The sequence below is a fragment of the Phyllobates terribilis genome, unplaced genomic scaffold, assembly GCF_046119375.1.
Source record: "Phyllobates terribilis strain yellow unplaced genomic scaffold, ASM4611937v1 Scaffold_311__1_contigs__length_2239622, whole genome shotgun sequence".
Classification (NCBI taxonomy): Eukaryota; Metazoa; Chordata; class Amphibia; order Anura; family Dendrobatidae; genus Phyllobates; species Phyllobates terribilis.
This window is the reverse complement of record NW_027363071.1, coordinates 1,661,750-1,805,928: the sequence shown is the minus strand read 5'-3', so window position 1 is coordinate 1,805,928 and position 144,179 is coordinate 1,661,750.

Below are 144,179 nucleotides of genomic sequence, written 5' to 3'. Positions count from 1 at the left end.
ATTCTAAAAACTGCACCCCTCAAGGTGCTCAAAACCACATTCAAGAACTTTATTAACCCTTCAGGTGCTTCACAGGAATTTTTTGAATGTTTAAGAAAAAAATTAACATTTAACTTTTTTCACAAAAATGTTACTTTAGACCCAATTTTTTTTATTTTCGCAGGGGTAACAGGAAAAATGAACCCCAAAATTTTTTGTGCAATTTCTCTTGAGCGCGCTGATACCCCATATGTGAGGGAAAACCACTGTTTGGGCGCACTGCAGGGTTCGGAAGGGAAGGAGTGCTATTAGACTTTTTGAATGCAAAATATATTTGAATAATTAGCAGACACCATGTTGCGTTTGGAGAGCTCCTGATGTGCCTAAACAGTGGAAACTCCCCACAAGTGACACCATTTTGGAAACTAGACCCCTTAGGGAACTTATCTAGATGTGTGGTGAGCACCTTGGACCCCAAGGTGCTTCACAGAAGTTTATAATATTGAGCTGTAAAAATAAAATTTTCACATTTTTCCTACAAAAATGTTTTTCATCCCCTAATTTTGCATTATTATAAGGGTAATAGAATAAATTGCACCATTAAATTTGTTGTGCAATTTCTCCTGAACACGCCGATACCCCATATGTGGGGGAAAACCACTGTTTGGGCACACGGCAGGGTTTGGAAGGGAAGGAGCGCCATTTGACTTTTTGAATGTAAAATTTGCTTGAATAATTAGCGGACACCATGTTGCATTTGGGGAGCCCCTAATGTGCCTAAACAGTGGAAACCCCCCACAAGTGACACCATTTTGGAAACTAGACCCCTTAAGGAACTTATCTAGATGTGTGGTGAGCACGTTGGGAGACATAATAAACAAATCAGTAGCAGGTGAAGAATTGGTTTTATTTATTTTTTACGCCGTTCCTCATGCGGTATAAGTGATGAGATTACTTTATTCTTTGAGTCGGTGCGATTACAGAGATACCAGATTCATATCGGGTTTTTATGATTGACAGCTGTCACACACTAAGAGACGCTTTTTTTTGCAAAATCTAGTTTTTGCATCGCCATATTTTGAGAGCTATAATTTTTCCATATTTTGGCCGACAGAGTCATGTGATGGCTTGTTTTTTACGGGACGAGTTCACATTTTTATTGCTACCATTTTTGGGTACGTGACATTTTTTGATCGCTTTCTATTCCGTTTTTTGGGAGGTAAAATTAACAAAAACCAACAATTCAGGAATTGTTTTTTGAGTTTTTTTTTATGCCGTTCTGCGTGTGGTAAAAGTGATAAGGCAGCATTATTCTTCAGGTCAGTACGTTTACAGCGATACTACACTTACTGTATATTTTTTTATGTTCTGGCGCTTTTACACAATAAAACAATTTTATAGAAAAAATATTTTTTTTTCATTGCTTTATTCTGAGAGCTATAACTTTTTTATTTTTCGGCTGATGGAGCTCTATGGCGGGTTTTTTTTGCGGAACAAGATGACGTTTTCAGCGTTACCATTTTTATTTCCATTTTGCTTTTTGATCGCATTTTTTTCCACTTTTTGTTTGGCGATATGAGGAAAAAGCATAGTTTTTTGCTCCGTTTTTTATTTATTTTTATTATGGTGTGCACAGAAGGAGTTAATTAGTGTGACAGTTTTATAGCTCGGGTTGTTTCGGATGCGGCGATACCAAATATGTGTACTTTTTTTGTTTTTGCATAAATATACGGATTTATCGGTTTAATATTTTATTTATTTATTTTTATTTATTTTGTGATTTTTTTTAGTAGTTTGAAAACATTTTTTTTACTTTTTTTACATTTTTACTTAGTCTCTGTATGGTACATTAATTTTTATTTTTCTGATCACTGATCTCATGTAATGTAATAGACATATATTACATTACATGAGATCTTTGCTGACTGTTTCACAGTCAGTGTCTCCTGCCAGGCTTCAGTTGCAGGCTGAGCCTGGCAGGACACCGTATATGGCAGATCTGGAGGCGGTCATGTGACCTCCAGCTGCCATAGCAACGTTAGGTCCTGGAAGGTATCAGGGGTCGTCGGAGAGGTAAGTAGACGACCCCCTCTCCTCCTGCTGTCTTCTATATGCCGCGATCACTATAGATCGCGGCATATAGAAGACAGCAAAGGGTTAACATCACTGGGACCTGATCCAATCAGGTCCCGATGATGTTCCCTGTCAGAGCTATCGCTCTGCACCGCACCCTTAGCGCTTGCAGGACCCTCGGGGTCCTGAGCGCTGCGGGACCACCCACCGTTTTTAAGCGTCCGCGCTGCACAGAGCCCAGGCAGCGTGGACGTTTATCTACAGTGGGCGGTCGGGAAGCGGTTAAATAAAAAAAAGTTTTCACAAAGTAAAATAGAGAGTTACCTTTTTATTATCATCTAGGACTGTGTTCATACTTTCTATCCCTAGCGTATCAATAGGTCCATCAAAGATAACCCATTTTCTTTCCGGGGTCTCAGATAACGCAAACTCCCGGAAAGTATTAGCGACTATCCCATCGGTCCACTGCAAATGAAGAGAGGAATCAATAAAATTGCTCTTCCCATAAAATCCAATACAATCCCACAATTGAAAGGATTATTAAAGGGAATGCCTGGGATTATGATATTGATGATACACATGTATTGACTACACGTGGCCCCTATTGAAGTGAACGTGCCGGCACCGGGAGAGACCGCAAGTAAGTGATTTGCATATATGCGGTCACATGCCAACTAGAAGTGCGTGACCTCACTCAAAGCAAGTGTATTGAGTGAGGCCAGACACAGTCTAGTCAGAATGTGGCTGGAAGTATGCAAACTTATGCTAATTTCTGGCATAAATAATACAATTTGTTTTTTATATGTCTGATGGGGAAAATAAAACAGTTTCCAATTTTTGTGCAAACAGGGAGTAAGTCATAATAAAATGATTGCCCGGCAATGTATGACTGGGGTCTATGTCTCTGAAGGAACCCCTTCTACCATGTCCATAAGCCATAAAAGGGCTTTTTCCCATTTTCAGCAAAGATATTAGCATTATCTATATATATAATCGTCTTATCCCGTCTTTCTGTCTTTCTGTCTGTCTGTCTGTCCAGGAAATCCCGCGTCGCTGATTGGTCCGGCCGCGGCCAATCAGCGACGCGGGATTTGAGAAAAAGATGGCGGCCGTTATCGGCTCATCTGCAGGACGGAGGTCAGCGGCGATGCAGCAGGGAGATGACCGTCGCGAGGCGCTCATCTCCCGGCCGCTAGCTGAACGGAGGACCGGGGAGCGGCGCCGCCGGTCGGGATGCTTTTGCTGCGAGCAGCCACGCATCTCCCGGCTTCTCACAGCGGAAGTAGCTCCCCGGTCCTCACTAATATGACGCTGATTGGTCGCGGTCGACGCCCGCAACCAATCAGCGATATGGAAGGAAAATTTAAACGCCGCTCTGCTACTTGGTCGCGGTGGCCGGCCGCGACCAATCAGCATTATTGGTGCCACATTTAAACCCCGCTCTGCTGATTGGTCGCGGTGGCCGGGCGTGACCAATCAGCGATATGGGCGGCAAATATAAACGCCGCTCTGCTGATTGGTCAATTTAAACACCGCTCTGCTGATTGGTCGCGGTCGCGACTAATCAGTGATTTTGGCGCCAAATTTAAACACGCTCTCCAGTCCTCACTAACACGGTTCGCTGATTGGTCGTGGCCGCCGCCCGCGACCAATCACCGATGTTGCTGCCAAATTTAAACACCGCTTTGCTGATTGGTCGTGGTTGCCGCCCGCGACCAATCACCGATGTTGCTGCCAAATTGAAACACCGCTTTGCTAATTGCGCCCGGTCGGCCGCATACATATTCTAGAATACCCGATGCGTTAGAATCGGGCCACCATCTAGTAAACAATAATTCCAATCATAGACGAACCTCATGTGACACTGGATCAAACTGCCCGAACAGCTGCCCCATGGTGATGGCTTTAGGGTTCACTGTCCGGTAAATCACTTTTTCTTCTTCGCACCCTCGCTCACTCATAAGAGACAGCGTATCAGCGAGGACGTGGAGGACCTTCGTTTTTCCAGAGAACGGCTCTCCAACCAACATACAACTGTACGGGATAAACAAAATGCAGCATGGTCCATTGTATAAAATGGAAACAGCGAAGAATAAATCCCCCGTCCCATGGACTTCTGTAGTTGCAGCTTACCCGTGTCTGACAATCATCATCTCATACGTCTGGATCATGTTCTCCAGGAAGACCTTCTCGGGCTGGATGTTGTGTCCAGCACAGCTCTCCTGTGCGCATTCGAGTAAATCCTGAGCAAAAGGAAGGTAAAATATTTCATCAGTCTGTTTACAGTGGATCCAATTAGAGGTGGGAGAATACATTTTCAGGACCCAGATCAGTATTCTGTGGCCGCTGGACGGGACCCCTGATAGCCGCCTCCTAGCTGCCGGCATCCCCGGCTCCTCTTCTGATTATATGGCCTGGTGTACATCATGCTGCAACCATAACGTCATGCCAGGCCGGCTAATCTGAAGAAGAGCCAGGGGGCAGAAAGAAATAAGGTGGCTCTCAGGGGTCTCATTCAGTGCCCACCACTGACCTGATGTCACGCACAGTGTAGGAAAGACAAAGTGCGACACAAAGGGATGAGGGGAAGGGAGCCCAGATACTAGGGAAAGGGGGAAATGGAAACCTCCTAGGCTGATCTGCAATCACCCTGTCTCCCCTACCCACTCTATATTGGTTCCTCACCAATTGCCGCACAGGAACCTATCCCTGTATTTCCTTAGCGCTTGACCCTGGATAGGGAAGGGGGGTGAGCACTATTCGATCCCCACTGACAACTAAAGACAGCAAGGGGAGACAGACACAGGGGAAGTAGCTTAGCTTGAGTCGACTTCAGAGAGATGGCACACACATCCTCTTAGCACCAGAGAGGAAGTAAGAGCTGCACTTGCTCCAAGCCTTCACAAGGGGGCATGTGAATATCACTGGCACCTCTGTGTAGCAACCTGGAAGTAACACCCAGGCCTGATTGTCAATTAGAGCAGGAGGGAGGTAGCCGCTGGGTCCTACAGTGAGACCGCTAAGAAGATGTCTGTAATGCCAAACGAAGGGATCTCCTGCAACTAACTGCAGGGCGACTGTCTGTCACATCTGACGCACCGATGACACCTGGCCATTGGATCAGTCTCCTGCGAATCGATTCATTCATCTAAAAAAAAATGTCTCCATAACCTACAACTAAACTAGCGATAAATCACTCACAGATGTTTTAACCATTTGTTTTCTACATCAGATCATCCTGCATTGGAGGTATAAGTGAGCCCCCTTACCTCTGGTGCCCCTGTGCAGCTGCCCAGGTTGCACTAATGGGACCGGATGATGAGTGACAAGGTCATGTAACCCAATTCCAAAGCAGTGGATCAGGATCGGGTGAATTCAATGGGATTGGTCTACCATCTACTGTGTATGGGGGCCTCATGACAGATTATGTTGGGGGACATAAAAATCGGGCGGATGGAATTTAATCACCCGATCCTTACTTTCTGACCCTGAAATTAGCAGCTGCCATAAGATTCTGGCAGCGACTCTGTCATAGAGAAAACAGGAGCGAGCATTCCTGAATATGGGGGAGTCGGGAAAGATAACTGTCATCCAAATGATAGCTGGCCAGCTATATAGGACCTATCACTTGCCATTAATATGCAATTTTATTACCTGGTGTAAATGCCGCTGTTCTCCTGAATCCGGTGTTGTTTTTCTTTTGCTCCTGCGCCTCTCCATTCCTGAGATATAGCCTCTTTATAGAAATCTAGTTCATAATTTTTAATAGCCAAGTGGGCGTGGTCATCAAGTCCTCTCTGTGGGAGTCTTCAGGAAGGCCTTGCCCAGTTGGCTTAAAGGGCTAGAGGAGAGTGACAGATGTCAGGAACGGAGAGGAGCAGGAAGAAAAGAAAAACAATGCCGGAGTCAGGAGAACAGCGGCATTTACATATTTATGGCGAGGGACAAGTCCTCTTTAAGTTTTGGAAAACCCCTTTAAGACACTATTATATTTTAATACCTTATAATCGGCTTCCGGAAGTTGAATGCCAGGGAACAGGTCGCTGGTAATCCCATTGAACAGAGGAATATCAGGAGACAAAGATTTGGGTTCGTTTACATCCTTAATTGACCGCAAGAGCTAAATAGAATGAAAAAGGATTAAATGATAAAATAATTCATATACAATATGACATGAAACAATATTAAAAGTGAGGAACCCCATTACAAAGGAGCCGTCAGTTCTTGTGGTATGTCTGTATTAGTAAAGAATAGTATTCTCCAAAAAATAAGGATGAAACCTCTTTTCCTAAAACTCTACATTGTATCGTCCCTCTGTTATACCTCCTGGAAATGTATGTGTAAATGATATATAATGTATATATAATTTATATAGGGGACAACCCTATACACTCTGACTGTGCCCAAACAGTGGTGACATTGTCAGACTGTGTAGGGTAAATGTTTAGAGGTTTAGCGTGCAGAAAACCGTAAGAATAAAGGCAGATCTCCACAATCAGAGCATAGTTGGGGACCATCATTGCTACAGTCCGGAAAAGAACCTGAAATGCGCAAACCAGATAGGTCAGTCTACAAATGAAACTAAATTACTGTAAACTAGGCATAGAGCCGGGGAACCCATTATGTCCATTTACACTATCCTCCACCCCAGACCTAAAAGTGATGTGTCTATTCCACATCAGAGGAAAGTCAGTCAAAGTGTGGTTAAAGGGGTATTCCCATCTCCAAGATCCTGTCCCAATATGTAATAGGTATAATAATAATGTTTGCAAATATCTCCAATTAGAAATGTAGTATAGTTTTTCTGATTAGCTATGTTTCTTACCCCCATGTGCAGGACATTGCAGTAGCTTAGGTATCCATGGTTACGACCACTCATAGTAACAGTTAGTTACTTGCTAGTGGTCGTAACCATGGATACCTAAGCTACTGCTATGCCCTGCACATGGGTTAAGCAACATAGCTAATCAGAAGAACTATACTACATTTCCAATTGGAGGTATTTGCTATTAATATTATTATTACACCTATTACATATTGGGATAGAATCTTGGAGATGGGAATACCCCTTTAACACTTTCCAAATCTCTCTCCACACCTCTACTGTGTCCATTTTGGAAAATAGGAGAATGGGACATCAATATTAAGGAGCTTGCAGAAATGAGGGCATCAGGTGTTGTGATTATACATAGGAAATGTACAATCTCATATAGGTTTGGGGGAGAATAATCCCTTTGATGAAATCTTATGTTTCTTTTGTAAACCTAGTATTTACTTGAAAGTTTGTGAACCCCTCAAAAATTTCTGTATTACTGCATAAATTTGACTTAACCGCTTCGCGACGGCCCACTGTAGATAAACGTCGGTGCTGCCTGGGCTCTGTGCAGCGCCGACGTTTAAAAAATGTGGGTGGTCCCGCAGCGCTCAGGACCCTGAGGGTCCTGCAAGCGCTGCGGGAGCGGTGCAGAGCGATAGCTCTGACAGGGAACATCATCGGGACCTGATTGGATCAGGTCCCAGTGATGTTAATGACGCGCCCCCTGGGCCTGTGTTGTGCAGGGGAACCCGGAACCGGGCCTGTTGTAGAATGCTGGGGGTTGTAGTCTCCGTGTGGCGGTGACCCGGTCCGTGCCCAGGGTGGTCAAACCAGTGGCAGTCTTAATGTATAGCAAATGTCCGACTACGCCACCCGTGGATTGCGGTCAGTGGGGACCGCCGCCGCGCTGCAGACCGCTGAGGCTGATGTTGTTTGCGTAGCTGAGTATGGGATAACTCCCCACGGGAGAAGTATTGCCTCAGGGCAGCTAATGTGAGAGATGATGGGAGTGATGGTGTGAGCGTCCCAGTGCTAATGGTGCTGGTGCGGCGAGGAACCACAGAGACGTGCGGTTGCAGTTTTCAATGCTTTACTCACAGTTGTTGTTCATGTCAATGCTGCAGGCGATGACTGCCCGAGCCGCGCTGCGTCCACCAGGCAAGGGACTCGGTCAACTCCCAGGTAATTCCAGAGTGTGGTTCAGAGCTCCCTTCTCTACCTTTCTCTGGCCGTCCCCACCAGTGACCCACCTTTGTCCAGCTTCCTCGGGCCTTCTGTTGGCGAAACCTCTCCCGGTTCCCTGACCCTATACGGTATGCCTTTCTGGTGGATGTAGTGAGGGGTCGCACCAAGATGTGGTAACAACCTCCGGTCTTTGGCTGAGGAATCTGTTGCCTCCACCAATTTGGGTTCCGGTACCCTGTTCTGCCAACCCTTCACCCTGTATCTCCTCTGGGCATATGGGGTTCCTTCGGTCCTCATGTCTCTGGGCCTTTCTCTGTGTTCCTTGCTTCCTTTCTCCTCTGTTCCAGTTCCTTTCTTACTTTCCTTTCCTTCTCCTCTCTCTTTCTGCTGTTTCTGGCCTCCACTCCAGGCCTGCCTCTGGAGCTGGGCCCAGACTGAGCCACAGCTCCCTGTCAGCCCTCTCTGGCTGAATCCTGTCTTCTTCTCCTCCTCACTGAACTGAACCGGACTGAACTCGACTCTGTTCTAAGATGGTGCCCACCTTATATACCTCCTTCTGACACCCGAGCCCAGGTGACTAGCAACCAATGGGCTCCTACCAATGCCCAGAGACCCACCCCTATCTGCTCCTACACCACTGGGTATTCCACCCCCTCCCCACTCCAGCCAGGGACAGATGCTGTCGTGCCTGCACTTCTATCTTGTGGGAGCACCGTTGAGCTGTCCCTCGGAAATGGGGTGTGTGTGGTGCATGCAGCTACTGAGTCCTGGTCCACAATCCATCCTTACCCGGGAGTGGAATATCACACCTCTGGTTTGAGGTGCAGTACCCCTGTAGCAGCCGAGCCCTCGGGGTGCTACATTAACCCTTTGCTGTCTTCTATATGCCGCGATCTATAGTGATCGCGGCATATAGAAGACAGCAGGAGGAAAGGGGGTCGTATACTTACCTCTCCGAAGACCCCTGATACTTCCAGGACCTGACGTTGCTATGGCAGCTGGAGGTCACAGGACCGCCTCCAGATCTGCCATATATGGTGTCCTGCCTGACTCAGCCTGCAGCAGAAGCCTGGCAGGAGACACTGACTGTGAAACAGTCAGCAGAGATCTCATGTAATGTAATATATGTCTATTACATTACATGAGATCAGTGATCAGAAAAATAAAAATTAATGTCCCATACAGGGACTAAGTAAAAATGTAAAAAAAAATGTAAAAAAAATGTTTTGAAATTGTTAAAAAAAAATCACAAAATAAATAAAAATAAATAAATAAAATATTAAACCGATAAATCCGTATATTTATGCAAAAACAAAAAAAGTACACATATTTGGTATCGCCGTGTCCGAAACAACCCGAGCTATAAAACTGTCACACTAATTAACTCCTTCTATGCACACCGTAATTAAAAATAAATAAAAAACGGAGCAAAAAACTATGCTTTTTCCTCATATCGCCAAACAAAAAGTGTAAAAAAATGCGATCAAAAAGCAAAATGGAAATAAAAATGGTACCGCTGAAAACGTCATCTTGTTCCACAAAAAAAAAGCCGGCATACAGCTCCATTAGCCGAAAAATAAAAAAGTTATAGCGCTCAGAATAAAGTGATGCAAAAAAAATATTTTTTCTATAAAATTGTTTTATTGTGTAAAAGCGCCAAAACATAAAAAAAATATACAGTACATGTAGTATCGCTGTAAACGTACTGACCTGAAGAATAATGCTGCCTTATCACTTTTACCACACGCAGAACGGCATAAAAAAACCCTCAAAAAACAATGAATTGTTGGTTTTTGTTAATTTTACCTCCCAAAAAATGGAATAGAAAATGATCAAAAAATGTCACGTTCCCAAAAATGGTAGCAATAAAAATGTCAACTCGTCCCGCAAAAAACAAGCCATCACATGACTCTGTCAGCCGAAATATGGAAAAATTATAGCTCTCAAAATATGGCGATGCAAAAACTAGATTTTGCAAAAAAAAGCATCTTTTAGTGTGTGACAGCTGTCAGTCATAAAAACCCGATATAAATCTGGTATCTCTGTAATCGCACCGACCCGAAGAATAAAGTAATCTCATCACTTATACCGCACGAGGAACGGCGTAAAAAATAAATAAAACCAATTCTTCACCTGCTACTGATTTGTTTATTATGTCTCCCAATGTGCTCACCACACATCTAGATAAGTTCCCTAAGGGGTCTAGTTTACATAATGGTGTCACTTGTGGGGGGTTTCCACTGTTTAGGCACATTAGGGGCTCCCCAAATGCGACATGGCGTCCGCTAATTATTCAAACAAATTTTACATTCAAAAAGTCAAATGGCGCTCCTTCCCTTCCGAACCCTGCTGTGAACCCAAATAGTGGTTTTCCCCCACATATGGGGTATCGGCATACTCAGGAGAAATTGCACAGCAAATTTAATGGTGCAATTTCTCCTGTTACTCTTATGATAATGCAAAATTAGGGGATGAAAAACATTTTTTGTGGGAAAAATGTGAAAATTTTATTTTTACGGCTCAATATTATAAACTTCTGTGAAGCACCTGGGGGTGCAAGGTGCTCACCACACATCTAGATAAGTTCCCTAAGGGGTCTAGTTTCCAAAATGGGGTCACTTGTGGGGGGTTTCCACTGTTTAGGCGCATTAGGGGCTCTCCAAAAGCAACATGGTGTCTGTTAATTATTCAAGCAAATTTTACATTCAAAAAGTCAAATGGCACGCCTTCCCTTCCGAGCCCTGCAGTGCGCCCAAACAGTGGTTTTCCCCCACATATGGGGTATCAGCGTGCTCAGGAGGAATTGCACAAACAATTGCATGGAGCAATTTCTCCTGTTACCCTTATGAAAATGCAAAATTGGAGTCTGAAAAACATTTTTGTTGCAAAAATGTGAAAATTTTATTTTTACGGCTCAATGTTCCATACTTCTGTGAAGCACCTGGCGCTCCTTCCCTTCCGAACCCTGCCGTGCGCCCAAACAGTGGTTTTCCCTCACATATGGGGTATCAGCGCGCTCAAGCGAAATTGCACAAAAAATGTTGGGGTTCATTTTTTCCTGTTACCCCTGCGAAAATAACAAAAATTGGGTCTAAAGTAACATTTTTGTGAAAAAAGTTAAATGTTAATTTTTTTCTTCCACATTCCAAAAATTCCTGTGAAGCACCTGAAGGGTTAATAAAGTTCTTCAATGTGGTCTTGAGCACCTTGAGGGGTGCAGTTTTTAGAATGGTGTCACTTTTGGGTATTTTCTGTCATAAAGACCCCTCAAAGTGACTTCAAATATGATGTGGTCCCTAAAAAAATGTTTTTTAAATTTTGTTGGAAAAATGAGAAATCGCTGGTCAACTTTTAACCCTTATAGCTCCCTAACAAAAAAAAATTTGGGTTCCAAAATTGTGCTGATGTAAAGTAGACATGTGGGAAATGTTATTTATTAACTATTTTGTGCAACGTATCTCTCTGATTTAAGGGCATGAAAATTCAAAGTTTGAAAATTGCAAAATTTTCGCCAAATTTCCGATTTTTTCACAAATAAACGCAAGTGATATCGATGAAATTTTACCACTATCATGAAGTACAATATGTCACGAAAAAACATTCTCAGAATCAGGGGAATCCGTTGAAGCGTTCCAGAGTAATTACCTCATAAAGTGACAGTGGTCAGAATTGAAAAAATTGGCCCGGTCACGAAGGGAAAAACAGGCTCTGGCGCGAAGTGGTTAAAGCTACATCAGTCTGTGAGGTCACAAAGGAACTCAAGGTAACCTCTAAGCAACTAAGGGCCTCTCCTCACATTAGCTAATGTAATTGTTCATGAGTCCACCATCAGAAGGACAATGAACAACAATGGCGAGCATGGCAGGATTGCAAGGAGAAAGGCAATGCGATTTAAAATGTCACTGCTAAAACTCACCTGGGCACATCAATAGGTAACTGGAATAATGCTTTGTGGAAGGATGAGGCCAAGATAGAGATTTTAAGTGAGAAGCTATATGCTTGCAGAAAGAAAATACTGCATTACAGCATAAGAACCTCCTATCATCTATGAAACACAAAGATGGTAATCGTAACATGCTTTGGGCCTGTTTTGCTGCACTTGGCCAAGGACGGCTGCCATCATTGATGGAACAATGAATTCTAAAATCTATCAGCAAATGCTAAAGGAAAATATCAGGATATCAGTTCATGTACTGAATCTCAAGAAAACTTGGGTCATGCAGCAAGACAATGGCCCAAAGACACAAGTCGTTCTACAAAAGAATGGTTGAATAAACATAAAGTTTTGGAATGGCCGAGTCATAGTCCTGAGCTTAATCCTATAGAAATGTTGTGGAAGGACCTGATGCAAGGCACTGGGACTCTTTACCTTGAGGTTATCGGGCAGCTCAGAACGTCCCGCGTAGCCAGAATTCATGGTAATGGCTACGAAGCAATTTGGGTTAAGCTTCAGTTCTGTTCCTTCGAAGTTGAACATGTCCATCTTCGTCTGGATGGCTCTCTGGATGCGGAGAATCTGTTGGGCCACCACGGACAACACCTCGAGCTCAATACGGTTAAACTCATCAAAACACGCCCATGCTCCCGATGATACCAGCCCTTTGAAAAACTAAAAAAAAGTATATACAGTACAGACCAAAAGTTTGGACACACCTTCTCACTTAAAGATTTTCTGTATTTTCATGACTGAAAATTGTACATTCACACTGAAGGCATCAAACTATGAATTAACACATGTGGAAAAATATATACTTTATATTTAGGGGATAGGGGAGCAACATATATACAAGGATGGGTGAGCAGCATATATACAAGGATTTGGAGGAGCATATACAAGGATGGGGGAGAAGCATATATACAAGGATGGGGGAGCAGCATATATACAAGGATGGGGGAGCAGCATATATACAATGATGGGGGAGCAACATATATACAAGGATGGGGGAGCAACATATATACAAGAATGGGGGAGCAGCATATATACAAGGATAGGGTAGCAACATATATACAAGGATGGGGGAGCAGCATATATACAAGGATTTGGGGGAGCACATACAAGGATGGGGGAGAAGCATATATACAAGGATGGGGAAGCAGCATATATACAAGGATGGGGAAGCAGGATATATACAAGGATGGGGGAGCAACATATATACAAGGATGGGGGGCAGCATATATTCAAGTGACTCGCCCCCTGGGCCGTGGGGCACTCGGAACCGGGCAATAGGGAGACAATGGGGGTAGTAGTGGCGACCCGGTCCCGTGGCTCAGGGTGGTCAGACCAGTGGCAGTCTTTTAGATGTTTTAGATAATGTCCGACTACGCCACCCGTGGATTGCGGTTATTAGGAACCGCCGCTTCAGGGCAGACCGCTGGGGCCGATGATGTACGCAGCTGGGATGGTGTGACTCCCCACGGGAAGAGTGCGGCCCCAGGGCAGTGTAGTGGATGGTGGGAGTGATGGTGGTGAGAGTCCCAGTACCGGTAATGCCGGAGGAACGAAAAAGCACACAGACAACGTACTGCAGTCCAGGGTCTTTACTCACGGTTAATATCCAAGTCACTTCTGCAGGGAATGACTGCCCGAGCCGTGCTGCGTCCACCAGGTGAGGGGCTCGGTCAACCCCCAGACAGCTCAGGAGTATGGCTCAAGACCCCCTTTAGTCCTTTCTCTGGCCTGCCTCACCAGTGACCCACTTTTGTCCAGCTACCGCGGACTTGTGCGGTTAAACGTGGGCCCCGTCCTCCGCTGTCCTATATGGTGCCTTCCTAGCAGGTTTGATGAGGTGTCGCACCAATAAATGATCACGACCTCCGGTCTTTGGCTGAGGGTTGTTTCTCCTCCACCAACTTGGGATCCGGTACCCTTAATCTGCCTGACCCTGCACCCTGGATTCTCGTGGGTTCTTAGGGTCCCTTACACCTTCTTGTTCCTGAGCCCTTCTGTTTCTTCCTCTCTTTCTTTGCTGTTCCTTTCTGTTTCTGTTCCTTTCTGTTCTTGTTCCTTTCTGTTCCTGGCCCTCTCCTCAGGCCTGCCTCATGGAGCTGGGCCCAGACTAAGCCACAGCTTCCTGTCAGCCCTCTCTGGCCGAACTCCTCTCTCTTCTCCTCCTGCTTGAACTGACCCAGAACTAAGATGGTGCCCACCTTTTATACCTCCCTCTAGAAACATGAGCCCAGGTGACCAGCAACCAATGGGCTCCTTCCTACGCTCAGGAACCAACCCCTATCTGCCCCTACAGCACTGGGTGTTCCACCCCCCTCCCCACTCCAGGCAGGGACATAGTCGGTCGTGCCTGCACTTCTGTCTAGTGGGAGCACCGTTCAGCTGTCCCTCGGAAATGGGGTGTGTGTGCTGTATGCAGCTAACTGAGCCCTGGTCCATACTCCATCCTTACCCGGGAGTGGAATACCACACTTCTGGCAGAGGTGCAATACCCCTGTAGCGGCCGAGCCCTCGGGGCGCTACATTCCCCCCTGGTAAACCACAGCACGTCCTCGGGCTGGAAAAGAGCAAAAACAATTAATTACAGGACATGCAAACTTTTTCAATAACTTTTTACATCAGAAACGGACGACATTGTTCAATTCTCTTTATGGGAAACACTTTTCTTTGTCATTGTTAATACTACCGGAACTCTTTTATCATATAAAACATCATATAAAACATTTGCATTATCACCTAGCAGCATATAAAACTTTCTCATGTAAAACATTTTCAAATACGGCATATTCTTGTATCCTGGCCGCGGTGCAACTTGCGACCAGATGTTCTTTCTTCTTAAAGGTGCAACAGTCCAGTAAACTTGTCTTGAGGTAGACGTTGCGGTTGTTATATAAAACCAGTAGGGGGCGCTTTAGGAAGCGCAACTATATACAAGGGATTGGCCGTTCCCAGTCCTCGGCCGGTTGAAAAGGGGGAATGGCTGCTCACAGTCCTCAGCCTGTTAAAGGGAAGAGGGATGGCTGCTCTCAGTCCTCAGCCAGGTTACTTAGGGGATAGGGCAACAGTCACACAGTCTTTTATCAGTCCCAACGGGGACCACACTTTATTTTGTGAAACAGTCCCAAACAGTTCCTTTGTACCCCGACGGGTAACTATTTACACTGGTATGCTACTGTTTACTGGTAGCGATACCCTCCAGCCGCTCCTTGCTCCTCATAATCTTCAGGCCCGTCCAGGCCCTCTTGGTACTCAGAGTCCGAGTAGTGCTGTTCCTCCTCCTCTACTACTCTGTGGACGTGGAGGGCGTACCATCCCTTCACGACTTGGTGCCGGGTGTAAGACACCACATCCCCTGGAAATAGGTCCCGCCCTCGATGACCTTCCGGCAGGTGGCTCTCCACATCCCTCCTCGTCACGAACACGTCGCTGATGGTCTCAGGGTCTCGGATGAAACCCCAGCCGCACTCCATCTGGAACTTCACAACAGTTCCGGTGACTCGGAGACTGCGGGCAGTTCGGGGATCTCGCCGGGCCTTCATTTTCTGCTCCGCGCTCTGGACCTGCAGCTTCTCCTGTTTCACGCGCCGCTCTCGCTGCTCCCTCTCAAACATCTCCAGCTGTTGGCGGCAGGCCTCCCGCCGTTCGGCTGCGTCTGCCCGCGTTTCCTTTGTGAACCCCATTAGGTCCTCCCCAGTGGGGTCCCATTCAAACTGGGCGTCCTCCAACGGTAGCTGGGGGGTTTCCTGAGGTGCCGGAGCAGGGATGAGGGGCTCAAATGGTACCCCAACCTCCGCGGGCGGGCTCCTCCGTAGGCGGGGGTTGACATACTCGGGGGGCCAGATGAAAGGAAGCCCATCCGGACTGGTATGTTGGGCGAAAAGATCTGCGCCTAGTGGTGGTACTGCAGAGGCAGGGGGCGCGAGCGGGTTGGCGGCGCCCGGGGGTACGCGGCCTTGCGACCAGGCCCACGCTGGTCGTTTCCTAGTTGCTCCCAGGGGTGGTACAGCGGGTGCAGGGGGTTCCGTCAGGGCAGCGGCGCCCGGGGGCGCTAGGCCTTGCGGCCGGGCCTGCGGTGGTGGTTTACTGAGCACGCCCGGGGTCAGAGGGCACGGCGTGGGACGGGGCTCACTGGCAGCGTCGACGGCCTGGGGGCCGGTTGATGGCGGTGGCGGCACGGTGTCGACGGCGAGTCCAGGTGCGCTGGGCTCCGCAACAGGGTGCAGGGGCAGGTCGGCGGCCCCAGGGTTCGGGGTAGGGGCGTCTCCGTTACCTGCCTCTGCTGTCTCAGCCTCCTCCGCGGCATCGTCGTCAGCCTCCGCTCCGTCTTCACTGCCCTCGGTGGCTGGTGTGCTCCTGGACGTCGACAGCGCCTCCTGCTGCAGGGTCACAGCCCGCCGAGCCACTTCTTCTTTCCACCCGGCTATTACGTCCTGCTGCGCCCGGACCATCCTCCGGTCCAGCTCCTCCAACGCCGCCCGCGCATACTCGGGGTCCTCCTTGGGGAGATGGGCTAGCAGCTCTGTGAGGCAGCATGGTGGTGTGGCTTGCAGAAGGCCCCTTGCTAAAGTGCTGGAGCTGATTCCTTTCTCCATCTCCGGGTGCGGCCTGGCCAGACTGATCCAGACCACCCCCTGCCCTGCAGTTTTCTTCTCTTTCCGCCCCCATGGGGGGTGGTCCTGGGGCGTTCTGCTGACAATCACTCTCAGGGGCAGCCCCCCCACGTTGACGGACATTTCTACCGCCGTGCTCATGGTTGTTGGGGGCGGGCTTCCTCTTTGGCGCCATTCTGGGACCTGGCCCACGATGGGAGGTGGCCTCCTGTGGTCTTTTGGCGCGCACATTATGGCGCTCGTTCTTCTGGGGCGGGCGCCATCTTTAGTACAATGAAACAGTCTCTTTTCAGGCGCGCAGTACCCGTTGTTAGCGGGCACGAAATCCTGCCGACTACGCCAAAGCTGACTCGCCCCCCGGGCCGTGGGGCACTCGGAACCGGGCAATAGGGAGACGATGGGGGTAGTAGTGGCGACCCGGTCCCGTGGCTCAGGGTGGTCAGACCAGTGGCAGTCTTTTAGATGTTTTAGATAATGTCCGACTACGCCACCCGTGGATTGCAGTTATTAGGAACCGCCGCTGCAGGGCAGACCACTGGGGCCAATGATGTACGCAGCTGGGATGGTGTGACTCCCCACGGGAAGAGTGCGGCCCCAGGGCAGTGTAGTGGATGGTGGGAGTGATGGTGGTGAGAGTCCCAGTACCGGTAATGCCGGAGGAGCGAAAAAGTACACAGACAACGTACTGCAGTCCAGGGTCTTTACTCACGGTTAATATCCAAGTCACTTCTGCAGGGAATGACTGCCCGAGCCGTGCTGCGTCCACCAGGTGAGGGGCTCGGTCAACCCCCAGACAGCTCAGGAGTATGGCTCAAGACCCCCGTTTGTCCTTTCTCTGGCCTGCCTCACCAGTGACCCACTTTTGTCCAGCTACCGCGGACTTGTGCGGTTAAACGTGGGCCCCGTCCTCCGCTGTCCTATATGGTGCCTTCCTAGCAGGTTTGATGAGGTGTCGCACCAATAAATGATCACGACCTCCGGTCTTTGGCTGAGGGTTGTTTCTCCTCCACCAACTTGGGATCTGGCACCCTTAATCTGCCTGACCCTGCACCCTGGATTCTCGTGGGTTCTTAGGGTCCTTTCCACCTTCTTGTTCCTGAGCCCTTCTGTTTCTCTCTCTCTCTCTTCTTCTCCTTTTCTGTTCCTTTCTCGTGGAGCTGGGATGAGACGTAATCTCAGCTCCACTTCACCTCCTCTCTCTCTCCACTCTCCTCCTCGGCCTCTCACTAGGCCCACTCTGGAGTAGAGCTCCTACAGAGCCTCTACTCCCTGTCTTCTCTTCTCTGGACAGAACCTAGATCTAAGATGGTGCCCACCTTTTATACCTCCCTCTAGCCATGAGCCCAGGGGACCAGCAACCAATGAGCTCCTATCTACGCTCAGGAAACAACCCCTATCTGCCCCTACAGCACTGGGTGTTCCACCCCCCTCCCCACTCCAGCCAGGGACATAGTCGGTCGTGCCTGCACTTCTGTCTAGTGGGAGCACCGCTGAGCTGTCCCTCGGAAATGGGGTGTGTGTGCTGTATGCAGCTAACTGAGCCCTGGTCCATACTCCATCCTTACCCGGGAGTGGAATACCACACCTCTGGCAGAGGTGCAATACCCCTGTAGCGGCCGAACCCTCGGGGCGCTACATACATGAGGAAGAGGAGGTGAGCTGTGACATCACCTATTGTGAAAGGTGGATCCTGTGTTATATACTGTATATAGAGGTGTTATCAGTCATTGTACAGGAGGAGAAGGTGAGCTGTGACATTACCTATTGTAAATGGTGGATCCTGTGTTATATACTGTATATAGTAGTTGTTATCAGTCATTGTACAGGAGGGAAAGGAGGTGAGCTGTGACATCACCTATTGTAAATGGTGGATCCTGTGTTTTCTACTGCATATAGAGGTGTTATCAGTCATTGTACTTGAGGAGGAGGAGGAGGTGAGTTGTGACATCACCTATTGTGAATGGTGGATCCTGTGTTATCTACTGTATATAGAGTTGTTATCAGTCATTGTACAAGAGGGGGAGGTGAGCTGTGATATCATCTATTGTGAATGGTGGATCCTGTGTTATCTACTGTATATAGAGGTGTTATCAGTCATTGTACAGGAGGATGAGGTGAGCTGTGACATCACCTATTGTAAATGGTGGATCCTGTGTTATATACTGTATATAGAGGTGGTATCAATCATTGTACAGGAGGAGGAGGTGAGCTGTGACATCACCTATTGTGAATGGTGGATCCTGTGTTATCTACTGTAAATAGAGGTGTTATCAGTCATTGTACAGGAGGAGGAGGAGGTGAGCTGTGACATCACCTATTGTAAATGGTGGATCCTGTGTTATATACTGTATATAGAGGTGTTATCAGTCATTGTACAGGAGGAGGAGGTGAGCTGTGACATCACCTATTGTGAATGGTGGATCCTGTGTTATCTACTGTATATAGAGGTGTTATCAGTCATTGCACAGGATGTGGAGGTGAGCTGTGATATCACCAATTGTAAATGGTGGATCCTGTGTTATCTACTGTATATAGAGGTGTTGTCAGTCATTGTAAAGGAGGGGGAGGAGGTGCGCTGTGACATCACCTATTGTAAATGGTGGATCCTGTGTTATCAACTGTATATAGAGGTGTTATCAGTCATTGTACAAGAGGGGGAGGAGGTGAACTGTGACATCAGCTATTGTGAATGGTGGATCCTGTGTTATCTACTGTATATAGGGGTGTTATCAGTCATTGTACAGGAGGAGGAGGTGAGCTGTGACATCATCTATTGTAAATGGTGGATCCTGTGTGATATACTGTATATAGAGGTGTTATCAGTCATTGTACAGGAGGAGGAGGTGAGCTGTGATATCACCTATTGTGAATGGTGGATCCTGTGTTATCTACTGTATATAGAGGTGTTATCAGTCATTGCACAGGATGTGGAGGTGAGCTGTGATATCACCAATTGTAAATGGTGGATCCTGTGTTATCTACTGTATATAGAGGTGTTGTCAGTCATTGTAAAGGAGGGGGAGGAGGTGAGCTGTGACATCACCTATTGTAAATGGTGGATCCTGTGTTATCAACTGTATATAGAGGTGTTATCAGTCATTGTACAGGAGGTGGAGGTGAGCTGTGACATCACCTATTGTGAATGCTGGATCCTGTGTTATCTACTATATATAGAGGTGTTATCAGTCATTGTACAGGAGGGGGAGAAGGTGAGCTGTGATATCACCTATTGTGAATGGTGGATCCTGTGTTATCTACTCAATATAGAGGTGTTATCAGTCATTTTACAGGAGGGGGAGGACGTGAGCTGTGATATCACCTATTGTGAATGTTGGATCCTGTGTTTCCTACTGTATATAGAGGTGTTATCAGTCATTGCACAGGATGTGGAGGTGAGCTGTGACATCACCAATTGTAAATGGTGGATCCTATGTTATCTACTGTATATAGAGGTGTTGTCAGTCATTGTACAGGAGGGGAGGAGGTGAGCTGTGACATCACCTATTGTAATTGGTGGATCCTTTGTTATCTACTGTATATAGAGGTGTTATCAGTCATTGTACAGGAGGAGGAGGTGAGCTGTGACATCACCTATTGTAAATGGTGGATCCTGTGTTATATACTGTATATAGAGGTGTTATCAGTCATTGTACTGGAGGAGGAGGTGAGCTGTGACATCACCTATTGTAAATGGTGGATCCTGTGTTATCTACTATATATAGAGGTGTTATCAGTCATTGTACAAGAGGAGGAGGAGGTGAGTTGTGACATAACACAGGATCCACCATTCACAATAGGTTATGTCACAACTCACCTCCTCCTCCTCGTGTACAATGACTGATAACACCTCTATATATAGTAGATAACACAGGATCCACCATTTACAATAGGTGATGTCACAGCTCACCTCCTCCTCCTCCTGTTCAATGATTGAAAACACCACTATATACAGTAGATAACACAGGATCCACCATTCACAATAGGTTATCTACTGTATATAGTGGTGTTTTCAATCATTGAACAGGAGGAGGAGGAGGTGAGCTGTGACTTCACCTATTGTGAAATGTGGATCCTGTGTTATATACTGTATACAGAGATGTTATCAGTCATTATACAGGAGGAGGAGGTGAGCTGTGACATCACCTATTGTGAATGGTGGATCCTGTGTTATCTACTGTATATACAGGTGTTATCAGTCATTGTACAGGAGGAGGAGGTGAGCTGTGACATCACCTATTGGGAATGGTGGATCCTGTGTTATATAATGTATGTAGAGGTGTTATCAGTCATTGTACAGGAGGAGGAGGAGGAGGTGAGCTGTGACATCACCTATTGTGAATGGTGGATCCTGTGTTATCTACTGTATATAGAGGTGTTTTCAGTCATTATATAGGAGGAGGAGGTGAGCTGTGACATCACTTATTGTGAATGGTAGATCCTGTGTTATCTACTGTATATAGAGGTGTTATTAGTCATTGTACAGGAGGAGGAGGTCAGCTGTGACATCACCTATTGTGAATGGTGGATCCTGTGTTATCTACTGTATATAGAGGTGTTATCAGTCATTGTACAGGAAAAGGACGAGGTGAGCTGTGACATCATCTATTGTAAATGGTGGATCCTGTGTTATATACTGTATATAGAGGTGATATCAGTAATTGTACAGGAGGAGGAGGAGGAGGAGGGGAGCTGTGACATCACCTGTTGTGAATCGTAGATCCTGTGTTATCTACTGTATATAGAGGAGTTATTAGTCATTGTACAAGTGGAGGAGGAGGTGAGCTGTGACATCACCTATTGTGAATGGTGGATCCTGTGTTATCTACTGTATATAGAGGAGTTATCAGTCATTGTACAGGAGGAGGAGGTGAGCTGTGACCTCACCTATTGTAAATGCTGGATCCTGTGTTATATTCTGTATATAGAGGTGTTATCAGTCATTATATATTAGGAGGAGGTGAGCTGTGATATCACCTATTGTGAAAGGTGGATCCTGTGTTATCTGATATATATAGAGGTGTTATCAGTCATTATACAGGAGGAGGAGGTGAGCTGTGACATCACCTATTGTGAATGGTGGATCCTGTATTATATACTGTATATAGAGGAGTTATCAGTCATTGTACAAGAGGAGGAGGAAGTGAGCTGTGACATCACCTATTGTAAATGGTGGATCCTGTCTTATATACTGTATATAGAGGTGTTATCAGTCATTATATATTAGGAGGAGGTGAGCTGTGATATCACCTATTGTGAAAGGTGGATCCTGTGTTATCTGCTATATATAGAGGTGTTATCAGTCATTATACAGGAGGAGGAGGTGAGCTGTGACATCACCTATTGTAAATGATGGATCCTGTGTTATATACTGTATATAGTAGCTGTTATCAGTCATTGTACTGGAGGAGAAGGAAATGAGCTGTGACATCACCTATTGTGAATGTTGGATCCTGTGTTATCTACTGTATATAGAGGTGTTATCAGTCATAGTACAGGAGGAGGAGGAGGTGAGCTGTGACATCACCTATTGTAAATGGTGGATCCTGTGTTATATACTGTATATAGAGGTGTTATCAATCATTGTACAGGAGGAGGAGGTGAGCTGTGACATCACCTATTGTAAATGGTGGATCCTGTGTGATATACTGTATATAGAGGTGTTATCAGTCATTGTACAGGAGGAGGAGGTGAGCTGTGATATCACCTATTGTGAATGGTGGATCCTGTGTTATCTACTGTATATAGAGGTGTTATCAGTCATTGCACAGGATGTGGAGGTGAGCTGTGATATCACCAATTGTAAATGGTGGATCCTGTGTTATCTACTGTATATAGAGGTGTTGTCAGTCATTGTAAAGGAGGGGGAGGAGGTGAGCTGTGACATCACCTATTGTAAATGGTGGATCCTGTGTTATCAACTGTATATAGAGGTGTTATCAGTCATTGTACAAGAGGGGGAGGAGGTGAACTGTGACATCAGCTATTGTGAATGGTGGATCCTGTGTTATCTACTGTATATAGGGGTGTTATCAGTCATTGTACAGGAGGAGGAGGTGAGCTGTGACATCATCTATTGTAAATGGTGGATCCTGTGTGATATACTGTATATAGAGGTGTTATCAGTCATTGTACAGGAGGTGGAGGTGAGCTGTGACATCACCTATTGTGAATGCTGGATCCTGTGTTATCTACTATATATAGAGGTGTTATCAGTCATTGTACAGGAGGGGGAGGAGGTGAGCTGTGATATCACCTATTGTGAATGGTGGATCCTGTGTTATCTACTCAATATAGAGGTGTTATCAGTCATTGTACAGGATGGGGAGGACGTGAGCTGTGATATCACCTATTGTGAATGTTGGATCCTGTGTTTCCTACTGTATATAGAGGTGTTATCAGTCATTGCACAGGATGTGGAGGTGAGCTGTGACATCACCAATTGTAAATGGTGGATCCTATGTTATCTACTGTATATAGAGGTGTTGTCAGTCATTGTACAGGAGGGGAGGAGGTGAGCTGTGACATCACCTATTGTAATTGGTGGATCCTTTGTTATCTACTGTATATAGAGGTGTTATCAGTCATTGTACAGGAGGAGGAGGTGAGCTGTGACATCACCTATTGTAAATGGTGGATCCTGTGTTATATACTGTATATAGAGGTGTTATCAGTCATTGTACTGGAGGAGGAGGTGAGCTGTGACATCACCTATTGTAAATGGTGGATCCTGTGTTATCTACTATATATAGAGGTGTTATCAGTCATTGTACAAGAGGAGGAGGAGGTGAGTTGTGACATAACACAGGATCCACCATTCACAATAGGTTATGTCACAACTCACCTCCTCCTCCTCGTGTACAATGACTGATAACACCTCTATATATAGTAGATAACACAGGATCCACCATTTACAATAGGTGATGTCACAGCTCACCTCCTCCTCCTCCTGTTCAATGATTGAAAACACCACTATATACAGTAGATAACACAGGATCCACCATTCACAATAGGTTATCTACTGTATATAGTGGTGTTTTCAATCATTGAACAGGAGGAGGAGGAGGTGAGCTGTGACTTCACCTATTGTGAAATGTGGATCCTGTGTTATATACTGTATACAGAGATGTTATCAGTCATTATACAGGAGGAGGAGGTGAGCTGTGACATCACCTATTGTGAATGGTGGATCCTGTGTTATCTACTGTATATACAGGTGTTATCAGTCATTGTACAGGAGGAGGAGGTGAGCTGTGACATCACCTATTGGGAATGGTGGATCCTGTCTTATATAATGTATGTAGAGGTGTTATCAGTCATTGTACAGGAGGAGGAGGAGGAGGTGAGCTGTGACATCACCTATTGTGAATGGTGGATCCTGTGTTATCTACTGTATATAGAGGTGTTTTCAGTCATTATATAGGAGGAGGAGGTGAGCTGTGACATCACTTATTGTGAATGGTAGATCCTGTGTTATCTACTGTATATAGAGGTGTTATTAGTCATTGTACAGGAGGAGGAGGTCAGCTGTGACATCACCTATTGTGAATGGTGGATCCTGTGTTATCTACTGTATATAGAGGTGTTATCAGTCATTGTACAGGAGAAGGACGAGGTGAGCTGTGACATCATCTATTGTAAATGGTGGATCCTGTGTTATATACTGTATATAGAGGTGATATCAGTAATTGTACAGGAGGAGGAGGAGGAGGAGGGGAGCTGTGACATCACCTGTTGTGAATCGTAGATCCTGTGTTATCTACTGTATATAGAGGAGTTATTAGTCATTGTACAAGTGGAGGAGGAGGTGAGCTGTGACATCACCTATTGTGAATGGTGGATCCTGTGTTATCTACTGTATATAGAGGAGTTATCAGTCATTGTACAGGAGGAGGAGGTGAGCTGTGACCTCACCTATTGTAAATGCTGGATCCTGTGTTATATTCTGTATATAGAGGTGTATGTCCAGGACACTTTGCAACGATCAGCGACCTCACAGCAGGGGCCTGATCGTTGCAAAGTGTCACACACAGCGACATCGCTGGTGAGGTCGCTGGTGAGTCACCAAAACCGTGACTCAGCAGCGATATCGCTATGTGAGACGGGGGCTTAAGGCTAGGTTCCCACGATGAGCTTTTGGTGAGTTTTTGATATTGCAGAATTTCAGCACCCATTAAGATAGGTTACTTGCATTATTTCTAAAATATGCAGCGTAAAAACTCACTAAAAACTCATAGTGAGAACATAGCTTTATACCCTAAGAAACCCACTTTGAGCTATGGTGGAGCGTGTTCTTCTTTTCTTTGAGTGTTGCTGCTTGCTTATGATTGGTCAGCATCATACAGGAGAAATCTGCAGCATATTTAAGGATTTCTCACAAGCCTCATTCGGGTAAGGCTGGGTGCCCACGTAGCGTTTTTCAAGCGTTTATGCTGCGGAATTTCCGCAGCATAAACGCTTGTGAAACGCTAGGTAATCCGCACCCCATGGTCCCCAAGGGGATTCCACATGTTCTATGCACATGCTGCGGATTTTTCCGCAGCATTTATGCTGCGTACAAAAATCCGCAGCATGTCATTTAATTTTGCAGAAGCGCAGCGGAACTCCCGCCATTGACTTGCATTGAGACGCATAGAAACCGCGACTGTACATTTTTACAAGCGGCTTCTATGCGTCTCTATGTGCGGATGGTACCCAGTTCTGGAGGAGAGGAGACTCTGATCCAGACCTGGGTACCATTGTACCTGTAAAAAAAGAATAAAATAACAAATAAAGTTTATATTCACCTGTCCGGCGGCTTCTCTCTGAATGCCGGCATCGCTTGAGGACCTGCGGTGACCGCAGGCCCTTCACCGCTCTGTCTCGCGATATGCCGGCATCCAGGAACCAGACAGGAACGAGCGCTGCAGCCACGTCGGGCATCAGGGGTGAGTATAGCTTTATTTGTTTTCATTTTTACGGTTCACACTATATAAATCCATGCTGTTTGCATGGATTTATACAGTGTGACCTAGTTGTCAAGCACTTTCCAAGTGATGCTAAAATCGCCTGGAAAGCGCTTGTCAATCTGCATGCGTTTTTTCTGCCAGGGAGATGCAGAAATGCTGCAGAAATTTTCTGCTTCATTTCTGCATCGTGGGCACATAGCCTAAATGCAAAAAGGTAAATAAAATTACCAAAATCTCCACAACAAAAGTGTAGCTCTAGCTACAGCGTATTCACACCCAGACTATAAGATTATGGCCGGTCTCTGGGTGGGTGTTTTTTTACACAGTAGTCAGAACCTACAACATTGTGGTGCCGTGCATTACATGGGCTATACTAAGGGAGCGCCTGTCAGCATAGAGCGAATACGTCCATATACCGACCAGCAGAAAGTGTAAGAGAAGAACTATAGAAGGATGGACCATAGTGGAGCATTCCGGACTGGAGCAACATAAGGAGCCAGAAGGCTTCCCCCCGGTATTCCATGCTATGTGCTTCTTATAAAGAGACATCTCTCCATAGACCCCTCTGTGAAGACCACCCCCTTATCCAGATGATACATTCTCACTTCCACCATATATAATGCATACTGGCCATTTTATTTTTTTTTTCAGAATATCCCCAATTTTGGGTCTTCAGCTGTAAAAGAAGAAATGCTTTACACCAGTGCTGGGAACCTAAGGCAGCGTGCAGAGGGGGCAGCAGAGCCCTCCTGGGGGGCACCATGGCCGCAGCACTAGCGATACTGGATCGGGCCGGCGGGGAGAACTCTGAGCCGCCGAGTGCCGGCACCAGCTCCGCCACTGCAGCTAGATGTGCGATCTCTCTCGGACGGAAACACATCGAGCTGAAGTGTATTGCAGCGCACGAACTAGCCAGGCCCGTACGCTGCAATACACGCTGCCGGCCAATCAGAGGCCAGCGGCTGCCGGCCAATCAGAGGCCAGCATGACGTCGGCCGGTCAATCAGAGGCCAGCGGCTTCCTTCCAATCAGAGGCCAACATGAATTCAGCCGGCCAATCAGAGGCCTGCGGCTTCTGGCCAATCAGAGACCAGCATGACGTTGGCCGGCCAATCAGAGGCTAGCGACTTCCGGACAATCAGAAGCGGCTGCCGGCAAATCAGAGGCCAGCATGACGTCGGCTGGCCAATCAGAGGCCAGCGGTCGCTGGCCTCTGATTGGCCGGCAGCGTGTACTGCAGCGCGCACGGACCTGGCTAGTACGTGCGCTGCAATACACTTCAGCTAGATGTGCCGACTACAGGAGAGGATGCTGCGCGGGAGAAGAAGGAAGGTGAGGAGGAAGGTTTATTATGTGTTTTTTTTTTTTTTTAATATGGGATGCACAATGGCTGGGGGGGGAGAGGGAGCATGTATACCAGGACTGAGGGGAGGGCCAGCATATATACCAGGATTGAGGGGAGGGCCAGCATATATACCAGGATTGAGGGGAGGGCCAGCATATATACCAGGATTGAGGGGAGGGCCAGCATATATACCAGGATTGAGGGGAGGGCCAGCATATATACCAGGATTGAGGAGAGGGACAGCATATATACCAGGATTGAAGGGAGGGCCAGCATATATACGAGGATTGAGGGGAGGGCCAGCATATATACGAGGATTGAGAGGAGGGCCAGCATATATACCAGGATTGAGGGGAGGGCCAGCATATATACCAGGATTAAGGGGAGGGCCAGCATATATATCAGGATTGAGGGGAGGGCCAGCATATATACGAGGATTGAGGGGAGGGCCAGCATATATACGAGGATTGAGGGGAGGGCCAGCATATATACCAGTATTGAGGGGAGGGCCAGCATATACACCAGGATTGAGGGGAGGGCCAGCATATATACCAGGATTGAGGGGAGGGCCAGCATATATACCAGGATTGAGGGGAGGGCAGCATATATACCAGGATTGAGGGGAGGGCCAGCATTTATACCAGGATTGAGGGGAGGGCCAGCATATATACCAGGATTGAGGGGAGGGCCAGCATATATACCAGGATTGAGGGGAGGGCCAGCATATATACCAGGATTGAGGAGAGGGCCAGCATATATACCAGGATTGAAGGGAGGGCCAGCATATATACCAGGATTGAGAGGAGGGCCAGCATATACACCAGGATTGAGGGGAGGGCCAGCATATATACCAGGATTGAGGGGAGGGCCAGCATATACACCAGGATTGAGGGGAGGGCCAGCATATATACCAGGATTGAGGGGAGGGCAGCATATATACCAGGATTGAGGGGAGGGCCAGCATATATACCAGGATTGAGGGGAGGGCCAGCATATATACCAGGATTGAGGGGAGGGCAGCATATATACCAGGATTGAGGGGAGGGCCAGCATATATACCAGGATTGAGGGGAGGGCCAGCATATATACCAGGATTGAGGGGAGGGCCAGCATATCTACCAGGATTGAGGAGAGGGCCAGCATATATACAAGGATTGAAGAGAGGGCCAGCATATATACCAGGATTGAGGGGAGGGCCAGCATATATACCAGGATTGAGGGGAGGGCCAGCATATATACGAGGATTGAGGGGAGGGCCAGCATATATACCAGTATTGAGGGGAGGGCCAGCATATACACCAGGATTGAGGGGAGGGCCAGCATATATACCAGGATTGAGGAGAGGGCCAGCATATATACCAGGATTGAGGGGAGGGCAGCATATATACCAGGATTGAGGGGAGGGCCAGCATTTATACCAGGATTGAGGGGAGGGCCAGCATATATACCAGGATTGAGGGGAGGGACAGCATATATACCAGGATTGAGGAGAGGGCCAGCATATATACCAGGATTGAAGGGAGGGCCAGCATATATACCAGGATTGAGGGGAGGGCCAGCATATATACCAGGATTGAGGGGAGGGCCAGCATATACACCAGGATTGAGGGGAGGGCCAGCATATATACCAGGATTGAGGGGAGGGCAGCATATATACCAGGATTGAGGGGAGGTCCAGCATATATGCCAGGATTGAGGGGAGGTCCAGCATATATACCAGGATTGAGGGGAGGGCCAGCATATATACCAGGATTGAGGGGAGGGCAGCATATATACCAGGATTGAGGGGAGGGCCAGCATTTATACCAGGATTGAGGGGAGGGCCAGCATATATACCAGGATTGAGGGGAGGGCCAGCATATATACCAGGATTGAGGAGAGGGCCAGCATATATACCAGGATTGAAGAGAGGGCCAGCATATATACCAGGATTGAAGGGAGGGCCAGCATATATACCAGGATTGAGGGGAGGGCCAGCATATATACCAGGATTGAAGGGAGGGCCAGCATATATACCAGGATTGAGGGGAGGGCAGCATTTATACCAGGATTGAGGGGAGGGCCAGCATATATACCAGGATTGAGGGGAGGGCCAGCATATATACCAGGATTGAGGAGAGGGCCAGCATATATACCAGGATTGAAGAGAGGGCCAGCATATATACCAGGATTGAAGGGAGGGCCAGCATATATACCAGGATTGAGGGGAGGGCCAGCATATATACCAGGATTGAGGGGAGGGCCAGCATATATACCAGGATTGAGGGGAGGGCCAGCATATATACCAGGATTGAGGGGAGGGCCAGCATATACACCAGGATTGAGGGGAGGGCCAGCATATATACCAGGATTGAGGGGAGGGCAGCATATATACCAGGATTGAGGGGAGGGCCAGCATATATACCAGGATTGAGGGGAGGGCAGCATATATACCAGGATTGAGGGGAGGGCCAGCATTTATACCAGGATTGAGGGGAGGGCCAGCATATATACCAGGATTGAGGGGAGGGCCAGCATATATACCAGGATTGAGGAGAGGGCCAGCATATATACCAGGATTGAAGAGATGGCCAGCATATATACCAGGATTAAAGGGAGGGCCAGCATATATACCAGGATTGAGGGGAGGGCCAGCATATATACCAGGATTGAAGGGAGGGCCAGCATATATACCAGGATTGAGGGGAGGGCCAGCATATATACCAGGATTGAAGGGAGGGCCAGCATATATACCAGGATTGAGGGGAGGCCCACCATATATACCAGGATTGAGGGGAGGGCCAGCATATATACCAGGATTGAGGGGGGGCAGCATATATACCAGGATTGAGGGGAGGGGCAGCATATATACCAGGATTGAGGAGAGGGCCAGCATATATACCAGGATTGAAGAGAGGGCCAGTATATATACCAGGATTGAAGGGAGGGCCAGCATATATACCAGGATTGAGGGGAGGGGCAGCATATATACCAGGATTGAAGGGAGGGCCAGCATATATACCAGGATTCAGGGGAGGGCCAGCATATATACCAGGATTGAGGGGAGGGCCGGCATATATACCAGGATTGAGGGGAGGGCCTGCATATATACCAGGATTGACGGGAGGGCCAGCATATATACCAGGATTGAGGGGAGGGCCAGCACATATACCAGGATTGAGGGGGGGGCAGCATATATACCAGGATTGAGGGGGGGCCAACATATATATCAGGATTGAGGGGAGGGCCAGCATATATACCAGGATTGAGGGGAGGGCCAGCATATATACCAGGATTGAGGGGGGGGCCAGCACATATACCAGGATTGAGGGGAGGGCCAGCATATATACCAGGATTGAGGGGAGGGCCAGCACATATACCAGGATTGAGGGGAGGGCCAGCATATATACCAGGATTGAGGGGAGGGCCAGCATATATACCAGGATGTGGGCGAGCACATTCTTTATTTCTGCAGTCTCTTACCCCTGCTCCTGTCTGTGGCTGCTCTATGCTGCCCTCGCCTGCTCTTTGTATCAGTTGTTTGTATCAGTAAAACCTCAATATTTAGGATAAATTGCCGTGTTGGCACTTGGCGATAAATAAGTGGGTTTTGGATTGCAGTTTGGGCACTCGGTCTCTAAAAGATTCGCCATCACTGTTTTAAACCAATCAATGTGCAAATATCAACATTTTTGAGAAAATACAATACATTTGATCAGATGTCAAAAAATATTCCAGAAAAAAAAATTGTGTCAGAAATCATAAAGAAAAATTAACTCTTTAATACCATTTTTACCAAAAATACATTGTAAAAAAAAAGAAGTGTAATTTTCTACAGTACAATATTTATTTCTATTTTTCTCAAATGAATTGTCATTTTAGGCCCCCCAAAAATTGAAAATCAATGTAAAAAGTGTATTTTAATACAATAAAAAAAATCAGGGTAATTGTTCAGTTGTATTGCCAGTTTTACAGCACGACCCGTAGCGATTTACGATCCCACAGTCCGATGAGCTACAATCTTCCTGAGAAAGGATTCATCAATGTATCAGATGCTTTCTTGCATGTTTCTACATGGAGCAATACACATATGTTCCATGTCCCTTCCTCTAAGAAACCTTCAATGAACCCTGATAGGATCTACAGAGAATAGACAAGACGTCCTTTACAGTGTTACACACTTACTCGATACTCAGTCTAATTTCATCATTCATTTTACTTTCTGCTTATAAATGCATTCATTAAAATAATGAATATCTGCATTGAGGACAGTAGAAGAACGAGTTTGTGTTTGTTCATCAAGATGCATTATCTTGGTTTCGTCTTGGCACTGTTAACTGTTGGTAGGTAGGCAGAGTACTGGAGAGGTTGCTCCCGTCATTCAGAGAGTTGCTCCGGTGCGGTGTTCTGTTGGTAGACTGACCGCTTTGTTGGTTTGCTATCAGGTGGTGAATCATATCGGTTATGAGATTGAGTTTATGATCCATTTGAGTTACCTACAAATATATAAAAAAAAATTCAAACAAAGAAAATAGCATAGATACAGACCACACTCCATACACATTTCACACTACCCATGAGCGCTGCCTGATATTGTAGCTTATCCCTAACCAAATCAATGGGGCGCTGAGTTGCAATACCAGACACACCCCATGGACAAGAGAGGCACAGTTTTGGGGAGAAATAAAGTAGATTGATCCTTTAATGCAATATTGGTTAGCCATTTAGACATTGTTGTTTTAATTGAAAACTATAGTTGGTGCGATTCATTTCGCAGCACTGGGTCCATCAGCCATGTCAGTAATCTTTGGATGCTGGACAGGAGCCTCAAGACCTGCCTTCTACCTTCCAAGATCCCTGCTTCTCTTCTGATTAGCTGCATCTTTATGGTTACAGCATGATGCATATGTGACATTGCATCAGGCCGGCTAATCAGTAGAACAGCTGTGGATGCCGGGATGTAGGAGGTGGTTCTCAGGGCTCCGATGCAGCCGTCACAGATTATGGATGTGGCTGATGGACTGGGTCCTGCGAATTGACTCGCACCAACTCTATTGGAAACCTTTGTCAGATTGAACTACTTAATGAACTCAGAAAGAGCTTTCTGTCCACATCCATGAAAGTAGTAGCCAACACTTAAAGGGGTTTTCTACTACTCGGACATCTCCTTCTCCATATATATATTTTTGCCCTCAGTAAAATAATAACACCTATACTCCCTTCCAGTGTTCCAGCCGTGTCGGCATTGGCTCTCCTTGGGATCACGTGACATTGTTATGTCAAGTGATCCCTGCTGCCAATCAGCGCTGGCTTCACTCTTCCTGCCTCCAGTTATAGCACATACCTGTACATCCGGAGGAAGTAAGAGCAGCAACATCTCTCACTTCCTCTGGATGTATGCAAGTTGGCCAAAGGCGGGGAGAGTAAAGTCAGCACTGATTGCCCCTAGGAATCATGAGACATAATGTCATGCTGTCACGCAAGGTGTGGGAAAGACTAAGTGCAACACAAAGGGAAAACGGAAAGGGAACCCAAACTAGGGAAAGTGGGGAGTGGAGAACTCCTAGGCTGATCTAGTGTCACCCTGTCTCCACTAATGTCCCTTTATTGGTTCTTCACCAATCGCCGCACGCATACCTCAGCCTGTCTATCCCTGGCATTAGGCTCAGGCTAGGGAACAGAAAGGATGAGCACTAGTTGATCCCCACTGAACACTAAAGACAACAAGGGGGGACAAACAAGGGAAAATCGCGTAGCTTTACTCGACTCCAGACAAATGCGCACACGTTCTCTAGCACCAGAGAGATAGAAGTACTGCTCTTGCTCAAGCCTTCACAAGGGGCAATGAATATCGCTGGCACCTCCCTCTGGCTCACAACAGGTATTTATACATCCAGGCCAGGGTGTTAATTAGCCCGAGGAAGCTAGCCCCCTGGGTCCTAGAGATACATATTCTAAGAAGTTGTCTGTAAGGCCAAATGAAGAGATCTCCTGCAACCAACTGCAGGATGACTGTCTGTCACTTTTGACACACCCATGACACACGCAATCCCCAGGAGAGCCAGTGCAGACACCGCTGGAATAGTGCTGGCACTGGAGGTGAGTATAGGTGTTATCATTTTACTGGGGGACACACATATGGATTGAGATGTAGTTGTCTGAGTAATGGAAAACCCTTTAAGCCTCCATACACAATAGACTAAGCTAATAGTCTAAGGGGACATCCAGACTCTTCCCTGACAGATGAGGTCAGAGGAGGTAAAATTCAAACTGCCTGACCCTTAATGCCCGACCCTTTTGTTATTCAGGTGATAAGCTGCTGCCAGAGCCGTTTGGCAGTGATTTTCACAGTTCTCCACTTTGAAAACACATGAACATTTAACCAAGCCAAACCTTCTCGTGTATGAGAGTTGGGAGAGGTAGTGGACGGCCGAACCAGCAATCAACGTTCAGTTATTGTGTGTGGCCACCTTAACTTGTGTGTGCAAGTCACAGATGACCACAGGTATTTAGACTCTTTGCAGTGTATGAGCAGCGCTGTAGAATTGGTGAGGAATATTCTGTATGTAGTATGTGGTAATTGTCTGTATATCCTGTACTCCATGTGTGTATGTGTAAGTAGTAGCTGTGCATAATATAAATATATATGGTTTTATCTTATTTTCTTACCTTGTCCTCGACACGGTTCAATCTTGACCCAATTGTATTAGAGCCTCGATCTTTCACTTTATCTGGAAATAAATAAAAGTAAAAAAAAGTCATTTTTAAATTTACTATTAGAAATTAGCATTTTTTGGGTCCACTGGCATTCAACCAAATTTGTGAAACTGTTTACGATTTACAGTTCAGAGAATATAACATGAGAAACGATTTACCTATTTTTCCACAAAGCGATGAAATATGGCATCCTTATTCTGGACAACCTCTTAAAAAAAGGCTTTCCCATTGTTACAAATGACGGCATGTTGCTTGGATTTGCCATCATATGGTGTCAGATTATTACCATTACTATTGTTAATTTCTCTAAAACATAGCATTTATTCCATTTCATAGTGGTAGGAAGTGGAATCTATCCAGAAAGAAACAGTGAGGGCTTCCCCAATGACTGGTCCAGTCTGTAAGAAAGGAAAAAAATCACTGGTGTAATCAAAAAGTATTTTTATTTAAGAGAAATTCTACCCAAAACTTGCAAACTGTCTCTTCCAGTGCCACCTATTGGAAGTAGCAATCCTAAAAGTCAATATCAACCTTTTAACAAGCCTTTCCACATGATTTAGGATAAATGGGAAACTAGAATCTCAATTTGCAGCCATGGTGTTTCGGGGTGTTGCCCCTCAGCAGTGCAAAGCATGAGATCTGATTTAGCTGTGTGAGAGACTTCAGAAGGAAAAACTTTACCCCTTAGATCCTAGTGAGGAGAGTGAAATGCCAGAGTAAGGAGGCTTATAAACCATGCAATGGCTCCCCGGGGAGCTTACGAGCCTCCTTACACTGGCATTTTTTAGACAAATCATCTTACTTTTCCTCTAAGGATTCAATTTTCTTCCTTTTTTTCTATTATTTTATCACTGTTGATGACTCCCACTGATTTGCTATAGCAATGAGATGTGCACATATATACAGTTGAAACCAGAAGTTTACATACACTATATAAAAAGACACATATGCATGTTTTTCTCAAAATCTGACATGAAATAAGAATAAACCTTTCCCGTTTTAGGTCAATTAGGATTACCATAATTTTTAATATTTGCCAAATGTTAGAATAATAAGAAAGATAATGTTTTAACCACTTCGCTCCAGAGCCTGTTTTTGCCTTCGTGACCGGGCCAATTTTTTCAATTCTGACCACTGTCACTTTATGAAGTAATTACTCTGGAACGCTTCAACGGATTCCCCTGATTCTGAGAATGTTTTTTCGTGACATATTGTACTTCATGATAGTGGTAAAAATTTCTTTGATATCACTTGTGTTTATTTGTGAAAAAATCGGAAATTTGGCAAAAATTTTGAAAATTTTGCAATTTTCAAACTTTGAATTTTCATGCCCTTAAATCAGAGAGATATGTCACACAAAATAGTTAATAAATAACATTTCCCACATGTCTACTTTACATCAGCACAATTTTGGAACCAAAATTTTTTTTTTGTTAGGGAGCAATAAGGGTTAAAAGTTGACCAGTGATTTCTCATTTTTCCAACAAAATTTACAAAAACATTTTTTTAGGGACCATATCATATTTGAAGTCATTTTGAGGGGTCTTTATGACAGAAAATACCCAAAAGTGACACCATTCTAAAAACTGCACCCCTCAAGGTGCTCAAAACCACATTCAAGAACTTTATTAACCCTTCAGGTGCTTCACAGGAATTTTTGGAATGTGGAAGAAAAAAATTAACATTTAACTTTTTTCACAAAAATGTTACTTTAGACCTAATTTTTTTTATTTTCACAGGGGTAACAGGAAAAAATGGACCCCAAAATTTTTTGTGCAATTTCTCTTGAGCGCGCTGATACCCCATATGTGAGGGAAAACCACTGTTTGGGCGCACTTCAGGGCTCAGAAGGGAAGGAGCGCCATTAGACTTTTTGAATGTAAAATTTGTCTGAATAATTAGCAGACGCCATGTTGCGTTTGGAGAGCCCCTGATGTTCCTAAACAGTGGAAACCTCCCACAAGTGACACCATTTTGGAAACTAGACCCCTTAGGGAACATATCTAGATGTGAGGTGAGCACCTTGAACCCCAAGGTGCTTCACAGAAGTTTATAATATTGAGCTGTAAAAATAAAATTTTCACATTTTTCCCACAAAAACGTTTTATATCCCTTAATTTTGCATTATCATAAGGGTAATAGGATAAATTGCACCATGAAATTTATTGTGCAGTTTCTCCTGAACACGCCGATACCCCATATGTGGAGGCAAACCACTGTTTGGGCGCACGGCAGGGTTTGAAAGGGAAGGAGCTCCATTTGACTTTTTGAATGTAAAATTTGTTTGAATAATTAGCGGACGCCATGTTGCATTTGGGGAGCCCCTGATGTGCCTAAACAGTGGAAACCCCCCACAAGTGACACCATTTTGGATACTAGACCCCTTAGGGAACTTATCTAGATGTGTGGTGAGCACCTTGAACTCCAAGGTGCTTCACAGAAGTTTATAATATTGAGCTGTAAAAATAAAATTTTCACATTTTTCCCACAAAACCGTTTTTCATCCCTTAATTTTGCATTATCATAAGGGTAACAGGATAAATTGCACCATGAAATTTATTGTGCAGTTTCTCCTGAACACGCCGATACCCCATATGTGGAGGCAAATTACTGTTTGGGCGCATGGCAGGGTTTGAAAGGGAAGGAGCGCCATTTGACTTTTTGAATGGAAAATTTGTTTGAATAATTAGCAGACGCCATGTCGCATTTGGGGGGCCCCTAATGTGCCTAAACAGTGGAAACCCCCCACAAGTGCCACCATTTTGGAAACTAGACCCCTTAGGAAACTTATCTAGATGTGTGGTGAGCACCTTGCACCCCAAGTGCTTCACAGAAGTTTATAATATTGAGCCGTAAAAATACAATTTTCACATTTTTCCCACAAAAAATGTTTTTCATTCCCTAATTTTGCATTATCATAAGGGTAACAGGATAAATTGCACTGAGTACGCCGATACCCCATATGTGGGGGAAAAGCACTGCTTTGGTGTACGGCAGGGTTCGGAAGAGAAAGGAGCGCTATGTTGGCTGGGATAGGTGGCAGACACCATGTCACATTTGAAGAGTCGCTGACATGCCAAAACAGCAGAAACCCCCACAAGTGACCCCATTTTGTAAACTACATCTCTCAAGGAATTCATCTAGGGAAGTAGTGAGTATTGTTTAATTTTTAAATTTATACCATTGGGCAGTGAAAAAAGCATAATTATATTTTTACCACAAAAAAATGTTTTACCCTCAGATTTTACATTTTCACACAGGGCAATGGGTAAAAATGGTGCCGAAATGTGTCACACAATTTCTACTAAAAGTGGCAATACCCCATATGTGGCTGTATTGTACCGCTCAGCCATACGGCGAGATCTGGGGGGACGGAGTGCTATTTGACAATTGGAGAACAAATTATTGTAGAATAGGCATTTGAATTTGGGAGCACAACATTTTCTGAATTTCTTTTGGGGGGCAAGGGCCATTTCGCTTTTCCAGAGCCTTTCTGCTACCAGTAACTTGGAAGTCCCTTATATTTTTAACAGATGACGGACCTGAGTGGGGACTATCTTTTTTTGAGGACTGAGTTGAAGCTTTTATTGGGAACATTTTACGTAACATTTATCCGGCGCTCTAGGCTGAGCACTTACATCGGGGTTTCCATCTAAATTTCCAAGTGATGTAATTCAGATGAAACCCCTGCAGGATCCATTCACTGTAATGAGGCAGCAGAGTTACTCTGGACTCCGTCTGGCCTCTGTTTAGCGGTGTCCTTTTTTTCAGAAGTGCACAAAACTGTGGCCAACCGCACTTTTATGCACGCCTAAAACAAATGACACCGTGGGATCCCAGGCCAGACGGCATCCACAGTGGCCTATATCTGCCTCATTAGAGGGAATCTTCCGTCATGGGTTTTGTCTGAATCACGTATTTCAGAGATTTACACGGAAACTCTTGTGTAAGCGCTCAGCGCAGAGCGCAGGATAAATGTGGGCAGAGCCTTACTGCGATCTTTGGGAGACATAATAAACAAATCAGTAGCCGGTGAAGAATTGGTTTTATTTATTTTTTACTCCTTTCCTCGTGTGATATAACTGATTAGATTACTTTATTCTTCGGGTCGGTGTGATTACAGCGATACCAGAATCATATCGGGTTTTTATGATTGACAGCTGTCACAGACTAAAAGACGCTTTTTTTTGCAAAATCTAGTTTTTGCATCACCATATTTTGAGAGCTATAATTTTTCCATATTTTGGCTGACAGAGTCATGTGATGGCTTGTTTTTTGCGGGACGAGTTGACATTTTTATTGGTACCATTTTTGGGTACGTGACATTTTTTGATCGCTTTCTATTCCGTTTTTTGGGAGGTAAAATTAACAAAAACCAACAATTCAGGAATTGTTTTTTGAGGGTTTTTTTTTATGCCGTTCTGCGTGTGGTAAAAGTGATCAGGCAGCGTTATTCTTCGGGTCAGTACATTTACAGCGATGCTACACTTACTGTATTTTTTTTATTTTTTGGCGCTTTTACACAATAAAACAATTTTATGCTTTATTCTGAGCGCTATAACTTTTTTATTTTTCGGCTGATGGAGCTGTATGGCGGCTTTTTTTTTGCGGAACAAGATGACGTTTTCAGCGGTACCATTTTTATTTCTATTTTGCTTTTTGATCGCATTTTTTTCCACTTTTTGTTTGGCGATATGATGAAAAAGCATATTTTTTTGCCCCGTTTTTTATTTATTTTTTTTACGGTGTGCACAGAAGGAGTTAATTAGTGTGACACTTTTATAGCTTGGGTTGTTTCGGACGCGGTGATACCAAATATGTGTACTTTTTTTGGTTTTGTAAAAATATACGGATTTATTGGTTTAATATTTTATTTATTTTTTATTTATTTTGTGATTTTTTTTAACAGTTTAAAAACTTTTTTTAAACTTTTTTTTACATTTTTACTTAGTCCCTGTATGGGACATTAATTTTTATTTTTCTGATCACTGATCTCATGTAATGTAATAGACATGTATTACATTACATGAGATCTTTGCTGACTGTTTCACACCGTGTCTCCTGCCAGGCTTCAGCTGCAGGCTGAGCCAGGCAGGACACCATATATGGCAGATCTGGAGGTGGTCATGTGACCTCCAGCTGCCATAGCTACCCCAGGTCCTGGAAGGTATCAGGGGTCGTCGGAGAGGTAAGTAAGACGACCCCCTCTCCTCTGTCTATCTTCTATATGCCGCGATCACTATAGATCGCGGCATATAGAACATAGCAAAGGGTTAACATCACTGGGACCTGATCCAATCAGGTCCCGATGATGTCCCCTGTCAGAGCTAACGCTCTGCACCGGAATCGCAGCGCTTGCAGGACCCTGGGGGTCCTGAGCGCTGCGAGACCACCCACCGTTTTTAAACGTCGGCGCTGCACAGAGCCCAGCAAGCGCCGACGTTTATCTACAGTGGGCGGTCGGGAACCGGTTAAATAATTTGCCTGCTCCAGTGGTTTTGGGGTTACCTTGGTTAAAATTGCACAATCCTGTACTGGACTGGTCTACCAATGAAATTAAGTCTTGGAGTCCTAAGTGTTATGATAGATGTTGTAACGGTCGCATTGCTGCTGTGGAAAGAGGGGAATTACCTGTACCTATTCAGGATTTTTGGAAGGTTTTTTCAGAGGAGGAGTTGCAAGTTTTGCCTCCTCATAGGGACTATGATTGTACTATTGAGTTTGTCCCTGGAGCAACTCTTCCCAAGAGTCGCTTATTTAATCTTACTATCCCTGAGAGAAAGGCCTTGGAGGAATACATACAGACAAGCTTGGCCGCCGGTCACATTAGACCTTCTAAGTCACCTGTGGTTGTTGGATTTTTTTTTGGAAAAAAAAAGGACGGCGGTTTACGTCCATGTCTGGACTTTCGCGAAATTAATAAAATTACAGTACGCAATTCCTACCCACTGCCATTAATTCCTGACTTGTTCAACCAGTTAGTGGGGGCCAAGTGGTTCTCTAAGATTGATCTCCGGGGGGCATACAATTTGTTACGTATGAAGGAAGGTGATGAGTGGAAAACTGCTTTTAACACTCCAGTGGGTCATTTTGAGAATCTGGTTATGCCCTTTGGTCTTACCAACGCACCAGCTTTTTTTCAGAACCTTATTAATGACATCCTAAGACCGTTGATCGGTAAGAATGTGGTGTTGTATTTGGATGACATTTTGATTTTTGCGCCGGATCTGGAGTCTCATTGGCAGAGCGCACGTGAGGTATTGCAGTTGTTAAGCGACAATTCACTTTTTGCTAAGCTGGAGAAATGTGAGTTCGCTGTGCAGAGAATTAGTTTTTTGGGCTACATTATCTCCAGTGAGGGCTTTGAGATGGATCCGGTGAAGGTTCAGGCGGTGCAGGAATGGCCTAGGCCTATTAGTTTGAAACCAATACAGAGATTTTTGGGTTTCGCCAATTATTGCAGAAAATTCATTAAGAATTTTTCTATAATTGTTAAGCCGCTGACCGATCTCACCAGGAAAGGTGCGAATACGGTTCAGTGGACTACTGAGGCCATTGAAGCTTTTGTGTATCTCAAGGAGAGGTTCAGTTCTGCCCCCATCCTTATGCAGCCTGATGAGACCAAGCCTTTTTTGGTCGAGGTTGATGCTTCTTCGGTGGGGGTCGGTGCTGTTTTGTCTCAGGAAAACAAGGATGGAGTACATCCCTGTGCTTTTTTTTTCAAAAAAAATTTCTGAGACCGAACTTAATTACGATGTCGGTAATCGGGAATTGCTGGCGATTAAACTCGCATTTGAACATTGGCGTCATCTCTTGGAAGGTGCTAAATTTACCATTCAGGTTTTTACTGATCGTAAGAATCTGATCTATCTTGATGCTGCCAAGCGCTTGAATGCCCGTCAAGCTAGGTGGGCACTTTTTTTTTCGCGGTTTAATTTTTCTGTTACTTACATCCCGTGTACCAAGATTGTAAAAGCTGATGCTTTATCTCTCAGTTTTTCTCCCATGGTTGGTAGCGAGGAGGAGGAGAGCATTTTACAGGAAGGTGTTGTGATAGCAGCATTGGACTCCGTTTTGGAAGATGGGATTCTGAAAGCCCAGGAGTATGCCCCATCTAACACTCCCCATGGAAGGTTGTTTGTGCCTAGGAACTTTATGAGAGATTTGTTTGTGGAGTGTCATAAGTCTCGGTTGGCAGGTCATCCAGGAATTTCGGAGACTAAGAGACTTGTAGGTCGCAGTTTTTGGTGGCCTGGGTGGCAGAAGGAAGTCATTAAGTGGGTGCGTCAATGTACTGTGTGTGCTAGATCTAAGTCTTCACATGCTCCTGCTGCGGGGTTGCTTTGCCCTCTGGAGGTTCCTAGTGCTCCTTGGACGCATCTTGCTATGGATTTTATTACTGACCTTCCTGCCTCTGAGGGTTTCACTGTTATCTGGGTGGTCGTGGACCGTTTTAGCAAGATGTGTCACTTGGTTCCCTTCATCAAACTGCCCTTCGCCAGGACACTCGCTAAGGCTTTTGTTAAAGAAATTGTCAGGCTCCATGGCGTTCCTTCCGACATTGTTTCCGATAGGGGACCTCAGTTCGTGGCTCGTTTTTGGCGTGCCTTTTGTGACAGGTTGGGAGTCCATTTGTCATTTTCGTCTGGTTATCATCCTGAGTCTAATGGACAGACAGAAAGAAAGAACCAGGATGTTGAACAGTTTTTGCGTTGTTTTGTGGCTGACAATCAAGAGGGGTGGTCTGAGTTTCTGCCACTGGCTGAATTTGCTCTTAACAACCATACATCCTCTTCTGCTGGGTGTTCTCCTTTTTTTTGTTGTACTGGGAGACATCCGTCGTTTGGGTCATTCTCCAAATTGGTATCGGCTGTGCCGGAGGAGGAGAATTTTTCCGATGATTTGGAGAGAGTTTGGACTGATGTACGTCGTAACCTTCAAGAGGCCAACAAAAAATCCAAGAGGTACTTTGACAGGAAACGTCAAGAGGTTTTGTTTACTGTTGGTGACATGGTTTGGTTGTCCTCTAGGAATCTGCGGTTGAGGATTCCTTCTAAGAAATTGGGCCCGAAGTTTGTAGGTCCGTTTAAGGTGCTTCAGGTAGTTAACCAATCTGCTGTTAGGTTGGAGGTTCCTACCTCCTGGAAGATTAATCCGGTGTTTCATGTTTCCTTATTGAAAAAAGCTGATGTTTCTGATAGGGACGCCACTGTCTCTGTTCCTCCGGTGGAGGAAGAAGGTGAATATGAAATTTCCCGCATTCTTAATTCTAGATGGCATAGAGGGAGATTGCAGTATCTCGTCGCTTGGAAGGGTTTCGGTCCCGAGGATAACTCCTGGGTAAGGGCGGATGATGTCTCTGCTCCTAGACTTGTCGGAGCGTTTCACAGGAGGTTTCCTGATAGACCTGGGCCTGGAGGATCCGGAGGATCCTCATTGAAGAGGGGGTACTGTTAGAACCCTCCTGTTAGTTTTTTCTATTTTGCTGGTCACATGACTTTTTGCCTATATAATCCAGCTCCGCCCTCCTGGCCTTGCAGGACTTCAGTGTTACATTTACTCTTAAGCTAGCCAGGTGCCTTGTACCTTACTCTGTAGTTTGCTTGGTCTTTTGACCACTAGTACTTCTGTTTGTTTGTTTGTCTTTGCTCTGCTACAATTTCTGCTAGGAGGTGTCCAACTATATCCCAGTCCTTAGTTCTTGTAGGGACCCCTCCCTTATATCTATAGGTCAGCGTTCGGACTAGCCGGGGACTTAGGCGGGTCTGTTCACAAGGAACAGGTCCCCCGCTGCATCGTAGGGAATCAGCTTAGTCCTATGGTAGGGACAGTTTTCCTTTCTTTCCTTAGTGTTTGTAGCAGTTCATAACAGCTCCCTGCATTCCACCGGTATGGGGCCACTCAATATTCCCACCGCGTGAAGGAGGAAGACTTAACAACCATCATGATCAATCCCCTACCTCACCACAGCTGGGCCAAGACCCAAGATAGTGACCCTGCAGTCCGCATGGTGAAAGACCTGCTGGCCCGAGAAGACGTCCGTCTAGATCCGGATGCCCCAGAGGAAGCCAAGCAGCTATGGAAAGAGAAGAGCAGGCTGTTCCTCTATGAAGGTAAGCTGTGCAGAAGACTCGTCAACCACCGGACGCACGAGCTGACCTGGCAAGTCGTCCCAAGGCGAGATGCAGCTATGGTCCTGGAGGCTTACCATGACAGAGCGGGGCACTTCGGCTGGAAGAAACTGGAGTTCCTGCTAAGAGGACGGTTCTTCTGGATCAGCATGAGAGGGGCTGTAGAGAAGTGGTGCAGAGACTGTGGCCCTTGTAATCTAAGGAGGAAGGACCGCACCAGCCAGAAGACACCCTTGAGGCCCATCGTCACCAAGCAGCCTCTTGATCTGGTAGCTCTGGACCACGTCAAATTGGCTCCAAGCCGGTCAGGATACGTTTATGCCCTGACAATCATGGACCACTATTCCCGATTTCTAGTGGTGGTCCCGGTAAAAGACTTGACAGCTCAAACGGCGGCCAGAGCCTTCCAGCAAACCTTCTGCCACCCACACGGGTATCCAGAACAGGTCCTGACAGACCAAGGTCCTGGATTCGAGGCCAAAATCTTCCAAGAGTTCTGCAACCTCTATGGCTGTAAGAAGATTCGGACAACGCCTTACCACCCACAAACCAACGGGATGTGTGAGAAAATGAACAATATAGTCATTGATCTCATGAAGACGTTGCCCCTGGAGGAATGCAGCCTGTGGCCAGAAAAACTGCCGGACCTGATAGACTTATACAACCATATCCCGGTGAATGCTACAAACTGCACCCCGGCTTACCTGATGAGAGCCAGACCAGGTAAGCTGCCCATAGACCTGGAGATGGGAGTCCTAACACCCAAGGACACCTCCCCAGATGCGGACTGGGATACGGAAAGGCGACTGCAGTACAAGAAGGTACAGGAGAGTGTGGAGAAGAGCCTGGCCCAGGCGAGACAAAAGCAAGAGAGGCTCTTCAACCAACACGTCCCTGCTTGTCCCCTGGAACCTGGTGAGCAGGTTCTGAAGCGAAAGAGAAGGCTACATAAGCTGGATGACCAGTGGGAAAGGGAACCCTACACAGTACTGCAGTCTGATCACGACAACCCGAAGGTGTGCGTGGTCACTAAGGATGGAGGAGAAACCACTAGTACCGTCTCCAGAGACCACCTAAAAATGTGCCCCGAGCAACTCTGTAGTGCAGAAGAGGATCAAAGTGACCTTGAACCCGCAGAGGACAAGGAAGAAATGATCAGCACCATTCTCGGAGAATTCCCTCAGTCCTGGACTCGAATAAACGGTGCCATAGTGGTACCCGTCCTGCATTTCCTGCAACCGGCTCAGCAACAACCTACACCAGAGCAGGAAGGTGGAGAAGAACAAGCAGTTCCAGAGGCAGAAGGGCCTGTACCAGCAGCCCAGGAGAGTCAACCCTCTGCTGACAGTGAGCCTGCCATGCCTGCGGTAAGCCAGAGGACCCGCAGACAGCTGCCTGCCCTGCCTGTAAGTTTAGCCAGTGACTGCACCCCGAGCGCTAGTGAGAAAAACCAGGTTAGACCACCACCAGACAGTGGGTTACGTAGGTCAACCCGAAGCACTAAGGGGCAAATGCCAGCTCGCTGGAAGATCTAAGTGGATAATGTATGTATTTAATGTGTTATGTTGTACCCTGGTTATTAATTATGTTTTTCTAGTTTTTCTAGCTCATGGACTGACAGGTTATGGACGATGAATAACCGGAACTATCATGTAGATAGTTGCAGTTGGTGCCTCTTGCGAAGACGGCCACGGAAGAAAAACCTGTCTGGCGTGGCCCCGTGTGGTCCAAAGTAGGTAGTTTTGCCTTGCAGCCACGCCCAACGTTTGGGGTTTGCTTTGGACAGGTCCCCACATCGCTCAAAGACTTCGCCTTGTTGGGTGAAATGGACACCCGGTCGCGGAAGCGCCGTTTCCTTAAGGACAAAATGCACTTGTACATATGTTATGTTGTTGTTTATAACCTATATTTGTGTTTCCTGTTAGTCCCGGAGTACTAAGTTTTACTAGGGGGGAATGTGTCACCCTGGCCTGGATGCCACAAATGTATAATAAAGCTGTGTCTGAGAGCAAGGGGGAGGTTCTCTGGTCAGGGACCATTAGCATGCAGCACCTCCTGTCCCAAGTCAGTAGGGGGAGCAGGCTGACCCTATAAAAGCTGGAACTGGGGGCAGGGTTAGAGAGTTCTGGACGACCTGTCTCTGGAGTGAGAGGTGTCCCAGAGAAGGGAGAGCCAGTTCAGCTGAAGCTGAGGAGGTCGTGTGGCAGTAGAGGAGCCACGAGCCAGGGACGGAAGGCGAGGAGAGCCTGTCCTGGCTGAGAGAGAAACTGATCTACCGGACTTGGTGTCCGAGGCTGTTAGGAATCCAAGTCCTACAGCAAATAACCAGCCCGCAGGGGACTGTATGTTCCTTGGCCTAAGAAGCCCGGAGGTTCCGCCACAGCAGAAGGGACCAGCAAAGCTGCACCAGGCCAAGAGTAGAAAGGGACCCAAGTTGCAAGCCATACGGGCGAGAAGACACGGTGAGCTCAGGAACGTGGGCTGTTACACCACAAGGAGGGAAATAGCCAGAAAGAGCGCAGAGAGCATGGTAGGCCTTCACCCTCACCCTGACCAGGGCCAGCTTCCCACTTGTTCTCAGACATCCAGGCCCCCTCCTAGCCGGGACTGTTTTTGGGTCGTCTCACCTGTTCTAATAAAGACCCTGAACTGTTTAAGAGGCCTCCGTTTCCTGGCTATTGCGGTCAGAATCATCCCCTCCATCATCCATCTATATACTGCCCTGGGGCCACACTCCTCCCGTGCGGAGTTATACTACTTAGTGCTGCACACCTACATCTGCCCCAGCGGTCTGCACTGCAGCGGCGGTTAACCCTGACCGCAATCCACGGGTGGCGTAGTCGGACATTTAAAACCCTACAAATAGACTGCCACAACATTTGGTATGACCACCCTGAGCCATGGACCGGGTTGCCACTACTACCCCCATTATTGCCCTATTGCCCGGTTCCGGGTAACCCACGGCCCAGGGGGCGAGTCATATCCATAAGATAGGGCATCAATGTATGATCGGCCGGGGTCCTGCACGCAGCACCCCTGCCGATCAGAAGTTATCGGTGCTGGCGGCGGCGGCCACCGGCCGGAAGTACTTGCCTGCGGTGTTTGGCCATCCATCTGTAGTGGCCACCGCGGGGTACTGCACATCCGCCTCCCATTCAATTGAGTGGCAGTTTGATGTGCACTAACAAGTGCCGACCACTACAACATGGCGACGAGTCACCGGAAGGTAAGCACTTCCGGCCGGCGGCCACCGCCGGCACCGATAACAGCTGATGGCGGGGGTGCTGTGTGCGGGACCCCGGGCAAACATAAATTGATGCCCTATCCTATGGATATGGCATCAATGTGAAAGTAGTGGACAACCCCTTTAAAGCACAGTGGCCATGAGGTTTCTATAAAATCCCATCCACTTTGCTTGAACTGCAAAACACTCTGTTTTTGCCACAGCAAATAAATATTGTCAAAAACAAACCGAAAGCTCATTGTGGGAACATAACCCACAAGAGTACTATGGGGCCTGTGACTTCCTCCTCTATCATTCTTCCTCAGCGTCTGACGTCTCAGCACAGCGGGCCTGATGACATCACTACATGGCACCCACTGCCCTGAGATGTGCAGGCGCTTCAGAATGCTTGCTGCATAGACCGGAGCAGCGGGGAACAAGGAGGAGAGGTGAGTATTTTTTTTTTTTTAAATCAATGAGCACATTTTGGTAGTCATAGTAATGTATAGAGGACCATGGGGAATTCATTATACTGTATGGAGGACGATGGAGGTGCATTATACTATATGGAGGACTATGGGGAGTGTATTATACTATATGGAGGACTATGGGTAGTGCATTATACTGTATGGAGGGCTATGGGTAGTGCATTATACAATATGGAGGACTATGGAAGTGCATTATACTACATTGAGGACTATGGGGAGTGCATTACACTACGTGGAGGACTATGGGAGTGCATTATACTATGTGGAGGACTATGGGGAGTGCATTATACTATATGGCGGAATATGGGGTGCATTATACTATATAGAGGTCTATGTGGAGTGCATTATACAGTATGGAGGACTATGTGGATTGCACTATACTATATGCAGGACTATGTATGTGCGTTTTTACCTGCAGATTTTCGGCATCTAATGAAAATCTATGGGGAAAATCCACACATAAAACTCAGCATACTCACAAGAGAAATTGACATGATGTGGATTTGATACACACACCGCAGCTCAGTTTACGCTGAATAAAATTAAAGCATAGTGGCCATGAGGTTTCTATAAATTCCATCCACTTTGCTTGAATTGTAAAACACTCAGTTTTTGCCACAGAAAATAATTAGTGTCAAAAGCAAACCAAAAGCTCATTGTTGGAACATAGGCCACGCGAGTACTATGGGGCCTGTGACTTCCTACTTCGTCATTCTTCCTCAGCATCTGACGTCTCAGTACAGCGGGCCCTATGACATCATTACATGGCATCCACTGCCCTGAGATGTGCAAGCACTTCAGAATGCTTGCTGCATAGACCTGAGCAGCGGAGAACATGGAGGAGAGGTGAGTATTTTTTTTTTTTAAATCAATGAACACATTGTGGTGGTCATAGTACTGTATAGAGGACTATGAGGAGTGCATTATACTGTATGGACTATATAGGACCATGGGGAGTGCATTATACTATATGGAGGACTATGGGGAGTGTGTTATACTATATGGAGGACTATGGGAGTGCATTATACTATATGGCGGATTATGGGAAGTGCATTATACTACATGGAGGACTATCGGCAGTGCCATATACTGTATGGAGGACTATGGGGAGTGTATTATACTATATGGAGGACTATGAGGAGTGCATCTTACTGTATGGAGCACTATGAGGAGTGCATTTTACTATATGGAGGAGTGCATTATGCTATATGGAGGACTATGGAGAGTGCATTATGCTATATGGAGAACAATGGGGAGTGCATTATACTATATGGAGGATTATGGGAAGTGCATTATAGTATATGGAGGAATATGGGGTGCATTATACTGTATGGAGGACTGTGTGGATTGCATTATACTATATGCAGGACTATGGGGAGTGCATTATACTATATGGAAGACTATGGGGAGTGCATGATACTATATGGAGGACTATAGGGTTCAGCACACTATATAAAAGATTATGATTTTGCATTATACAATATGGAGGAATATGGGGCCCATTATAGTATATAGAGGGCTATGTGGGGGCTATTATAATATTTCAAGGGCTATGTGGGAGCCTTTATACTTTGTGGAGGGCTATGTGAGGGCCAATATACTGTATGATGACCTATTATACTTTATAGAGGGCTGTGTGGGGGCCAAAGCTGGGGGATCACACTGTGTCACGGTCACCATACTTTGCCGGGGGAGTTGAAGTCGAGTACAGTAGGGTCATCATTATGTGCATGTCCAGGGTACTGTGAAAGAATTCACATACTGTGTTTGTTGGGCACTTTTGTTGGTATCATACTTTAAACATGCAATGAAAGAGGAATCTGGGGCTTCAGTAGGAGGAAAATTACTTTCTAAAGGCTGGAAAGTTGTGAGATCTGCTCTTCTGTGACCCCGTCGAATGTTATTTTTTTTGTTGGGTGGGGGGCAACTAGCACTTCTGCTATGGGATCCCATGATTTCTATGTACACCCATGTCTATGGGCCTGTTTACATGCCAGTGTATTTTCACAGTCTTGGGGCTCATTCACCTGTTAGTTTCTGTGCTATTTTTTATTTTTTTCACAGGCAGCATGTGTACCTATGACAGTCTATGGGGATGTTCACATGTCCATGATTTTTCATTGAGATATGTTTTATATTGATTCAAGTGTCAGATCAAATTCATCAATGAAAGTGTCCGGGTCTGTTAAAAGATGGGCCAGAACTCGGATGAAGTTTGTCCGTTTTTGACTGACCGATGGGAAAAGTACTGATGTAATTCTGACCAACCTAAGGTAAAAATCACTGATTAAACTCGCTCCATTTTTCTCGTACATGAAAAAACCTGATGTCTGAATGAGGCCTAAGTGGTCCACACAAAATTATATACAGTATCACCAATGCAAGTCTATTAGGCCGCAAAAAATGTGGACAGCATTTGGATGTCATCTGTGTGCCAGTCATGAAATGGACTGTTGGTTATGAGAAGGGGGAGAAACATTCATCAGTTTTATTTTCAGCTGAGAAAAGCTAATGAACCCTGACCAAACTGTGATGAAACTGATAAAAAACACTCATCACACTTACACCATTTTTGTGAGTAGAAGACATATCACTGTTGTATAATTCAGCACTTTACACACTACAGGGTTAACCCAACAGATTAGCTATGTAGCATCCAGAAGGCGGGAGGAGAAGAGTTAATATAAAGCTCAGTCCCAGGTTTGCCTTTAGAGTAATTAGCTTGGAGGAGTAGAGCAGCATGGAGCAGGGTGATGGCTCCACATTCCCTCTTATCCCTCAAGGAGGAGGATAGGAATTTGTCCTGATCCTCCTCCGCTGCAGCCGGCTGTGCAGGATGGGAAAGCATGAAGATGATGGGAATGTGCACTACACGGAAGGAAGATGTGTAAGGTAACTGGAACAATGAGGCCCACAGGGGAGTTACTGCCCTGTATGGAGGGGAACATACTATAGGTAAAACTGCCACCAATGGATAATGACCGATCAGTAAAGATGAGCAAGACTTTTGAAACTTACATTTGCAGAGTTTTCCCAGGAAATTCCATTCTCTGCAAATGTCTTCCAAAGCCTCTACTTGCCCTGAAAAACATGTATGACGCCATTCCCTTTTTTCCTTAACACACTAATCCCCTTCACTGCATTGATGTCGCCCTCTCTCTCTGTCTGTTTTCTATCATGTTTCATGGCTTTCTATCCCTATTTCTATGGCTAGGCTGTGAGCTGTGATGTACTTTTCTCTATCCAGGTTCACCACAAAATGGCTGCTTCCTTTCCTGCTTCTGCTTTTATACTTGCTATAATAGTCCTTCTTAATTGTCTGATCTATACTATGTTAGGCCTCATTCACATGTGCAGGGTTTAAACCTGTATGTGAAAAAATGGTACCGGTGTCCTCAGTTTTCGATCAGTGTTTTTCACCGATGGATAAAGAAATTACAAAGCTTCTCCTATACAATGTTAAACTTGTACAGGACACTGATGGCACACTGACAGACCCATAGACCACTATTGGACCTCCGTGTCATCCGTGCTGCCGGAAAAAAAATGGACATGGCTCTGTGTGTTCTGTATGGACACAAGGGGTGTGTAAAAAAACACTGGTGTGTGAATAGCACCATACATTGAGTACACGTTCTATCCATTAAAACTGCTACAACTCGTGCGTGCAATGCAGATGAGACCTAATATGATGGCAGCAAGGCATTCTGGGAAAGCCCGTCTTCTCTGACTGATGCAATCTTCTGCAATGTCTCAAAAGGTGACATTCATTTTAGGCACAAAAATTCAACATGAACTTGATTCCCGTTGAATGGATTCGCTCAGATCTAGTCATCAGAAAATGTTTAAATTAGTTTGTTTTCCGTGTTTTTTTTTAATGTTTTCATACTTTCTTCTCACAATCTTGCAGTTCTCACACTGGCCACCAGGGCTATTTTAGACATTTACTTCTGTCCTTTCAGGAAGAATTTTCAGCAAAGCTTTTTATCAGAGGCCGGATTACAATGACCGGTAACATACAGCTGATAACGCAGGTTCCACCAATCACAGTTGATGTCACACCTGACCTTACTCCCCTTCACCCAATGATCTTTGTACAAGCTCATTGGACGCTTCAATGCAAAACAGAGGCCCTGACTTCCGACCAGTGGTGTTCATGCTAATCTTGATGAGGTCGGTGTGCTAGAGTCATGCAGAGGTCAATGAATCAGGACTATCAGAGAACTAGCGAGCGCCTTGTGTGTCTCCATGTGTGCCTTGCCAATAATCTTACTCCAGTCAGTGACTGGAGTAAGATATGTCGCACAGAGAATGCCACAGCTTATAAAATTTTGCTGGTGCCACTTTATCAGGGCTGGGTGAAAATGGAGTGTGAACGCTAAAAAGTCACAATTTCAGCCCAGCTTCGAGTTGCGCTAAAACTTTGTGACTTTTCAAAGCTTTTTACACTAGTATTCTGGCTTTGAATGAGGCCCATAGTGTCTAAGTGAGTTTATTGCTGTTAATGTAGATTTCCTGAAAGAACAGGACATATGAACATAGAATAGCCTCAGGGGTCAGTGTAAAAAATTCTAAGATTTCTAATTTTAAATATAAATTTTGATATGGGAAAATATCGCCAACTTTTTTGAATGCATTTAAAGAAAACTTTTTTTATGATGCCTCCCCTTTAATTTTGCTTATGAAAATTTGGAGCTCTGAATCTGAAAAACTGAGCACCAACCACTATGAGGATTTACTGTTAGAAATGAATGAAAGGCAGATAAATTCAGAATAACACTTAATGTTTTATATGAATTTGACCCCTTTGCATATATGGGCGTAACTGTACGTCCGCGCTGAGGTGAACGCATGTGGAGGCGGCTCAGGAGCTGAACTCCTTCCACACGTGTCTGATGCAGACTGAAATAAAGGGGTTGTCCATTACTCAGACAACCCCTTCTTAATTACGGTTTCAATCATGTGAAATAGCAGCTATGCTCTCCTCTGGTGCGGGCGCCATTCCAGTGATGTCGGCGTCTGGTCTCCTGGAGCATGCATGACATATCACGGGAACCCTGCAGCCGACGCCATTCCAGTGATGTCGGCGTCTGGTCTCCTGGAGCATGCATGACATATCACGGGAACCCTGCAGCCGACGCCATTCCAGTGATGTCTATGTCTGGTCTCCTGGAGCATGCATGACATATCACGGGAACCCTGCAGCCGACGCCATTCCAGTGATGTCTGTGTCTGGTCTCCTGGAGCATGCATGACATATCACGGGAACCCTGCAGCCAACGCCATTCCAGTGATGTCTGTGTCTGGTCTCCTGGGGCATGTGTAGCACCCCGAGGGTTCGGTTGCTACAGGGGTATTGCACCTCAACCAGAGGTGTGATATTCCACTCCCAGGTAAGGATGGAGTGTGGACCAGGGCTCAGTTAGCTGCACACGCACACTCCCCATTTCCGGGGGAAAGCTCGATGGTGCTCCCATTTTTGCAGGCACAACTGACCATGTCCCTGGCTGGAGTGGGGAGGGGGTAGAGAACCCAGTGGTGTAGGAGCAGAAGGGGACGGTTTCTGGAGCATAGGAAGGAGCGCATTGGGTGCAGGTCACCTGAGCTCAGCACAGAGAAGCAGATATAAGGTGGGAGCCATCTCAAGTCTAGGAGAATAGTAGGAGTAGTAAGAGAGAGCTGACAGGGAGCAGCAGCTCAGCCTGAGCTCAGCTCCATGAGGCAGGCCTAGAGAGAAGGCCGGGGCCAGAGAGAAGAAGAGAAGAAGGAAGGAAGGAGAAGAGACAGAGGAGTGGAAGGGTTCCAGAAACAAGAAGGCAGGAGGGATCCTAAGAGTGCAGAACGGCCAGCAACCATTGCAAACCCCATTATACCGGGTGAAAGGGTCAGGCCGTGGAAAGGTACCGGATCCCTAAGTTGGTGGAGGCGAATCTACCCTCAGCCAAGAACCGGAGGTTGTGACCATTTATTGGTGCGACCCCCTGCTAAACCTGCTAGGGAGGCACCATATAGGATAGCGGGAAGTGAAGGCCAATGCTTACCCGACACGGTCCACGGTAGCCGGACAGAAGTCAGGACACTGGTGGGGCACGAGAGGCCAGAGAAAGGACAGAAGGGGGTCCTGTGCCATACTCCTGAATTGCCTGGGGGTTGACCGAGCTCCTCACCTGGTGGACACAGCACGGCTCGGGCAGTCCTTGCTGACAGAAGTGACTTGGATATCAACTGTGAGTAAAACACCCTGGACTGCATCATTGGACTCTGTGTGATTTATGCTGCGCCTGCACCATCACCCCCAGCATTCACTTTCACTGCCCTGAGGCTACACTTTTCCCATGGGGAGTTATCCTATCCCTGTGCTGCACACTAATACCAGCCTCAGCGGTCTGCCTCGCAGCGGCGGTTATCTCTGACCGCAATCCACGGGTGGCGTAGTCTGACATTCACAAAACTATAAATAGACTGCCACAGCATTTGGTCTGACCACCCTGAGCCACAGGATCGGGTTGCCACTACTACCCCCATCAGCACCGTACACTAGAAGGCCTAGTTCCGGGTACCCCACGGCTCAGGGGGCGAGTCACATGCATGACTAATCATAGGATCCCTGCAGCCAATCAGTGACTGTGACTCACCCCCTGGGCCGTGGGGCACTTGGAACCGGGCTTCAGTGTGATGATGGGGGTAGTAGTGGCAACCTGATCCCGTGGCTCAGGGTGGTCAGACCAAATGTTGTGACAATCTATTTGTAGGGTTTTGAATGTCAGACTACGCCACCCGTGGATTGCGGTCAGGGAGGACCGCCGCTGCAAGGCAGACCGCTGAGGCTGATGTAGATATGCAGCACAGGGATAGGATAACTCCCCACGGGAAGAGTGTAGCCTCAGAGCAGGTAATAGGATGCTGGGGGTGATGGTGCAGGCCGCAATAATAAAGGTCCAGAGTCTACTTCAAACAGTCCAGGGTCTTTATTGTAGGTGGTACTTATGACCCAACAGGAGTACAGGGTAGGAATGGGCCTGGGTGTCTGAGAACATTCAGGCGAGCCCCACTGGTCAGGGTGAGTGGGTAGGCCTACCGTTCTCTCTGCCCTTGCTGACTATCTCCCCCTTTAGTGGTGTGATAGCCCACGTCCCTGAGCTGGCCGTGTACTACGCCTGTATGGCTTGCGACTCGGGCCTTAGGTACCTGTTGCTTCTCTGTGCTGTACCAGTCCCTCTGTGTGGCGGAGCCTCCAGGCTTCTCAGGCCCAGGGATCTAAAATCCCTCGCAGGTAGGTTATCTGCTGCCGGGCTTGCAACCCTGACAGCCACGGATCCCAGTGTCCGGTTATGTAGTTCTCTCTCTCAGGGTCCCTTCTGCCTTCTTGTTTCTGGAGCCTTTCTACTCCTCTTTCTCTCCACCTTTCTTCCTTCCTTCTCCTTCTCCTCTTCTCCTTCCTGGCCCCGGCCTCTTCTCTAGGCCTGCCTCGTGGAGCTGAGCCCAAGCTGAGCCTCAGCTCCCTGTCAGCCCTCTCTGGCTGAACTTCTTCCCTCTCTGAACTAACTGACTGAACACTCTCCTAAGATGGCCCCCACCTTTTATCTGCTTCACTGTGTCTGAGCTCAGGTGACCTGCAACCAATGAGCTCCTTCCTATGCTCCAGAAACCGTCCCCTTCTGCTCCTGCATCACCGGGTTCTCTCCCCCCTCCCCACTCCAGCCAGGGACATGGTCAGTTGTGCCTGCAATAAATGGGAGCATCTGCGAACTGTCCCCCGGAAATGAGGAGTGTGTGTATGCAGCTAACTGAGCCTTGGTCCATACTCCATCCTTACCTGGGAGTGGAATATCACACCTCTGGTTAAGGTGCAATACCCCTGTAGCGACCGAACTCTTTGGGCGCTACAACTGCATCACTCTTTCATCCTTTGAACAGAACTGACAGCCAGAGAGCAGCAGCAGATTACACTTCTTTAGGGTGTCCCTTTCGTCTGAAGGAAGTGAGAGTGAAATGGCTACTGACTGCGTGATATGAGGTCACTCGAGTCCTGGGAGACTAAGCGCAGACTTGGGTAGAACAGCAACAGCACAAAAGGTGATTATAGCTGTTTTATATGTAGGAAATATTGTGATTGAGAGCTGTTTGAGTAGTGGACAACCCTTTCTATATAGCTGACATTTTATCTCTAACAGTCGCAGTCAGAGCTTCGTTTCGGCCGCAGCTGTTAACCATTTAAATGCCGCTGGCTCCCATTTGCGCTCTGGGATGAGGCCGATGAGTTAAAATGAAAGCTGGTGGCATGCTGAAGGTCCCTGTCTCGACTATATTTGAACTGATCTGAATCAGAGCTTTGAAGGAAACTGGTATTTTCACTATATAGTATAATAATGTGGTATTGCACCGTGTCATAGAAAATATTGCAATTTCTGAAGCCACTAGTAAAGGAGCATTCCTTCACCCCTCTCACCTCCTCTTTTGCAATAGGACAAAAGAGGGCAATCTAAGCAGCCCATATGCAGAATGCCCAGTTGACAAGTAGGAAAATTAGATGTAGCTGGATAGTGAACTATGGGGGAAGGCATCGGCGAGATCTTACAATATCCCACCGCTGCCACCAATTTGTCAGGGATTTGCACACACAGACTATCCTGATTACTCACTATGTAGTTACCGGCAAGCAAGCCGTGAGCGTATGGCGTACACGCCTCCGAATTTCAACGCATTGAATGTGTATATGCCCCCATACGATTATTGCCAGCTTCACGATAACCCAATTAATAGTATTCACTGCCACCACCGATCAGTTCTAAATACAGGCCTGATCGGACTCCTGCTTTCTGGTAGCGTATGGCTTCGGGGGAGGAACGATTACAGAACAGAAGAAACAGGACTAATACATTTTATATTTAATCCAAAGGGAGGCAAGGTTTATGAAAAAATATACAAAGGATTTTACAAAGAGGGACAGTACAATACATATACAGTTACACAAAATAAAAGGTATTAATGGAAGAACTTACTAGACAGATCAGAGACTATTCAATTTACCTGGAGGAGAGGTGCTCCAATGGACTGTTATGGAGCAGGACCTGTGCTTACAAATATGTATCTCACGGCATGAGTATAGACCCATATTCAGCTGGATCTTTTATGTTGAAGGGGTGGCCCTGCCCACACACTCCCCTGTGATGACCTCACGTGGGCTCATCTCTGTCCTTCATGGTTTTATGAAATCTATAATTTCTGCAATAACTTCTCACTGGTTGATCACAGAAGTTAGCAAGTGATGCCATCTTTTTTTATTGTGATTTTGCCTTGAGAAGAATATTGAAAATTTAACCCCATGTCAATCATTGTGCCCTGTTTGGCGGGATTATAGAGGTCTACAGCATACAGTTGTAACTGGACACTTCTGCAGCTAAGAAGGGAGGGGGCAGAGAGGCAGCGAGTGACAAATGTCTCACAGCAGCTCTCAGCCAAGAAGCTGCCACAGCAAGACCCCCTTTGGACCCCAGCCATGCAGCATGCCCTTTGTGTCAGATACAGTATTCCCATAACTCTGTATTGAATTATAGCATGTCCTAGTTATTCATAATCTAGATTTTCGAGATCCCAAGAGAATGGGAAATGTCACGGTCATAGAAATATTGAGAATCTTTTTCCCCCTCCGAAATCCCACTCACTCTTCCCTCCTCCCCTATCTACCATTTGTCAAAGGAGCAAGAGCTTACACTCTTCCCAATTGCCCATATGCAAATAGCGGGATCCACCAAGTGTTCAGGCTAATCACCATATAAAATGGAGACAGGAGTGATGAATTGACACCTGGGTGAAAAGGATACAGCTCCTAGAATTCCTTTGAAGCTTAGCTCATCTCCATTTGCACATGTATTTAAGCTGCAGTCTGGTAGGCACTGAAATGAAATATGGAATATCAGAGTTTCTATAACGCTGATTGTGATAGGATACATATTTTTAGTGGCAGGGTTAGCTAAGGAACAATATACATATTTTTCCTTATCTGAGAACAGTACGGGTGCGCTATGATGCAAGAAGGAAGATATGTCATGTCTAGTCTCTAAAGAAAGGTAAATTTGTAATAAGAAATGTGATATTACATGGAAACTTCTGAGATCAACCAGCGAGGAGTTATTGTGGAAGTTAGAGATCTTAATAAAACCATGAAGTGGTGCCAAGCCCACAGTGAGGTCATGACAGGGGAATGTGTGGGCAGGGCCCCTTTCAGCATAAAAGTTCCAGCTGTAGTTGAGAATATAGTCATGCCGGGAATTATATATTTTATAAGCAGAGGTCCCATTGTCTGTGTAGAACTGTACCAATCTGACCTTACACGTCCTCGAGGGGGTGCGGAATGTCACGATGGTGCAAATGACAGATCCGTACCACGTGCTCCATCTCACGTAATTGTGACGTCAGGCAGGTGGTGGGGTGTGGATTCATCAGTTCCGACAGTGGTAGGATTCTGTGGGGTCCCTCCTGCTGCCAATTTCTTTGCATTGGTGGCAAGCGGTGGGATCAAGATAATAGTGTGTGTGTGTAACGCATACTCAGACACTTAAGATCAGCTCAGCACTAGACAGTCCGAGTGCAAATACTGTAAGGGGTGTGTGGGTGCATCAGGTGGCAGTTCGGTGTCACTGACCATAGAGTGCAAGGATGGCCAGTGGCACCAGGGCCAAAACCAAGGAGATGGCCAATGCACTATATGGTGTTGAGGAGGTGGAAGACCACGTTACTCTAAGAGAAGGGGAGTCCAACTTAGGCCCCCCAGAGAGAGATTCACCAGTGGTCGGTCCCGCAGTGGGCTACCCACCACCTGACCCCCTCATACAAGTTTCCCTAGCGAGTCTCCAGGTTGGAGACAGGGCCACCTATGAGACCCTCATGGCAGAACGTCAGCGGGAGCACGAGCACCAGAAAGATGTGTTCCAGCTCCAACTGCAGGCCCCAGCCAGTCGCAAGTCCCCTGAGATCCGAGTCCCGAAGCTATGGACGAATGACTTCTCCCTTCTGCACAAAGGAGGGGGCTTGGACACTTTCTTGCTGGCATTTGAAAAAAACTGCCATCAGTACCATCTGCCTGAGGAACAGTGGGTCCGGTTCCTAACCCCTCAGCTTAGGGGTAAGGCCCTGGAAATCTTTGGGTACTTGCACAGTGAGACCACCCTGAGCTATGAGGACTTCAAGCAGGCTCTGGTCTGGCAGTACAACTTGACTCCTGAGTCATACCGGAAGAAGCTCCAGAGTATGCAGTGGTGTCCTGCAGACTGCTGGGTCGATCACATGTGGGCCCTAATGAGAGCAGTTGATCCTCGTCCCAGAATCTGTCCACTGTTTTGTGTGTGAGTGGGGGTGGTGGGAGGTCCCTTGACAACTTTCAGACTGTTACCATAGGCCACGCCAGAGCAATGGGACTGTGAGACACCGGTGCTGAGATGACCCTTGTGCGGCCCGAACTGGTGTCACCCTAGGATTTGATACCTGATAAAACTTTCGCCGGCTCCGGGATTGGAGGCATCAAGCCGGCGCTGTCCATCGCCAAGGTGTATGTGATCAATGCTGCATGCTGTATGAAGTTGTATTCAAACGTTCAAGTAAAGTTCTTTTTTATAAAATGGAGTGGAAGTTCCCTAATGTGTGTGCGGTGGTTCCTGAGGTGGAAGAACCGAAGACAGCAGAGATCTGCGACCAAAACGTGAGTGTTACACACCACATACAGAGCACAGGAGAATTGGGACATGTGTCTTTATCAGGGAGCCAGAGTGTGGGAACACAGCAGCCCCTCACCACAACTACCACCCTGAGCCCCTAACACCTCTCTCCCCATGGGGGACGAGATCAATCAAGTCAGCTGTGATGAGGCCTCAGAATGTGGCCATACGGCAGGCTGGAGAAATTTGTCCTGTGAGGTTGTTGCAGAGGGGGCAGACAAGGGGCAAACAGCTGCAGAGGGGGAGCATGCCATGGAGGGCGGGGCAGTTCCAGGAGAGATAGGGCTCCCAGGTAAGGCCGCATGGTAGGGTTCCTCCACAACCAGGATGTTAGAGGGCCAGGGTAGTCCTTTTAGACCAGATGCTTGGTCAGAAGCAGAGGAGAAACTGGCGCTACCCGCGGTCTCAGCGGCCGTAGCCACTGTTGCTTGCAGTGGCGGCACCCGGGCCCTAGTGGCCCCTCGGGAGTCCGACGGCTTCTCCCCTTCCGACCAAGTGGCTGCCGGGTCAGACGGAGGCCAGGAGACGTGGCAGGTTTGTCTATTCTGGCCATGTCCAGTCGGGTTTCAGGTGGCGTTAGAGACTGACAGCCTGAAGCCTCGTGAGGAGCGGGCGACACAGCCTCCCTCGAACTCGGTCCTCCAGTGGGTGGTCTGGGACGAAGGATGGCTATACCGGGTAACAGTCCAGCGAGGCTCACCGGAGGCGTGGCCCAGGGATCGACAGTTAGTGGTACCCTATCCGTTCAGGGTGGAGTTTGTTGCAGATGGCACACGAAATTCCGATGGCTGGACATCTAGGGATCCATAAGACCAAGGCCAGGCTAGCCCAGCATTTCTAATGGCCAAGGTTGGGGGCTGAGGTAACTGTCTACTGCCGTTCGTGTTACACCTGTCAGAGGGTGGGGAAGGTGGGGCGGTGGCCCAAAGCCCCACTGGTAACTCTGCCCATCATCGAAGAGCCTTTCAGGAGGGTGGCTGTGGATTTGGCTGGCCCGATGGCCACTCCCAGCAGCTCCAGGAAACTCTTCATACTGATGGTAGTAGACTATGCCACCCGGTACCCAGAAGCGGTAGCCTTGTCATCCATTCGGGCAGACAAGGTGGCTATCGCCTTACTGAAGATGTTCTCCCGAGTGTGTTTTCCCCAGGAAATGCTCACCGACCGGGGAACCCAGTTCATGTCGCAGCTGATGGAGACCCTCTGTAAGCAAATACAGGTGCAAAATCTGGTGACCAGCCCATACCACCCACAGACCAATGGCCTGTGCGAACTGGCACTCTGAAGCAGATGCTTAAGATGTTGGTTGACTCCTAGGGGCACGACTGGGCGCGGTACCTCCCACACCTGCTCCTTGCCTACCGGGAGGTTCCACGGGCCTCAACGGGGTTCTCCCTTTTGAGCTCCTGTACGACTGGCGTGCGCGGGGCACCTGGCTCTGGTGAAGGAGGTCTGGGAAGGGGACTTGGCCTCCCCTGGAGTGTCAGTCATTGAATGTCTTACGCTTCCATGACAAAATGCAGGCCTTGGCACAGCTGGTGCACGACAATGACGCGAGCCCAGGCCGACCAGAAGCGATAGTACGACCAAAATGCTTGTGAAAGGACCTACCAGCCCTCCATGTGCTCGCCAGAGGTAGCCTGACCGCCATTAGGTACCGAGTTGAGATCCTCAGACCCCTTGTGAGACCTTATGCTGGTGCCCTGGGTGAAACCTAATGCAGGACAATGCCAGACCTCATGTGGCTGGAGTGTCAGCAGTTCCTGAAAGATGAAGGCATTGAAGCTATGGACTGGCCCGCTCATTCCCCAGACCGGAATCCGATTGAGCACATCTGGGACATCATGTCTGGCTCCATCCACCAACGTCACGTTGCACCACAGACTGTCCAGGAGTTGGAGGATGCTTTAGTCCAGGTCTGGGAGGAGATCCCACAGGAGACCATCCGCAACCTCATCAGTAGCATGCCCAGGCTTTGTAGGGAGGTCATACAGGCACGTGGAGGCCACACACAATACTGAGCCTCATTTTGACTTGTTTTAAGGACATTACATCAAAGTTGGATCAGCCTGTAGTGTGTTTTTCCACTTTAATTTTGGGGGTGACTCCATATCCAGGCCTCTATTGGTTAATAAATTTGATTTCCATTGATGATTTTTGTGTGATTTTGTTGTCAGCACATTCAACTTTGTACAGAACAAAGTATTCAATGAGAATATTTCATTCATTCAGATCTAGGAGGTGTTATTTGAGTGTTCTCTTTATTTTTTTGAGCAGTGTAGTATAAATATGCTCCAAGATAATTCTGCAGTATTTCACAGTCAAATCCAATGGGAGTAAAATATAAAAAATAACCTTTATTCAATATTTTAAAAAGATATTAAGTGTCCAAAATCCGTCACAAATTTCCTAAAATTATCCTAAACATAGGACTATCGTGAATGGTTTTAATTTATCTCACCGGCTAACCATTTATATATATGGTCTTGTTGGGAGGCCAGGGATTAGTCACAATTCCTAGGGGTATCTCTTTATTTATATGTATAACTCCCTTTTCAATTTGGCCTCTGGCTATTAGAAATCATGCCATCTCATTTCTCCTCATTGTGAGTCTGCAGTCTGATAATGGCATTAATAATATTCATTTTACCATGTCCTGTGCTATTCTCTTCAGAACGGCTTTATAGTGCTGCCGTCATATACCGGTGCGGTGCTTGTTTCTCCTGATCTAGGAGCTTTATATTGAGGTAGCCTGGCTAATCATCTCTTGTAGGACTTTCTATAGAAATGCTCAGCCCTACGCGTTTCATCATTCTTATGAGACTCTCATGGTCATCAGGGGCTCACAGTCTATGATCTTTTTTGGTTTGATAGTACGATAGTTTTGTAATAAACTTATTGGCAGGGTTGCCGGCAGCGTCTGGCGGCTAAACCAGCGTGACTTTATAGGAAAGTTGGTGCCCCCTCTTGTGCGCCCCCCCTTCTGTCATCCAATCGAGTGACTCGGGTGCGTTGCAGGCGTATCATGTTCCGATCATATAATCATGCAGGGACTCGTCTCATTCTTCCAATAGGATCTTTTTCTCACAGAGATGTCTTGGCTGCGCTGCGATCTCACAGTATTAATATGTCTTTTATATCTAGGGAAGGAGACTGGTATATTGCATTGCATCTTATAATGTCGTCTCTATGAGTTTGTTGCGATATGAGTTGTTAATAGTGTTTGTTCGTAGTTTGTCATTTGTTTGGTTTACAGACAGATCTGCCTGTTTCATGTGCTACCTCGTCCCACCTACACTTACATCGATGCAGAACTTCCTTTCATCGTGACAAATGCCATCTGGCTATGTCACTGCTTCCGCACCAGCAAACGCTTGCGGACGTCTATTTCCTCAAAGTTCATTTCATTTGATCGTATCAATATGTCCATAATAATAGACATTGGGATGACTTTTATTCTGATTGTATCAGTGTGTCTGATTGTATCGATGTATCTGTATTATTAAGTCTTCAGATGAGTATTTTATAATCTAAAAACAAAGGAAGAAATTCTGATGAAATTTGTCCAATTGTTATCAAAGTTAAATTTGTTCAAGAGGTCATTTTGTGATTTTAAAGTATAATAACTTTAATAGTTTTGGTCCTATAAGGCGCTGATTTGATAGTTATGTGGACCAATATCCTTTATGAAGAACATGGACTGGATTCTACATATTATATTTTAGAGAGGTTTTAGGTCTAGCGAGGTTCAAGAGGTTTCATAGGGGGTGACAATGTTATTATGTGTCAATGAAACATGAGAAGGACAATGTTTCATTTGTGTAGTGTGGGTTATAGGATTTCATTCTATGGATCCATCTACTTTCTTTCTGAAGCAGCAGTTGGTCCCAATTACCTCCTCTCGGGGGGGTGTACTACTTCGATGGCTTGAAAGTATAAAGAAAACGGGTCCAAGGTGTGTTTCTCAAGCATGTGTCTCGAGAGAGTTGTGTCCTCCCTACGTCTGACATAACCGATATGGTGCAATATCCGTCTCCGGAACTCTTTTGGTTTTGCCGATGTAGTTCATCGGACATTGGCGAGTTGCCATATAGATTACTCCTTGCGTCTTGCAGTTTGTGAATTCGTGATTTTGGTCTTCTAGTTTGGTTGTGGCACTGATACATTTCTTGCTTTTCCAGATGTATTTGCAGGCTTTGCAGTCACCACATCTATAAGTCCCCGTGGTGTCACTGCTCAGCCACGTTGTTTTGCCCGTGTTGTCCTCCACAAAGTGGCTGCGCACAAGGTGATCTCTAAGGTTCCTGCCTCTCCTGTATGTGACCCTGGGGCTCTCAGGGACCACATCTTGCAGATCTTTATCTGATCTCAAAATTGCCCAAAGATCATAGAGTATGTTCATCACCCCCTGATTTCGGTCATCGTAGGTTCCTATTAGATGGATCTCATTGTCTTGTTGTTCTCGTGCTTTAGGGGTCAATAGAGAATTTCTGTCTCTTGTAAGGGCGTTGGCCTAGCACTTTTTTAGGACATCCCTTTTGTAGGAAGCGTTTTTGTAATTCCCTCGATTTTATCATGTACTCATTCACCGTTGAGCAATTTCTCCTTAGGCGTATATATTGGCTTTTCGGTATTCCTCTACGTAGGGGAGCCGGATGGTAGCTCTGCCAGGATAGTAACCCACTTGTGGCTGTCAGTTTTCAGTGTTGTGGTAACCGGCCTTGGTTGGTATTTATTATTGTAATGTCAAGGAAGTTTAAATTGTCTTTGAATCTCCATGGTAAAATACAAGCCTAACTGGTTCTGGTCTCACTGTTGTACTTCAATACATCTACATTGGGCTGTGGAGATCTATGAATGATTACTTGAGTCAGGTAACCTAATGACTAGTAGATTCACAGCCATCTGGATAAAAAATCCTGTTATGTGACGTTGTGCTGCCACCTAGTGGCTTCCCATTCTTTTACATAACCGTCTACACCAAAGGTCTCAAACACGCGGCCCGCGGGCCACATGTGCACAAAGAAAGCAGAGGGAACGGAGGACAGGTGAAAGGAATCTTTTTTTTCTTTTTCTTAATCTTTGTGTGTGTGAAGAACAGCGCAGAGGACAATTCTACCAGATGGGGACCTGGATGGGGCTCATTACTGCAAGATGGGGACCACAAGAATGAGGCTTATTACTGCAAGATGGGGACCACCAGGATGGGGCATATTACTGCAAGACGGGGACCACCAGGATGGGGCATATTACTGCAAGACGGGGACCACCAGGATGGGACATATTACTGCAAGACGGGGACCACCAGGATGGGGCATATTACTGCAAGACGGGGACCACCAGGATGGGGCATATTACTGCAAGACGGGGACCACCAGGATGGGGCATATTACTGCAAGACGGGGACCACCAGGATGGGGCATATTACTGCAAGACGGGGACCACCAGGATGGGGCATATTACTGCAAGACGGGGACCACCAGGATGGGGCATATTAATGCAAGACGGGGACCACCAGGATGGGGCATATTACTACAAGATGGGGACCACTGGGATGGGGCACATTACTACAAGGTGGGGACCAGAATGGGGCACATTACTGCAAGGTGGGGACCAGAATGGGGCATATTTCTACAAGATGGGAAACACTAGGATGGGGCACATTACTGCAAGATGGGAACAACTAGAATGGGGCACACTGCTACAAGATGGGGACCACCAGGATGGGACACATTACTGCAAGATGGGGACCACCAGGATGGGGTACATAACTGCAAGATGGGGACCACCAGAATGGGGCATATTACTACAAAATGGGGACCACCAGAATGGGGCATATTACTACAGGATGGGGACCACCAGGATGGGGCATATTACTACAAGATAGGGACCACTAGAATGGGGCATATTACTACAAGATGGGGACGACTAGAATGGGGCACATTACTGCAAGATGGGAACAACTAGAATGGGGCACACTGCTACACGATGGGGACCACCAGGATGGGACACATTACTACAAAATGGGGACCACCAGAATGGGGCATATTACTACAAGATGGGGACCACTGGGATGGGGCACATTACTACAAGGTGGGGACCAGAATGGGGCACATTACTACAAGATGGGGACCACCAGAATGGGGCACATTACTACAAGATGGGGACCACCAGGATGGGGCACATTACTACAAGGTGGGGACCAGAATGGGGCACATTACTACAAGATGGGTACCACTATGATGGGGCACATTACTGCAAGATAGGGACCACTAGAATGGGGCACATTGCTACAAAATGGGGACCACCAGGATGGGCCACATTACTGCAAGATGGGGACCACCAGGATGGGCCACATTACTGCAAGATGGGGACCACCAGGATGGGCCACATTACTGCAAGATGGGGACCACCAGGATGGGCCACATTACTGCAAAATGGGGACCACCAGGATGGGCCACATTACTGCAAGATGGGGACCACCTGGATGGGCCACATTACTGCCAGATGGGGACCACCTGGATGGGGCACATTACTGCCAGATGGGGACCACCTGGATGGGGCACATTACTGCCAGATGGGGACCACCTGGATGGGGCACATTACTGCCAGATGGGGACCACCTGGATGGGGCACATTACTGCCAGATGGGGACCACCTGGATGGGGCACATTACTGCCAGATGGGGACCACCTGGATGGGGCACATTACTGCCAGATGGGGACCACCTGGATGGGGCACATTACTGCCAGATGGGGACCACCTGGATGGGGCACATTACTGCCAGATGGGGACCACCTGGATGGGGCACATTACTAGATGTTTGACAGAATTACTATATATGGTGCTAATTGTGAAACAATATTACTCTGTGGCCAAAAGAGGGAAACAAAATTGTAAAATTAAAAATAAAGCATGAAAAAATATTTTGCCACTAAAAATGCTGCTTTATATATAAACTAAATATATAAACTAAAGTAAACACAAAAAGTGCACATTTATTATCGCCACATCCGTAACGACCCAAGCTATAAAAAAATAAAATAAACACAGCAAAAATGTTCAGACGGTGTATACAAAAAAAGATGGTATCCCTAAATTCTAACTTTTTCCATATGCGGCCCATATACCCAGCCGAGTTTGAGACCCCTGCTCTACACTGTCCGTGTGGAATGTCCATTGGACGCACACATTTTTGGATGTCGTTATATTTACAATGTGATTGGACATTTTTGCTAATATTTATAAGCTGTATGTAGAAACAGGAGGTCAGTTTTCCTTGTATGAGTCATAAGTCACTGCAAAAGTCCCTGGCAGGGGGATGAGAGCGGCTGGGTCAGGAGGGGACCCAGCTAACTCTACAGAGAGCAGAGAAAAGAGAATAATTAGCCCAGTAGAAAGGTATAATGAGCAGCTGTAAGTGCAGTGCTGTATAATCTGATTACAATATAGTAAGAGGATAAGCTCTGATGGGAGAGGTTCTTTAAGCCGGTCATGTATTGGGTAATGAGTTGGGGTGTCAGTCTCCATCAGTGCTGGCTGAACACTGACTATCCTGCTCAGATTACTACACATGGCGCTGCTCCTCCTCCCTGTAGTATGGGCTCCGCAGGACGGTGCCGAGGCTCCAGATTCTACCTGCACAGCAACAAGGTCCCAACACTTCTACCTCTATAACTTGCCTAATGCAGACGCAAACCTGCAGCCTTTCCACTGAGATCTTGTCGGTCTTCTGCACTGCCATGGCTTTGTCTGCACAATGTAGCTTAAAGGGAATGTCCACTTCTTAAGCATCCTAGAAGTCTACAATATAAGGTCGGTATTCCTCTAACCCTCTGCCTTATTTGGCTGCCATTGAAGGCAGTCAGCGAAATGGGTTCAATTTTCTATAGAAGTGGCAGAATTTAACCCCTTCCTGACCATGTTATTTCCCGTCTCTGCATTTTTCTTATTCTTCTAAGAGCAGTTGCTTTATTTTTCTGTCCATACAGCCATATGAGGGTTTTTGTTTTTATGTCGATCAGGTTAATTATTTTTATATTTTGATTGGATAACGCCCATATGTTTTATTTTAAAATTGGTCATAGAGGGGCAGGAGTGATTTGAATGTTCAGATTAAACTTTTTCCTTTTTGTCCCCTTAGGCTGTGTGCCCACGATTCCTTTTTAAGTGTTTCCGCAGCGGCAAAAACGCTGCAGAAACGCTTAAAAACCGCATGGTAGAAGGCCTGCCATGTTCCCCAATGATAATCCGCATGTGCTGTGCACATGCTGTGGAAATTTCCGCTGCGGATTATCATTGCGGGAAAAAAACCCAGCACTACCAATTATTTTGTGGAAGTGCTGCGTTTTCGCTGCCATTGACTTGCATTAGAACGCATGGACTATGCATCACTGTATATGTAGATGCGCAATCCACGTGTTCCAATGTGCGGATGGTACCCAGGTGTAGAGGAGAGGAGACTCTCCTCCGGACCCAGGTACCATAAAAACTGTGAAAAAAAGAATAAAATAAAAAATATGATACTTGCCTTCTGGCAGCCCCCATTGCGCTCCTCCTCTCATGCTGGCAAATCGCGATGGACTGAAGCACCTGCGCTGACGTCATATTCTTGTGACGGGTCACGCGACGCTGATGTCGGCAGGTCCTTCAGCGCAGTGTACCGCGATCTGCCGGCAGTCAGCACCGAGTGAAGCAAGTAGTTCCCATGAGCGCCCACGCGGGGTAGTTCCCATGAGCGCCCACGCGGGGTAGTTCCCATGAGCGCCCACGCGGGGTAGTTCCCATGAGCGCCCACGCGGGGTAGTTCTATGAGCGCCCACGCGGGGTAGTTCTATGAGCGCCCACGCGGGGTAGTTCTAGAACTGCAAACTAGGAGTATTTCTAGAAGCTCCCACCGGCACCAGGGGTAGTTCTTGAACTGCTCACTGGAAGTACTTCTAGAACCACCCACCAGGAGCAGTTCTTGAACTGCTCACTGGAAGTACTTCTAGAACCACCCACCAGGAGCATTATTAGAACTGCACACTAGAAGAAGTTCTAGAACCACTTACGGCACCAGGAGTAGTTCAAGAACTGCACACTAGGAGTAGCTGTAGAAGCACCCAAAATGGGTAGTACTAGAAGCGTCCACCGGCAACAGGGGTAGTTCTAGAACCGCAACCAAACACAAGGAGTAGTTCTAGAAGCGCCCACCAGGAACGTTATTAGAACTGCAGACTAGTAGAAGTTCTAGAACCGCCCACCAGGGGTAGTTTCAGAACCGCCCACCAGGGGTAGTTTCAGAACCGCCCACCAGGGGTAGTTTCAGAAGCGCCCGCCTGGGGTAGCTATAGAAGCACACTATGACACCAGGGGTGGTTCTAGAAGCGCCCACCAGGGGTAGTTCTAGAACCGGCCACCGTTCCCAGGGGTAGCTCTGACTGCCTACCTGGGGTAGTTCTAGAACCGCCCGTCGGAGTAGTATTAGAACTGCACACCAAGGGTTTTCTACAAGCACACACCAGGGGTAGTTCTAGAAGCGCCCATCGGCACCAGTAGTTTCAGAACCACCCACCAGGGGTAGTTCTAGAAGTGCCCACCAGCACAATGGGTAGTACTAGGACTGCCCACCAGGGGTAGTATTAGAACCGCCCACCACGGGTAGTTCTAGAAGCGCCCACCAGGAGCAGTATTAGAACCGCAAACTAGAAGAAGTTCTAGAACCGATCATGGCACCAGGGGTAGTTCTAGAACCACCCACCAGGGGTAGTTCTAGAAGCGCACACCGGCACCAGCGGTAGTTCTAGAGCCGTACACTAGGAGTACTTCTAGAAGCGCCCACCGGGGGTAGTTCTGTAAGCGCCCACCGGAGGTAGTTCTATAAGCGCCCATCGGCACCGGGGGTTGTTCTAAAAGTGCCCACCAGGAGCAGTATTAGAACTGCACACTAGAAGTTCCAGAACCGCTCACGGCACTGCAGGTAGTTCTAGAACTGCACACTAGGAGTACTTCTAGAAGCGCCCATGAGGGGTAGTTCTAGAAGCGCCCATCGGCACCGGGGGTAGTTCTAGAACTGCACACTAAGAGTACCTCTAGAAGCGCCCACCACGGGTAGTTCTAAAAGCGCCCATCATGAGCAGTATTAGAACTGCACACTAGAAGTTCTAGAACCGCACATGGCACTGCGGATAGTTCTAGAACTGCACACTAAGAGTACTAATAGAAGCGCCCACCGGGGATAGTTCTAGAAGCGCCCACCAGGGGTAGTTTCAGAACCGCTCACCGGCACTAGGTGTAGTTCTAGAAGCGCCCACGAGGGGTAGTTCTAGAAGTGCCCACCGTGGGTAGTTTCAGGACCGCTGACCGGCACTAGGTGTAGTTCTAGAAGCGCCCACGAGGGGTAGGTCTAGAAGCACCCCCAGGGGTAGTTTTAGAGCTGCATACTAGGAGTACTTCTAGAACTGCCCACCAGGGAAAGTTCTAAAAGCGCCCACCAGGAGCAGTATTAGAACCGCACACTAAAAGAAGTTCTAGAACTGCTCACGGCACCAGGGGTAGTTCTATAACCACCCACCAGGTGTAGCTCTAGAACCGCCCACAGACACCAGGTGTAGTTCTAGAACTGCCCACCAGGAGTAGTTCTAGTACCGCTCACGGCACGGGGGTAGTTCTAGAACTGCAAACTAAGAGTACTTCTAGAAGCGCTCACTATGGGTAGTTGTAGAACCCCCAAGGGCACAAGGGGTAGTTCTAGAACTGCATATTAGCAGTAGTTCTAGAATCGCCCACCTGCACCATGGGCAGTTCTAGAACCGCACACGAGGAGTACTTCTAGAAGCGCCCATCAGGGGGTAGTTCTAGAAGCGCCCAATGACACCAGGGGTGGTTCTAGAACTGCATACTAGGAGTACTTCTAGAACCGCTCACCAGGGGAAGTTCTAAAAGCGCCCACCAGGAGCAGTACTAGAACTCCACACTAAAAGAAGTTCTAGAACTCCTCACGGCACCAGGTGTAGTTCTAGAACCGCCCACCAGGAGTAGTTCTAGTACCGCTCACGGCACCGGGAGTAGGTCTAGAACTGCACACTAAGAGTACCTCTAAAAGCGCCCACCATGAGCAGTATTAGAACTGCACACTAGAAGTTCTAGAACCGCTCATGGCACTGCGGGTAGTTCTAGAAGCGCCCACCGGGGGTAGTTCTAGAAGAGTCCACCGGCACCAGGGGTATTTCTAGAACTGCTCACTAGAGTACTTCTAGAACCACCTACCAGGAGCATTATTAGAACTGCACACTAGTAGAAGTTCAAGAACCACTCACGACACCAGGGGGTAGTTCTAGAACCGCCCACCGGCACCAGGTGTAGATCTAGAACCACCCACCAGGGGTAGTTCTAGAACTGCATACTAGGAGTACTTCTAGAACCGCCCACCAGGGGAAGTTCTAAAAGCGCCCACCAGGAGCAGTATTAGAATCGCACACTAGAAGAAGTTCTAGAACCGCTCACGACACCAGGTGTAGTTCTAGTACCGCTCACGGCACCGGGGTAGTTCTAAAACTGCACACTAAGAGTGCTTCTAGAAGCACCCACCAGGGGTAGTTCTAGAACCCCCCCACGGGCACCAGGGGTATTTCTAGAACTGCATATTAGCAGTAGTTCGAGAACTGCACAATAGAGGTAGTTCTAGAACCGCCCACCTGCAGCAGGGGTAGTTCTAGAACTGCACACTAGGAGTACTTCTAGAAGCGCCCACAAGATGTAGTTCTAGAAGCGCCCACCTGGAACAGTATTAGAACCGCACACTACACTGTGGGTAGTTTTATAATCGCCCACCAGGGGTAGGTCTAGAAGCGCCCACGCTGGGGCTAGTTCTAAAAACGCCCACCAGGAGCAGTATTAGAACTGCCCTCCAGGGGTAGTTCTAGAAGCGCCCACCTGGAGTCGTTCTAGAAGTGCACACTAAAAGAAGTTCTAGAACTGCTCACGGCACCAGGGGTAGTTCTAGAACCCCCACGGGCACCAGGGGTAGTTCTAGCACTGCATATTAGAAGTAGTTCTAGAACTGCACACTAGAGGTAGTTCTAGAACCGCACGCTAGGAGTACTTCTAGAAGCACCAACAAGATGTAGTTCTAGAAACACCCACAATGGGTAGTTCTAGAAGCACCCACCGGTACCAGGGGTAGTTATAGGACTGCATACTAAGAATACTTCTAAATCCGCCCACCAGGGGTAGTTCCAGAAGCGCCCACCAGGGGTAGTTCCAGAAGCGCCCACCGGCACCAGGGACAGTTTTAGAACCGCACAAAGGGGGGGGGGGGTTCCAGGAGCACCCACCAGCACCAGGGGTAGTTCTAGAACCGCACACTAAGAGTACTTTCAAAAGCTGCCACCGTGTTGACGGGCCCCGATCACCTGTCCCGGTGGGCAGACGGGCCCCGATCACCTGTCCCGGTGGGCAGACGGGCCCCGATCACCTGTCCCGGTGGGCAGACGGGCCCCGATCACCTGTCCCGGTGGGCAGACGGGCCCCGATCACCTGTCCCGGTGGGCAGACGGGCCCCGATCACCTGTCCCGGCGGAAGTATCATTTAATCCAATCGCCATATAAAAATGTTAAATTATTGAACCCATAATAGCACCATAACAAGTATTTACCCTTTTAATAACCATATAACCTACCCAAATAATGATTTTAAAAAACAATCAAAATCTTCTATGTTCCCCAAACTTTTGTCAATAAAAACATGAGCTTCACTCACACAAACTAAATCCTCATTTTGCTTTACCAATAGGAAAATATTTGGCCACAGAAAACAATGGGAAACGAGGAATTTTCTTTGTTGCAAAATGAAATAAAATAAAATGTTTTCACCACTAAGATAAAAACAAGCTATACAACTATATATTTATCATATGTCTGAAATGTGGAGAGAAACAAAATCTGTGTTGGGATGAAATAATGAGATAAAAGCAATTCCACTATTGTCTTGTAAGGATTTGTTTTTAGAATATAATATAATTCTCCAGGTCATTGAGATAAAACACCTTGAGTTTGGTATTGTGGTTATCTCCCACGGTGGTTAAACAACGATGTAACAACACTAAAGAAATTGGTTTGGGTCACCATATTCTGAGACCTTTTTACATTTTTTTTTCTATTGATGGACCTTTGTGAGGGCGTGATTTTGCATAGCTTTTATTGATACAATTTTGGGGTATATTAAAAGGTTTGCCCAGGTTTGGGGCGCCATCTGCAGTCAGACTTGTGGCTCCTTAAAGTGCACAGTGTGCGAGCGGTCAGAATTACTCTAGTACTGGCGCCGCAAGATTGCAATTTGCATACACGCTATCACGTGCCGACTGGATGTGTTCGGCCTCTCTCAATACAAGTGAATTGACCTGTTTTTGATACCTTTTTGGGTTGCATTAAATGTCATTGATTTTGATTGTGTTTTTTGTGAAGAAGAGCATTTCATTTTTTGTTTTGGGGCGAATTTTAACATAATGGTTGAAGTATAATTTAAACGTTCATATTTTTCAAAACTTTTTCAATTTTTACTTTATTTTTAAGTTAACTTAGTGGACTTATGTGATCATTTAACCCCTTATACTATATTTTGTATTATTGCAGTATATACATGTAGTTTAATTGACATTCTCTTGTGAAGCCGAGCTTTATAGGAGTACTAAGATGGCAGTGATTGAATCCTTCTTTAAGGCCCCTGACTGCCATGGTAAATCTTCGACAATCACTTCTATGGGGCAATGGGAAGAGGTACATGAGTGAAGTAGCTACCAGGACACTTAAATGCCCCTGTTAGTGATTAACCATGGTATTGACTGACGGCAGCATTTAATGCTCCCTCCCTCCTGCATCTGACACAGTGGGCACGATGACGACACTTCATCGCACTCCATGCTGTGTCAGATAGTGTAGCTGCTGAGGTGAGTATATGCGCTGCAGAGACTGAAGCAGTGGGGGAACAAGGAGCGGTGAGTATTGTATTTTTCTTAAAAAAATTCAGTGAGCACGTGGTGCCCATAATACTGGAAAACTGTGGGCTGCGTTTTACCCTATGGAGGGGTGGATATTACTGTGTGGAGGACCATGGGGAGTGTATTATACTGTGAGGAGGACCATGGGGAAGTGAATTATGCTCTGTGGAGGACTATAGTGAGTATTTTATTGTATGGAGGATTATGGTGGCGTGTTATACTATATGGGGCCATTATAATATTTGAAGGGTTATGTGCGGGGCCATTATACAGTATGCAAGCAATTATACAGTGTTAAGGATTGTGTGGGGTCCATCATGCTTGGATTGAAGTGAATATCCAGCTCCAGTAAAAAAACAAATGGATTGTTGTGACACCATTTAGCTGTAGTTGGGGGTTTGGAAGGTGCAGAAAATGTGCAACACCGAACGCGTTTCGAACACTCTGCATGTTCTTAGACTCATATTTTCTGCACCTTCCAAACCCCCAACTACACCTAAATGGTGTGTCACAACAATGCCATTGTTTCAATCATTCTTATAAAGACTTTTTTTTGTACTGGATTTGGATATTCACTTCAATTCGTGCACCTTGCTTCTACATCTGGCAGAGACTGGATCCTGTGCTTCGTTATATGGAACCCACTGGGAATCCTTCAAGGGTGAGCTGAATATTACTCTGACCTATGTGGTGTCCATCATACTGTTTGGAGGGCTAGTGCAGACGATTATACAGTGTGGGGCCATTATACTGTATGTAGGCCCATTACACTGCATGGAGGGCTGTGTGGGGGTCACAGTTGGGGGATTACTGTGTTGTGGTCACCTTACTTTGCCTTGGGAGTTGAGGGGGAGGGGGGAAAGTTTGATGACCCTACTGTACATGTGGAGGCTAAGGTAGAGGAATTCACCATGGGGGGTATCATACTGTTTTTGGGGGCACTTTTGTTGCCATCATACGTTATGGTGGGAATGAGAGGGGAATCTAGGACTTCAGCAGGGGGAAAATTACTATGTAAAGGCTGGAAAGTTGTGAGATCTGCTCTTCTGTGACACTGACAAATATAATTTTTTTTTACATTTCTTTTGAAGGGGGAGACCTCAACTCAAACTTCTGCTATGGGCCCGATGATTTCTATGTACGCCCCTGCCCCACAGCATCAATATACGCGCACAGCACTGCTACAGCAATACACAGAATTAACAAAATGAAGGTGAGTGACCCCCTAACCTATTAGCCCCCTGTGCAGCTGCTCTGGTTGCACCAATGATATCCACTTAGTCTAGTAAAATCTGTCATCCCTTATCAAAGCTGAACAACAAACTCTCCTAGTTACCCATAGCAATCAGAGATTAAAAGGGTATTCCCATCTCCAAGATCCTATCCCAATATGTAGTAGGTGTAATAATAATATTAGCAAAAACCTCAATTAGAAATGTAGAATAGTTTTTCTGCTTCGCTGTCTCTTCCCTCATGTGCAGGCATTGCAGGACCTTAGGTATCCATGGTTACGACCACTAGCAACTAGATAACTGGTGGTTGTAAGCATGGATATCTAATATTATTATTATTACACCTACTACATATTGGGAGAGGATTTTGGAGATGGGAATACCCCTTTAATAAAAGCTGAGCTCTGACTGGTTGCTATGGGTAACGAGAATAGTTGTAATGCTGCTACATAATCTACATAATTTCTCCCCTTTCTCATCAGTCAGGTGGATGTGACGGGGTCCTGGGTCTCCTCCTCCGCTTCCATCCGCTCAGTCTTGTCATGGCTCAGTGAAGGCTAAGAAGCGGGTTATTCTGTTCTTCTTGGCTTCTCCTGTCCCTGTTCTCCAATCGATTCTTCTTGCCTTCCTTGTGGTTTGTGAGCTCCCGTGTGTCTCCTCTCACCTGCGCTCCTGTGTATATAGGTGCCTGCCATTGTGATGTCATCGCTATGTCATAGATTCCACATTCCGGCACCTGCCATTGTGATGTCATCGCTATGTCATGGATTCCACATTCCGGCACCTGCCATTGTGATGTCATCGCTATGTCGCCATGCTTCCACATGCTGGTATGTGCCTCTGTGATATCACAGCTTTGGCCAATATGGCTGTAGTCCTGGGGCAGCATAAGTCACATGACTGGTACAAGTCGTATGGTTCAGGACATTGCAGTCCAATTGAAGAAATCATTGCTTGTTTACAATCCAGTTTTCCACACAATTTACCTCACACACATTATTTACACCAGTGCATTATTAATGGCCGTACAGAACTAGGCCTCAAAAAGGCTGGGTTTATTGAGGTCCTGACAAGACCAGGTAATGAAGGGTTTATTACAGGGTTTGATATGGAGGTTGGATGTGGAACTAGGAATGTGATAGGCTGGTGGAGGAGTTCTAGTGAGATTTATATAATAGGAGGGCAGCCATCTTTGGCGTGACATTCAGCGCTGGCTTCACTTTCCTCTCCTACAGACATCATTGACATCTGGAGGAAGTGGGAGAGCAGCTGCAGCGGTCAATTCCTCCAAAGTACGAGAGAGTGAAGACACCTCTGATTGGCCGCAGGGATCGCGGACCCCGGGAGAGCCAGTGCTGACACTGCTGGAATGGCACAGAGTAGAATAGTTATTATTTTACTCAGGGGAAACAGTGATTGAGAAGTTGTCTGAATAGTGGAAAAGCCTTTTAAGTTTGGGGGTGGCGCGTTCTCATGAAGCCTCAGCACCTCCTGATGGTGTTTAGGTTTTCTACAATAGGGGGCTAGTTAATGTTGTGACTTCATTGCCACCTGCTGGTCATCTGGTGCAATGCAGCGTTTACTTTTTTATTATTATTTTTCATTATTGCAGGCTTCATCAGAGGTCGTTAATCCAGAAGATACTTTGCATCAGGTCCTCAGAGTGCCCAGAGTCAGTTAGGATGGACCATTAGTGGGTTGTGGTGATGACCTCCGGTGAGACATGCCAGTTACACGCTTTCACACCTCACGTACGGTAACCTGGGTACATCTTTTAGGCCACCGGGTGTTGCAGTTGGGACCACAGTGTGAGGGGCCTGTAGCAGCATGGTCTGTTAGGGTTGATGATGCGGAAGGATGTGTTGGGACTTGGCCAGTGGCAGCAGAGACTGTTACCAAAAATAGGCTTGTCCGTCTGCAACAAAGTCTGACTTGGGAGAGTGTGTTTATGCTTTCAAGGACCATTAGGGCCTCATTTAAAAAATGGAAGTTAAAAATATTTGGAAAAGGAAAACTGCAGCTATATCTACTTTACTGCCTCTTGAGTGTTTCATCACTGAAATGTGGGAGCAGGGAAAAAGCATAGGGAGGTGGAGGGTGAGCAATGTAGGAGGGACTTTTGGAAATTGGCTACAGGCATTTATTATTCTCGGCAGGGTGCTAGGTGAGCAGAATCCTGAGCACTGTTCAGATCTGTTCTGTAGTGATAAGCTAACGTGCTCAGCTAAGGCGTTATCCGAGTATTCTCGGGTGCTAAGAGTATCTTCGGCGTGCTTGAAAAATGTTTGCGTCACCGCGGCTGCATGTCTCACGGCTGTTAGACCGCCGCAATACATGCAGGGCTTGCCAGTTTGTGTGCAGCCGCGGCGACGTGAACATATTTTTCGAGCAAGCAAAAGATAATTTGTTAGCACCCGAACATGCTCAGATGACACCTTATCCAAGCACGTCTGCGCAACACTACTGTTCTGTTATCTTGATGCCAATTGGGAGGCTTATAGTGTGTATAATAATGATACTGGCCACTGGATGCCATACCATAATGATACTGGCCACTGGATGCCATACCATAATGATACTGGCCACTGGATGCCATACCATAATGCTACTGGCCACTGGATGCCGTACCATAATGCTACTGGCCACTGGATGCCGTACCATAATGCTACTGGCCACTGGATGCCGTACCATAATGCTACTGGCCACTGGATGCCGTACCATAATGCTACTGGCCACTGGATGCCGTACCATAATGCTACTGGCCACTGGATGCCGTACCATAATGCTACTGGCCACTGGATGCCGTACCATAATGCTACTGGCCACTGGATGCCGTACCATAATGCTACCGGCCACTGGATGCCGTACCATAATGCTACCGGCCACTGGATGCCGTACCATAATGCTACCGGCCACTGGATGCCGTACCATAATGCTACCGGCCACTGGATGCCGTACCATAATGCTACCGGCCACTGGATGCCGTACCATAATGCTACCGGCCACTGGATGCCGTACCATAATGCTACCGGCCACTGGATGCCGTACCATAATGCTACCGGCCACTGGATGCCGTACCATAATGCTACCGGCCACTGGATGCCGTACCATAATGCTACCGGCCACTGGATGCCGTACCATAATGCTACCGGCCACTGGATGCCGTACCATAATGCTACCGGCCACTGGATGCCGTACCATAATGATACCGGCCACTGGATGCCGTACCATAATGATACCGGCCACTGGATGAGCTTGATAGCAGATGTCGGTGCAGACTTCTGGACAAACCAGGTCTTCATAGGTAATTGAATAAAATGGAGGTTAATTTAGAATAAACTTACAATTAAGAAAGGTATAGATAAGGCTAAGATATAAAAACACTTCTACAGAAACCTCTAGGAATGAGCAGTGGGTCGGCCTTCTTGCAAAAGGGTGAAGTATATAAATGTAAATTTCTCTCATGCATGGAGTTTCCACGCACGCCCAGACAATATAATGAAATGACATGGAAATCTGTATTCCAAGCAAAACATCCATATTCACAGGTGATTAGAATGAGAGAAAAATGTATTTTGAATAATAGTTACAGTTCAGAGATGGAGATGAGACATAAATTGTGTATACAGGACCCCTATGAATGAGAGAGGGACCTACTCTGTTACAGAAGAGTGCAGTATCTAAACCAAAGTTCTGGCTCACAGTAACAAAGTTTCCATGCATGTTCAGATTAAACATTACAATTCTTAGTTCTCAAGGATAAGTCTGTTGCAGGAGACCTCCAGACGCCTGGTTTCTGTGAGTACATTTTATCTATAGAATAACATGGTACAGAACTTTCTAACAATATCTGCAGGCTCAGCCTCGATTTCCTTTACAGAAACAAAACATGATTTAATAAAGCTAGACTATATCAGACGCATCACAAGTAATATAACATATTGGAATATTATGGATTATAATTACTGTATTGATTATTTTCTTTATTAGAAATATTTAAAGTAAAATATAATTAGTTCTTAAGCATAAATCTGACAAGGAGGCTTCCAGGCGGTTTGTTTCTGGAAGAATATCTGATCTATAGTGCAATGTCTTACAGAACCTTCTGACCATATCTGCAAGCTTAGCAGAGGCAGATCTGTTTTCCGGCACCCGGAGCAGGAATTCAGTTTGGCGCCCCCCACACACACCGCTCATGCAGTTTGAATAGTAGTCATGTGACCGCTCATATACGATTTGCTTTTTGACAGTCACGTGACTAGCTACTCTTCCTAATTCTCTCAATTTCAGTCAAAAACTACAGCCCCTATTTCATGAAGAGAAGCAGGATTAAAGGCTAGTTGTCACATAACCGTAAGTATGAAAATCACATACGAGTGGTCATGTGGTGTCTGCTGGACCCAGCTAGCAGAGCTGAATCCTGACATTGAGTATATTACACGCTCTTAGGATTGGGCATGCTACAGTACTTAATTGTATAATTAAAAGGGTTGTCCAGGTTTGTGATTAAAGTCGGAAGAACTCTAGGTGACTGCAGACTTCTGAATACTCGCAGCGCATGCACTGCACACTTTCACCTTTCCTCCAGTACAGGAGAATCCTGAAAGGTCATGTGCATGCAAGTATGAGATTTTCATACTTCTGGCCACATTCCAACTAAACGTGACCAGCCTCACTCAAGTAATTTGTATAGAATGAGGCCATGCATGTCTAGTCGGCATGTGATCATGTGTATGCAATTCGCATAATTGTGGTTTCAAGACTTCCTGCTCTCACCACTAGCACCAGAGAATCCTGACCGCATGCAGTGCACATGCGCACGATGAGAATTCAGAGCTATGCTGTCAGTGATTGCAGACTTTCATCACAAACTTGAACAAACCCTTTAATTTTCCTAAAACAAATAAAAACAGTAACTCTTCTCAGACAGCACAACACTTTATTAACATGGCCATGTATCATGTAATCTTACAAGTTATGGACTGTTCCATGTGTACAGGATCAGAACCAATAACTGCACAAAAAGACATCAATAGAACTACCAGCAGTATGCAGAAATACAGCATCACAACCCTCATCAGTACAGTACAACATCACTAGAACCACCATCAGTACATGTACTGTCTCCTTTGGTATGCCCTCACACTGTCTCTTCATGTTACCCCTTTCCCCACATTACCCAGTCTCTATTATGTGCCCGCACAAACTTTTCTCCCCCTACTCTGTCTCCTGACACATCCCTCCCTGTTCCTTATATTATTTCCACACACCCATTCCCCCTTGCTCCTCACCCCCGCTCACTATGCTGGGGGTGAGGAAAGGGCAGCAGTGTTTTCCTGGCCAGATCTTCAAAGCCAAATGCACTACCAGGATGCAGCAGACCCACATAAAGATGGCGGATATGTGTGACGCTGGAAGCCCTACCCTGGGGGTTGGGGGACTCGGAGCCGGGTCCTATATTGTCGATGGGGTGCAGCCATGGCCCGGACCCGCTCCGTGCCCAGTGCTCAGGGCCGTCACATTAAAAAGGATGGTACGGGCTTATCCGGGTTGAGTGGCTGATCTTGACTACGCCACCTGTGGCGCCTGGTGAAGGCCACCAGCGCTGCTGCAGTCCGCTGAGGCAGGATGTTATGGCAGCCGTCGTTGGTACTACTCCACACAAGCGGAGCAGGGCCTCAGGGCAGAGAGACAGGATGGGTTGTAGTATAGGAGGCCTGGTGCTGCGTAGTGCGGTGTAATGCAGAATAAAGAGTCCGGAGGCCATAGAGGTTAACTTCCAGGGTTTTTACTCACTGTGGAGATTGCAGTTGAAAGGCTTCTCCCTGCTCCTCGCGGAGTTCTGCGGTCACCAGAGACGGGGGGGTCCGACAACCTCCGAGTAAGTCCAGTGTTCAATCAGAACCCCGCACCAGAGTGTTCTTAGACTTCAGACAGAGTCCTTTCCTGTCTGTGTGTAGATATGTAGCACCCTGAGGATTCGGCTGCTACAGGGGTATTGCACCTCAACCCAGAGGTGTGATATTCCACTCCCGGGTAAGGATGGAGTGTGGACCTGAGCTCGGTAGGCTGCATGCACTACACACATCCCATTTCCGAGGAGCAGACCGACGGTACTCCCACTTAGAAATGTGCAGGTACGACCGAGTCTGTTCCTGGCTGGAGTGGGAGGGGGGTGGAACATCCCAAGTAGTGTAGGGGCAGATAGGGGGAGCAGCCTGGGTAAAGATAGGAGCTCATTGGGTGCTGGTCACCTGAGCTCACACATAGAGGGTGTATATAAGGTGGGCACCATCTAAGAACAGGGTCAGTCTGTCAGCCTTTGCAGAGAAGTCAGAGGAAGAGGAGCAGAGCAGCCCCAGAGAGTGAGAGAGGAGAAGAAAGAGAGACCCAGAGGGGGAAACAGAAGAAAGGACTCCTAAGAACCCAAATCCAATCCACGGGTGAAGAGTCGGCATCAGGGTACCGGAACCCAAGCTGGTGGGGGCAAAAACACACCCCAGCCAGAGACCGGAGGCCGTGGGCAGCGTCTGCCACGGCCACCCACCACATCCACCACGAAGGCATACCACGTGGAGGGTCAGGGAACCCAAGGCCAAGGGTCTCCCAACAGAAGGCCCGAGGGAGCTGGACCTAGGTGGATCAATAGTGGGGACGGCCAGAGAAAGGACAGAAGGAGAGCTCAGGGTCACGCTCCGGACTCGCTTGGGGGTTGGCTGGATCCAGGACCTGGTGGATGCAGCACGGCTCGGGAGGTCACTTGAAGCTGGAGTGACCGGAACATCAGCAGTGAGTAAAAACACCCTAAACTGCACAACCCGACTCTGTCTTCATTTAACACCTATGCTGCACCACCACAACCCCCATCCTCTGCACCTGACCCCCTGAGGCTATACCCCACCCGTTGGGGGTTATACCATCACAAGCTGCACCTACACCATCAGCCTCTGCGGACCCTGCTGCAGCGGCGGCCATAGTGACCGCAATACAACGGGTGGCGTAGTCGACATTAAGAACTTATTAACATCTGTAGGACTGCCACATACAACTGAGTTTGACACCCTGGGCACGGACCGGGTCACAGCCACTCGGAAGACTACAACTCCCATCTGATCCGGCTCCGGATATTCCCATAAAGAATATGGCCCAGGGGGTGCGTCAGATAGGCTGGATCTCTATCTGAACTTCACTCAGAAAAAGGGTACGTGTGGCAGCTCCGCTCCTTCCGTTACCCGGTGGGATCCTCAGGGCCTGCCGGGCTTCCCTGACCAGGACATAGAGTAGCAAGGTCAGGTGTCGGGTGCCGGTACCCCTCTTGCAGCCGGAATCCCTCTGAATAGATCAGGTTGGCGAGGACAGGTGGCGTATACCGCTCCGTCTGCATCCCCCCGGGATCCATTTGCGGTGGAACTACACTCCTAAGCTCCAGGCCTTCTTGGTCATGGTCCTTGACCGGGCTGAGGCATACATTATCTGCAACCTGCCCCTCGACCCAAGGCCAAGATACGAGGGCCGTGTCTCCATCCTCTGCAGGTCCACACAGGGAGGGAGATCACGATCAAAGAACCCAGAACCAAAAATGGCTGTGTATTAAATATGAAATTTAAAGTGTCACTAAAATGTGAATCCTCCACCCTTACCCACTAAGTGGTTCCCCTATCTCTTGGTTCCTCAGTCTCCCAACTTCCAGTAGGGGCAGCACCTAGTGCCAAATAGGCCCCTCTGGTGGGAGAAGTGTGGTGTTGGATGTGAAGCTCGGGTCCTGACCATCGCACTGTTCTTACCTCAAAGGAGGAACACTACACCCCATTAAAGAGGTGCAGCATCCCTGTGGCGGTCGAACCCTCAGGGGCACCACAGATACACAGGTGCAAAATACTGATGAAACAATCACTCACAACCTACCATTTCATGGAGGGGGTGACTGCCTAGTATTAGAATTGCACAAAGATAGGCTTTTATAGGGTGCTGTTCACACTAGGGTAGTGCACAGTATCTGGCTTACAGCCTATTAGTTACGCCCATACTATTCGACTAGGCGGGCTGCCCGGTACTATCCAAGTGCACCCCCTAGTACCGGGAAGCCCGCCTAGTCGAATAGTATGGGCGTAACTAATAGGCTGTAAGCCGGATACTGTGCACTACCCTAGTGTGAACAGCACCCTATAAAAGCCTATCTTTGTGCAATTCTAATACTAGGCAGTCACCCCCTCCATGAAATGGTAGGTTGTGAGTGATTGTTTCATCAGTATTTTGCACCTGTGTATCCGCCATCTTAAAATGGGAGACCCAAAAAAAAATGACGTGGGGTCCCCCTATTTTAATAGCTAGCAAAGGCTAGGCAGACAGCTGGGGGCTGATATTAATAGCCCAGGAAGGGTGCCATGAATATTGGCCCCCTGCCAGGCTAGAAACACCATCCCTCAGCCGCCCCAGAAATGACGCATCCATAGGATACGCCAATTCTGGCACTTAGCCTCGCTCTTCCCACTGCCCTGTAGCGGTGGCAGTGGGGTAATAGGGCTGGGGTTGATGTCGGCTTATAATGCCAGCTGACATCAAGCCCAGGTTAGTAATGAGGAGGTGTCTATAAGACGCGCCCATTACTAACCCCATAGTGAAAGTGAATAAAACACCAACACCCAGAATAAAATCTTTTAATTGAAATAAACACAATACTTTAATATCCTAAATTAAACTCTACTTACCGTCACGCCCATTCCAGCTGAAGCCAATGTCTCCTGCAATAGCTGTAAAATAATTAACGAACCTCATCTTTACCTTTCCATGGTTCCCACGACGGCTCCAGCTCTGCTACATTGAGATGGCAGGCTGGATCGTAGCAGAACGCTGCCATCCAGCCTGCCATGCCGCAGACACTGAGAAGCCTATCCAGAGTAATATGGAAACTACTAAACCAATATTGACCCCTCACTGTTTTATATAGTATAAATATGGTCCAAGATAATTCTGCAGTATTTCACAGTCAAATCCAATGGGAGTAAAATATAAAAAATAACCTTTATTCAATATTTTAAAAAGATATTAAGTGTCCAAAATCCGTGACAAATTTCCTAAAATTATCCTAAACATAGGACTATTGTGTATGGTTTTAATTTATCTCACCGGCTAACCATTTATATATATTGTCTTGTTGGGAGGCCAGGGATTAGTCACAATTCCTAGGGGTATCTCTTTATTTATATTTATAACTCCCTTTTCAATTTAGCCTCTGGCTATTAGAAATCATGCCATCTCATTTCTCCTCATTGTGAGTCTGCAGTCTGATAATGGCATTAATAATATTCATTTTACCATGTCCTGTGCTATTCTCTTCAGAACGGCTTTATAGTGCTGCCGTCATATACCGGTGCGGTGCTTGTTTCTCCTGATCTAGGAGCTTTATATTGAGGTAGCCTGGCTAATCATCTCTTGTAGTACTTTCTATAGAAATGCTCAGCCCTACGCGTTTCATCATTCTTATGAGACTCTCATGGTCATCAGGGGCTCACAGTCTATGATCTTTTTTGGTTTGATAGTACGATAGTTTTGTAATAAACTTATTGGCAGGGTTGCCGGCAGCGTCTGGCGGCTAAACCAGCGTGACTTTATAGGAAAGTTGGTGCCCCCTCTTGTGCGCCCCCCTTCTGTCATCCAATCGAGTGACTCGGGTGCGTTGCAGGCGTATCATGTTGCGATCATATAATCATGCAGGGACTCGTCTCATTCTTCCAGTAGGATCTTTTTCTCACAGAGATGTCTTGGCTGCACTGCGATCTCACAGTATTAATATGTCTTTTATATCTAGGGAAGGAGACTGGTATATTGCATTGCATCTTATAATGTCGTCTCTACGAGTTTGTTGCGATATGAGTTGTTAATAGTGTTTGTTCATAGTTTGTCATTTGTTTTGTTTACAGACAGATCTGCCTGTTTCATGTGCTACCTCGTCCCACCTACACTTACATCGATGCAGAACTTCCTTTCATCGTGACAAATGCCATCTGGCTATGTCACTGCTTCCGCACCAGCAAACGCTTGCGGACGTCTATTTCCTCAAAGTTCATTTCATTTGATCGTATCAATATGTCCATAATAATAGACATTGGGATGACTTTTATTCTGATTGTATCAGTGTGTCTGATTGTATCGATGTATCTGTATTATTAAGTCTTCAGATGAGTATTTTATAATCTAAAAACAAAGGAAGAAATTCTGATGAAATTTGTCCAATTGTTATCAAAGTTCAATTTGTTCAAGAGGTCATTTTGTGATTTTAAAGTATAATAACTTTAATAGTTTTGGTCCTATATGGCGCTGATTTGATAGTTATGTGGACCAATATCCATTATGAAGAACATGGACTGGATTCTACATATTATATTTTAGAGAGTTTTTAGGTCTAGCGAGGTTCAAGAGGTTTCATAGGGGGTGAAAATGTTATTATGTGTCAATGAAACATGAGAAGGACAATGTTTCATTTATGTAGTGTGGGTTATAGGATTTCATTCTATGGATCCATCTACTTTCTTTCTGAAGCAGCAGTTGGTCCCAATTACCTCCTCTCGGGGGGGCATACTACTTCAATGGCTTGAAAGTATAAAGAAAACGGGTCCAAGGTGTGTTTCTCAAGCATGTGTCTCGAGAGAGTTGTGTCCTCTCTACGTCTGACATAACCGATATGGTGCAATATCCGTCTCCGGAACTCTTTTGGTTTTGCCGATGTAGTTCATCGGACATTGGCAAGTTGCCATATAGATTACTCCTTGCGTCTTGCAGTTTGCGAATTCGCGATTTTGGTCTTCTAGTTTGGTTGTGGCACTGATAAATTTCTTGCAGGCTTGATGTATTTGCAGGCTTTGCAGTCACCACATCTATAAGTCCCCGTGGTGTCACTGCTCAGCCACGTTGTTTTGCCCGTGTTGTCATCCACAAAGTGGCTGCGCACAAGGTGATCTCTAAGGTTCCTGCCTCTCCTGTATGTGACCCTGGGGCTCTCAGGGACCACATCTTGCAGATCTTTATCTGATCTCAAAATTGCCCAAAGATCATAGAGTATGTTCATCACCCCCTGATTTCGGTCGTCGTAGGTTCCTATTAGATGGATCTCATTATCTTGTTCTCGTGCTTTAGGGGTCAATAGAGAATTTCTGTCTCTTGTAAGGGCGTTGGCCTAGCACTTTTTTAGGATATCCCTTTTGTAGGAAGCGTTTTTGTAATTCCCTCGATTTTATCATGTACTCATTCACCGTTGAGCAATTTCTCCTTAGGCGTATATATTGGCTTTTCGGTATTCCTCTACGTAGGGGAGCCGGATGGTAGCTCTGCCAGGATAGTAACCCACTTGTGGCTGTCAGTTTTCAGTGTTGTGGTAACCGGCCTTGGTTGGTATTTATTATTGTAATGTCAAGGAAGTTTAAATTGTGTCTTTGAATCTCACTGGTAAAATACAAGCCTAACTGGTTCTGGTCTCACTGTTCTACTTCAATACATCTACATTTGGCTGTGGAGATCTATGAATGATTACTTGAGTCAGGTAACCTAATGACTAGTAGATTCACAGCCATCTGGATAAAAAATCCTGTTATGTGACGTTGTGCTGCCACCTAGTGGCTTCCCATTCTTTTACATAACTGTCTACGGTCTACACTGTCCGTGTGGAATGTCCATTGGACGCACACATTTTTGGATGTCGTTATATTTACAATGTGATTGGACATTTTTGCTAATATTTATAAGCTGTATGTAGAAACAGGAGGTCAGTTTTCCTTGTAGGAGTCATAAGTCACTGCAAAAGTCCCTGGCAGGGGGATGAGAGCGGCTGGGTCAGGAGGGGACCCAGCTAATTCTACATAGAGCAGAGAAAAGAGAATAATTAGCCCAGTAGAAAGGTATAATGAGCAGCTGTAAGTGCAGTGCTGTATAATCTGATTACAATATAGTAAGAGGATAAGCTCTGATGGGAGAGGGTCTTTAAGCCGGTCATGTATTGGGTAATGAGTTGGGGTGTCAGTCTCCATCAGTGCTGGCTGAACACTGACTATCCTGCTCAGATTACTACACATGGCGCTGCTCCTCCTCCCTGTAGTATGGGCTCCGCAGGACGGTGCCGAGGCTCCAGATTCTACCTGCACAGCAACAAGGTCCCAACACTTCTACCTCTATAACTTGCCTAATGCAGACGCAAACCTGCAGCCTTTCCACTGAGATCTTGTCGGCCTTCTACACTGCCACGACTTTGTCTGCACAATGTAGCTTAAAGGGATTGTCCACTTCTTAAGCATCCTAGAAGTCTACAATATAAGGTCGGTATTCCTCTAACCCTCTGCCTTATTTGGCTGCCATTGAAGGCAGTCAGCGAAATGGGTTCAATTTTCTATAGAAGTGGCAGAATTTAACCCCTTCCTGACCATTTTATTTCCCGGCTCTGCATTTTTCTTATTCTTCTAAGAGCAGTAGCTTTATTTTTCTGTCAATACAGCCATATGAGGGTTTTTGTTTTTATGTCGATCAGGTTAATTATTTTTATATTTTGATTGGACTTTTACAGAAGTAGCCCCCATATGTTTTATTTTAAAATGGGTCATAGAGGGGCAGGAGTGATTTGAATGTAGAGATTAAACTTTTTCCTTTTTGTCCCCTTAGGCTGTGTGCCCACGATTCCTTTTTAAGTGTTTCTGCAGCGGCAAAAACGCTGCAGAAATGCTTAAAAAACGCATGGTAGAAGGCCTGCCATGTTCCCCAATGTTGATCTGCATGTGCTGTGCACATGCTGTGGAAGTTTCCGCTGCGGATTATCATTGCGGAAGAAAAACCCAGCACTACCAATTATTTTGTGGAAGTGCTGCGTTTTCGCTGCCATTGACTTGCATTAGAACGCATGGACTATGCATCACTGTATATGTAGATGCGCAATCCACGTGTTCCAATGTGCGGATGGTACCCAGGTGTAGAGGAGAGGAGACTCTCCTCCGGACCCAGGTACCATAGAAACTGTGAAAAAAAGAATAAAATAAAAAATAAATGATACTTACCTTCTGGCGGTCCCCGTTGCGCTCCTCCTCTCATGCCAGCAAATCGCGATGAACTGAAAGACCTGCGCTGACGTCATATTCATGTGACGGGTCACGCAATGCTGATGTCGGCAGGTCCTTCAGTGCAGTGTACCGCGATCTGCCAGCAGTCAGCACCGAGTGAAGCAAGACTCCGGGGGCCATCGGATGGTAAGTATAGATTTATTTTTTATTTTTTGACATTCTCTCGGATCACACTATATAAATCCATGCCGGTTGCATGGATTTATATAGTGTGACCAAGTTGACAAGCACTTTCTAAGTGATGCTAAAATCGCTTGGAAAGCGCTTGAAAACCCGCATGTGGAAATGCATGTGAAGAGCTCTTCACATCCGCATGTCCGTGGCAGGAAAAACGCATGTACTATCCACATGTACTATCCGCATGTACAATCCGCATGCTTTTTTCTGCCAGGGGAGATGCAGAAACGCTCAGGAAAAATCCGGAGCATTTCTGCATCGTGGGCACATAGCCTTAGGGGATGTGAACATGCTATCATCTGATTTCTTGTGTTATGTACAGCAATACTGCAGTATATAGCCAGCACTCACAGATCTGTCATGACAGGCATGGGTCTTTTCAGCAGACTCCTTCCTGGCAGTGATGGCATCCCACGATCGTGTTACAGGGGCACAGTTGGGCACATGGCATGACTCCCTTCTCAGTTCGCTGTTAATGCTGCTGTCCATCTCTAACAGGTGGAGCTCTGCTCTACATGTGGCTATTAAAGGCAGATGATGGCTAAATATCACAGCCATCATCTTCCAGGCAAGAAGTCAGAGCTGGCATATGATGTAACTGCAAATCATGTTGGTAAGGGGTTAAAGTGCCACTTCAGTGGGGTTTTGACACGTGAAATACTTTTAGTGCAGAAATGACGTAGTCCTTTTGGGCATGAGGGTTGGGTGCTGGGATTACTAGTACACCTGACATCCAGGTGGGCATAATTCTGTTCCTTGTGTATTGGAAGACTTTTGCCTCTGCAGCTTTGGTGTTGGCAATCTTTCACTTTCATGCCCATTGATGCTCCACATGGTTGGCTCAGGAACCGTCCTCACATGATCTATATTTCCCTAAAGGAAAGTCACTTGTCAAAAGTGCGCGGTTCTGTATCATGTGGGAAAACATCAAGAAAAGCTCTAGGAAATGTCAACAAGCAAGTAATGACCCAGAAGAACGGGCAGCCTCTGAAAGGAGACCGGAAAGTACCAAAGCCTGCGCCAATTGTTATACAGGTATAATGTATTACCGCAGCTCTGATCATACACCGCTCTTGTGTTCTGCCCTGTACTGATGCACAGACTTGTATCTACATAATCCTAAAATGCCATAGGAAACATCTGCAAGAAGATCACATGGCATTTTCTACTATTATGACGCGCCCCCTGGGCCGTGGGGTACTCGGCAGCCGGGCCTATGGATGCCGGTATAGGGGATATCACCGTGGCTGGCCCGGTCTGTGACCCAGGGCGGTCAGTAAAAAGGGGAAGATATTGGGGGATCTGGGGAAAGTGTTTGTGACGCCACCTGTGGAATGCGGCCAAAGGGAGCCGCCGCTGCGGAGCAGTCCTCTGGAGCTGGTGTTACGTCAACCGGGATGGTGTGGCTCTCCACAGGTAGAGCTTGCTCCAGGGCAGTGTAAGGCAGTGAAAATTGCACTGGGCGTTGTAGTGCAGGGAGGGAAAGATGGCGCAGATAAAGAATGGACGGAGGCAGTGCGGTGCAGTCATCCGAGCCTTTTACTCACAGTTCTTATGACAGTTCCATTGGTGCACTGTACAGTTGTCGGCCTCCCACATCGCACTGTGTTCACCAGGCAGAGGTTCAGCACTTCCTCAGGTAGATTAGGAGCACCTGACAGAACCCCACTTTCTTGTGTTCCTAGACCCAGCGTGAAGACTGTCTAGCTTTCTCCCTCCTGCCCTGCGCTTCCCACTCTCAATCTGGTTCGGGTGCTCTGAAGCCCCTCCTGTACGTTGGAGCTCCCGGACCTGCTTGACCGTCACGGGGATTAGAATGAGGCTTCAGCAACTGACTATATAAGCCAGAAGCTCTGGTTTTCCCAGCCGAGACCTGGAGTTACACGGCTGGACCAGGGGCCGGTCCCCTTCCTGCGGCCTACGATCCCTCTCTTCTGACAGAGGTGGGGCGTACGGGTGCCGTCCTGCACTCACCGTACACCCTAGGATCGCTCCCTTAGATCGGAGCCTACTCCTCTGCTCCCCTCCTGGGCCTCTAGCACTGGGCCCTGCTTGTGGAGCAGAGCTCCTAAAGAGACTCTGATCCCTGACTGTTCTCCACTGACTCCTCTACCGAACTCTCCTGCCACCCTAAAATGGCTCCCCTTTATATACCTACTACTATAGTGCTCCCTTAAACTACTTCCTCCACCCACACCCACTACTGGTTCCCCCTACCTCTGGGTTCCCCCCACTCCAGCCAGGGACAGGCTCAGCAGGTGCGCTCATGCATGTTGCCCCTCCAGCCGGCCTGGAGCAGTGTAGTGTTGAATGCGGGTGTTGGGGTTCCGGGTAGCACTCCCTCCTTACATGTTACCTGAGAGGAGACACCACACCTCTGGGTGAGGTGCGGTGCAGTACCTCTGTGGCGACTGAGCCCTCATGGGCGCCACACTCCCCCCCCCCCCCCCCCCCCCCCTTGGCAAAACAGGGTATATTAGACATGCAAATTTTTAAGAATGCATTTGCATATAAGATTATATATCTTTCCTTTATGGGAGGCACATCACTTTAACGTTACAGAGTATATTTATCATTATAAAACACTTTCCATAACATTCTGGTAAACGAGTGCAAATTTAGCAGCATGAGGGACCCGTCTGCAAACCCTCAACGTAGGCCCTGGGCGTGGCTGCAGGGCATGGGTGATCCTGGTGATGGACCACGTCTTCCGCCACGCCAAACGGGTTTTTCTTCTGAGGTCATGTGATCGTACTTATAAAACCAATAGGAAGCACTTTAAGAAGTGCAGAACTATATACAAGACAAGTTTTCGGCTGTTCACAGTCCCCAGCCTGGAGTCTGTATACCCTGACGGGTAATTATGAAAACACACACTCTAAGAAAACATTATTTCAAACTTCAACTACTGCACCCTTACGGGTGACTATTTACATAGTATTCAGTCCTACTTGCTGGATTAATAGTGTGGTCCCCGCCTGGGGTACTGCTGGTTCTTACCTGACCCAGCCGGGTCGTAAGGTATGTCCAGCGGGGGGGTGTTCTCGACCACGCGGTACACTTGTACGGCGTACCACCCGCGTTCCCCGTGGTGACGTGTGTAGGTGACATGGTCACCGGGGTATAGATTCCGGTCGGGATGACCCTGTTCCAGCTCGGGCTCAACATCCCGCCGGTTTACGAAAATGTCCCTCGCAAAGTTTGGATCCTGTATAAAGCCCCACCCAGCTTTCAGGTCAAACTTTACCACGAGTCCTTCCTCGCGGGGGCTGGGGTGGGCAGACTCCTCCTGACGGACTTGAGCCTTTGCGGCCTTGTTCCTGGCCTCCAGACGCTCGCAACGCGCCCACCGAGCGCGCAGCTCCTTCTCCAGCTGCTGGAGCTCCCGCCTGCAGAATTCTTTCCTCCGCAGGGCTTCGACCTGGGTCTCCTGTGGGAACCCCATCAGGTCGCCCCTCCTGGTGTCGGGAGTAGCGGGCACTACTCACTAGCGGGCATGCTAGACTCTGCTCGGTACTAGTCCGAGCATCACGCTACTCGGGATGTTCGGCGAGCACCGAGCATTTCCGGGTTACTCGGGCGGGAGCTCTGGTCTCCGTCCTGCATGTTTGGCGCTCTTTACAGAGCCAATGAACATGCAGGGATTGCCAGCCAGTCACTGTAATGCCGCAGCCATGTTTGTGGGCATTACAGTGATTGGCTGGCCGCACAGCGTCACCTCGAGTATTTAAAACCGGGCGCCGCCATCTTGGACACAGATGCTCCGGATCAGACAGTGTAGAGACAGCGCTGCTGAGCTAGGGAGAGTTTTTTGCTGCAAAATAGTTATTGTAGGGTCTGTAAAGGCTGCCAGAACAAACAGTCCTTCTCAGGACTAATATCCATCCCAGATATCAGGCAGGCTATATAGGAGACGCAGTGGTTATACCATCAAACGCTGCATTACAGTCCTGTGTGCTCCTGTTTCTGAAATTGCTAGACTTAGCTGCAGGTCTCGGGGGCCCAGTAAAAATCCCTTTTTTTCATCGAAATCCTCTTTTTTTTTTTTTCCTCCTACACACTGTACAAATACCCGTCTTATTAACCTATTGGTGTCCCCTCCCCCCCCCCAAAAAAAAGTGTCTCTGATTTTGCAGAAACAAATATATCTGTTGAAAAGAGTCTGGTATAGGCCACAGAAACAGAAGTGTGGTTTTGCAGTTCAACGGGTAAAATCTGTGTAGTATCCAGTTTTGGGCCTTTCTATATCTAAAAAAAACAAACAGTCGGGTGTAGGCCAGAGAAATAGAACTGTGGTTTTCCTCTTCCACGGTTCTAATCTACTTTTTATTACACTCGCACTATCAATGGAAAAAGGGTTAGCTATTTTACTTCCTTTACAATGGGCAAAGCGTGTGGCAAGGGACGTGGAACTGGACGTTCTGGTGATGGTGCGTGCAGAGGACGGGGCCGTGGCCAAGGTGAAAATGTGCCACAACCAACAGCCACATCTTCTCGCTCCCACTTCTTGATCGAATTACTAGGGAAGCACAGAACAACACCAGTATTGCGAACTGATCAGTGTGAACAGGTTATTAATTGGATAGCAGATAATACTTCCAGTTACCTGGGCACCACCACCTCCGCTCTGTCTTCCACACGGTCAACTCTTAGTAGCCGTGAATCTCGACCGCATACTCCTCTTCACCCTGATGCTCCTTCCTCCCACCATGCCGAGTGTCGTCAGACAGCAATTGATCCCACACTTGGACACTCTGAAGAGCTGTTCACTGGTCCATTTCCATATTTGTGCCCCTCGCCTGCTACGCTTGAAGTGGTGGAAGAGGAGATCCCATGTAGCGATGCCCAAATATTTGAACAGCCACGGCCACAGGAAGTCGACGCTGTCAATTTGTCACAAGAGGTGGACGATGACTAGACACAATTGCCAGGAAGTGAGGAGGAGCATTGTGGTGCGCAAGTGGAAGAGGGGAGGTGGTGGATGATCTAGTAACTGACCCAACGTGGCAGGAGGACATGCAGAGTGAGGCCAGCAGCACACAGGGGGAGGGAGGCAGAGTACCCCAACAGGCAGGAAGAAGCAGTGTGGTGGCCGCAGACAGAAGGCAGGCAACCGTTTCCCGTAACACCAACACGAGGGACGTTGCCAGTACAAGCGGTAGGTCTTCCAGAGTCTGGAATTTTTTTAAAGACTCTGCTGATAACCCCAAAAAGGCCATTTGTACCACCTGCCATGCCAACATCAGCAGGGGTGACAAAACTACCAGCCTGACCACCACCAGCATGATCAGGCACATGGCAGCAAAGCACCCAACTTTGTGGGACGAACCCCAGGGTCCACGACCAGTGTCAGCGGGTGTCACCACTGCTGCTTCCGCTGTTGTGCGTGCAATAGAACCCCCTGTTGTGTGTGCAAGGCAATCCCCTGTCCATACTGCATGTAAAGATTCCCCCTCCTCTCAGTCTTCACTTGTTATGCCAGTTTCTCAAGAAACAGAATCCACGTCCACGTTCCACCACAGCGTTCAATTGTCCGTATCCCAGACCTTTGAACGAAAGCGGAAATTCGCAGCTAACGCCCGACAGGCCACAGTCCTAAATTCGCACATTTCACGACTGCTTGCGTTGGAAATGCTGCCTTTTAGGCTGGTGGAGACGGAATCCTTCCGCAAGCTTATGGCGGTGGCCGTCCCTCGGTAGGTACTCGGTCCCCAGCCAACACTATTTTGCCTGGTGTGCCATCCCCGCACCACACAAGCACGTGTCCCAAAACATCTGCCGTGCCCTCAACAACGCAGTTACCAGGAGTCCACCTGACAACGGACACGGGAACAAGTGCTTGTGGCCAGGGACGGTACATCTCTCTGACGGCACACTGGGTAAACATAGTGGAAGCCGGGACCCAGTTGGACCTTGGGACGGAACACATCCTCCCCACACCGAGGATTGCTTGCCCTATGTCAGTCAGAGTTGCCCCCACAGTGTACAGCTCCTGCGCATCCTCCTCCTCCTCCTCCTCATGTTCAGCCTCCATCTCAGATATCACCACATCAGTTACAAGCTGGAAGCACTGCAGTACTGCCTCCGCCAAGTGGCAACAGACTGTGCTGAAACTCAGAAGCTTAGGTGATAAACCTCACACTGCTTGTGAGTTGTGGACAGCTGTGAAAGAGCAGGCAGATCTGTGGCTGAGACCGCTGAACCTACATCCAGGCATGGTCGTGTGTGACAATGGCCGTAACCTGGTGGCAGCTCTGACGTGAGGCGAGATCACACACGTACCATGCCTGACTCATGTGCTTAACCTCATGGTTCAGCGGTTTCTTAAATCGTACCCCGAGTTGCCAGATCTGCTCGTGAAAGTACGCCGCCTGTCAGCTCATTTTCGCAAGTCGGCTACAGCTTCCGCCGCCCTTGCTGTGTTGCAGCAGCGTTTGCAGCTTCCGGCACACCGACTGGTGTGTGATGTCCCCACATGTTGGAACTCTACCCTCCACATGTTGCAAAGGATTTGTGAGCAGAAGAGTAGTTGTGGAGTACCAGCTGCAACAAGGCCATCAATATTCAGGTCAGACTCCACACATATGACCTCATGAGTGGACCTGGATGTCTGACATATGTACCATCCTGACAAACTTTGAGGAGGCCACCAAGATGGTGAGTGGTGATGACGCCATCATTAGTGTCAGCATCCCACTTGTCTGTCTTTTGCAACGCTCTCTGCAGAGAATTAAAGAGGAGGCATTGCAGCCGAAGTATGATGAGATGGATCAAGAAGCCGTAGTGGGCGATTACCCACAGCCCAGCCTCATCTCATCCCAACGTGCATTGGGGGACAGAGGGAGAGGAGGAGGAGGAACAGGAGCTGTTATCATGCGCTGTAGATGGTAGTACCTGTACAAGTGTCATACCGTCGGTTCAGTGTGGGTGGCCTGAGGACAGGGGGGAGGAGGAGAGCATGGTCAGTCGTCATCTTGGTGAGGACACGGAAATCTTGCCCGTTACCAGTCTAGCACGCATGGCTGACTTTGTTGCGCTGCCTTAACAGTGATCCTCGCGTTGTTAAAATGTTGGGTGACAGTCATTACTGGTTGGTGACACTTGTAGACCCCCGCTACAAGGAGAACTTTCACTCTCTTATTCCTGAGGTGGAGAGGTCTACAAAAATGGGCCAGTACCAGAAGGCCCTTGCTGCAGAACTGTTTAAAAAAAAAATTCCCATCTGAACACTCTAGCGGCAGAGGTCACAGTTCGTTGACCAACCAAAGCGTACAAGCGAGAGAGAGGCAACTCCAATCTAGTAGAGGCAGGGGGAACACTGTCAACGTTCTGGGACAGTTTTCTCAGACCCTGAGGCGCGGGGTACTCTCACAAGGAGTGGAAAGTTTCAAAAGATGGTGAGGGAGTACCTTGCCGACCGTACCAGCGTGCTCCCTCTGTGCCTTTTAATTATTGGGTATCCAATCTGGACACTTGGAATGAACTCGCTCTGTACGCCTTGGAGGTCCTGGCCTGCCCTGACGCTAGCGTGTTATCAGAGCGTGTTTAGTGCCGCTGGGGGAATTTATAACTGATGAGCACACTCTCCTGTCAACTGACAAAGCTGACCCTTATCAAAATGAACAAGGGCTAGATTGGGAAAGACTTCTCATCACCACCAAATAACAGCAGAGTAACATAAAGTCAAATCCACGGTGTTATTTCGGGAGGTGTATTCCCATGCACCACTTCACACCCACACATGGGTATACGCTTCCTCATTTCGGCTGTTTTATGTTCTTCTCCTTATCCTCAGCCTCCACCACCACTATACCACCAGGGTGACCGTGGTCCGTGTTGCCATTATTGAAAGTTCCTCCGTCCTTATTTTTGTCAGCTTTTGCTTGGAAGGCATAAGCAAAGACTGTGGGAGACCCACTCCCCAATAATGGGAATAATATTTTTAAGATGCTGTACTGTATGGCTCTTGTAAGGGGCATTAAAAGCATCTTGTTATACCACTCTAACCTCCACGTCTCTTCTGAGGGGCATTAAAAGCGTCTTGTTATACCACTCTGACCTCCACGTCTCTTGTAAGGGGCATTAAAAGCATCTTGTTATACCACTCTGACCTCCACGTCTCTTCTGAGGGGCATTAAAAGTGTCTTGTTATACCACTCTGACCTCCATGTCTCTTGTAAGGGGCATTAAAACCATCTTGTTAAGCTACTGGGACCTCCACGAGCCTTCGAACGGGCTCTGCATTTCCTCCTAATTTTTTGAAGCTTTTGCTTGGAAGGCATAAGCAAATACTATGGGAGACCCACTCTCCAATAATGGGACTTATGTTTGTAATATGCTGTACTGCATGGCTCTTGTAAGGGGCATTGCAAGTTCCTCATAATTTTTGGAAAGCCTTCCATTCACTGCTTAGGCTAACAGTGTACAGGAGACCCAGTTGGTATAAATGGAAAAAACGGTTTAGTTAAGGCCCTCTGACCTCCATATCATTTCCAAGGGGCATTGGAGTGCCTCAAAATTTTTGGTAGGCATTGCACTCACTGTATGCCCTAGAACTGTGTAGCCGAACTGCTCCTTTTGTTACAGAAACATATCCTACAAGACATATGTGGTTGACTGGCCTGATATTGATGTGAATGGTCCCTGTTCCTCCTGCTCCTTCTCCTTTGCCACTACCTAATCCATCATTTATCACCTGAAGCTTTGTTTTAACGGGAGTCATAGAACTGTGATAGTAGCAGAAAAACATCCAGCAATCCTCGGAGGAGGTAGGATATGCGCCAAAACGCTGACTACCTCAGGCCTAGCTGCTACTACATACATGCGCTTGCATTTCAAGAAAACAAAGCAGATGCTAACTTGTATCATCATCATGGTCCTCACCTTGGCACTCTCAACTCCCCTGATGGAGAAGCCAGGGCCCACCAGAGGAGTCTGGTTCTCTGGTGGTCTCGTCCAATGCTGCCCTAAAGCAGGCCGGGCTAAGAAAAGTGTGTGGGGGGAAGTTGACAGGAGAAATAGGGGCGGCTGGGGACCGTTTATGCAAGCAAGCAGTATGGTATTGCAGCCTGGGGGTGGGTGGGTGGCAGGCTGCATACTTGCGCTTGCATTGCAAGGAATGGGAGAGGTACAATTGAACACTGCCCTGGGACAAGGACTTGAACGGGTATAGTTGCAAGTCTGCAACGACAGGTGCAGGGTGGGAGGCATCTTCGCATGTACCATGAACAGGGGTTTGGCATGCACACACTACAGCGGAATAGGCTGTCCTTCCCACTATATGCACTGGGGAGGGCACAGGTAATGTTTTGGTATACACGCTTAACCTTATGTATAAGGCACACCGGGACAAATAGGGGCTGCTGGGGACTGAGTTTGAATACCTCACTGCCGAAGCAGCCATGAGGTAGTGGCCAGTTTCGGCCTCCTCCAAACTAAAAGGCCCCATTTCAAGTGCAAGCTAGCAGTATGGTATTGCAGCCTGGGGGTGGGTGGGTGGCAGGCTGCACACTTATGCTTGCATTCCAAGAAAACAAAGCAGATGCTAACTTCTATCATCATCATCATGCTCCTCACCTTGGCACTCTCAACTCCCCTGATGGAGAAGCCAGGGCCCACCAGAGGAGTCTGGTTCTCTGGTGGTGTCGTCCAATGCTGCCCTAAAGCAGGCTGGGCTAAGAAAAGTGTGTGGGGGGAAGTTGACAGGAGAAATAGGGGTGGCTGGGGACCGTTTATGGACACCCGGCTGCCCTCAGGCGGCTGGGGACCGTGTGTGGACACCCGGCTGCGGGGCGGCTGGGGACCGAGTGTGGACACCCGGCTGCCGGGCGGCTGGGAACGGAGTATGGATTCCAGGCCGCCAACGCAGCCACGACGTGGTGGCCAGATTTCGCCTCCACATGCCTAAAAGGCCCAATTTCAAGTGAAAGCAAGCAGTATGGTATTGCAGCCTGGGTGTGGGTGGGTGGCAGGCTGCATACTTGCGCTTGCATTGCAAGGAATGGGGGAGGTACAATTGAACAATACCCTGGGACAAGAACTTGCACGGGGATAGTTGCAAGTCTGCATCTTCTGATGCGGCAAGGAAGATTTCTGATGGGCACACTTTTAGGCAGTGACCTGGGTGTCAGAGATGCTTCCAGGGGTCTTCCCCATGCTGTTCCCATGTCTTTTCAGCACTGTATGTGACTCGCCCCCTGGGCCGTGGGGCACGCGGAACCGGGCAGTAGGGGGACGCTGGGAGTAGTAGTGGCGGCGCGGTCCCGCGGCTCAGGGTGGTCAGACCAATGGTAGTCTGCTATGCACTATGGATAATGTCCGACTACGCCATCCGTGGATTGCGGTTATTAGGAACCGCCGCTGCAAGGCAGTCCGCTGGGGGCCGATGTATGCAGCTGGGATGGTGTGACTCCCCACGGGAAGAGTGCAGCCCCAGGGCAGTGTAGTGGATGGTGGGAGTGATAGTGGTGATAGTCCCAGTACCGGTAGTGCTGGAGGAGCGAAAGAGTACACAGACAACGTACTGCAGTCCAATGTCTTTTACTCACAGTTCAGGTACTCCAGGTCACTTCTGTACAGGTAGTGACCGCCCGAGCCGTGCTGCGTCCACCAGGTGAGGGGCTCAGTCAACTCCCAGGCAGTTCAGGAGTATGGCTCAGGACCCCCTTTTGTCCTTTCTCTGGCCTGCCTCACCAGTGACCCACTTTTGTCCAGCTGCCGCGGAGTTGTGCGGTTAAACGTGGGCCCCGTCCTCCGCTGTCCTATATGGTGCCTTCCTAGCAGGTTTGATGAGGTGTCGCACCAATAAATGATCACGACGACCGGTCTTTGGCTGAGGGTAGTTTCTCCTCCACCAACTTGGGATACGGTACCCTTAATCTGCCTGACCCTTCACCCTGGATTCTCGTGGGTTCTTAGGGTCCCTTCCACCTTCTTGTTCCTGAGCCCTTCTGTTTCTCTGTCTCTTCTTCTCCTTTTCCGTTCCTTCCTGTTCCCACTTCTCCTCCTTCCTCGGCCTCTTCTCTAGGATCACTTCTCCTTCTCCTCTCAGGCTCCGGCCTCTCCTCTAGGCCTGCCTCGTGGAACTGGGCCCAGACTGAGCCACAGCTCCCTGTCAGCCCTCTCTGGCTGCACTCCTTCTCTCACTGAACACTGTTCTAAGATGGTGCCCACCTTTTATACCTCCCTCTGACCATGAGCCCAGGTGACCAGCAACCAATGAGCTCCTTCCTACGCTCAGGAACCAACCCCTATCTGCCCCTACAGCACTGGGTGTTCCACCCCCCTCCCCACTCTAGGCAGGGACATAGTCGGTCGTGCCTGCACTTCTGTCTAGTGGGAGCACCGTTGAGCTGTCCCTCGGAAATGGGGTGTGTGCGCTGTATGCAGCTAACTGAGCCCTGGTCCATACTCCATCCTTACCCGGGAGTGGAATATCACACCTCTGGCAGAGGTGCAATACCCCTGTAGCGGCCGAACCCTCGGGGCGCTACATATGCATCTGTCACACAGCACATGGTCAGATAAGGTTGTAAAATGTTAAAATGACATTTCCCAGTGAATGCATTTGTCACGGTTGAAAGCAATACAAAAGTGCAAAAATGCATAAAAAATGCTACTTGTTAACATAGCCCAAGGTGTGGAGGAGTATTTTTTTGGGGGGGTTATTTATTTTACCTTATACACAAGTCTTTACCCTGGAAAGGCAGTTCCTTAACATATTTCACAGGAAAGCAGTTTTTGAATGTTTTATTGTGAGCCCTTAAAAGTGGCTTAATACCTCTGACCACGTTGTTGACAGCAGTGACCTGGGCATCAGAAATGCTTCCTTGGGCGATCCCCTTGCTGTCCCCATGTCATTTGAGCACTGTCACAATCGTTTTGGGCACTTGTTAGGCTTTTAAAAGACGGCCGGGAGTGCCATGCCAAAAATGCTCGGGTCTCCCATAGACTAACATTGGGCTCGTTGCTTGGGTCGAGCACCCAAGTATCACGGCGAGCTCGGCCCGAGCTTCGAGCACCCGAGCATTTTAGTGCTCGATCAACACTAGCGGGCACGGCTGCTGGTCCTCAAACCGGGCGGACCAATCGAAGACCGGCGCGCCGTACACCCACTCAGGTGCCGGAGGTGGAGGCTCCGGGAGGGAACCCAGCAGAAGGTTCCTAACTTCAGTGCCCGGGGGTGGAGGTTCCGGGCTGAGCAGCTTCTCCAGGGAGGGCATGGCGGGGTACGGAGAGTGCTGGTGTAGGAGGCCCAGGAGCAGGTCGGCGCTTGCAGCGCCTGGGACAGGGGATTTCTTCCCACCTGCTCGTGTGCTGCACGCGGCCTCCTGGTATTCAGCGGGCTCCGCTGGGTTGCCGCTGCTGGCATCCTGTGCTGCTCTACACCGTGCTGCAAACTTCTCCAACAGCTCGCTCCTCCACTTGGTAACTGCTGCTTGCTGGGCCCGGTCCACTTGTTGGCTCAGCTCCAGAATCTCACTCTGGAGGAACTCCGCGTCCTCCGGGGATAACTTACTGGCTTCTCCCTCCAGGGTGAGGGGGGTCGCTTGCCACGGCAGCAGGCCAGAGGCGGAGGCTTGATCCTGACTTCCGTCCATGTTGTCTGCCGGGTGCGGTCTGTCTAGACTGGTTAAGACCACACCCTGTCTCCATTCCTTCTTTCCTCCTCCTCCTCCTCTTTCGGGGGCGGTCCCATGGCAATCTGCTGTCGGTCACTCCTTGTGACTGCCTCCCTGCCTTGACGGACACATCTATGCGGACAGTTGCAAGGGGCAGGGTATGCTTTTGGTGCCATTCTGGGACCCGGCCCATGATGGGAGGTTCCATACTGTTGTCTTTGGTCACGCACATAATGGCGCCCGTTCTTCTGGGGCGGGCACCACATTCAGTATCATTACACAGTTCTTTAGGCACACTTCACCCGCCGATAACTGGTTGGTCACGTATCCTGTTCGTGACGCCAGAGCTGACGCGCCCCCTGGGCCGTGGGGTACTCGGCAGCTGGCCTATGGATGCCGGTATAGGGGATATCACCGTGGCTGGCCCTGTCCGTGACCCAGGGCGGTCAGTAAAGAGGGGAAGATATTGGAGGATCTGGGGAAAGTGTTCATGACTCCACCTGTGGAAGGCAGCCAAAGGGAGCTGCCGCTGCGGAGCCGTCCTCTGGAGCTGGTGGCAGCAGGGATGGTGTGGCTCTCCACAGGTAGAGCTTGCTCCAGGGCGGTGTAAGGCGGTGAAAGATGCGCTGGGCGTTGTAGTGCAGGGAGGGAAAGATGGCGCAGATAAAGAATGGACGGAGGCAGTGCGGTGCAGTCATCTGAGTCTTTATTCACAGTTCTTATGACAGTTCCATTGGTGCACTGTACAGTTGTCGGGCCTCCCACGTCGCGCTGCGTTCACCAGGCAGGGGTTCAACACTTCGTCAGGTAGATTAGGAGCACCTGACAGAACTCCACTTTCTGTGTTACTAGCTAGACCGTCTTCACGCTGGGTCTTTCTCCCTCCTGCCCTGCGCTTCCCACTCTCAATCCCGTTCGGGTGCTCTGAAGCCCCTCCTGTACGTTGGAGTTCCCGGACCTGCTTGTCCCTCACAGGGATTAGAATGAGGCTTCGGCAACTGACTATATAAGCCAGAAGCCTCCCAGCCAAGACCTGGAGTTACACGGCTGGACCAGGGGTCCGTCCCCTTCCTGCGGCCTACGATCCCTGTCTTCTGACAGATGCGGGGCATACAGGTGCCGTCCTGCACTCGCCGTACACCCTAGGATCCCTTCCTTAGATCGGAGGCTACTCCTCTGCTCCCCTCCTGGGCCTCTAGCACTGGGCCCTGCTTGTGGAGCAGAGCTCCTAAAGAGACTCTGATCCCTGACTGTTCTCCACTGACTCCTCTACCAAACTCTCCTGCCACCCTAAAATGGCTCCCCTTTATATACCTACTACTATAGTGCTCCCTTAAACTACTTCCTCCACCCACACCCACTACTGGTTCCCCCTACCTCTGGGTTCCCCCTACTCCAGCCAGGAACAGGGCTCAGCAGTTGCGCTCATGCATGTTGCCCCTCCAGCCGGCCTGGAGCAGTGTAGTGTTGAATGCGGGTGTTGGGGTTCTGGGCAGCACTCCCTCCTTACCTGAGAGAAGGAGACACCACACTCTGGGTGAGGTGCAGTACCTCTGTAGTCACTGAACCCTCAGGGGCGCCACAATTACAAGTCACATTGTTTTCTGTTGGATTAAAGTGGGCTAATATCTGGCTAATCTAGCTGTGTAATGTGTATGGGGGTCTCCTCGCTGCCCTAACAAATGTTCAGTTCAAATATCCGCTCCTTGTTCTCTAGGCACAAATTGCTTAGGGGCAGCAGATTACCCTCCTCCCCACAGAACACATGAGAGCTCATCTGTATGTTGGGAGAGATGGCTGCTAGCCAAACAGTGTATGGCAGGCCACAAGGACTTGGCTGACTCCTTTTCAGTAGAGATGAGCGGTGTTCGACTCGAACTGTTCGCCAATCTCAACTTCGAGCTGTTTTGGGCGGTGTTCGAGCCGTTCGGCGAACACGAACAATTTGAAAATAATTCGGCTGTTCGAGGTTATGTTCGATAACTGTTCGTGCACCAAAATCATAACTGAATTTTTTCTCAGTAATGCTGAAAATTAATGTAAATACGCAGTTTGAGTGTACAGTGGGACGGGTGGAGGGGCAGGGGATGGATCTCTGCATAAATAATGAAGATCTCCATTTTTTTTTCTCTTTCCCGCATTTACAGTGGGGAGGTGCAATCTGTCAGCCTATCAGCAGCGCACACACGGAGCGAACTGCTTTTTTCACACAAGCAAGGGCATGTGTCATTGGCAGTGTATGTCACATGTCCTTGCCCTATAAGACCCAGCCATTTTCCCCGTCGCCACCATTTTCTCACTGCTGCAGCTGCGTGTTAGACGGCACCGCTGTTGCTGTGTGCGCTATACTTTGTGTTAATTTCAAGCCAATTTTCGCACAAATCTACAGATAGCTTGGGAGTAGGGAATAGTTGTGATTGCAGTCCTTTTGAGGACTAGGTTACATAATTTCCTACGACTTTTATCAGGCAGGATTGTGCTCTTAAATAGATAGGTTGGGAGTAAAGACTAATTGTAATTGCAGTCCTTTTGAGGGCTAGGTTACATCAGTTCCTATCCCTTTTTGCCAGGCAGGTCTGTACTAGTGCTGTGCAAGTTTTTTTCACAGCATTTGGCTAAATCTAGCAAAGCAAATCCTTTTTGGCCTCTTGCAGTGTGTTAGTCAGTGGAGTAGCCTATCTGTGTTGCAAGCTACACCACCTGTGTATAGAATGCAAATTTTTTTACTGCACCTAGTGAAGTAAAACCTTTTGGGCATAGCATCATTCTATTAGTCCATCTATACTTACCTACACCAGGTTGCAAATTCAAAATAATTTTTATCTGCATCTAGCTCTGAAAAAATATTTTGGCTTGTAGCAGTGTGTGGGACTTGTTCTATTAGTCCATCTATACTAACCTCCACCAGGTTGCAAATTCAAAATAATTTTTATCTGCATCTAGCCCAGCCAATACTTTTGGGCTAATACCACAGTTTGGCCACTCAGCTCTGCTCGGTTCCCATCCATTGCACAAAAAACAAACAACTCCAGAGTTGTTAAGTAGTTAACCACCAAAATGAGTGGAAAAAGGCCTGCTGCTGGTGGAAAGGGTAATAGGCATGTTGGGAAGGGAAAGAAAGGTTGTATCCATGGGGTAGGTGTTAAAGCAACAGTAACATCTGCTGAAGAAAGACCATCTTCCAGCCAAACTAAGATGTCTACTTCTTTTAGCGGACAATGTGAGAAGATCCCTTTCTTACGGCCATGCCAATCGCTACAAATTCCAGATGAGGCACAAAAACAGCATGTGCTTCAACGGATATCAAGTGCTCCTTTAAGTGGGCTCTCCTCCACCTCAACTTCAACATCACAAATACTCCAGTCCTCAGAGGTGTCACCCCAATCGCACTTGCTTCCTCACAGCTCCCAAGTCTCCAGCTGCCCGTCTTAGTATGGGGTAACACAGATGGTGGAGTCTGCAGAGCTGTTTACTCATACTATAGCCTGGGAATTAGAGGTCGGCTCCAGAACTTCTGTGAATCCAGACGAGGAAATGATCTGCACTGATGCCCAGGATCTTTGAGTCGGATCCAGGACCAGAGGCAGAAGGTTCTGACCATAATGTAGACCCTCGTTCCCTAACTGTAACTCCTGTTGGTGGAGACAATGAGGAAGACGATGATGAGACTCAAATACCTGATTGGAGCGACAACTTTAGTTTTTTGTCAGGGCAGGAAGAGGTTGGCTCTGAGGACGACGGGTGTGATAACACACAGGGTGATGATGATGAGGTTGGAGATCCCACTTACTGTCAACCCACAGTTAGCCAGTCGATGAGGTCAGCAGAGGAGGTGGAGGAGGATGCTAGTGACGACGAGGTCAGGTTGCGCCTTCCTGGACAGACGTAGTACTGGAAGCACGTCAACAACTGCATCCTCAAACACAACTCTGCCTCTGACCACAAGTCGTGGTGGCTCTTCAGGTCGCATGGGTGCTAAGCCTTGCATAGCCTGGGCATTTTTTCAGATCGATAAGGATGACCCAACTTGTGTTATCTGTAACATTTGTCAGCAAAAGCTAAGTAGAGGCCAAAAAATACATAGTTTGAGCACTTCATGCATGAACCGGCACATGGATATGAAGCATAAATTGCAGTGGGAAGCTCACTGTGCTACAATGCGGCCTAGCCGGCCGGGCCAACCGCCGTCTGCCACATCTTGTGCATCCGCGGCCTCTTCATCCTCTGTGACTGGGGGGACAGCAGTCACACCTGTTTTGGGACGCAGACCTGCCACCTCTTTACCTGCAACAGCCAGCGTGATTGGCAGGTCATCATTTTCTTTGGAGGTGGAAACACCAGCTGGTGTTCAGCGCTGTCCGACATCGATAGGTTGCCTTGATCCAAAGGTGGTGCTAACATGTCCGCCTGCATCTTCCTCACGGACCGGCAGTTTGCCGGGGACACCCTTCTCAACCTCGTCTAAGCACAACAGCCAGCCCTCGGTCCCTCAGATGTGCACAAGTAAAAGACCATTTCCTCCTAGCCATGAGAAAGCTAAGAGGTTGAATTTCACCATCTGCAAGCTTTTGGCTACAGAAATGCTGCCTTTCCGCCTGGTGGACACAGAGGATTTTCGAGACCTTATGTCTGTCGCAGTGACCCAGTACCAGATGCCCAGTCGGCACTACTTCTCAAAGAAAGGTGTGCCTGCGCTCCTCCACCAGCATGTCGCACACAACATCACCGCTTCTTTGAGAAACTGTGTGTGTGACAGGGTGCATTTCACCATAGACACTTGGACGAGTAGGCATGGACAGGGGCGTTACATGTCGCTGACTGGGCTCTGGGTAACTATGGTGACAGCAGTACAAGGGGCTGCTGTCCAAGTCTTGCCGTCCCCATGAGTTGTGCGTCAATCCTCTTTATCTCGAAGTTCCTCCACTGCTTCTGCCTCCTCAACCTCCTCTCGGTCCTCCACCTGCACCCAAAGCCTGTCTGGTCATTCCACAAGCTTTCTAACTGCGCAGAAGGGATCCTGCACACCTCCTTACTATGCTGGCAGCAGGGCTCAACGTCATCAGGCGGTTTTTACTTTGAAATGTCTGGGAAATGTGAGTCACACAGCTGAGGAGTTGTGGTCAGCTCTGGAGAACCAATTTCATGAATGGTTGTCTCCACTGGACCTGAAACCAGGGAAAGTCGTGTGCGACAATGCTGCAAACCTGGGTGCGGCCCTTTGCCGAGGCAATGTCACACGCGTGCCTTGTATGGCTCACATGTTGAACCTGGTTGTCGAGCAACTTTTAGCCCACTATCCCGGACTAGATGGCCTTCTGCAGAGGGCACGGTCGCTGTGTGCTCACTTCCGCCATTCGCATCCCGCAGCTCAGCGACTTACATCTCTACAGAAGTCGTTGGGCCTGCCACTTCACCGGCTAAAATGCGATGTGCCTACCTGGTGGAATTCAACTCTGCACATGTTGCAGCGACTGTGGCAGCACCGACAAGCCCTGGTGCAATACGTTCTGACGTATAGCCTGGGCCAACGAGATCCAGAGGTGGGGCAAATCACGCTGGAGGAGTGGTCTCAGATCAGGGACCTATGCACCCTTCTGCACAGTTTTGAAATGGCGAAGAAGATGTTTATTGCTGACGATGCCATTATCAGCATGACTATTCAGGTGATTTACATGCTGGAGCACATGTTAAACAGAATTCGGAGTCAGGTGGTGGCAGAAGAGGAGGTGGAGGAAGTAGAGGAGGAGGAGTTGCATGAGGAAGGGCTAACATCTGCAAGGTCCAGATGGTCGGCAGCACCAAGGCGGCAGGCATGTGAGGGTGGGGGAGATGGTTTTACCAGGGCGCATGGTAGCAGCCAAACTAGTGAGGAAGGTGCAGGAGTGGAGGACGAACTGATGGAAGACTCATCAGATGAGGGAGACCTTGATCACATTTCTGTTGTGCGAGGTTGGGGGGAGAGGGCAGAGGAAGGAAGCATGATTGTTACCTCGCCACCAACACAACAGGGACTTGGTGCTCCTGGATGCGCAAGACACATGAGTGCCTTCTTGCTGCACTACCTGCAACATGACCCTCGAATTGTGAGAATTAGAAATAATCCTGACTACTGGGTTGCCACACTCTTAGATCCCCGGTACAAAAGTAAATTTGCAGAAATTATTCCTGCCATAGAAAGAGATGCACGCATGCTGGAGTATCAGCAGAGACTGTTTCAGAATCTTACATGTGCTTTTCCACAAAACACTAGTGGTGCACGTAGTGAGTCTCACAGTTCCAACTTGCCAACCGTGGGACCGTCGAGTGTTCAGCACTCAAAACTGTAACGGGTCTGGGAGGCGGAACCTCTGGGCTACTATACAAGGGAGCGGTCCTTGTAAGGGAGCGGGTGGCGACCAGGCAGGCAGTCACAGCAGGTGACCAGGACAGTCTCTGGGTGTACGGGCAGGAGGTCACGGCAAGTGATCAGGGCAGTCTCTGGAAGAACGGGCTGGAGGTCACGGCAAGTGACCGGGGCATTCTCTGGAAGAACGGGCTGGAGGTCACGGCAAGTGACCGGGGCAGTCTCTAGGTAAGGGGTAGGTACGACCTGTGATGGCTGAACCTCCAGGTAGGCTAGCAAGGCAGATGGAGGATGTGTGCTCCCAGGTGAGCAAGCGAGAGTCTCTGGAATAGCAGGTGGTCACAGCACGTGACGGCGGAGCCTCCAGGTAGGCAAGCAGGCAGGTAGCGGAGAAGCGCTCCTAGGTGAGCGGGCAAGAGTCTGGAATAGCTGGTGGTCACAGCACGTGACAGCGGAGCCTCCGGGCAGGCAAGCAGGCAGGTAGCGGAGAAGCGCTCCCAGGTGAGCGGGCAAGCTGGTCCATAGACAGACTGACCGGAGTTGTAAGGCAGACCGTCGGACCTCAGGCAAGCAGGCAGGTAGCTGATGTGCGCTCCCAGGTGAGCGGGCAAGTTGGTCCATAGACAGACTGACCGGAGTTGTAAGGCAGACCGTCGGACCTCAGGCAGGCAGGCAGGTAACAGGAAATCAGGCAGGATTAGGACAGCAAGCTGGCAGGAATCTGGCAGGTAACTGGCAACGGGACCTGAGGGCTGAAGCAGAGTAGAACGGTGCAACAATATTGCTCGGGCACCTCCATTTTGGAGGAGGTGCCTTATATATGGTAAAGTCCTCCGGCCATTGGCCGGGGACTCCTTAGGACGGCGCGCGCGGCCCCTTTAAGAGGGAGGGAGGGCGCGCGCCCTAAGCACAGTGGCCAGGAAGGAGCGCGCGCTGCCAGCAGAGCGGGAGAGGGACGCCGGGCACGGAGCAGAGCGGTGAGGGGAACAGCGTCCCTGCCTAGCAGAGGGCAGGGACGCCGGCACTACAGTACCCCCCCCCCCTTTAGGCCCCCCCTTTTTTAGGCCAGATAGAAATTTAGCTAGGATGAGAGGGGCATGGATGTTCTCCCGGGGCTCCCACGTTCTCTCCTCAGGACCAAACCCCTTCCAATCTACCAGAAAAAAGGTCTTTCCTCTTACCCTTTTGGTGGCAAGAATGTTCTCTACCTCAAACTCGTCCTCAGCAGAAACCGTAGCAGGAGGCGTACCTGTAGACTTGGAAAAAGAGTTAAGCACCACGGGTTTGAGGAGAGATACATGGAAGGAGTTAGGGATCCGTAAGTTGGCCGGGAGTTTCAATTTATAGGCCACCGGGTTGATCTGACTGATGACCTCCAGAGGACCGATGAACCGAGGCCCTAACTTGTAAGAAGGTATCTTGAGTCGGACATATTTAGATGAGAGCCAGACTTTATCTCCTGGACGAAATTGTGGAGGATCCAGGCGTTTTTTGTCAGCGTGTCTTTTCATACGCTCGGATGACAGAAGGAGTGCGGACCGGGTACTCTCCCATATGGAGGAAAATTTGCTAACGAGAGATTCCTCAGCCGGGTTGTCCACAGAGGTGGAGACAGGAAAAGGAATCCGAGGATGCTGACCAAAGACCACAAAAAACGGGGATTTGGAGGAGGATTCGCTCTCGTGATTATTATAAGAGAACTCGGCCCATGGTAGGAGATCCACCCAGTCAGAATGGTGGGCATTAACGAAGTGCCGGAGGTAACTGGTCAGGTTCTGATTGATCCGCTCCACTTGACCATTGGACTGTGGGTGGTAAGCGGAAGAGAAGTCCAGGGTGACGTCTAGTAGTTTACAAGTGGCTCTCCAGAAATGTGAGGTGAACTGTACCCCACGATCCGACACGATGTGGAGGGGCAGGCCATGAAGACGGAAGATGTGGCGGATAAAGTCTTTAGCCAGCTCGGGTGCAGACGGAAGGCCTGGCAGGGGAATAAAGTGAGCCATCTTGGAAAAGCGGTCAGCGACCACCCAAATGACCGTACAACCGGCAGAGACGGGGAGATCAGTTATAAAGTCCATTGCTATATGCTGCCAGGGGGCAGCAGGTACAGGAAGCGGAAGGAGGCGTCCGGCTGGCAGATGTCTCGGGACTTTGTTGCGGGCGCAGGACACACAGGCAGAAACAAAGTCTATTATGTCCTTGTGCAGGGTAGGCCACCAATAGTGCCGGGCAATAAGCTGGAGGGTCTTTTTCTGACCGGCGTGGCCAGCTAGTTTAGACGAATGGCCCCAGTGTAGGATCTTCTCCCGATCAGGTACTGAAACAAACGTGTTACCGGGAGGGAGACGATTTAGACTCACGGGAGCCACCTGCATTACTCTGGCGGGATCGATGATATGTTTAGGTTCTTCCTCGAGATCGGACACCAGAAAGGATCGAGACAAGGCGTCCGCCTTGACGTTTTTGTCAGCCGGGCGAAAATGAAGAACAAAATCAAAGCGAGCAAAAAACAAGGACCACCGGGCTTGGCGCGGGTTAAGTCTCTGGGCATGCTGGAGGTAAGCCAAGTTCTTGTGGTCAGTGTAAATTATTACCGGATGAAGAGCCCCCTCGAGTAGGTAACGCCACTCCTCCAACGCCAGCTTGATGGCCAATAACTCTCGGTCTCCTATGGAATAGTTGCGCTCAGAAGAGAAGAGTTTGGAGAAGAAGCCACAAGTTACCATTCTCCCGGAAGATGATTTTTGAATAAGTACCGCTCCGGCTCCAGAGGAGGAGGCGTCAACTTCCAGGAAGAACTGCTTGTTGCCGTCCGGGCGATGCAGCACCGGGGCGGAAGAGAAGGCCTGTTTTAGGGAAAGAAAGGCCTCCTCTGCTTCAGGCGGCCACTCTTTGGGATTAGTACCCTTACGGGTGAGCGCGGAAATTGGGGCAGTCCGGAAGAGAAGTGCGGGATGAAGAGGCGGTAATAGTTGGCGAAGCCCAGGAACCGTTGAATAGCCTTCAACCCCTCTGGTCGGGGCCATTTCTCGATGGCAGACAGTTTCTCAGGATCCATTTGTAGGCCGGTCTGAGAGATAATGTAGCCCAGAAACGGAAGCGAGGTCTGCTCAAAGAGGCACTTCTCATATTTAGCGTAGAGATGGTTCTGCCTGAGCCTGAGCAGGACCTGACTAACATCCCTCCGGTGAGTCTGGAGATCCGGAGAAAAGACCAAGATGTCGTCCAGGTACACCACTACGCAGGAGTAGAGAAGGTCACGGAAGATGTCATTGACCAACTCTTGAAAGACGGCAGGAGCGTTACAGAGGCCAAAGGGCATTACCAGATATTCATAGTGGCCGTCCCGGGTGTTGAATGCCGTCTTCCATTCATCCCCCTGACTGATACGAACCAGGTTGTACGCCCCACGGAGGTCCAGTTTGGTGAAGATTCTAGCCCCCCTCAGACGATCAAATAACTCCGGAATGAGCGGAAGGGGGTACTTATTCTTCACCGTGATCTGGTTAAGGCCTCTATAGTCTATACAGGGACGGAGAGAGCCGTCCTTCTTTTTGACGAAAAAGAAGCCTGCTCCCGCCGGGGAGGTAGATTTCCGGATGAATCCCCTGGCCAGATTCTCCTCAATATATTCGGACATCGACCGGGTCTCAGCAGCGGATAATGGATAAATACGCCCACGGGGAGGAGAAGTACCAGGTAACAGGTCGATAGGGCAGTCGTATGGTCTATGAGGGGGTAGTGTCTCTGCCTCCTTTTTATTAAAGACATCAGCATAAGACCAATAAGGAATCGGAAGTCCAGGTAGATTAGCTGGGGTAGGAGAAGGACGGACGGGATGAACGGGAACCAGACAGGTCTTATGGCAGCCCTGTCCCCAGCGAAGGACTTCTCCGGTCTGCCAGTCAAGAACGGGTGCATGTTTCTGGAGCCAAGGTAGGCCTAGCAAGAGGGCGTGAGAGAGTCCAGGCAGAACATGGAAGGAGATACTTTCAGAATGCAGCATTCCCACCTGCAGAGTAATGGATTCGGTGATGAGTTGGATGGGGCATGGTAAGAGCCCCCCATCCACGGCAGCAACAGACAAGGGTACAGCCAGAGGTTTGGTGGGGATGCGGTATTTCTCTACCAGGGACTGTGAAATAAGATTCCCGGCTGCTCCAGAGTCCAGTTGGGCTAGTTCGAAATAACGTTTCTCCCCGTAGACGATTGAAACTGACAACAGCAGGGATGGAGAGGATTTATTCTTGTCTAGGTGGACCTCTCTGAGCGAACCTAGACACAGGCGTTTCCCGACCTCTCCGGGCAGGCACGGATCCGGTGCTCCTTACTGCCACAGTAGAAGCAGGTCCCCTTGGCACGGCGTAAGTCCTGACTGGTCTTGACCATCTTGGTCTGGTCGACCTGCATAGGCTCAGGAGGGTGTACCTGGTTAGAGACAGAAGGAGTGACGGGTTTCTGAAAAGTAGGAGCTAGACGTGGTAACCTCCTCTCACGGGTGACCTCTCTGGCACGCTCCTGGAACCGTAGGTCAATCCGGGTGGCAAGAGTTATTAAGTCATCGAGAGTGGTAGGAATGTCCTGACCGGCAAGTTCATCTTTAATACGGCCGGACAGACCCTCCCAGAAGACGGAAACCAGAGCGTCGTTATCCCAGGCCAGCTCCGAGGCAAGGGTACGGAACCGTATGGCATATTGGCCCACGGTGAGACTTTCCTGACGGAGGCGTAGCAACGATGATGCGGATGAGGTCTTCCGTCCGGGTTCGTCGAAGACTTTCCGGAAAGCCGTGAGAAAAGCAGGCAAGTTGGACACCAGGGGGTCTCCTCTCTCCCATAGAGGATTTAGCCAGGCCAGGGCCTCCCCGGTGAGATGGGACATGATGAATGCAATTTTGGCTCGGTCGGAGTTAAACTGGTGGGACAATAGTTCAAAGTGCAGGGTGCACTGATTTATGAAGCCCCGAGCCTGGGCTGAGTCGCCTCCGAAGCGAGGAGGTGCAGAAAGCCGAGGTCCGGGGTAGGATATCATGGTGTTAGTGGACAGCGGAGCTGCCGGATTGCGAGACATGGCACTGGCGGAGGTTGTTGGTGGAGCAGTCAGTGTCCAGGCGAGTATTGACATTCCGCAGGTGACCCAGGATGGACTCCTGTTGGGACCTTTGACGGGACAGTTCATGACACAGGTCCGAGAGCGAGGGAGCTTGGGTGCCACCGGGTTCCATGGCCCGAGCAAACTGTAACGGGTCTGGGAGGCGGAACCTCTGGGCTACTATACAAGGGAGCGGTCCTTGTAAGGGAGCGGGTGGCGACCAGGCAGGCAGTCACAGCAGGTGACCGGGACAGTCTCTGGAAGAACGGGCTGGAGGTCACGGCAAGTGACCGGGGCAGTCTCTGGAAGAACGGGCTGGAGGTCACGGCAAGTGACCGGGGCAGTCTCTAGGTAAGGGGTAGGTACGACCTGTGATGGCAGAACCTCCAGGTAGGCTAGCAAGGCAGATGGAGGATGTGTGCTCCCAGGTGAGCAAGCGAGAGTCTCTGGAATAGCAGGTGGTCACAGCACGTGACGGCGGAGCCTCCAGGTAGGCAAGCAGGCAGGTAGCGGAGAAGCGCTCCCAGGTGAGCGGGCAAGAGTCTGGAATAGCTGGTGGTCACAGCACGTGACAGCGGAGCCTCCGGGCAGGCAAGCAGGCAGGTAGCGGAGAAGCGCTCCCAGGTGAGCGGGCAAGCTGGTCCATAGACAGACTGACCGGAGTTGTAAGGCAGACCGTCGGACCTCAGGCAAGCAGGCAGGTAGCTGATGTGCGCTCCCAGGTGAGCGGGCAAGTTGGTCCTTAGACAGACTGACCGGAGTTGTAAGGCAGACCGTCGGACCTCAGGCAGGCAGGCAGGTAACAGGAAATCAGGCAGGATTAGGACAGCAAGCTGGCAGGAATCTGGCAGGTAACTGGCAGGTAACTGGCAACGGGACCTGAGGGCTGAAGCAGAGTAGAACGGTGCAACAACATTGCTCGGGCACCTCCATTTTGGAGGAGGTGCCTTATATATGGCAAAGTCCTCCGGCCATTGGCCGGGGACTCCTTAGGATGGCGCGCGCGGCCCCTTAGGGAGGGAGGGCGCGCGCGCCCTAAGCACAGTGGCCGGGAAGGAGCGCGCGCTGCCAGCAGAGCGGGAGAGGGACGCCGGGCACGGAGCAGAGCGGTGAGGGGAACAGCGTCCCTGCCTAGCAGAGGGCAGGGACGCCGGCACTACAAAAACTTAACATAAACACAGTATCTGCTGGTAACATCAATTTTGCGGAATCATTTCACCACTTTTTTAGCCCATCCTTTGCAAGGCCACAGGAGACAAGAAGTCTGACATAGTCAACGCCTAGAGACGATGGTACAGGAGTATCTCCAAGTAAACATTGAAGCCATGACTGTGTCACTGGACCCTTGCTCTTTTTGGGCTTCCAATCTGGATAAATAGCCGGAGCTTGCCACTTACGCCTTGGAGATCTTGTCATGCCCCGCAGCCAGCGTTCTGTCTGAACGTGTGTTCAGCGCTGCTGGTGGTGTGCTGACAGATAAGCGCACGGGGCTCTCCACTGATAATGTAGACAGACTCACGTTCATAAAGATGAACAAATCATGGATCCGAAATGACTTTTCTACCCCTGTGTCATGCTGGGGAGAGTAAAAGCTTGATGATTTGTTAAAATCACCTCACCAACCGTTATAAGCTTTCAAATTACTAATCATGTTTATCTGTATCTTGGCTGGAAAATAATTTGGGCCTTGTAGCTGTGTGCAGTACTGATTCTATTAGACCATCTATACTAAGCTCCACCAGCTTTCAAATTAATAATAATTTTTTGCTGCATCTAGCCCGGAAAATAATTTTGGGGCTCCGAGATGCGCAAGACACATGAGTGCCTTCTTGCTGCACTACCTGCAACATGACCCTCAGATTGTCAGAATTCGAAATAATCCTGACTACTGGGTTGCCACACTCTTAGATCCCCCACACTCTACGATCAACCTTTTCATTTTAATAAAGAGCAAAAAAATGGTCATTTTTGAAATTATAAGCATTAGCCGGTTATTACAAACTGTAATCAAACAGTTTTCAGCTCAAAACTTTATTCTAGGTGATGTTACATTTGCACATAGGACCCCTTGTTCGAAAGGAGCTTCTGAACTCTCTCGTCCATTGAATTTGTCAGGTTTTGGATGGTTTCTGCTTCAATTGTTTTGCATGAGGACAGAATACCCTCCCAGAGCTGTTGCTTAGATGTGAACTGCCTCCCGCCATCATAGACACTCCTTTTGATGATGCTCCAGAGGTTCTCAATGGGGTTGAGGTCAGGGGAGCATGGGGGTCACACCATAAGTTTGTCCCCTTTTATGCCCATATCAGCCAGAGATGCAGATGTGTTATGTGCAGCATGAGACGGTGCATTATCATGCATGAAAATGATCTTGCTGCGGAATACACGGTTCTTCTTCTTGAACCATGGCAGGAAGTGCTGTTTGAGAAACTCCACATACATTATGGAGTTCATATTTACCCCTTCAGGGATCCTAAAGGGGCCGACAATCTCTCTCCCCATGATTCCAGCCCAAAACATTACTCCACCTCCTCCTTGTTGGCGCCGTAGCCGTGTTTGCATGGGGTGTCCATCAACCAGCCATCCTCCACTCCATCCATCTGGACCATCGAGCGTTGCACGGCACTCATCGGTGAACAAAACAGTTTTGAAGTCCGTCTTCATGTATTGTTTGGCCCACTGTAGCCCTTTCTGCTTGTGTACATTAGATAGAGGAGGTCGACAGGATAACTTACGCACAGCTGCAAACCTCTGAAGGACCCTGCATCTTGTTCGGGGGACGTTGGAGGCACCAGCAGCTTCAAAAACTTGTCTGCTGCTATGATAAGGCTTTTTTGCCGCTGCTCTTTTAACCTGACGTAATTGCCTGTAGGAAAGAGTCCTCAATTTTCCCTTATCAGCATGCACACGTGTGTACTGTGAATCAGCTACATACTTCTTGATTATGCGATGATCAGGATGAAGTGTCTTAGCAATGTTGATTGTAGTCATGCCTTGACCTAAACACTCCACAATTTGTTGCTTCTCAGCAGCCGACACATCCTTTTTCTTTCCCATTTTGGCAGAAAATGTAGGCTGCTTAATAATGTGGGACAGCCTTCTTAAGAAGTCTTGCCTTTCATTGGACACCCCTGCCAAACTAATTAGCACAGGTGTCTGCAATTGCTTACAGTGATATAAAGAGCCCTGACACACATCACCATCAATGAGTTTAACTGACAAACAAACAAATTCTTCCCTTATCACTCCTAAACACTTTTTGCATAAGAATTTGGAACAGTGTACATGTGCTTTTCCACAAAACACCAGTGGTTCACGTAGTGAATCTTACAGTTCTAACTTGCCAACCGTGGTCTGTATGGAGTTGTTCAATAAAGGGCCCAAAATTAAGATAACATAGACGGGAGAGGTCTCTATGAATACGAATTCCTAAGTATTTGATACCCTGTGAGGGACAGGCAAAGGGAAAGTTGGACTGAATGGAATCCTGTATGGATTTGAGGAGGGAGACATCGAGGGCCTCAGACTTCGCTGCATTGATTTTAAAATTTGACCATGTAACAAAGTGATCGATTTCAGCCATAACAGCAGGGATGGATATATGTGATTGAGTGCTATATACTAGGACATCATGAGCAAATGCAGAGCACTTGTACTCTGTGCCTGCCACCTCAATCCACCTGATATTGGGGTTATGGCGAATTGATGAGAGCAGGTGCTCCATCACTAGGATGTATAAGAGAGGGGACAGAGGACGTCCCTGCCTTGTCCCATTGGTGATTATGAAAGGTGATGAAAATGTTCCATTCATCTTCAGCCTAGGTGACGTATTGCGATACCGGGCTGTGATTTTGCCTATGAAAGGGTCCCCTAGATCCCTACCCCAAGCTTTTTAAGAGAATAATATATGGCGTGCCAGGAGACTCTATGGAATGCTTTCTCAGCATCCAACGAGAGTATCTAATTACAAATTTTTAACTGTATCTAGCCCAGGAAATACTTTGGACCTAGTAGCAATGTCTGCTAGTCAGCTTATTATCCCAACTGTTAAGCAAGCTGCACCACCTGTAGTTTGGACACTTAATTTTTTCAAAGGAAATGCTTCGGGCCCCCGGGACACTCAGTGAAAAGCATCGGGGAGGCACCCCAAGGCATAGGGGCTGGGACTGGCGGTAGGACGCTTTGCGGTGGACCGCCAAGCTCAATCCTTATAAAAGCTTTTTAACTGTAGCAGCTTTAGTGGACGCTACTGGAGCTGGAATTACGCGGCTGCTGGCATCAGACTTGCCCTCCAATAGATCCTTGTAAAAGGATTTAAAGTGTGCTCATTCAAATTACAGAGACAATTTAAATTAAAAAGCTTAGACCTGCCTCCACCGCAGGGGGGCTCGCTCGAGCCACCAGAGGACAGGCACCAGTATTGGGAGAGGGGGGGCTGGCCGTCAGGTTCCACCGCAGCTCTGGCGCAAACCCCGCGACACGGAGGTCGCACGGGCAGGAACGGACTGGCCGTGTTAGCTTCGCATTTTTGGGGTTTTAGAAGGGCATGACATGCCTATATCTGTGTCTCCCCCTCCTTTTACTCCTCCACCTCTTTTCTTTTCGCATGACTATATGTACTTGTCACTTTTACATGTGTGTGTTGTGTCCTCTGAGCAGTTTGTCAGCTTTTGGACACCTTTTGAAGGTGTTTTCTACGTGTTTCTATGTGTTTTTGTTTGCCTGCCATTGGTTTTAACGGTGTTCGAAGGTGTTCGGCGAACATACAGGTGTTCGACGAACCGAACTCTAACACTACGGGGGTGGCTCAACACTACTTTTCAGATCATATATGGAGAACCTAATGGTAAACCCTGGATAAATGAAGCTTGTGACCTGGTTCCTGTTCCCCACTAGGTTTCTGGCACTTCTGATAAGACAGACGAGCAGCAGTACCCCGACACTGAGAAGTTTGTTCCCTACAATCCTGCAGGTAACTTTTCCACACTTTGCTGTACCTATTGCCTGCCATTAGCCACTGGCCTTTACATTTAATTTTGAGCATCAGAATCAATTCTAATACTTGCATCTGAAGCTGGATGGGGTTAGTGAATTTGTCACCAGGATTTTGCTGCCCCATCTGAGAGCAGGGTGATTTAGGAGCAGAGACCCTGATTACAGTGATGGATCGCTTGGTGCAGTTGAGAGTAAGGCTATGCTCCCATGCTGTGGAAATGAAGCAGAAATTTTCTGCTTCATTTCTGCATGTCCTCTCCCGGATAAACGCATGTGGAATTCCGCACGCGTTTATCATGCTTTTATCGTGCAATTTCCACATGCGGAATTGCCTTGAGTTTTTAATTGTACTGCAAAGGCAATTCCGCTTGCGGAAACGCAAAATGAATGAACATGCTGCGGATTTTTCCCCGCAGCAAAATCGCTGCGGAAAAAAACGCAGCATGGGCATTGAACTTGCGTAATCACATTGGGGACCATGGGGGGCGGATAACATAGCGTTAAACAAGCCTTTACGCTGCGGAAATTCTGCAGCATATCCGCTTGAAAAACGCTACGTGGGCACATACCCTAACTGTGTCTGCTGCAGTTCTACAAATTCTCTGAATGCTGGGCTCTGTATAACCCCACCCACACCACTGATATGCAGAAAGCTACCAATGCACAGTGTACAGAGCTATTCATCAGTTGTGGGGACAGGGTTGGACTACATGGCAGCAGCTTTACTAGTCCTCTGGTGGCAGTCTCCTGCTGGTGGAGGATCACTTATCAAAACTACATCAGTCAGCCCAGAGAGCAACACGTCGCTGGAATTGGGGATCTTTGTCCCCACGTTGTGCTGTGCTCAGATCAGGTGGCAAGAAACCTGGTGACATTCCCTTTGTCAGGCAAAATGTATTTTTGTCCTAGTTTTAAAAATGTTGAAAGGACAGCCAGAGATGTCTTATATCTCCGCCCCCTGTTCACTTGGAAAGGACCTCCATAGAACTCTACTCTTGCTTCCCCCAAACAAGGAATTTTTATAACCGCCATAAACCTCAGCCCAGGGCAAGCATACTGGTATACACTGGATTTCCCCTCCAAAGCCCTATTGTGTAACTGTACAAACTTTTAATGTCAAGTTTAATAATGCACATGACGGTCACAAACACATGGACCACATTTTTGGGATGCTCGCCTTTTTCCAGTTATGATGGTGTATCTTTCATAACTGGGAAACCACCAGAAACCTAGGAAATGGTTTCTGAGCTTCTGAACGTCATAGAAATATCATATTTGATATCAATCTACGTCAATATTGGTGACGGCAAACTTTCCTTTGGAAGTGCATTGAGGTGAAGGGTGCATTGCTGGAAAAGGGGAAAAAAACAGAACAAAACCTCTTTAAATCTCTTAATTTGCAAGTGTGAACGAGCTGAGTGTGACCAGAGCATAAGTGCGAACGAAAGTAAGTGTGTGACTTATTTTTCAGTGACTTGGATTCAGGAAGTTTGGAAGGGAGGACTTTGGACTGAATTGCTGTCTGCATTTCATTAATTCTTTGCTTTTCTTTTTACTTAACATTCTGTCTATTGCAATCCCCATTAGGAAATGAGCTCCATTATTGACAATGCTATCCAGTGTACATCTTGCCACATGTATGCAATCCTGAACAGCCGGTCGTGGTTGCTTACTGCTGCGTGAGATGTGAGCACGTTGTGCTTTTGGAAGCCCAGATACTGGATCTAAATGAGCAGCTGGCAACACTGAGATCCATTGACAACATGGAAAGGAGTCTGCTGCTCACTGAGCAGCATCTCACTGGGGTAGATGTGGGGGAGGGTGGTAGTCTGGAGCTGCAGGACAGTGAGGCCGTTAGTTGGGTGACAGTTAGAAGGGGGGGTAGAGGGAAGAGTGCAAGGGAGGCTAGTCCTGATCTGGCACACCCCAATAAGTTTGCAAAGTTGGCAGATGAGGGGAGTGACGGTACAGGGGTAGCACTGCTGCAGCAAGGCATGTCCCCTGAAAGCCGGAGGAGTGTTTGCTCCAGTAAAGAGGGAAATAGGAGAGTAGGGCAGGCCAGGCAGGTGCTGGTAGTGGGGGACTCAATTATTAGGGGAACAGATAGGGCAATCTGTCACAAAGACAGGGATCATCAAACAGTGTGCTGCCTACCTGGCGCTCAAGTCCGGCACATCGCTGATCGGGTTGACAGATTACTGGGAGGGGCTGGTGAGGACCCAGCGGTCATGGTGCACATTGGCACAAATGACAAAGTTAGAGGTAGGTGGAAGGTCCTTAAAGATGATTTCAGGGAATTAGGCTGCAAGCTGAAAGCAAGGACCTCCAAGGTGGTATTCTCTGAAATACTTCCGGTACCGCGTGCCACGCCAGAGAGGCAATGGGAGATAAATAAGTGGCTCAAGAACTGGTGTAGGAAGGAGGGATTTGGGTTCCTGGAGAACTGGGCCGACTTCTCAGTTGGCTACAGACTCTATACTAGGGACCGGCTGCACCTTAATGGGGAGGGTGCAGCTGTGCTGGGGGAGAAAATGGGTAGAAGGTTGGAGGAGTGTTTAAACTAGGGATTGGGGGGGGAGGGTATTCATTTTATAGGTGGGGAAGATAGTGCAGATAGTGACCTGGGCACAAATAAATTGGGGGTGGGGTTAGAACAGCCAATAAAGTAAGAAGGAATAGAGGTACAGAGAGATACATAAAATGCATGTACACTAATGCCAGAAGCCTCACCAACAAAATGGAGGAATTAGAATTAATTTTGTTGGAAAATAATTATGACATGGTAGGAATATCTGATACGTGGCTGGACGAGAGCCATGACTGGGCAGTTAATTTACAGGGCTATAGTCTGTTCAGAAATGACCGTACAAACAAGCGAGGGGGGGTGTGTTTATATGTAAAATCATCCTTAAAACCTGTCTTGTGGGAGGATATATGTGAATCTAATGAAAATGTAGAGTCCCTGTGGGTGGAGATAAGGGGAGGGGGAAAAAATAATAAATTACTGATAGGGGTTGGTCTCCAAAAATAATGGAAGTAGCAGAGAATATCCTCGTAAAGCAAATAGATGAAGCAGCGACTCAAGGAGAAGTCATTATTATGGGAGACTTCAACTACCCTGAAATACATTGGGGGACAGAAACATGTAGTTCAAGCAAAGGTAATAGGTTTTGACAACTATGAGAGACAATTACCTTTCACAACTGGTTCAGGACCCAACAAGAAGGGGGGCACTGCTAGACCTAATATTAACCAATAGGCCAGACCGCATATCAAATATACGAGTTGGGGGTCACTTGGGTAATAGTGATCACAAAATAATACGTTTTCATGTAACCTTTAATAAGATGTGTAGTAGAGGGGTTACAAGGACACTAAACTTCAGGAAGGCTAATTTCCAACGGTTGAGAGATGATCTTAGTGCAATAAACTGGGACGATATCCTGAGATATAAAGCTACACAAAGCAAATGGGAGACGTTTATTAACATCCTGAATAGTACCTGTGCACAATATATACCCTTTGGGAATAAACATGCTAGAAATAGGAGGAAACCACTATGGCTAAATAGAGCTGTAAGGGGCGCAATAAGTGACAAAAAGAAAGCATTTAGAGAACTAAAGCAAGTAGGTGGTGATGAGGCATTAAATAAATATAGAAAATTAAATAAATTATGTAAAAAGCAAATCAAGGCAGCAAAGATTGAGGCAGAGAGAATCATTGCCAGAGAAAGTAAAAATAACCCCAAAATATTCTTTAACTACATAAATAGTAAAAAACTAAAAAATAATAATGTTGGCCCCCTTTAAAAATAGTCTGGGTGAAATGGTGGATGAGGATAAGGAAAAAGCCAATATGCTAAATGATTTTTTTTCAACCGTATTTACACAAGAAAATCGCATGACAGAAAACATGATTAGTGATAACAAAAATTCTCCATTAAATGTCACTAGCTTAACCCAGCAGGAAGAACGGCGGCGTCTAAAAATCACTAAAGTTGACAAATCCCCGGGCCCAGATGGGATACACCCGCGAGTACTGCAGGAATTAAGTAACGTCATAGATAGACCATTATTTTTAATCTTTAAAGATTCAATAATAACAGGGTCCACAGGACTGGCGTATAGCAAATGTGGTGCCAATATTCAAAAAGGGGACAAAAACTGAACTTGGAAATTATAGGCCAGTAAGCTTAACCTCTACTGTGTGTAAAATCTTGGAGGGTTTCCTAAGAGATGCTATAATAGAGTATCTGAAGAAGAATAACCTCATGACCCAATATCAACATGGGTTTACGAGGGACCGTTCCTGTCAAACTAATCTGATCAGTTTTTATGAGGAGGCAAGTTCGGGACTGGACCAAGGAAATGCAGTGGATGTTGTGTATATGGACTCTTCAAAAGCTTTTGATACGGTTCCACACAAAAGGTTGATACATAAAATGAGAACAATGGGGATAGGGGAAAATATATGTATGTGGGTTAAGAATTGGCTCAGTGATAGGAAACAAAGGGTGGTTATTAATGGAAAACACTCAGACTGGGTCTCAGTTAACAGTGGGGTACCACAGGGGTCAGTATTGGGCCCCCTTCTTTTTAACATTTATTAATGACCTTGTAGGGGGCATACAGAGGAATATTTCAATATTTGCAGATGACACTAAACTCTGCAGGGTAATCAATACAGAGGAGGACAATTTTATATTACAGGAGGATCTATGTAAACTAGAAGCTTGGGCTGATAAATGACAAATGAGCTTTAATGGGGATAAATGTAAGGTAATGCACTTGGGCAGAGGAAATAAAATGTATAATTATATGCTTAATTGTAAAACACTGGGCAAAACTGTAACTGAAAAAGACCTGGGTGTATTGGTGGATGACAAGCTCACGTTTAGTGGCCAGTGTCAGGCAGCTGCTGCAAAGGCAAATAAAATAATGGGATGCATTAAAAGAGGCATAGATGCTCACGAGGAGAACATAATTTTACCTCTATACAAGTCACTAGTGCGACCACACTTAGAATACTGTGTACAGTTCTGGTCTCCGGTGTATAAGAAAGACATAGCTGAACTAGAGCGGGTGCAGAGAAGAGCGACCAAGGTTATTAGAGGACTGGGGGGTCTGCAATACCAAGACAGGTTATTACACTTGGGGTTATTTACTGTGGAAAAAAGAAATGCTTAGAGGTGATCTTATTACTATGTACAAGTATATGAGGGGACAGTACAAAGACCTTTCTACTGATCTTTTTACTCTGAGGCCTGAGACGGGGACAAGGGGGCATCTTCTACGTCTGGAGGAAAGAAGGTTTAATCATAATCACAGACGGGGATTCTTTACTGTAAGAGCAGTGAGACTATGGAACTCTCTGCCGCATGATGTTGAAACGAGTGATTCACTTTTTAAATTTAAGAAGGGCATGGATGCCTTTCTTGAAAAGTATAATATTATAGGTTATAAATACTAGATTCCTTGATAGGGCGTTGATCCAGGGAACTAGTCTGATTGTCGTATGGAGTCGGGAAGGAATTTTTTTCCCCAATGTGGAGCTTAGTGTTTTCCACATGGTTTTTTTTTGCCTTCCTCTGGATCAACATGTTAGGCTATGGGTTGAACTAGATGGACTTAGTCTTCCTTCAACCTTAAAAATAAAAAATAAAAAAATGATGTATTCATCTTGGATGTGGGCCCCCCCCCATACCAAGATATGGAAGATGAAGGATTTTTATGTCTTGTGCAGCTGGGTGGGTTCACAAAACAGAGCCCCGTGTGAGGTAAACAACATGGGTGTGTTCTAGTGCCTCCTTACTAAAAACCAGAACGTCCATGTTGGCTCATTCCAACCCAGGGACGTCAGATGCAAGCACTCCTCGTTGCGTGGAGGAATCACACCTAATTTCCGGGGAGCCGTCCCCGCCACAGAATCTGAGACCATCACCTCGTGGCGCAGGTTTTGCTATTATTTACCCCTTTTATTTTAATAACTGTTTTATGCATATATGTAAATTGTCTCTTTTATAATATCTTGTATATCTTTTGTAAACACTGCCAACTTTCGGGAGTAAATTATTATTTACCAGCTTCGTTCTTCTTGTCCTATGTCGAGCAAACACGTTCCTCACCCGCTAATTCACGTTACCTAACGGGTACCCAATCCACCTGTTAAGAGATCGGTGGTGGCAGCATACGGTGTATTTATGTGATATTGTGGTTGAGGGTGGTGGGATTTAGGTATATATACGTTCCTGGACTGAACTGGTGGTATATATACGTCCTGTCACATCACGAGCCACAATAGTCGACATAAATGAGAGCAGCTGCGCCCTGTCGCTTATCCTCAGTCAATACCGTGTTTGACCAGCAGGATAAGGGGGCGCCAGAGGGCTGCAAAGTCTAAGTTTTCCTGACACCCTTTAAATGCAGTTTAGGGCCATCTCTGTTGCACTCTTACTCTCTATTGGCTGCAGTGTCCCATCTGCCTAATGCTGCCACAGATCTCATGGCTGCAGTATCCAGATCTTCAGCAACTTGCTGACATCGTGTCAGTTAATCCAATGAGTGTTTGCAGTGACAGCAATGTCTGTTAGCTGGGTTTCTGATGTTGCTCAGTTGTGGAGGAGACAAGACAGATGTCAGTGTGGTGTTCGGAGGCTCCTGAGGCCCCTGCACATGACCTCATGAGTGCCAGAGATCCAGCATGTGATCTTGTGGTCTTGGGCTCCAGTATACAGGTGGGACTTTGCAGCTATTTGGGGGGGCGGGGGAGAAGGGCACAACACTGACGTGTGCAGTGAAGGTGGTTAAAGTTCATTGACGCTAGATGACTCATTTTGGTGCATTGACCCCATAGGCAAACTAGGAATGTCAAAGAACCAATCAAGAACAACCGAACAAAATTGTCAAATTATGCATAAATAGGAAATTAAAAAACCTATAATAAATACACGGTTAAGTAAGACACCATAGAGACAGGCACTCACACCAATGTACATACAATAGTTAAAATAGAAAAATATAGAATAGATGTATACTACCAGGAGTAGTTCTAGAACCGCCCACCAGGGGTAGTTCTAGAAGCGCCCACCAGGAGCAGTATTAGAACCGCACACTAGAAGAAGTTCTAGAACCGATCATGGCACCAGGGGTAGTTCTAGAACCGCCCTCCAGGGGGTAGTTATAGAAGCGCATAACGGCATTAGGGGTAGTTCTAGTACTGCACACTAGGAGGACTGCTAGAACCGCCCACCAAGGGTAGTTCTAAAAGCGCCCACCGGAAGTTCTAGAATCGCTCACGGCACTGGGGGTGGTTCTAGAACTGGACACTAGGAGTAGTTCTAGTAGCGCCCACGAGGGTAGTTCTAGTAGCGCCCACGAGGGTAGTTCTAGTAGCGCCCACCAGGGGTAGTTCTAGTAGCGCCCACCAGGGGTAGTTATAGTAGCGCCCACCAGGGGTAGTTCTAGAAGCGCCCACAAGGGGTAGTTCTAGAAGCGCCCATCGGCACCAGGGGTAGTCCTAGAAGCGCCCATCGGCACCAGGGGTAGTCCTAGAAGCGCCCATCGGCACCAGAGGTATTTCTAGAACCGTACACCAGGAACGAGGGTAGTTCTAGAAGCGCCCTCATGGGGTAGTTCTAGAAGTGCCCACCGGCACCAGGGGTAGTTCTATAACTGCTCACTAGGAGTACTTCTGGAACTGCCCACCAGGGGTAGTTCTGGAACTGCCCACCAGGGGTAGTTCTGGGACTGCCCACCAGGGGTAGTTCTGGGACTGCCCACCAGGGGTAGTTCTGGGACTGCCCACCAGGGGTAGTTCTGGGACTGCCCACCAGAGGTAGTTCTAGTAGCGCCTACAGACACCAGGGGTAGTTCTAGTAGCGCCTACAGACACCAAGGGTAGTTCTAGTAGAGCCTACAGACACCAAGGGTAGTTCTAGTAGAGCCTACAGACACCAAGGGTAGTTCTAGAAGTGCCCACCAGGGGTAGTTCTAGAAGTGCCCACCAGGGGTAGTTCTAGAAGTGCCCACCAGGGGTAGTTCTAGAAGTGCCCACCAGGGGTAGTTCTAGAAGTGCCCACCAGGGGTAGTTCTAGAAGTGCCCACCAGGGGTAGTTCTAGAAATGCCCACCAGGGGTAGTTCTAGAAGTGCCCACCAGGGGTAGTTCTAGAAGTGCCCACCAGGGGTAGTTCTAGAACCGCACACTAGAAGTTCTAGAACAGCTCATGGCACTGGGGGTAGTTCTAGAACCGCCCACCAGGGGTAGTTCTAGAAGAACACACCGGCACCAGGGGTAGTTCTAGTACTGCACACTAGAAGTACTTCTAGAAGCGTCCACCGTCACCAGGGGTAGTTCGAGAACTGCACATTAGGAGTACTTCTAGAACCGCCCACCAGGGGTAATTCTAAAAGCGCACACCAGGAACAGTATTAGAACCGCACACTAGAAGTTCTAGATCCGCTCACGGCTCTGCGGGTAGTTCTAGAACTGCACACTAAGAGTACTTCTAGAAGCGCCCATGAGGGGTAGTTCTAGAAGCGCCCATGAGGGGTAGTTCTAGAAGCGCCCATGAGGGGTAGTTCTAGAAGCGCCCGCCAGAGGTACTATTAGAAGAGCCCGCCAGTGGTACTTCTAGAAGCGCCCGCCAGGGGTACTTCTAGAAGCGCCCGCCAGGGGTACTTCTAGAAGCGCCCGCCAGGGGTACTTCTAGAAGCGCCCGCCAGGGGTACTTCTAGAAGCGCCCGCCAGGGGTACTTCTAGAAGCGCCCGCCAGGGGTACCTCTAGAAGCGCCCGCCAGGGGTACTTCTAGAAGCGCCCGCCAGGGGTACTTCTAGAAGCGCCCGCCAGGGGTAGTTTTAGAAGCGCCCGCCAGGGATATGACGCGCCCCCTGGGCCTGTGTTGTGCATGGGAGCCCGGAACCGGGCCTGTTGTAGAATGCTGGGGGTTGTAGTGTCCGTGTGGCGGTGACCCGGTCCGTGCCCACGGTGGTCAAACCAGTGGCAGTCTTAATGTATAGCAAATGTCCGACTACGCCACCCGTGGATTGCGGTCAGTGGGGACCGCCGCTGCGCTGCCGACCGCTGAGGCTGATGTTGTTTGCGCAGCCGAGTATGGGATAACTCCCCATGGGAGAAGTATTGCCTCAGGGCAGCTAATGTGAGAGATGATGGGAGTGATGGTGTGAGGGTCCCAGTGCTAATGGTGCTGGTGCGGCAAGGAATCACAGAGACGTGAGGTGCAGTTCAGGGTCTTTACTGATGGTACAAGGCAGACCCTCCCGGGAGTACTGGCTAGTATAAGGGGCCTGGTCAGTCTGCGAGCAAGCAGGAGTTCCCCTGGCCAGGTGGAGTTGTAGGCCTCCCCGTTTATCTGCACTCTTCCTGGCTACCTTGCTGTCAGCGGTTTCAAGTAGCCCACGTCCCTGAGTATACCGTGTGGTGCTCACCCGTATGGCTGGTGACTTGGGGCCTTCTGTTAGCCTCCGCTCCTGGATGGCGGCGCTGGTCCCTTCTTTGTGACTGAGCCTCCGGGCTTCTATGGCCAGAGGACCTGGAATCCCCTGCCGGCTGGTTTCTGCTGCTGGGTATATATCAGTCCCCACAGCCTCGGACTCCTGTGTCCGGTTTTAGTAACTTCAGCCAGGGCGAGCTATATCTCTGCTCACAGCCCCTGGCCTTCAGCTGCTGCTCCTACAGAGCTCCTGGTTCTTACTTCCCCTCTCCAGGCTCTGACTCCTCTGCTTGTTCTGCAGGCTCTGTCTCTGTCTTCACTCACTAATCCCACCCCAGACCCAGTTTATAAGGGAAGATTCCTCCCCTCCCAGGTCTGGGCGGACCATGTTGCATGCTTAGGGCTCCTGACCAGAGAAACCTCCCACTTGCTCTCAGACATAATATTTCTATTACTGTGGCAACCAGACCCCTGGGGTGTCACATTCCCCCCTAGTAAATTTTAGTACTCCGGGACTAAACATATTTTTAAAGAAACATAAATACAGGGTATAAACAATAATACGATAACATATTTACAAGAAGCTTTAGTTCTTTAAAGGTCACGGCGTGTCCGCAACCGGGTGTCCATTTCACCCAAGGTGAAGTTTGTGAAACAAGAGGGTGTCCATGTCACCCAAGGTGAAACTTTAAGCGAAGTAGGGGACCTGTCCAAAGCAAACCCCTTGCGTTGGCCCTGGGCGTGGCTGCAAGGCTGGAGCTAGCTACTTTGGGCCGCAAGTAGGCCACGCCAGACAGGTTTTCTCTTCCGCGGCCGTCTTCACAAGAGGCACCAAGGTGCAACTATCTACAAGAATGTTTCGGTTATCCAGTGTCCATAACCTGTTAGTCCAAATAAATCTGCAGGGTAACTGAGAAACATAATTAATAACAGGCAACAAACATAAACCATAAACAGTTAACAGATAAATTCACAGTGCATTAGTTTAGATTATCCAGCGAGCGGGCATCTGACCTCTAGTGACTCTAGTGGACCTACGGAGCTCACTAACTGGTTCTGCACTACAGGATGTAGGAGGTGTTATGGGTAAGCTGGGCAGCTGTCTGCGCACTCTTTGGCTCACTAGGGGCACGGCAGGCTCACTACTAGCAGAGGGTTGATCCTCCTGTACTGCTGGTGTGGACTCTTCTGCCTCTTGGGCCGGCTGCTCTTCCAGCTCTACCGGTTCCTCTGTAGGCACTTGCGGGGCTGGCTGGAGAAAGGTGAGGACGGGTACCACGACAGCGCCGTTTACTTGTGTCCAAGACCGGGGGAAGTCTCCGAGTACGGTACTGATCATTTCTTCCCTTTCCTCTGCGGGTTGAGGGTTTTCTTGATCTTCTTCAGGGCTTTGCAGCTGCTCGGGACACTTCTTCAGGTGGTCTCTGGAGACAATGGCTGTGGTTTCTCCATCCTTACTGATTACGCAGATTTTTGGGTTCTCATGGCTTGATGGCAGTACGGTGTACGGGTCCTTCTCCCACTGGTCGTCCAACTTGTGGAGCCGCCTCTTCAAGACCTGCTCTCCAGGTACCAGGGGAACAGCGGGAGCATACTGGTTATAAGCCTTCTCTTGCCTTTCTCTAGCTTGAGACAGACTTCGCTCGACGCTCTCCTGTACTTTCCGATACTGCTGCTGCCGTTCTGTATCCCAGTCTGCCTCTGGCGAGGTGTCCTCAGGCGTCAGGACTCCCATATCCATGTCAATAGGCAGCTTACCAGGTCTTGCTCTCATTAGGTAAGCCGGGGTACAGTTGGTGGAACCTACAGGGATGTGGTTATACAGGTTCACCAGATCGGGCAGTTTCTCAGGCCACAGACTGCGTTCTTCCAGGGGCAACGTTTTTAGCAGATCTATCACCACCTGGTTCATCTTCTCACAGAGTCCATTGGTTTGAGGGTGATGGGGCGTTGTTCTTATCTTCTTGCAGCCATACAGGTTGCAGAACTCCTGGAAGACCTCCGCTTCGAAGGCTGGTCCTTGGTCTGTCAACACTTGGTCCGGGTACCCGTGTGGACGGCAGAAGTGCTGCTGGAAGGCTCTAGCTGCTGTTTGAGCCGTTAAGTCCTTGACCGGGACCACCACCAGGAACCGGGAGTAATGATCTACGATTGTGAGGGCGTAGACATACCCAGATCTGCTTGGAGCCAGTTTCACATGGTCCAGGGCTACCAGTTCCAGTGGCTGTCTGGTGATGGGCTGCAGGGGAGTCTTCTGGCTGGCTCGGTCTTTTCTTCTCAGGTGGCACGGGCCACAGTCTCTGCACCACCTCTCGATGGCTCCTCTCATGCCTACCCAGTAGAACCGTTCACGCAACAAGAACTCCAGCTTCTTCCATCCGAAATGCCCTGCTCCATTGTGGTATGCCTCCAGAACCATAGCCGCGTCTCGTCTTGGGGCCACTACCTGCCAGGTCAACTCATGTGTTCGAGAGTTAACCATTCTCCGGCACAGCTTCTCCCTGTAGAGGAACAGCTTACTTTTCTCCTTCCACAGTTGCTTGGTCTCCTCCGGAGCATCTGGGTCAAGACGGGCATCGGCCTGGGTCAGCATTTCCTTCACCAAATGGACTGCGGGATCACTGTCTTGCGTCTCCGCCCAGTTGTAGTGGGGCAAGGGATTGAACGTCACGGAGCGCCTGTCCTTCACACGGTGGGAATACAGGGTAATCCCATGACGGTGGAACGCAGGGAGCTCAACTTCTTCTGGATCTTCCCCTACGTCCGGTAAGTTTGGCATTCTAGACAGGGCATCCGCGTTGGCATTTGAGCGTCCTGCCCGGTATTTGATGGTGAATTCAAAGTTGGACAGGCGGGCCATCCATCTCTGTTCCAGGGCACCGAGCCTTGCAGTGTCCAGGTGTGTCAACGGGTTGTTATCCGTGTACACGGTGAATTTGGAGGAGGCAAGGTAATGCTTGAAACGTTCGGTCACTGCCTACACTACTGCCAGGAACTCCAGCTTGAATGAGCTATAATTCTCAGGGTTCCTCTCCGTGGGCCGTAGCTTTCGGCTGGCGTAAGCGATTACCCGTTCTTTCCCTTGCTGGATCTGGGACAGTACGGCTCCTAGCCCGATGTTGCTTGCGTTCGTGTGGAGGATAAAGGGCTGGCTGTAGTCTGGATATGCCAGGATTTCATCCCCCGTGAGGGCCATCTTCAGCTGGCAGAAGGACTCCTCTTCCAGCTTTTCCCACCTAAAGGGCGGCTTCTGGTTTTTGGCTTTCCGAGATTGACCTATCAGGAGGTCCTGCATAGGGGCTGCCATTTTGGTGAAACCGGGAATGAATCTTCGGTAGTAGCCTACCAACCCGAGGAACTGCCGCACTTCCTTTATGCTGGAGGGTCTTGGCCAGTCCTTAATCACTGTGATCTTATCAGTGTCAGGAGCTACTCCGTCAGCACTCACCACGTGTCCCAGGTATTGCACCTTTGGTTTCAGGAGGTGACACTTGGAGGGTTTCACCTTTAGGCCGTAGTTTGCCAGAGCTTCAAACACTTCTGGCAGGTGTTTCAGGTGGTCCTCGTAGGTCTTGGAATAGACGATGACATCATCCAGGTATAACAGGACCGTCTCAAAGTTCCGGTGTCCCAGACAGCATTCCATCAACCGTTGGAAAGTTCCTGGTGCGTTGCAGAGCCCGAACGGCATACAGTTAAATTCGCTGAGACCCATCGGGGTGGTGAATGCGGTCTTCTCCCGGTCCGCCTCTGCTACAGGAACCTGCCAGTACCCGCTAGTGAGATCCAAAGTAGAGAAGAAGTTAGCAGATTTTAATGCAGCTAAGGACTCTTCTATCCTTGGTAACGGGTACGCATCTTTGTGTGTGATACGGTTGACCTTCCTGTAGTCTACACACATTCTCATGGTGTTGTCTTTCTTTTTCACTAAGACTAGTGGAGCTGCCCAGGGGCTACAGCTGTCCCTGATTACCCCAGCCTCCTTCATGTCTCTAAGCATCCCCTTGGCGTGTTGGTAGTGTGCCGGGGGTACGGGTCGGTATCTCTCCTTTATGAGAGGATGGTCTCCCGTGGGGATGTGGTGTTCTACCCCCTTTACTCGCCCGAAGTCTAGCGGGTGTTTACTAAACACTCTCTCGTACACTCGAACCACCCGATCACTCCCTCACACCAAAAACAGGGAGTCTGAGTCAGTACCCAAATGCAGTTGCTGACACCAGTCCTCCATTGGTTTCTTTGAGCCGTTACCTTCCTCTGGTTGAGATGGAGGCAAGGGTTCCACGGCCTGTACAGAGTTCTGGTTGATGGTGAACAATTTGGCTAGCGTGGCATACCGGGGCAGGTGTACTTCTTTCTCCCCGATATTTATGATGCGGACGGGCACCCTCCCATGGCGTACATCGACCACCCCCCCCGTGCTGTCAAAATGGTGGGCCTACTGTCTGAGTAGACGGGTTCTACCATTGCTTGGTAGTCTCTACCTCTTAGACCAATAGCTGCCCGGCACCAAATCATCATCTCACTTTTTGGGGGCATGGCAATAGGGAACGGGTCGCACATTCTCACGCTACCTATCTCACCACCAGATAGTTCCACCTGTTGCCGCTTCATTAGTGCCCGGATCTCTTTTTGGAGCACACGCTGCTGGCCGGAACTGGCGTTCTTGGCAACCTGCTGTAAAATGAGAATCACCTCTGCAAGACAATTTTCAATCACATTACTTCCCAAGGTTATTCTAGGGTGACTCTCATGACGGTCTATGTCCACTATAATCAGTCCTTGTGCCGCCAGTTCGACTTTACCGATCTTAATGGTCACCTCTTTGAATCCCACCTGCGGCACGGGCTGACCATTGCTGGCGATGATACTCAGGTCGTCATCTGGGTAGCGGGTTATGTCCGAGTCATTCCAGTACTGTTTAAAGAGCACGTACGGGATGGTGGTCACCTGTGACCCAGTGTCTAGTAGGGCACTCATAGGAATGCCATCCAGTACCACAGGCAAGATTGGACGTCCCCCTACATATTTATCACGCCAGTTTGATGGGCCTGATGGTCTTATGCCTGGGGGTTGGCCCTCTACCCCAGGTTGTGCCCGTTTAAATGACAGTACCTTGCCACATGTCCGGGTTGATTGCAGCGGCGGCAGATGGGTCGTCCGTCCTCGTTGTATCTGTCGCTGGGTCTTCCTCTGGCCGGTGGGGTCCTCCTCAGTCGGCGCCACGGGACGTCCTCCAGTCCGGATGCCAGCTGGATCTTTCCTGGAGAAGAGACCTGTAAAGACTGCACAGTTCTGGTTAGCGCGGCAACGCTCTTAGTCAGCTCTTGGACCTGATGGTGCAGGTCTGTAGTCGGGTTATTGTTCAAAGCCTGCGCATCAGCTCCCACAGGCCCTGCAGACAAGGGCGCCGTCTCCTGGTGGTAAGTGATAGCAGGGCGCCTGTGGGTCACAGCGCCACCTGGTGCCGGTTCTCCGAGCACCCGGATGGCTCTGTCCTTGAACTGTGCAAAGTCCAGGTCAGGGTCCTGTAAGGCCATTGCCCGCAACTGGGTTCGGTGGGCATTGCACAGTAGACCCTCAATAAATTGTTCAGTCAACAGCTTATCTTCATTTCCCACGCTGTCAGGGTCTGCCTGCTTAATGGCTCTCAGGGCCTCTTGTAGGTTTAGAGCATAGTCTCTTATACTCTCATGTGCCCGCTGTTTAAACCCGTAAAATCTGAGCTTTATTTCGGCTGAGGTGCGGGTATCAAATGTGTCTTTCAGCCGGGCTAGTATTTCTCTGACAGTCCTCTTCTTCCCAGGTGGCCAGGACTTTACCTCCCTTTGGGCTGCTCGATTAATTGGGCCACCAGGATGCTCACTTTTTGCTCTTCTGTGAGGGGGTACACCTGGAAGAGGCTATCCAGTCTTTCGCTAAAGTCATTTAGAGTATGTGACTCCCCTGAGTACTGGGGTAGCCAGGTTGCCCCCGGGATATAGGGCATGGTGAATGGCATGACTGCTGCAGCGGTTGCGCTGGCGGTGGCTGTGGCAGTGGAGCTCCCCTCGGTATCCGGCATCCTCCTCCCCCCTAGTGGACCGTGGCCTACCTTGCGATGCTCTTCTTCCGTAGGCCGCGGCTCCGCAGTCAATCGTCGGGGTTGAGGACCTGGCGTCGCGCTCCGATGACGTCAGCGTCGCTCTTCCTCCCTTCCAGGACCTTGCGCAGCGTCAGAGCGTGGGGCGGAGCTTCGGCGTCCACGCCCCTCTTCTTCCCGTGCGGCGTCCCGAAGATGGCGTCCGAAGGCGGGAAGCAGCTGCGGATGGCGGGAAGAAGGCAGAAGACGGCGGGAAACGGTCCAAGATGGCGTCTGATGGCGGGAATCGGCTCCGGATGGCGGGAAACGACTCCGGACGGCGGGAAACTTAACCACAGGTAAGTATAAAAGTCTCTTTTTCAGTCACGCAGTATCCAGTGGTTGCGGGCACGAAATCCTGCCGACTACGCCAAAGTTGACGCGCCCCCTGGGCCTGGGTTGTGCATGGGAACCCGGAACCGGGCCTGTTGTAGAATGCTGGGGGTTGTAGTGTCCGTGTGGCTGTGACCCGGTCCGTGCCCAGGGTGGTCAAACCAGTGGCAGTCTTAATGTATAGCAAATGTCCGACTACGCCACCCGTGGATTGCGGTCAGTGGGGACCTCCGCTGCGCTGCCGACCGCTGAGGCTGATGTTGTTTGCGCAGCCGAGTATGGGATAACTCCCCACGGGAGAAGTATTGCCTCAGGGCAGCTAATGTGAGAGATGATGGGAGTGATGGTGTGAGGGTCCCAGTGCTAATGGTGCTGGTGCGGCAAGGAATCACAGAGACGTGAGGTGCAGTTCAGGGTCTTTACTGATGGTACAAGGCAGACCCTCCCGGGAGTACTGGCTAGTATAAGGGGCCTGGTCAGTCTGCGAGCAAGCAAGAGTTCCCCTGGCCAGGTGGAGTTGTAGGCCTCCCTGTTTATCTGCACTCTTCCTGGCTACCTTGCTGTCAGCGGTTACAAGTAGCCCACGTCCCTGAGTATACCGTGTGGTGCTCACCCGTATGGCTGGTGACTTGGGGCCTTCTGTTAGCCTCCGCTCCTGGATGGCGGCGCTGGTCCCTTCTTTGTGACTGAGCCTCCGGGCTTCTATGGCCAGAGGACCTGGAATCCCCTGCCGGCTGGTTTCTGCTGCTGGGTATATATCAGTCCCCACAGCCTCGGACTCCTGTGTCCGGTTTTAGTAACTTCAGCCAGGGCGAGCTATATCTCTGCTCACAGCCCCTGGCCTTCAGCTGCTGCTCCTACAGAGCTCCTGGTTCTTACTTCCCCTCTCCAGGCTCTGACTCCTCTGCTTGTTCTGCAGGCTCTGTCTCTGTCTTCACTCACTAATCCCACCCCAGACCCAGTTTATAAGGGAAGATTCCTCCCCTCCCAGGTCTGGGCGGACCATGTTGCATGCTTAGGGCTCCTGACCAGAGAAACCTCCCACTTGCTCTCAGACATAATATCTCTATTACTGTGGCAACCAGACCCCTGGGGTGTCACAGATACTTCTAGAAGCGCCCGCCAGGGGTAGTTCTGGAAGCGCCCGCCAGGGGTAGCTCTAGGAGCTCCCGCCAGGGGTAGTTCTACAACCGTGCACCGGCACCAGGGGTAGTTCTAGGAGCGCCCACCAGGGGTAGTTCTAGAAGCACCCACCAGGAGTAGTTCTAGAACTGCTCACTAGGAGTACTTCTAGAACCACCCACAAAGTGTAGTTCTAGAAGTCTCCACAGTCAACAGGGGTAGTTCTAGAACCGCCCATCGGAGTAGTGCTAGAACTGCACACCAAGGGTTGTTCTACAAGTGCACACGAGGGGTAGTTCTACAAGCGCCCACCAGCACCAGTAGTTTCAGAATCACCCACCATGGGTAGTACTAGAACTGCCCACCAGAGGTAGTATTAGAAGCGCCCACAATGGGTAGTTCAAGAACTGCATACTAGGAGTACTAATAGAACCGCCCACCATGGGTAGTTCTAGAAGCGTCCACCAGGAGCAGTATTAGAACCGCACACTAGAAGAAGTTCTAGAACTGATCATGGCACCAGGGGTAGTTCTAGAACCGCCCACCAGGGGTAGTTCTAGAAGCACACACCGGCACCAGGGGTAGTTCTAGTACTGCACACGAGGGGTAGTTCTAGTATCACCCACGAGGGGTAGTTCTAGTATCACCCACGAGGGGTAGTTCTAGTAGCGCCCACGAGGGGTAGTTCTAGTAGCGCCCACGAGGGGTAGTTCTAGAAGCGCCACGGGGGTAGTTCTAGGAGCGCCTGCCAGGGGTAGTTCTACAACCGCGCACCGGCACCAGGGGGTAGTTCTAGGAGCGCCCACCAGGGGTAGTTCTAGAACTGCAAACTAGGAGTAGTTCTAGAAGCGCCCACCGGCACCAGGGGTAGTTCTAGAACTGCTCACTAGGAGTACGTATAGAACCACCCACAATCGGTAGTACTGGAAGCGTCCACCAGGGGTAGTTCTAGAAGCCTCCACCGTCAACAGGGGTAGTTCTAGAACTGCACACCAAAGGTTGTTATGCAAACGCACACGAGGGGTAGTTCTACAAGCGCCCATCAGCACCAGTAGTTTCAGAACCACCCACCATGGGTAGTACTAGAACTGCCCACCAGAGGTAGTTTTAGAAGCGTCCACCAGGAGCAGTATTAGAACCGCGCACTAGAAGAAGTTCTAGAACTGATCATGGCACCAGGGGTAGTTCTAGAACCGCCCACCAGGGGTAGTTCTAGAAGCATACACCGGCACCAGGGGTAGTTCTAGTACTGCACACGAGGGGTAGTTCTAGAACCGCCCACAATGGGTAGCTCAAGAACAGCAAACTAGGAGTACTAATAGAACCGCTCATGAGGGGTAGTTCTAGAAGCTCCCACCTGACGTAGTTACCGCTCACGGCATCGGGGTAGTTCTGTCCCGGTGGGCAGAGGCGGGCCCCGATCGCCTGTCCCGGTGGGCAGAGGCGGGCCCCGATCGCCTGTCCCGGTGGGCAGAGGCGGGCCCCGATCGCCTGTCCCGGTGGGCAGAGGCGGGCCCCGATCGCCTGTCCCGGTGGGCAGAGGCGGGCCCCGATCCGATTTCAAAGGTATAAAAATTTAAGACGCGGAAGTAGCATTTAATCATTTCGCCATATAAAAATGTTAAATTATTGAACCCATAATATTAGCTCCATAGCAATTATTTACCCCTTTAATAACCATATAACATACCCAAATAATGATTTTAAAAAATAATCAAAATCTTCTTTGTTCTCTAAACTTTTGTCAATAAAAACATGAGCTTCACTCACACAAACTAAATCCTCATTTTGCTTTACCAATAGGAAAATATTTGGCCACAGGAAATAGTGGGAAACGAGTTATTTTCTTTGTTGCAAAATGAAATAAAATAAAATGTTTTCACCACTAAGATAAAAACAAACTATACAACTATATATTTATCATAGGTCTGAAATGTGGAGAGAAACAAAATCTTTGTTGGGATGAAATAATGAGATAAAAGCAATTCCACTATTGTCTTTTAAGGATTTGTTTTTAGATTATAATATAATTCTCCAGGTCATTGAGATAACCGCAATACCAAACTCAAGGTGTTTTATCTCCCACGGTGGTTAAACAACTATGTAACAACACTAAAGAAATTGGTTTGGGTCACCATATTCTGAGACCTTTTACATTTTTTTTTCTGTTGATGGACCTTTGTGACTGTGTGATTTTGCGTAGCTTTTATTGATACAATTTTGGGGTATATTAAAAGGTTTGCCCAGGTTTGGGGCGCCATCTGCAGTCAGACTTGTGGCTCCTTAAAGTGCCCAGTGTGCGAACGGACAGAATTTCTCTAGTACTGGCGCCGCAAGATTGCAATTTGCATACACGCTATCACGTGCCGACTGGATGTGTTCAGCCTCTCTCAATACAAGTGAATTGATCCGTTTTTGATACCTTTTTGGGTTGCATTAAATGTCATTGCTTTTGATTGTGTTTTTTTGTGAAGAAGAGCATTTCATTTTTTGTTTTGGGGGGTATTTTAACATAATGGTTGAAGTATAATTTAAACGTTCATATTTTTCAAAACTTTTTCAATTTTTACTTTATTTTTAAGTTAACTTAGTGGACTTGTGATCATTTAACCCCTTATACTATATTTTGTATTATTGCAGTATATACATGTAGTTTAATTGACATTCTCTTGTGAAGCCGAGCTTTATAGGAGTACTAAGATGGCAGTGATTGAATCCTTCTTTAAGGCCCCTGACTGCCATGGTAAATCTTCGGCAATCACTTCTATGGGGCGATGGGAAGAGGTACATGAGTGAAGTAGCTACCAGGACACTTAAATGCCCCTGTTAGTGATTAACCATGGTATTGACTGAACGGCAGCATTTAATGCTCCCTCCCTCCTGCATCTGACACAGCGGGCACGATGACGACACTTCATCGCACTCCATGCTGTGTCAGATAGTGTAGCTGCTGAGGTGAGTATATGCGCTGCAGAGACTGAAGCAGTGGGGGAACAAGGAGCGGTGAGTATTGTATTTTTCTTAAAAATAAAATCAGTGAGTACGTGGTGCCCATAATACTGGAAAACTGTGGGCTGCATTTTACCCTATGGGGGGTGGGGGGGGGTTGAGCTTCACCCTATGGGGGGGTGGGGTTGCGTTTTACCCTATGGGCGGGTGCATATTACTGTGAGGAGGACCATGGGGAAGTGAATTATGCTCTGTGGAGGACTATAGTGAGTATTTTATTGTATGGAGGATTATGGTGGCGTGTTATACTATGGGGGGCCATTATAATATTTGAAGGGTTGTGTGGGGCCATTATACAGTATGCAAGCAATTATACAGTGTTAAGGTTTGTGTGGGGTCCATCATGCTTGGATTGAAGTGAATATCCAGCTCCAGTAAAAAAAACAAATGGATTGTTGTGACACCATTTAGCTGTAGTTGGGGGTTTGGAAGGTGTAGAAAATGTGCAACACCGAACGCGTTTTGAACACTCTGCATGTTCTTAGACTCCTCTTTTGTGCATCTTCCAAACCCCCAACTACACCTAAATGGTGTCACAACAATGCCATTGTTTCAATCGTTCTTATAAAGACTTTTTTTGTACTGGATTTGGATGCACCTTGCTTCTACATCTGGCAGAGACTGGATCCTGTGCTTCGTTATATGGAACCCGCTGGGAATCCTTCAAGGGTGAGCTGAATATTACTCTGACCTATGTGGTGTCTATCATACTGTTTGGAGGGCTAGTGCAGAATATTGTACAGTGTGGGGCCATTATACTGTATGTAGGCCCATTACACTGCATGGAGGGCTGTGTGGGGGTCAAAGTTGGGGGATTACTGTGTTGTGGTCACCTTACTTTGCCTTGGGAGTTGAGGGGGGGGGGGGCACAGTTTGATGACCCTACTGTACATGTGGAGGTTAAGGTAGAGGAATTCACCATGGGGGGTATCATACTGTTTTTGGGGGGCACTTTTGTTGGCATCATACGTTATGGTGGCAATGAGAGGGGAATCTAGGACTTCAGCAGGAGGAAAATTACTATGTAAAGGCTGGAAAGTTGTGACACTGACAAATATAATTGTTTTATTCATTTCTTTTGAAGGGAGAGACCTCAACTCAAACTTCTGCTATGGGCCCGATGATTTCTATGTACGCCCCTGCCCCACGGCATCAATATACGCGCACAGCACTGCTACAGCAATACACAGAATTAACAAAATGAAGGTGAGTGACCCCCTAACCTATTAGCCCCTTGTGCAGCTGCTCTGGTTGCACCAATGATATCCACTTAGTCTAGTAAAATCTGTCATCCCTTATCAAAGCTGAGCAACAAACTCTCCTAGTTACCCATAGCAATCAGAGATTAAAAGGGTATTCCCATCTCCAAGATCCTATCCCAATATGTAGTAGGTGTAATAATAATATTAGCAAAAACCTCCAATTAGAAATGTAGAATAGTTTTTCTGCTTCGCTGTCTCTTTCCTCATGTGCAGGCATTGCAGGACCTTAGGTATCCATGGTTACGACCACTAGCAACTAGATAACTGGTGGTTGTAAGCATGGATATCTAATATTATTATTATTATTACACCTACTACATATTGGGAGAGGATTTTGGAGATGGGAATACCCCTTTAATAAAAGCTGAGCTCTGACTGGTTGCTATGGGTAACAAGAATAGTTGTAATGTTGCTACATAATCTACATAATTTCTCCCCTTTCTCATCAGTCAGGTGGATGTGACGGGGTCCTGGGTCTCCTCCTCCGCTTCCATCCGCTCAGTCTTGTCATGGCTCAGTGAAGGCTAAGAAGCGGGTTATTCTGTTCTTCTTGGCTTTCTCCTGTCCCTGTTCTCCAATCGATTCTTCTTGCCTTCCTTGTGGTTTCTAAGCTCCTGTGTGTCTCCTCTCACCTGCGCTTCTGTGTATATAGGCGCCTGCCATTGTGATGTCATCGCTATGTCATAAATTCCACATTCCGGCACCTCCCATTGTGATGTCATCGTTGTCATAGATTCCACATTCCGGCACCTCCCATTGTGATGTCATCGTTGTCATAGATTCCACATTCCGGCACCTGCCATTATGATGTCATCGCTATGTCATAGATTCCACATTCCGGCACCTGCCATTGTGATGTCATCGCTATGTCGCCATGCTTCCACATGCTGGTATGTGCCTCTGTGATATCACAGCTTTGGCCAATATGGCTGTAGTCCTGGGGCAGCATAAGTCACATGACTGGTACAAGTCGTATGGTTCAGGACATTGCAGTCCAATTGAAGAAATCATTGCTTGATTACAATCCGGTTTTCCACACCATTTACCTCACACACATTATTTACACCAGTGCATTATTAATGGCCGTACAGAAGTAGGCCTCAAAAAGGCTGGGTTTATTGAGGTCCTGACAAGACCAGGTAATGAAGGGTTTATTACAGGGTTTGATATGGAGGTTGGATGTGGAACTAGGAATGTGATAGGCTGGTGGAGTTATAGTGAGATTTATATAATAGGAGGGCAGCCATCTTTGGCGTGACATTCAGCGCTGGCTTCACTTTCCTCTCCTACAGACAACATTGACATCTGGAGGAAGTGGGAGAGCAGCTGCAGCGGTCAATTCCTCCAAAGTACGAGAGAGTGAAGATGACTCGCCCCCTGGGCCGCATGGGGAACCCGGAGCCGGGCCTCTGGTGGGATGCTGGGGGTGGTAGTCTCAGTGTGGCGGCGACCCGGTCCGTGGCTCAGGGTGGTCAAACCAGTGGCAGTCTTAGTGTAATAACAAATGTCCGACTACGCCACCCGTGGATTGCGGTCAGTGGGGACCGCCGCTGTGCTGCAGGCCGCTGAGGCTGATGTTGTAAGCGCAGCCAAGTATGGGATAACTCCCCACGGGAGAAGTATTGCCTCAGGGCAGCTAGTGTGGATGATGGGAGTGATGGTGTGAGCGTCCCAGTACTAATGGTGCTGGTGCGGCGATGAAACACAGAGACGTGTGGTGCAGTTCAGGGTCTTTACTGATGGTATAGAGCAGACCTTCCCTGGAGTACTGGTTAGCAGTAGAGGCCTGGTCAGTCTGTGAGCAAGCAGGATCTCCCCCTGGCCAGGTGGAGTTGTAGGCCTCCCCGTCTATCTGCAATCTTTCCTGGCTACCTTGCTCTATGCGGGTAGAAGTAGCCCACGTCCCTGAGTATACTGTGTGGTGCTCACCCGTATGGCCGGTGACTTGGGGCCTTCTGTTAGCCTCCGCTCCACGACGGCGGTGCTGGTCCCTTAGTGTCTTCAGCCAAGGCGAGCTATCTAGCTTCCAGCCTCTGGCACTCACTCCTGCTCCTACAGAGCTCTTGCTGTATCTTTCCCTCTCCAAGCTCTGACTCACCTAATCCCGCCCCAGACCCAGTTTATAAGGGCAGATTCCTCCCCTCCCAGGTCTGGGCGGGCAGTGTTGCATGCTTAGGGCTCCTGACCAGAGAAACCTCCCACTTGCTCTCAGACATAATATTTCTATTACTGTGGCAACCAGACCCCTGGGGTGCCACATTCCCCTCTAGTAAATTTTAGTACTCCGGGACTAAACACATTTTTAAAGAAACATAAATACAAGGGTATAAACGATAATACAATAACATATTTACAAGAAGCTTTAGTTCTTTAAAGGTCACGGCGTGTCCGCAACCGGGTGTCCATATCACCCAAGGTGAAGTTTGTGAAACAAGAGGGTGTCCATGTCACCCAAGGTGAAGCTTTAAGCGAAGTAGGGGACCTGTCCAAAGCAAACCCCTTGCGTTGGCCTTGGGCGTGGCTGCAAGGCTGAAGCTAGCTACTTTGGGCCGCAAGGAGGCCACGCCAGACAGGTTTTCTCTTCTGCGGCCACAGTGTGCAACTATCTACAAGATTGTTTCGGTTATCCAGCGTCCATAACCTGTTAGTCCAAATAAATCTGCAGGGTAACTGAGAAACATAATTAATAACAGGCAACAACAAAAACCATAAACATTTTCAAGAAACAGGTAAATTTACAGTGCATTACTTTATATTTTCCAGCGAGCGGGCATCTGACCTCTAGTGACTCTAGTGGACCTACGGAGCTCACTAACTGGTCCTGCACTACAGGGTGTAGGATGTGTTATGGGTAAGCTGGGCAGCTGTCTGCGCACTCTTTGGCTCACTAGGGGCATGGCAGGCTCACTACTAGCAGAGGGTTGATCCTCCTGCGCTGCTGGTGTGGATTCTTCTGCCTCCTGGGCTGGCTGCTCTTCCAGCTCTACCTGGTCTTCTGTAGGCACTTGAGGGGCTGGCTGGAGAAAGGTGAGGACGGGCACCACGATAGCGTTGTTTACTTGTGTCCAGGACCGGGGAAAGTCTCAGAGTACGGTGCTGATCATTTCCTCCTTTTCCTCTACGGGTTGAGGGTCTTCCTGATCTTCATCCGTGTTTTGCAACTTCTCGGGGCACTTTTTCAGGTGGTCTCTGGAGACAGTGGCTGTGGTCTCTCCTCCATCCTTGCTGATGACGTACACCTTTGGATTATTGTGGCTTGAGGGCAGTACGGTGTTCGGGTCCTTTTTCCACTGGTCGTCCAACTTATGGAGCCGCCTTTTTCTTTTCAAGACCTGCTCTCCAGGTACCAGGGGAACAGCGGGAGCATGTTGGTTATAAGTCCTCTCCTGCCTTTCTCTTGATTGACAGAGACTTCGCTCGACGCTCTCCTGTACTTTCCGATACTGCTGCTGCCGTTCTGTATCCCAGTCTGCCTCTGGCGAGGTGTCCTCAGGCGTCAGGACTCCCATATCCATGTCAATAGGCAGCTTACCAGGTCTTGCTCTCATTAGGTAAGCCGGGGTACAGTTGGTGGAACCTACTGGGATGTGGTTGTACAGGTCCACCAGATCGGGCAGTTTCTCAGGCCACAGGCTGCGTTCTTCCAGGGGCAATGTTTTTAGCAGATCTATCACCACCTGGTTCATCTTTTCGCAGAGTCCGTTGGTCTGCGGGTGATAGGGCGTTGTTCTTATCTCCTTGCAGCCATACAGGTTGCAGAACTCCTGGAAGACCTCTGCTTCCAAGGCTGGTCCTTGGTCTGTCAACACTTGCTCCGCGTACCCGTGTGGACGGCTGAAGTGCTGCTGGAAGGCTCTAGCTGCTGTTTGAGCCGTTAAGTCCTTGACAGGAACCACCACCAGGAACCGGGAGTAGTGATCTACGATTGTGAGGGCGTAGACATACCCAGATCTGCTTGGAGCCAGTTTCACATGGTCCAGGGCTACCAGTTCCAGTGGCTGTCTGGTGATGATGGGCTGCAGGGGAGTCTTCTGGCTGGCACGGTCCTTTCTTCTTAGGTTGCACGGGCCACAGTCTCTGCACCACCTCTCGATGGCTCCTCTCATGCCTACCCAGTAGAACCGTTCACGCAACAAGTACTCCAGCTTCTTCCATCCAAAATGTCCTGCTCCGTTGTGGTATGCCTCCAGAACCATAGCCGCGTCTCGTCTTGGGACCACTACCTGCCAGGTCAACTCATGTGTTCGAGAGTTAACCATTCTTCTGCACAGCTTCTCCCTGTAGAGGAACAGCTTACTTTTCTCCTTCCACAGTTGCTTGGTCTCCTCCGGAGTGTCTGGGTCAAGACGGGCATCGGCCTGTGTCAGCATTTCCTTCACCAGACGGACTGCGGGATCACTGTCTTGCGTTTCCGCCCAGCTGTAGTGGGGCAAGGGATTGAATGTCACAGAGCGCCTGCCCTTCACACGGTGGGAATACAGGGTAATCCCAAGACGGTGGAACGCAGGGAGCTCGACTTCTTCTGGATCTTCCCCTACATCCGGTAAGTTTGGCATTCTAGACAGGGCATCCGCGTTGGCATTTGAGCGTCCCGCCCGGTATTTGATGGTGAATTCATAGTTGGACAGGCGGGCCATCCATCTCTGCTCCAGGGCACCGAGCCTTGCAGTGTCCAGGTGTGTCAACGGGTTGTTATCCGTGTACACGGTGAACTTGGAAGAGGCAAGGTAATGCTTGAAACGTTCGGTCACTGCCCACACCACTGCCAGGAACTCCAGCTTGAATCAGCTATAATTATCAGGGTTCCTCTCCGTGGGCCGTAGCTTTCGGCTGGCGTAAGCGATTACCCGTTCTTTCCCCTGCTGGATCTGGGACAGTACGGCTCCTAGCCCGATGTTGCTTGCGTCCGTGTGGAGGATAAAGGGCTGGTTGTAATCAGGGTACGCCAGGATTTCATCCCCCGTGAGGGCCATCTTCAGCTGGCAGAAGGACTCCTCTTCCAGCTTTTCCCACCTGAAGGGCGGCTTCTGTTTTTTAGCTTTCCGAGATTGACCTATCAGGAGGTCCTGCATAGGGGCTGCCATTTTGGTGAAACCGGGAATGAATCTTCGGTAGTAGCCTACCAACCCGAGGAACTGCCGCACTTCCTTTATGCTGGAGGGTCTTGGCCAGTCTTTAATCACGGTGATCTTATCGGGGTCGGGAGCCACTCCGTCAGCACTCACCACGTGTCCCAGGTATTGCACCTTTGGTTTCAGGAGGTGACACTTGGAGGGTTTCACCTTTAGGCCGTAGCTTGCCAGGGCATCAAACACTTCTGCCAGGTGTTTCAGGTGGTCCTCGTAAGTCTTGGAATAAACGATGGCATCGTCCAGGTATAATAGGACCGTCTCAAAGTTCCGGTGTCCCAGACAGCATTCCATCAACCATTGGAAGGTTCCTGGTGCCTTGCAGAGCCCGAACGGCATACAGTTAAATTTGCTGAGACCCATTGGGGTGGTGAATGCGGTCTTCTCCCGGTCCGCCTCTGCCACAGGAACCTGCCAGTACCCGCTAGTGAGGTCCAAAGTAGAGAAGAAGTTAGCAGATTTTAATGCAGCTAAGGACTCTTCTATCCTTGGTAACGGGTACGCATCTTTGTGTGTGATATGGTTGACCTTCCTGTAGTCTACACACATTCTCATGGTGTTGTCTTTCTTTTTCACTAAGACTAGTGGAGCTGCCCAGGGGCTACAGCTGTCCCTAATTACCCCAGCCTCCTTCATGTCCTTTAACATCCCCTTGGCGTGCTGATAGTGTGCAGGGGGTACGGGTCGGTAACTCTCCTTTATGGGAGGATGGTCTGCCGTGGGGATGTGATGTTCTACCCCCTTTACTCGCCCAAAGTCTAGCGGGTGTTTGCTAAACACTCTCTCGTACTCCTGAACCACCCGGTAGACTCCCTGTTTTTGGTGTGAGGGAGTGGAGTCAGTACCCAAATGCAGTTGCTGACACCAGTCCTCCATTGGTTTCTTTGAGCCGTTACCTTCCTCTGGTTGAGATGGAGGCAAGGGTTCCACGGCCTGTACAGAGTTCTGGTTTATGGTGAACAATTTGGCTAGCGTGGCATACCGGGGCAGGTATACTTCTCTCTCCCCGATATTTATGATGCGGACGGGCACCCTCCCATGACGTACATCGACCACCCCCCGTGCTGTCAAAATGGTGGGCCTACTGTCTGAGTAGACGGTTTCTACCATTGCTTGGTAGTCTCTACCTCTTAGACCAATAGCTGCCCGGCACCAAATCATCATCTCACTTTTTGGGGGCATGGCAATAGGGAACGGGTCACACATTCTCACGCTACCTATCTCACCACCAGATAGTTCCACTTGTTGCTGCTTCATCAGTGCCCGGATCTCTTTTTGGAGCACACGCTGCTGGCTGGAACTGGCGTTCTTGGCAACCTGCTGCAAAATAAGAATCCCCTCTGCAAGACAGTTTTCAATTACGTTAGTACCTAGGGTTATTTTTGGGTGACTCTAGCGACGGTCAATGTCCACAATGATCAGTCCTTGTGCCGGCAGTTCAACTTTACCGACCTTGATTTTCACTTCTTTAAATCCTATCTGTGGCACGGGCTGACCATTGCTGGCGATAATGCTCAGGTCGTCATCTGGGTAGCCGGTTATGTCCGAGTCATTCCAGTACCGCTTGAAGAGCACGTACGAGATGGTGGTGACCCGTGACCCGGTGTCCAGTAGGGCACTCATAGGAATGCCGTCCAGTACCACAGGCAAGACCGGACATCCCCCTACGTACTTGTCACGCCAGTTCGATGGGCCTGATGATCTTAGGCCTGGGGGTTGGCCTTCTACCCCAGGTTGTGCCCGTTTAAATGACCGTACATTGCCATATGTCCGGGTTGATTGCAGTGGCGACAGATGGGTCGTCCGTCCTCGTTGTACCTGTCGCTGGGTCTCCCTCTGGCCGATGGGGTCCTCCTCAGTCGGCGCCACGGGACGTCCTCCGGTCCAGATGCCAGCTGGATCTTTCCTGGAGAAGAGACCTGTAAAGACTGCACAGTTCTGGTTAGCGCGGCAACGCTCTTAGTCAGCTCTTGGACCTGATGGTGCAGGTCTGTAGTCGGGTTATTGTTCAAAGCCTGCGCATCAGCTCCCACAGGCCCTGCAGACAAGGGCGCCGCGTCCTGGTGAT